The 141190-nt window shown below is 44.2% G+C and overlaps 13 protein-coding genes, 2 long non-coding RNA genes and 1 pseudogene across 17 annotated transcripts; 10 read left to right on the top strand and 6 right to left on the bottom strand.

Annotated features, from left to right (window-relative positions):
- Positions 15406 to 18210, top strand: LOC8079025 (heavy metal-associated isoprenylated plant protein 37). The gene is made up of 3 exons (XM_002457405.2): positions 15406 to 15845; positions 15960 to 16035; positions 16714 to 18210. Exons 1-3 carry the CDS (start codon positions 15807 to 15809, stop codon positions 17940 to 17942), a joined length of 1344 nt encoding a protein of 447 aa, XP_002457450.1. The 5' UTR covers positions 15406 to 15806; the 3' UTR covers positions 17943 to 18210.
- On the bottom strand, positions 18015 to 22777 carry LOC110434004. The gene is made up of 3 exons (XR_002451449.1): positions 20164 to 22777; positions 19175 to 19388; positions 18015 to 18756 (listed from the first exon to the last, which is right to left on the bottom strand). It is a non-coding gene; the product is annotated as an uncharacterized LOC110434004 (long non-coding RNA).
- On the bottom strand, positions 22887 to 25508 carry LOC8070406 (nucleolin). Its single transcript, XM_002455220.2, has 3 exons — positions 25326 to 25508; positions 25067 to 25223; positions 22887 to 23851 (listed from the first exon to the last, which is right to left on the bottom strand). Exons 2-3 carry the CDS (start codon positions 25206 to 25208, stop codon positions 23064 to 23066), a joined length of 930 nt encoding a protein of 309 aa, XP_002455265.1. The 5' UTR covers positions 25209 to 25223; positions 25326 to 25508; the 3' UTR covers positions 22887 to 23063.
- LOC8070405 (actin-interacting protein 1-2) lies at positions 31332 to 37000 on the top strand. The gene is made up of 6 exons (XM_002457404.2): positions 31332 to 31789; positions 32448 to 32609; positions 33413 to 33599; positions 34086 to 34511; positions 35271 to 35678; positions 36398 to 37000. The coding sequence occupies exons 1-6, from the start codon at positions 31398 to 31400 to the stop codon at positions 36653 to 36655; spliced, it is 1833 nt and encodes a 610-aa protein (XP_002457449.1). The 5' UTR covers positions 31332 to 31397; the 3' UTR covers positions 36656 to 37000.
- Positions 39044 to 46362, top strand: LOC8070404 (probable ubiquitin-conjugating enzyme E2 23). Its single transcript, XM_002457403.2, has 8 exons — positions 39044 to 39236; positions 40643 to 42668; positions 42889 to 43023; positions 43159 to 43581; positions 44844 to 44913; positions 45000 to 45139; positions 45277 to 45588; positions 45855 to 46362. Exons 2-8 carry the CDS (start codon positions 40698 to 40700, stop codon positions 46122 to 46124), a joined length of 3321 nt encoding a protein of 1106 aa, XP_002457448.1. The 5' UTR covers positions 39044 to 39236; positions 40643 to 40697; the 3' UTR covers positions 46125 to 46362.
- Positions 52929 to 55358, top strand: LOC8070403 (multicopper oxidase LPR1 homolog 1). Its single transcript, XM_002457402.2, has 3 exons — positions 52929 to 53405; positions 53528 to 55012; positions 55114 to 55358. Exons 1-3 carry the CDS (start codon positions 53112 to 53114, stop codon positions 55165 to 55167), a joined length of 1833 nt encoding a protein of 610 aa, XP_002457447.2. The 5' UTR covers positions 52929 to 53111; the 3' UTR covers positions 55168 to 55358.
- Positions 57305 to 63104, top strand: LOC8070402 (multicopper oxidase LPR1 homolog 2). Its single transcript, XM_002457401.2, has 3 exons — positions 57305 to 57774; positions 61224 to 62711; positions 62799 to 63104. The coding sequence occupies exons 1-3, from the start codon at positions 57541 to 57543 to the stop codon at positions 62850 to 62852; spliced, it is 1776 nt and encodes a 591-aa protein (XP_002457446.1). The 5' UTR covers positions 57305 to 57540; the 3' UTR covers positions 62853 to 63104.
- Positions 63499 to 64792, bottom strand: LOC110433950. The gene is made up of 2 exons (XM_021457164.1): positions 64007 to 64792; positions 63499 to 63897 (listed from the first exon to the last, which is right to left on the bottom strand). Exons 1-2 carry the CDS (start codon positions 64580 to 64582, stop codon positions 63880 to 63882), a joined length of 594 nt encoding a protein of 197 aa, XP_021312839.1. The 5' UTR covers positions 64583 to 64792; the 3' UTR covers positions 63499 to 63879.
- Positions 66219 to 68172, bottom strand: LOC110434178. Its single transcript, XR_002451659.1, has 2 exons — positions 67270 to 68172; positions 66219 to 66482 (listed from the first exon to the last, which is right to left on the bottom strand). It is a non-coding gene; the product is annotated as an uncharacterized LOC110434178 (long non-coding RNA).
- LOC8070401 (factor of DNA methylation 1) lies at positions 72484 to 82545 on the top strand. Of its 3 annotated transcripts, none has more exons than XM_021455802.1 (9): positions 72484 to 72626; positions 75136 to 75202; positions 75297 to 75891; positions 79785 to 79966; positions 80334 to 80423; positions 80508 to 80795; positions 80938 to 81153; positions 81290 to 81529; positions 82074 to 82545. In XM_021455802.1, the coding sequence occupies exons 1-8, from the start codon at positions 72541 to 72543 to the stop codon at positions 81515 to 81517; spliced, it is 1752 nt and encodes a 583-aa protein (XP_021311477.1). In that variant the 5' UTR covers positions 72484 to 72540; the 3' UTR covers positions 81518 to 81529; positions 82074 to 82545. The 3 variants fall into 3 exon arrangements, with proteins under 3 accessions (XP_021311477.1, XP_021311478.1, XP_002457445.2); XM_021455803.1 differs by having other exon boundaries at positions 82071 to 82545; XM_002457400.2 differs by lacking the exon at positions 82074 to 82545 and having other exon boundaries at positions 81243 to 81366.
- Positions 85359 to 88847, bottom strand: LOC8078185 (multicopper oxidase LPR1 homolog 4). Its single transcript, XM_002455219.2, has 4 exons — positions 87698 to 88847; positions 87317 to 87565; positions 85751 to 87214; positions 85359 to 85665 (listed from the first exon to the last, which is right to left on the bottom strand). The coding sequence occupies exons 2-4, from the start codon at positions 87563 to 87565 to the stop codon at positions 85612 to 85614; spliced, it is 1767 nt and encodes a 588-aa protein (XP_002455264.1). The 5' UTR covers positions 87698 to 88847; the 3' UTR covers positions 85359 to 85611.
- LOC8070400 lies at positions 90065 to 91340 on the bottom strand (annotated as a pseudogene).
- Positions 102312 to 103057, top strand: LOC8070399 (Bowman-Birk type wound-induced proteinase inhibitor WIP1). Its single transcript, XM_002457398.2, has 2 exons — positions 102312 to 102509; positions 102690 to 103057. The coding sequence occupies exons 1-2, from the start codon at positions 102434 to 102436 to the stop codon at positions 102866 to 102868; spliced, it is 255 nt and encodes an 84-aa protein (XP_002457443.1). The 5' UTR covers positions 102312 to 102433; the 3' UTR covers positions 102869 to 103057.
- On the top strand, positions 125363 to 126147 carry LOC8070398 (transcription factor MYB80). Its single transcript, XM_021456092.1, has 3 exons — positions 125363 to 125462; positions 125595 to 125679; positions 125835 to 126147. The coding sequence occupies exons 1-3, from the start codon at positions 125363 to 125365 to the stop codon at positions 126145 to 126147; spliced, it is 498 nt and encodes a 165-aa protein (XP_021311767.1).
- On the top strand, positions 127125 to 128646 carry LOC8066527 (tetraketide alpha-pyrone reductase 2). The gene is made up of 4 exons (XM_002457396.2): positions 127125 to 127276; positions 127403 to 127770; positions 127875 to 128037; positions 128162 to 128646. Exons 1-4 carry the CDS (start codon positions 127171 to 127173, stop codon positions 128500 to 128502), a joined length of 978 nt encoding a protein of 325 aa, XP_002457441.1. The 5' UTR covers positions 127125 to 127170; the 3' UTR covers positions 128503 to 128646.
- Positions 131881 to 136211, top strand: LOC8073367 (putative receptor-like protein kinase At4g00960). The gene is made up of 6 exons (XM_002457394.2): positions 131881 to 132026; positions 132157 to 132394; positions 133149 to 133359; positions 134838 to 135075; positions 135160 to 135310; positions 135408 to 136211. The coding sequence occupies exons 2-6, from the start codon at positions 132167 to 132169 to the stop codon at positions 135828 to 135830; spliced, it is 1251 nt and encodes a 416-aa protein (XP_002457439.2). The 5' UTR covers positions 131881 to 132026; positions 132157 to 132166; the 3' UTR covers positions 135831 to 136211.

Below are 141190 nucleotides of genomic sequence, written 5' to 3'. Positions count from 1 at the left end.
CAAGCAAGCAAGTCAAACAAAAATAAATGCAGCGGCATGAATGCACACGAACAAGTTTTCTACCTTATATTTAATTTTACTTAATTTTGTAAATTATTTAATAATTTCCCGGAAATTCAAATTGAGCCCAAATTAAGTCAAATTTAAACTAAATTTGAAATTCAAAAATTTGGAGTGTTATACTTAAGTTGCCGTGAAGCATAGGCAATGACTCTGCCTTCTTGCATTAGTACACACCCAATGCCTTTGCCTGAAGCATCACAATATACATCAAACGATTTTTCAATATCAGGTTGAGCTAACACTGGTGCAGTGGTCAACAACTTTTTCAAAGTCTGAAAAGCTTCTTCACATTCGGATGACCACACAAACTTAGTATCATTCTTTAGCAATGTTGTCATTGGTTTAGAGATCTTGGAGAAGTCAGGGATAAATCTGCGATAGTACCCCGCCAATCCTAAGAAACTCCGAACTTGATGTACTGAAGTTGGTGACTTCCAGTCAAGAACTTCTTGAACTTTGCCTGGATCTACTGCAACACCTTCAGCTGACAGGACATGACCCAAAAATTGAACTTCATCTATCCAAAATTCACACTTGCTAAACTTAGCATATAACTGATGTTCTCTCAGGCGAGTTAACACTATCCTGAGATGCTCCTCATGCTCTTCTTTAGTTTTGGAATAGATGAGAATATCATCAATGAATACAACCACGAACTTATCTAATTCTGGCATGAACACTGAATTCATCAAGTACATAAAATGTGCTGGGGCATTTGTCAGACCAAAAGACATGACCAGATATTCATACAGACCATATCTGGTAGTGAATGCCGTTTTCGGGACATCTTTTGGTTTAATCTTAATTTGATGATATCCAGATCTCAAGTCTATCTTCGAAAATACCTTAGCACCAGTTAGTTGATCAAAGAGAAGATCAATACGGGGCAACGGATACTTATTCTTGATTGTTACTTCATTCAAAGGACGATAATCCACACATAGCCTCAAGGTATTGTCCTTTTTCTTCACAAAGATTGCCGGACAACCCCATGGTGATGAACTAGGTCGAATGAAACCTTTATCCATCAATTCTTGCAACTGAGTTTTCAATTCTGCTAATTCTTTTGGTGGCATTCTATAAGCTCTTCTAGATATTGGTGTTGTCCCTGGCTTGAGCTCTATTTCAAACTCCACATCACGATCAGGTGGCAGACCAGGTAAATCCTCTGGAAACACATCAGGAAACTCACAGACCACTGGAATGTCCTTGATTTCCTTGACCGAGATAGCACATACTTGCTCAACTGCTCTCTTAAGGGTAGGAAGATGGATAAGAAGTTGAGACTTGCTATTAGGTAAGTTGACCTTGATGGTTCTATTTAAGGTGTCTATAACTGCACCTCTCTGGCTCATCCAGTTCATACCCAAGATTACATCTATACTTGGATCTTTTAACACTATCATGGATGTTGGAAATATATATCCACCCAAGTCTATTGGTACCTGATGTACCATTTCCTTAGTGCATAGTCGACCCCTAGGTGACTGTATAAAGAACTCATCTTTGGTTGCACCAATAGGTATATTATGCTTTTCCGCAAATGTTCTATTCATGAAAGTATGTGATGCACCAGAATCAAAAAGTGTAAGCGCTGAATGTTGGGCAACAGGGAACATACCAAGCATCACTGGTTCTCCTTCAGGTATAGCTTCAATTTGAGTGTGGAAAACCCTTCCTGTTTTCTGAGTACCCTTACCCTTCTGCTGATTCTGGGCATTACCTTTATTTTGATTTGCTTGCTGATTTCCAACTAGCCTTGGTGCATTGACATTTGGAACATTCTGCCTTGGGTATGGACATTCACGAGCAAAATGTCCACTCTTCCCACAATTGTAACAAGGGTTGTTTGCAGCTTGTGGCACTAGCGGACGAATGGCAGGAACATTTGGCTGACGTTGAACATTGAACGGCATTGTCGGCCTTGCAAAACTCCTCTGCATATTCTGCTGCTGAGGCGGCTGATAAGAAGGATGATAAGACGGGCGGAACTGCGGAGCTAGATGATATACGAGCCTCTGGCGCTTCTTGTTGCCGCCAGATGATCCAGACCCTGAGACAATCCCCTTCTTCTTCTTAGCCTCCTTATGTTTGCGGTTCTTTTCTTCACTGGAGATACCGATGTTCACTGCCTCATGATAAGATATATTGCCACATGATGCCATCATTAGTTGAAGCTTTGTATTCAAGCCTCTCATGAAACATTCCTTCTTCTTTTCATCAGTGTTGACTTGCTCAATTGCATATTGGGACAGATGATTAAACTTTCCAATATACTGCATGACTGGTTCATCCCCCTGACGGAGAGCTAAGAACTCTTCAAGCTTCATTTTCATAACTCCCTTGGGAATGTAATGAGCCCTAAAGGCTTCCTTGAATTCTCCCCAAGTGATTCGGTGGCGGGCTGGTTGAACAGCCAGTAAGTTTTCCCACCAAACCCCTGCTGCTCCTCTCAGCTGCTGAGTGGCGAAAGCTGGCTTCTGGGTTTCAGTACAGTTAATGAGACTGAACTTTTGCTCCATAGTGCGAAGCCAATCCTCAGCTTCAAGAGGTTCATCAGCCTTTGTAAATACTGGGGGACGGGTATCTGTGAAGTCAACATATGTGGTTTCTTCTCGGTTATTGCGACCACGGCCACGCTGACCAACATTCTGGTTCTATGCTAACAGAGTTGTTGCATTGACCAATGCTGCAATTGCATCAGCCAAAGAGGGTGGAACTGGTGGTGCATTAGGAAAATCATCCCCACCCTGGGAAGAACTAGCTCCATGGTTGTTAGCAGGCATCTGTTTAAAAACACATCACACTTTGATTAACATCCTTACTTAAACATCATACATCATGACTTACATAACACAAACACGTTCATCTTATTTATCATACAAGTCCGCTCCTGGGCAGGACTACTGAAACCACTATTTTACACATCTTCCCCTACTAGAGGTTTTCTGACTAACTAAGTTACAAAGTCAGAAGATCACACTAGGTCATACTTCTTGCCTTCTCATCCCCTAGTCATCATCCATGTCCGATCCACTTTCGTTGTCATCCTCATCTGGCGTGGGAGTTTCTGGTTCTTCTGCTTCATCTTCAGAAGTATCACTATCCACTTGGATGACAACTGGTCCTTCCTCTGCTGCTTTAGGAGCCTCGGGTGGGTTAAGGGCATTATGCAGCTGGTGCACCTCCTCATGGAGGATGTTGGTATAGGCCTCAAGATTGACCACATACCCCGCCATATGGTACAGTTGAACTTCCATGTTGATGTTGTCAGTGAGCATCAGGCGCAGATCATTCTTCATAAGCCTGTAGGTCCTTGGAGAAGGAGGACCTCCGCTAGTGTCACTCCCGTTTCCGTCGCTGGAGTTATCAGTGCTGCTGTCGCTGCTGTCGGAGGGTGGCGGATCCCTTGATGCCAACTGGTGCCTTGGGACACGACCTCCGGTTGACTTGCGAGCGGTTAGGCGGGTACGAGCCATTTGCCAAAATATTTTTTTATTTTGAATATTAGAACTATATATGTTCCAAGGTTAAAGGATAGAGTTTTACAATTAGGTAGACATATTATCCCTAGTTATTAACAACTTTAAGGAGGAAAGTTAATTACATGTTATCAATAATGATGCATGAAACGTACTTACGAACAAGGCATACATCAAACAAATAATTAACTTTAAATTAGTCACTTGGTATAAAAGTGCATAAACTTTCTTTTCATAAATAGGGCAATATTATAATATTATATGCATCGTTCCTTGTATATAATTATCACCATAATTATACTAAGAACATATCCATTTAGACAGAAGGATAAGTCTAAAGAATAAATTGAGACAAGTTAGAAGCATAAGACAAGCTTAGAAGCAATTTGGACCCAAACTAATTTGAAATTTAGTTTGACTCAAAAGCTTTTGAAGTTTTCAAAATTGAATACTGCTATACTTTCTAAGGGAAACCTGCTCTGATACCAGCTGTGGCAGAACATCCTGAATTAAGTGGCCCACATGCACACATCATTGTCCCAAAGACTTTTGATCGACGTGCACGAGTTCCAAATGACTCAAGAAGTCTGTCGGGTGTCCTCGGGAAACCCGAATCATCCACGTTACATTCTTTCCAGGAATTCCCTCATTAAGCATTACAGTATTACAACATTTTCATAGATAAGATAAACCAGAGTAAAAGCGGAAAGGTTACATAACATAGATTGAAACTTAAGTCCAACGGTTACAAACCATAAGTATTTAGTACATAAAAGGTTCGGAACTTTATTACATAAACCATAAGTCACACAATAATTTTTACTTGCCCAAGGTCACACATCAGATTCATCATCATCACTCTCTTCCACAAGAGTGAAGAAACAACGACCATCGAAAGGTTGATCAAAAAGTTCACCTGCAACATGGGTTAATAACCCTTGAGTACAAAAGTACTCAACAAGACTTAACCGACTATAAAAGAGGTGAAGACTCAGGTATGCAGGCTATAGGGATTCAAGGTAAAGCTTTAGCAAAATCAAAGCATTTCTTTTGCATAAAAGCTTACTAAGAATAAAACCTACTTTCAAGTTTTAACTCAAGGTTATCATTTATGACTAACCAAATTATTATCAAACTTTCATAAGCAAACCATATCTTCCTTATACCAAAGATTCACTTATTACTACGATGATGGTACGAGGATTGAGGCTCCATATCCGAGGAAACACGGCGATTCGAATCGATTAAACCCAGCTGGGGATTCAGTACCACACGACATATGTAGAACTTAATCTTGCATATATCAACCTTTTCTATAGATCCTCCCATACAAGAACGGGGCCAGCGTCACCCGAGAGTACAGTACACCACCATCCTACAGCCAATCTAGATGTTTCCCGGTCATCTCAGATCCGTAAGGTGGGTACACGCTACTCTCGCCATCTCTCCACTCCCAGTACGCGGTTAGCCGTTCTCAAGTATCGGAATAGCTATAGGTAAGGCTTACCACCGCATGTGGGCTGTACTCAAAGGTCTCAATCACAACAGGCCAACAACGGTACGGTCCTTAATCGACACAGTTGGAGACACTACTTTAAGACTCCATTCTTAAAGCAAGTCCACCGACCGATCTCAAGTTGAAACATTATTGACTATAAAAGTATTCCACAACAACCCTTCAAACTTTCTCATTTGAAAACTTATCTAATAAGCAGGGCTAAGCATACTAAGTATTTTCATAAAACAAGTATCAAGGTTAATATGGAAATCATCAAGGTGGATAATGTAGCAAATAGGATTCACTCAACTCTTATTCACCTAATGCATCATATTAACTCAAGTGATATAAATAACTTTATGAAAATACAAGGATAGGGTTTAATGTCCGGGGCTTGCCTTGACCGGAAGGGAAGTTCGGCAACTCAGCAAAGCCCGAAGGATCCACAAACTCGGAAGCAACCCACTGAGGATCAGATTCTTCCGGAGCGTATTCTATACGTAAAAGTGCATATGCATGATTATGATATACTCATGGCATGATAAAGACAGGTTACATGTTCTTGGATGATAACAACAAACATGACTACCTCGAGTACAACTTACCTTCATGGTAAAGAAACAAACTAAGCTAGCTATCAAAGCATAGATTACTAATAAACAAACTTTATCATTTTTATTAAGCAATATTGGGTATCTATCAAACAATAAAGATCATATATATAAAATAAATCATAACCAGGGAGCATATTATGCTAAGTGACCACTGGTTGTCAATCAATCCAAAATACCATTCAAATCCTAAAAGGATTAATTATTTCTATTTCTTTTATACTTATTTTAAATAGCTTTATTAAGAAACAGAGCATACTTTATCAAAAAGAGCTGAAAATATTCATGGAGATAGATAACAGTAACATAAGTTCACATGTCAAATTTCATGATTTTTGGATATACCAATAAATTATTAAAAATCATGGAAGATTTATTTATTATTAAACAGAGGCAATTTAAATATACATGCAAACTATCAGAAAATAGAACCTAATATTTTTCCTGTGTTCTACTCATTTTATGGAATCTATACAAAAATTTTCATCATTTTTGGATCACTACACAATTTATAGCATAAATTCAAACATCAATCATTTTTAAACAAAAAGAAAAAGAAAAAACAGCACTGTTGCGTAGGCGGCCCGCTTGGGCACGGCCCAAGTCGGCCCGGAAGCCTTCCCGCGTCGCGCGCGGGCGCTGCCCCTCTCCTGCAGCCACTGACGGGCGGGTCCCGCTCGTCAGAAGCTTCTCCCTCCTCCCGCCTCCACTCCGGCGAGCTCCAGCTCAACACCGGTGAGCTCCCGGCTTCCGCAGCAGGGTGCGCTAGCTTCCCCAGTTCCTCGCGCACCCGTAGACCCCCTTTACACCCGCTCTCCCCTAGCCTAGCCTCCGCGACCACGGGCACGGCGGATAGCTGCCTCGGCCGAGCAAACGCCGGCCGCCCCAGGCGAGTAGAGCGCGAGCTGAGCGACGCAAAAGCTTTAGGAGCTCACCGCGACTGCAACCGAGCAAGGAGCGGCAGCGGAGAGAGTCGGAGTGATGCTGGCCACGGTGAGGTACTCGCGGCGGCGCTTCGGCCGGAGCTGGAGAGGAAAACGGCTCGGGTTGGAGCGGTAGCAAGGTAGAGCTTGCGCTCGGGGGCGCAATCGATGGTAAGGACTTGGCGAAGCTAGTGGAGTGCTCGGGTGGATTGGGAAGGAAGCAACCGGGGTGAATTTGGAGTTGGACGAGCCGCCGTCCGTCGGTGCTCCGGTGGCGAAAAAGACGTCGGTGATCGCAAGGGAAAAGGACACGTCGCGCTCCACTTCGCCAGCAGCTGCTTCACCTTGCCACGGATGCGAGCACGCGTTTGGACGAGGTTAATCGGTGGTTCACGCGCTGTCAAACGCCGGCTCAAGCTCGGCGGTCCACCGCCATGAACAGAGACCGAGCTTATCCCCCTCTTTCCCAAAGTACCCTTTCTGTCTTTTTGCGAAAATCAACCAAAATTTGAACAGAAGTCAAATTTCTGCCAAAATAAAACTTGTTCAGAATTTTGAATACTACAAAACATCTTTAAGGGTCCAAGGCTGATTTCAAATGGAAAGGGATGAATTTGAGCCAAACAGTTTGAAATCCAAATCTCAAATTGGGAAAATTTCAATTTTCGAATTGGGGCAGATTAGAAATTCCAAAATTACTTTTGATTTTCCAAAACAACTTGAAAAACTCCCAACATGAAAGTTGTTCAACTTTTCAAGCCTTACCACTTTCATGTTGATCATTTTTCAAAATTCCAAATAGATTTTGAATTAGAGATTCAAATTGGAAAAAGGGGACACTTTCTGGAAATCTGTATTTTCAAAATTACTTTGAATTTTGCATTGAAACTTCAAAAACTCAAAACACCAAAGTTGTACATCTTGACAAGATCTACAACTTTGCTTTTGAACTCAACTTCAAATTGTGCTTGGTTTTTGAATTGCACAAAAGGGGGCAAATCCAGGGTTTTAAAATTAGGGTTTTTCCCCCTTTTAGTTCTCGGAAAACTTTCACCCAAGGATTTTAAACTAAACACACCTTATCCACTAAGCACAAGCATAAGATTTAAACTTGTTTTTATTGAATGCATATCCAGGTTATCAACTTAGATGAAATGCCGGTGCATATGATGACATGTCATGTTTTAGTTTGTTTAACACCAGAGTGTTACATATGTCATAAAAGTCGATGTGATGAGAAATTTAAAAAAAATTTACAAATTTTTTTGAAACTAAATACGGCCTAACTGCCATGACTTTTCTACTCTACTAGGCCGAGAAACTCCAAAAACTCGTTAGAACCGGGTCTAGCGTCTACTAGCAGGAGGCTGAGACGAAAACAACAAGAATTCATAGCATCGCAGACGACGCCATGCTCCTATCCTATCGACGCGTACGTGACATGCCGCCATCCGTATGAAAGTTTCTGTGGTGGCCACGATGTATAGAGCTGCACGTGTTGCGTGTTGTATCTCCCCATCTCCAATCTCCCAGCCTATTGTCACTGTGCATCTGCTGCTCTCCCTCCAGACTGCATGCATGCAGACACGCTACTGTGGGGACCGGGCGAGTCCGAGTGTGTTAGCACATCCTGTCCGATTGTGTGTGTGTACACGTAGTGTGTGGTGCATGCTATCACGAAATGTCCTTAGCTCGACACGATCAGTCAGTATACACTGCTACGTACGATCGGCACACAGTAAAACCATAATTCAGACAGTGGATCGACCGGCAAATGTCCGGCCGTCGCAAAATGGCCAGCAAACGACACAGGAGACGAACCTACCATTACATGTCAATATGTCATTATTTCGTACTCCGTACAACTACCGAGACAGATCATGATGGATGAACATGTGAAGATTTTCTCGTAGCGAAAACATAAGACCTGGGTCACATCGTCTGGGATATGCGCAACACGGACGGAATGGCATGGAAACCTCAGTACATCCCATCGACTGGAAGGAACTGCAACACGGACGTGACTGCCGAAATATGCGCGCCTGTTAGTTCCAAACTTTTTTTTAGCAATTTTATTTGTATTTTACAAATATTGTCTAATTATGAATTAATTAGGCTCAAAAGATTCGTCTCGTAAATTACAGATAAACTATGTAATTAATTATTTTTATTTATATTTAATACTTTATACATGTGCCGTAAAATTCAATTTGACGGAAAATCTGAAAAATTTGCAAAATTTTTTTGAACTAAGGCCTTGTTTAGTTTCCAAAAGTTTTTAAGATTTCCCGTCAAATCGAATCTTGCGTCACATGCATAAAAAAGATAACTAATTACACAGTTTACCTGTAATTTGCGAGACAAATCTTTTGAGCCTAGTTACTCTATAATTAAATAATATTTGTCAAATAAAGCCGAAAGTGCTTCAGTAGCGAAATTTAAAAATTTTCGCAAACTAAACAAGACCTAAGGCTTTGTTTAGATGTGAAAATCTTTTTGGATTTCGCTATTGTAGCATTTTTTTTGTTTGTGGCAAATATTATTCTATCATAGACTAACTAGGATTAAAACATTCGTCACGCGATTTATAAGAAATTAGTTTTTATTTTCGTCTATATTTAATGCTTTATACATATATCGTAAGATATGAATCTTGAAACTGTTTGGTTTTTAGGTGAAAACAAGGCCTGAGGCCATGGCTGCTTCACTGTTGCGTCTTTTCGAGTGGGTCCATACGTTGGAGTACAAGTGCCATGGCTGATGGCTGCGTGCTCGGTCTGCATCTGCTATTCTGGTGGTCGAGCAGTGCTCCTCGACACTCCGAACTCGCAACGTCAGCTTGAATTTTTTAGATGAATCTTTTAAGTCTAATTACTTTTTGTTTGGACAATGTTTGTCAAATAAAAACGAAAGTGCTACAGTAGTCAAAAATGGAAATTTTTTGAACTAAACAAGGCCTGAATTCCTCGGCAAAACAAAATGCTGGGCAATCAGACAACAAAACCAGCTACGGCAACAACATGTCAACCATTCAGCAAATAAGCTCGGCAAACAAACAGCCCAAGCGTATTCTTTTTTTTCGACCACGCGCAAAGGCGTGAGCCCAAGCGTGGTATTATTAGTGTTAATTGTTAAAACAGACATTTAGGCTTTGTTTAGATGCACCTAAAAAATCAAAATTTTACAAGATTCTCCATCAAATCGAATCTTACGGCACATGTATAAAACATTAAATATAGATAAAAAAGATAACTAATTGCATAGTTGCTCTATGATTGAACAACGTTTGTCAAATACAAACGAAAGTGCTACAGTGTCAAAATCTAAAAAGTTTTTTGATCTAAACAAGACCTTAGTCTGCTCGACTAATAAGATATGGTTAAAAATATTGTCTGCTGATTGGTTACGAGAGAAAAATAATAGACAACTTGGGTAGAAAAGTTCAAGCTGGGCTCAGGCCGATTCTCCGGGGCTCCTAGGCCTTGTTTAGTTCCAAAATTTTTTGGAAAATCGATACGGTAGCATTTTCGTTTATATTTGACAAATATTGTCTAATCAGGGACTAACTAAGCTCAAAAAATCCGTCTCGTCAATGCCGACCAAACTGTGCAATTAGTTTTACTTTTCGTCTATATTTAATACTCCATGTATGGGTCTAAAGATTTGATGTGACGGAGAATCTGAAAAATTTTGCAAAATTTTTTGGAACTAAACAAGGCCCTTTAGTTCCGAAAACTGAAAAGTTTCGTTTTCGGAACTGTAGCACTTTCGTTTGTTTGTGGTAAATATTGTCCAATTATACACTAACTAGAGTCAAAAGATCCGTCTCGTGATTTACAGTAAAACTGTGTGATTAGTTTTTGTTTTCGTCTATATTTAATGCTTCATGCATGTGCCGCAAGATTTGATGTGACAGAGAATCTTGAAAACTTTTTGGATTTCGGGGTGAACTAAACAAGGCCCTAGCTAGGCCCAAGCATGCAAAGGGACGAACGGATGATGAGCCGATGAGGAGGATGGATCATGCATGCATGGCGCTCGCACCGTACTGACGGGGACGACACGACACGACACAGTGTCCTCTGTGAGCTGCCAGGTCACCCCAAAGTGTAACGGGGTCGGGTCGTCCCGGGGGCTGCACGACGAAACCCAGGCCTTGTTTAGATGTATTTTTGTTTGATTTTGACACGGTAGTATTTTCGTTTTTATTTGAAAAATATTATCTAATTATAGATTAACTAAGTTTAAAAGATTCGTCTCGTGATTTACAGGTAAACTGTGTAATTAGTTATCTTTTTTATTTATATTTAATGTTTTCATGCATGTGCTGTAAGATTCGATGTGATGACAAATCTTGTAAAGTTTTGAGTTTTTGGAACAAGCCCCCAGTGTCGCATGCGCTGGTACGGACGCGAGTGATGGCGGGAGCACGGACGATACGAGGCGCCTAGTGCTGTGCTGCTGATTCGGGTGAGCGGCGAGCACCGGCACGGCCAACGGGGAGGGATCGGAGGTGCCAAAGACAAGCCCTTGAAATCCAGCAAATGGAGATGGAGCATTCCGCCCCGGCCGGCCGGCCCGCTCCCTTCTCTATTCGCCATTCGCCACCAGGAAAATGGGGAAGGCCAGGCACAAGGTGGCAGGAGAGCTGCTGCATCTGCATCTGCAATTCTGCATGCATCAGTGAGGACACTGTTTGTGTTGCGCATGCCCGCGAGGTCGACGAGGACACACGGGCACCACCACCACCAGGCTAGGCGCTCCTCACTGGCCGCGGTGCCGTCCGTTGAGGGGGGACGGGGAGCACACCAGCGCCGGTGCAGTGCAGGTCGAGGCACGCACGCAGACGCAGACGCAGACGCAGACGCAGACGCAGTCATGCAGACGCAGAGTAATAAAATTTTGATTGCCAGGAGCAGTAGCCTGTCTAATTGATCATAGAGTTTGGATCCGTCCGTCCGTCCCCGCTGGCCGTTGCCTGCCACTGTTGCGCCCCAGTGCTGGAGCAGCGCCCATGCTACCCTACTACTACTACTACTACCAGTAGCAGTGGTAGTCGCTCGTCACGGCATTCTCTGATCTGCGGCCGGCGCATAGCATACAACTGCCCACTGGGGCGCCAAGGGTGTGCTATGTAGGCCTTGTTTAGTAACCGAGAAATTTTGGATTTTTTTTTTAAATTTCTCGTTAATCGAATCTTACGACATATGCATTAAGTATTAAATATAAATTAGAAAATAACTAATTGCAAAGTTTGCTTATAATCTACGAGATAAATTTTTTAAGCTTACCTAATTAACAATATTTGTTAAATACAAACGAAAGTGTTATAATATCTATTTTATAATAAAAAGATAGAACTAAAAAAATGTCGTAGTATAAATTGCACTTTGTCAAACCTCAGTGGACAAAACAAAACAGAAGGGCAACGAAGGGAACGAGAGGGTTTTGGTGACCATCCCACCCAAAATCCGCGTCGATCGTCGTCTTACCTTGCCAGCTTTTTATTAGCAGCAGCTCGAGTAGCTCCAGTGCACTCCCGTTGCGTATCCACCCAGATCGTGAGTGATCTTTTGTGGTACTGTAGACCGAGGCATGCAGCACCGCTGCGTCAAATCTAGGATCAGCTCGGTACAACGACGGCAGACTTGGTCACGTTCGTTTACGAGTACAAGCATTTACCAGCGATTATACAGTGACTAGCACACTGCTCGTACGTCTAGTATTGTACTCCTATAAGCCTGACGTGAAGCAAAGATCTACGACAGCGCAGTAAGGAACCAAGCAAAGTCAGGCCCTGTTTAATTATAGAAAATTTTGCAAAATAGCTAATATAAGACTTTTATTTGTATTTGATAATTATTGTCTAATCATAAAATTATAATTAGACTTAAAAAATTTGTCTCATAAATTACAGACAAACTGTGCAATTAATTAATTTTCATTTATATTTAATATTTTATATATATACCATAAGATTTAATGTGACGAAAAATATTAAAAAAAAATTATATTTTATTGGAAACTAAACAGCCCACTGGACACTGAGAGCGGAGGTCATTGTCGCGTCGCTGTTCGACCCAGCTTTCAATTCCTTCGTCCCTTCTCCGGTTCTTCCTCGCTGGAGTACCTGCCCCCCATCACTCACCTGCTCCTCATCAGTTACAGTTCTCGGCTTCTCGCCACCGTGCATTCATGCCACCACAACAAACGCACAATGGTGCGAGCACGGCCGACATGTGGGACCTGTGTTAGTATTCCATTTGCATAGGGTACATGTAGTGTAGGGCTGGGCTGGCTGCATTGCAATTTGTTGTCGTGCACTCGTGCTGACGACCTTGCATTATTACTGGTGTGGAACACAGAATCAAACAAATCACAAAAATGGTGCTGCAAGTAGGCAAGCATGCAATTTTCTGCGGGGAAATGACAACACAGTGGTCGTTACAGCCTGTAAATACAGCCGCGTCCTGCGTGCAGCTATTTTCCCAAGGACGATGGGAGTCTCTCAAAGTTTGAGGTCCGAAGAAATGACACATCAGTACATACTACTGTACAGCTAAACAAAAAAACTGAAATGAACTAAAGTATGGTTACGCGCTACTGTAGCTAGGAAAAAATGGATGTTTTTATATTGAACAAAAGTGACAGCCTCTAATTGTAGTCCAACAGATGTCTTTGACGAGACAAAACTTAAGCTTTACAAATTATCAAAACTAACAAATGGTGTACACGTTCAATGTATAGAGAGATTGCATCAACACATATCTATATTCATAGTGGTTTTGGGACGATATTTTAAGCATTTGATAGCATATCTTAAGACAAATCAAGTACTGCTTTGAAAACCTTTTCCCCCACCGAAACATGTTTTACCTTTGGACGATGGATAGAGGCACTGAGGGAGTACCACCTTTTTATCCACAACAAACACAATGCCTGCAGCTACAGTGGACTTTCAGGCAATTAGTACGAAAGAAAGTGACATAAAATTGTATTGCTACAGGGCGCTGTTCAGCAGCAGCTAGTCAGACACTACTATACGGTTACTCCACTCCACATTCCACAGCACACACCCAAAAATCCAAAACTTTTTAAAATTTATCGTAATATCGAATCTTTAGATGCATGCTTAAAGTATTAAATATAGACGAAAATAAAAACTAATTACACAGTTTGGTCGAAATTAATGAGACAAATCTTTTAAGCCTAGTTAGTTCATGGTTAGACAATATTTACCACAAACAAATAAAAGTGTTACAGTGTCACGAAATTTTTTTCTACGGAAACTAAACACGGCCAGAGACGATATGTATAAAATCCTCAGAAAAGAAAAACGCACCATACTATTAGTAATAAAATACTACTATATATTTATATACTGTAGATGGACCCCCGTGGTGCTCCCTCTTTTCGCTTCACTTTTCCAGATACAGGTAGCAAGCGTACTTTTGGTTTCTGCGCGACGCGAGCCCAAACTCCGAAGCGCACACGGCACACTCCGCTCCCATCACGCACGCACACAGACGAGCGAAGCGAGACACAGCGGCAAAGCAAGGACACCCCTCATTTTTTTACCGGACGCAAGCCTGACGGATTGCGTCGAGCATCGCCCGGCCGGCCACCCACACCCAGCACCAGGCAGCCAGGGACTTGTTTAGTTCCAAAAAATTTTGCAAAATTTTTTAAATTTTCCGTTATATCGAATCTTTAGACGTATCTATAGAGTATTAAATATAGATAAAAAAAACTAATTGCATAGTGGTCGGAATTGACGAGACGAATCTTTTGAGCCTAGTTAGTCTATAATTGAACTATATTTGTCAAATACAAACGAAAATGCTACGCTATCGATTTCCAAAAAATTTTGGAACTCAACAAGGCCCAGAGCAGCCGTAGTACGTGGATAGCTCCAGCCCCCACGGTTCACCACGTCATCGCGTAGTATCGCAAATTTTGCTTCATTTTTCAGTGGCAGTTGGCACCATGCAAGAGTGAAAGGTGCTTATACAATTTCTTATACAATTTCCAATTTTCAGGCAATAAGTAATACTGTATTATGTGTTGCATACTACGGTACAGCAGGTCCTATAAAATCCTCAGAAAAGAAAAACCCACCATACCTGTATGATAATGTAGTATTATTAGGCCATATTCAATGGAAGTTTCATGACACAATTTCCAATATATCCATATTTTAGAAACAACATGAAACTCTCTCTACTCCCATGAAACTTTTATCATCTCTCTTTATTAGAGCAAGGTCAATAATAGAGCCAAGTGCTTGGCTATAAGACAAGTGATTAGAGCCAAGTTATACAATAAGTTGTCTCATACTTGTCTCTAAAACATCTTCTCATTCTTATTTCTTCTTACAACACTTATTATTTGGGTTCACCACTACTTATGCATCCATGTCCAGCTTAATGCTTACATGAGAGCCAAGCTATCATCTCTCTTCTCTCTTCTTTCTTTTACATTAGCATTAGCTTGACTATAAACTCATTATTATAACCTCTCTTAGACTGCAAAATGGCACGCGCACGCGCGCACAGGCCTTGGCGCTTTGCTTCTCTCATTCTCTTGACTCTTGAGACAATGTTCTGGAGAGACTACAAAAAGCGAAGTTTTACCACACTATTCTAACGCGAGAGGAGAGAGACAGACAGACATGATGGGTGTGGGTGTGGCTGTATACAGAAGGCGTCGCAATATATTTTTCCCCACAACGTTGGGGGCGTGGGCAGGCAGGAAGGAGGTAGGGAGGGCCAGGGAGACGAAGGCCCAAGCCCCAAGCCCCGCCCATGTGGGTGTGCGAGAGGGTCGGTCTCGGTCAGGTCACTGAGATTGAGATGAGATAGTATATAGCAGGAGAGGGAGTTCTGAGCCGCGCACTCCAGCAGGGCCCAGGTGAGGCGAGTGAGTAGCCGAGCAGAGCAGGTGAGGCCCGGCCGAGAGAGGAGGAGCGTTGCCAACCGAGCCATTCTTAAATGCGAGCGGGGGGAAGCGAGGAGTAGTGGCTTCACCTGCAACGGCACAACCACAACACAAGCACAACAAGAACAAGAACGGACACTCCTATCACTCCTCCACTCCCCACCATCAGCTGCCCCCATCCTCACTCTTCCTCCGCCCGCCTCTTCTCTTCTTCCCCCAGCAGCCAGCAGTCTCTCTCTCATACAAACACAAACAAGCAACGACTTGCTCACAGTAGTGCTCCCCGGACAGAATGACCAAAGACGAGGAGTTCAAGCTGGTCAAGATCCAGGTTCCCTTCTCTCTCCCTCTCTCTCTGACTCTCTACAAGTCATGTGGCTTCTTGAGTGAGTGAGAGCTGACTCAATCCTGTTCTTGGGCCTTGTTGTTCGCTTGTTCCTTGCAGAACCATGTGCTCAAGGTGAACATACACTGTGACGGGTGCAGGCACAAGGTCAAGAAGCTTCTTCAGAAGATCGAAGGTACTTCTTCTCCTTCTCCCCCCCTCCTACACAGCTTTATTGTTCTACCGCCCCCAATTCCTTGGGCCTCCTACAGAAGAGCGCTTACTCGATAACGTGGTTAGTGCTTTGTTTTCAGTTCTCCCTTTTTTTTTTCTTCACACCCACTTTACTACCAATATCTATCTTTTCTTTTTCTGCCCGGCCGTAAAAACTGAAGAGCTTTGTCGACTTGCAACCACCCCCGGTGTCTTGCTAAGTGCGTTAACACGACAAGAGATCCCGGCTTTTCATGTAACGGGCACTTGATGTTCAGACCAAATTGATTGTTAATATCATTCTTCTACCTTAAAAAAAGGAAACAAAAACTGGTAAGACTTGATTTGATTCCAGCTTAGAGTTGGTGTGCACTTCATTTTACTGAGCTGTGACTGTGAGCTATGGTAAATAGGGCGGCTCAGACTTTTCACCTCAGGTTGAGGTGAAATTTCCTGCCCGTTCATTCAAATGGATGGGGCAGGAAAGTACTGCACTCTGGATCGCAACCCCACTCACTGCACAAGCCCACATCTTGTGACATGCATGCAATCGCCAAATCGGTGGTGCCAGTCCTCCGTGGTAATTACTAGTTACCGTTGCTCACGAGCGGCCTGTGACCCCTCTCTCTCTCTCTGCTGGCTGCATCTCATCTCATGGCAGGCGTGTACTCGGTGGCCATTGATGTGGACAACCACAAGGTGTCGGTGACAGGCGATGTGGACTCGGAGACCTTGATCAGGAAGCTCACCAGGGGAGGCAAGCATGCGGAGCTGTGGTCACAGCAGAAGGGCGGTGGTGGCGGCAACCAGGGCCACAAGGGCAACAATGGCCAGCAGAAGCACCAGCAGCACCAGCAGCACCAGCAGCACAATCAGCAGCAGCAGCAACAACAACAGCAGAAGCAAGGTGCTAATCCGGGCAAGGATGCGCACAACAAGAACAACAACAATGGCGGCCAGAAAGAGCAGGGGAAGCAAGGAGGGGTTGGGAGCCTCATGCAGGGCCTCAAGGCATTCAAGAACCAGCACAGCAACAAGAACCAGCTCCCTGAGCTCAGCTCGGAGGATGATGATCTGTATGATGACGAGGATGATGAGTTCGACGACGACTATGAGGAGGAGCTCCGCTTCCTTGGGGACAAGATGAGCCAGCTCGGGTTCCACAGCAACAACCACCACCAGAACCAGAACAAGAACGGGAACAATGCTGCTGTCAACAATAACCACAACAATGGCAATGGCAAGAAAGGTAATGGCGGCGGAGCCAATCATCACCAGAACACCCACCACCAGAACCAGAAGAATGTAAATGTGATCAACATGGCAGCTGCAAATGCCAAGATGGGAGGCGGAGGAGTCCAGAACCAGAAGAATGCTAATGCGATCAACATGGCGGCCGCGGCGAACGCCAAGATGGCCGCGGCTAATGGTGCCCAGAGGAACGCTGGTGCCATGAGTGGCATGTTGGGCCTGAGCCATGGCCTGGGAGCGGGTGCTGCTGCTCCTGGCTTCCAAGGCTACACAGGCTTCAACCACCCGTCCTATGCTGCTGCCGGCTATGGAGGTCTTCAGCAACAGCATCTCCAGCAGCAGCAGAGCAACAACCTCATGGCGAGCATGCAGGGGTACCATCATCATCCTGCAACGACGGCCGCGATGATGAACAATTTGAGGGGTCTGAATAGCAACATGATGATGATGCATCAGCCCCAGCAGCAGCCGCAGATGATGTACCACTCCTCTCCCCAGATCAGCCCTTACACTGGCTACTACAACCCTTACAATTACTACTACCATCCCCATCCTGGCAGTGCTGGTTACCCAGCCAGCAATGGGGATGTGGAGACCATGTTCAGTGATGAGAACACCAAGGGCTGTGTTGTCATGTAGGGATGCAGCTACAATCCTATAATCTAGAGGTTGGTGATGGACCATGGTAATGGTGATGCAGTCCTGCTACCCTTTTTTTTGTTTCTTTTTTGTTTCCTTTAATTATTTTACTGCTCTTATGGTTTCGCCTGTATCAAGAGTGAATCATGGTGTTGACTTAGATGTGTTGTTGAAAGTAGGGGCAACTTGAGAGGGTTATCAAACAGTGTAATGTAATACCTTTTAGGCTTTTACTGCCTAGTGCTTTGCCCTGACTGGCTTGTTATAATTTGTATATTGTATATCTGGGTGTTTGTGGCTTTGGACTTGTATGCTGTGCCATGTTATTAGTGCTGCCCACGACCTAGACTAACAGTGGAGGGGGTGAACAACTGTTAGCAGTCAACATTGGGGGTGACGCATTCCTGGCAAAATTTGTCGGCATTGGACTGGACTTGGTAAAAGCGTGCCATGTGAATAGAAATTAAACATTAGTTAATTAAGCACAAAGGACTCCAGAGCTTTGAAGTCCTGGCACCACCTTAGTTTAGGCAGCACAAATTCTCAGGGTAGTGTTTAAGGTTGAAATATTACTAGGAGAATTACATATTGGAACAGTTTCAATCACCAAAGAGGAGGAAGCTTGCAAACCTGTAAACCTGGAGATAAAGAGAATTCCATGGGAGCATTTTCCTTGAAACCAAGTTATGAGCCTGCTGAAACCAAAGATTCCAGCCATGATCAAATTCCATGATGAAAGTGTATGCTGGTAAAGGTGGTTGAAAATGAATGCCCATCATAATGGTTGTGGCTCCCTTCATGAACGCATTGGTCCCTAACAAAAATAAATTCTGATTTCTCGTCAGTCTTTCTTACCACTTTTGCCAGACTATAGTACATAAGATACCATAACGCACCCCCTCATCATATAGACAATTGATAACTGTTGCAAAATAAACAAACATAAAAATACCAGTACTAAGATTTGTTATTCTGAAGGTTTTAGAAAGTTCGACTTTCCAGTGTTGTACTAAAATGGAATCTTTGTGACTGAGGCGCGATGGCACAAAAGGTCACAACAAGCTCACTTGTCATCCCTGTATATTCTTAAGAATTCCATGAACTTTTTTAGCACAGTTCATCCAGTTTTCAAGTAGTTAATTATGCCTTATCAGAAAAAAAAAAGTAGTTAGTTATCTGTACGAACTACAAAGGCAATACTTTTGTAGTACACAGCAGTTCCCCCACTTCACCTGCATAAAGAATCGTGTAGATTCTCGGGAAGGGAAATTAGCAGACAAATGGCTTGTTTATTCCTCCTTGGATGGGTGGAATGGTTGATGTGCGTATAATATTTCATACACTTGCAGGGAGCGTGCGGCACGCACGCCTGCAGCAGTGATGATGGTCAACTCAATGCAAGATCCGGATGGATAGTGCAGCAGCAGCTGTACCGTGCCGAGTAACCTGCAGGATTGGAGTTTTTTCTAAAATAAAATTGATAAAACCATGAATTGGAGTTGAAATGCAGGGATGAAACAAGAGTAGAGATGCAAGTGTGCAGCTTATTTCAGTGAAGAGTAAATATGCACGGTAACAAGCGCTTGTGCTGAACAAGTATGCATAAACTAGCAGACCAATTTTCCACCAGACTAATGGTCCTGATTCCTGAATGGCTGAAGGTAGAGGACAAAGCCGCTTTGTGGCCACCAAACAAGCCAAATCTGGATCAACACCCAGTTTTCTTTCCGTCAGGGATGTAGCTAGGATTACGAGTCCCTTGCCGTATTGATACCCAACACACAAGCTTTGTGGAAAAGAGGTTTTTCCCTAACAGAAAAGGCTGAGAGACACTAAAGCAGAGCCAGTACATGATGCTAGTGTGGTTGAAATGAGGCTTTCTCCATTTCAGTCAACATCTCGCCCCCCTAGCACACATGCATATTGTGTGTATGAGCATATGAGGGGAGTACTCCAACAGCCATGTGAGACCCACGTACAGCGGACGTCTCAGCAAAGCCAGGCAGTGAGGACTGAGGGACCAGAACACAGGGAACAGTGGGCAAAAGCTGGAACCCAGCTGAGGGCATGGAAAGACATGCACAGTAAACTATAAACACAAACGATCATCTTTAGACTTTATCAGGCAGCTTTGGCATGTCACTAGAATAAAATTGATGCTTGCTTTTAGCACAAGGGATTATAATGAGGGGGGGAAGCATATAAAAGGGCAAAAACAAACCTCTCCAACAAAGAGGAGGCTCTGTGACGGCAAGGTCTGAGCAGGGGCACCACGCTTTTTGACCTGCAGTTGTGAAGCACAGTGAAATGCTACTTGCAACTACCAAGAAAACTTGGCCCCTGGGAGATGAACAAGCGGGCAGAGAACCATTGGGGGAGGTGATGAGATTCTCTCTGGAATGCGACATTCACCTCAACAGACATGCCAGTCTTTTGATTCAGAGCTTTGGTATTTGGGTGATGCTTTGTATATTAGTGGTACTTCGAAATGTGGGGAGTTTAAGCAGTATGGGGACCTTAACTGTAAAAGTTATCACTGAAGTCCTGTCATTTCTGAAAATTTTAAAAATATAATGATCTTGATGCGGACTTAGTTCCGGTTAGTCATTATCACAACTCAAAATATTATTATATTTTGATGAAACGGAATTCTAAAGAAGCTCAATTAAAACTAAGAACGAAACATAAAAGAATGCTTAACTTGCAGTTTCAGCATACTTACCTTATTCATTTGATCAAGCATAACCCATCGTGAATCTTGTAAAAAAAAACCCATCGTGAAGAAATCACTCCTCATCCAAAGTTCCAACCTAATAAACATATATTCATGGTTCAAAGTAACCAGCCTTTTTGTCAGTTAATAAAACCATAGATGAATCCTTGTTGTACGCTATATGTTCACCGACTTTGGTTTAACTTTATGTGAGTAAAAAGTGGAGGATGAAACTTTAAGTTCCCCAATGGAAGAAGTCCAAAAGCCTACAATAGATCATTAGGTTGTGGAGACAGCCAACTACAATATTCACAAAGGAAACTTCAGCAGTGGATGCTTTTCAGACTTTGTAATAGCATTTCAACAGTAGCAACAGGTTCAAGAACTTTAATATTGATCTGCCCCTCATGCCTCCAGAGAACAAACTAAGACAACGAATCTTACAATTCTGTTTGGAAGCAATTCAATATTGCAGAGTAGCTATAATTGAGGTGAGATGCGTGAATAAAGTAAAGATGAACTAAAGCACGAGCATGCCCACCTGCATGATCCCATAAGAAGCTTCCTTGCCTTTGCTCTTCCTGAAAAGGAGAAGTGACCACAAACAAGTAAATTACTTGCATGACAGTTTTGAATCCCATAGTGCTCTAGATCAAATATACTGTGAACAATTGATTTTTCAAACCTTCACATTAATAAGGCAAGTTCTCATCATATAAGAAATCCACCATACAGTGGTAACAATGGTAACAAAAATAAAGGACACCACATCACACCAAAAGTCCGATGGCTTTATTGGCTCAGTTGCCAGTTGGCACAACAATCAGATCCAGCCAGCATGATAAGCAGGGTTGAGTAACCATGGATTGCTCAACAAATTAAACTTTTCAATATGCAGGCTGAACCTTCAATTTATCACAGCAGGTAGTGGAATGACAGCGTCAATCTTCACATGACAGATTGCATTAGCAACAATCTACTATATGAACTACAAATAAGTGACCAACCATCCAAAAAATGTTATTTAGCCATTAGGACCGACAGTTAGGGGCTGTTTAATTGTGTACCAGGAAGCTTTGCCTAGCACTGCACTAGCTCCCAGGCATCTGATTTTGGACGCCTGAGGCTGAGAAGGCTGCCTGGTGCTCATGCTGCCTGGGAGGGCGCAATCCAAACATGTCCTTACTGTATAATCTTCAAAGTGCATAAGGCGTATTACAAGGGGAAAAAAAGAAAAACCCAGTGGTATTGGTAACCAACCATTTCAAAACAAGTCCAAACTAAGTCACTGAAGTCCAGCCAGTAGCTCACACCGGCCAGGACTAGTTTATATTGTACCAGCAAGCAAGAGATGATTTCAAATGATTTTGGTGTAATCTTAGTGTTAAAGGTTATGAAAGACCAAACAAGCACAACAGTTTGCAGAAACAGATAATTGCATACTAAGTAAACAACAAGATAGTAGTGTAGATCTGTCATTTGCACATGTGCACTCAAACAATACAAAGAAACAAATTTATGTCCTATGGAACTACTATCAGGGGAAATAAACTGTTTAGTTTGTCATGACAGCTGTATAAAGCTTCTACTGATATATTAGTTATATAAATATGCAACTTAAGGCCTGACCTCCATAGTGCTTAGTCAATCAACACCAAGTCAACAAGTGTGACTACAAAGGTTAGTGGTAAATCTGGTATTGTAATTGTAATACTGTAGTTGGTCCAACTCATATAACTTGTAAGGATTACAAAGGAGTGAAAGGACGTTAGCTATTGACCTCAGATACAAGAGATACTGAGAAACTATGCAAAATCAACAGTTTGAGCATATCATTTCCTTGCAGACTTTAATTATAGAAACAGTTGAGATATCAAGACATGCATATACTGAAGAGTGAAGACAACAGAGAAACTTCAAGTCTGACTTGAGTTGTACACAAACTAATCCAGTGTGAACGGAGAAAATCATACTCCCTGCTTCTTGCTGGACTCAGATATACTAAGTTCCCAAAAAGTTTTGCAAAATTTTTCAGATTCCCCGTCACATCTAATCTTGCGGCACATGCATGGAGCATTAAATATAGATTAAAAAAATAACTATCTGCACAGTTTACCTGTAATTTGTGAGACGAATCTTTTGAGCCTAGTTAGTCCATGATTGGACAATATTTGTCAAATACAAATGAAAGTGCTACAGTGTCCATTTTGCAAATTTTTTTGGAACTAAACAAGGCCCAATTCAGAACTCTCAATTGACATCACATGTGAATGATATGAACATTTATGTTTTTCTTGAAGTGCTTGTGTCATCACACAAAGCATATCCATTGTGAAACTAGAAGCATCTGAAGAAAGCATTCTGATGTGAGGGAATAAGAGATGGATACATAACGAGGTATGATCACCTCAACGTCTGTCATTTTTCCTCTTCCTAGCTTTGGCTTTCTGCCACTTTTTCCTAGACACTAATTTACTCTTTGGCTTTAACTTCAACTCTGGAGAAAACTTGAAATTTGGGTCCCTCATGCGTGCTTGTATATCCTTAAAGAACTGTATATTGAGCTTTTTTGGTCCACCCTCCCGCAGCTCTGCATATTCTGGTCCTGAAACAATGTTCTCAAATGCACCAATCAGGATATCTATATCAGTAACAACATCAAATACATTAATGTAGCGTCCATCAGGGCCTTTCTTCAGTTTCTTAAGAGCATTTTCTACGGCAAGTTTTCTTGCTTGCTTTCCCGGAGATAGCTCAGGTGGTTCATTCTCTGCTTTCAACAGCTCTGAGATTGTGCGGTACTTTGGTGACTCATCAAATTCAAACACCTTATCAATATATGAATCACTGCGTTCACTAGGATGTGCTTCGGAGGGAATATCATCATCATCGTCATCTTCACTGCCACTCCAGAGAGTCATATCATCTTCATCACTCTCAGGGCATATACTTCTTAACTCGTCACTGTCATCAGCATCAATAAGATTTGAATTTTCCTTGGCTTGCCTCTTCACTTTCTTAATTTCCCTCTCCAGTTTTGTATCACTCTCTTCGTCGTCGTCGTCTTCACTACCTGTCCACAGACAGTCCTCTTCATCTACATCCTCCTGCCAAGCTTTTCTGAACTCTTCATCCCCAGGCCTTCTTTTACCAAACAGATCGTAGTGTGAGTGATCGTCAGCAAAGTATCGGGTTCCTGGATAAGAAATTCCATTCAGTATAAATTGTACTCCCTAAAGGTTCATTTATCCATTTTGACAAAATAACTACACCATTCTAGACTGATCAAATTATTAGTTTGCCTCCACAACCACCTTAACATCAACCAATGCACCTTGTATAATATTAAATCATCTACTATTACCTCCACTTCCAGATGTAGGTTGTTTCAGGATTCTATCCAGTCAAACATTTTAAACATGGACCGCTGATAACAAGTTACATAGATTCACAACACATGGTTGATGTTATCATATTCATCATTGAAATATTTTTATAATGTAAAATTTTCACTATTTGAAATGGTACGGTTTTATCCTTCTTAATACAAAGATACGCAGCTCTGCAGCATGTTCGATAACAGAAATGGTATATTTTAATAAATTTTACAAGTCAAAGTGTCACATTTGTATGAGACTGTGTCACTGTCCTAAACAACCTAAACCTACATTTGGAATAAGAGGGGGTGTTTGGCAAGTTACCATCCTTCAAATGAAGCAACAGAAGATTTCAAACAAAATACTGACTCTCTGGAGCATATATAATGGCCCAATCAATGGCAATAAACAAATCAGCTCCTGAATTCTATAGCACATGACGCACATACATACAGTGCCATCTATAGTTGTGATACCATCTATATGCAAGTATGCATCACCCATGACCACGAATACTTCGTAATGAATAGAACAGACGGGAGGGAAATGCCCGAGTAGGTGTAAATCCACTTTGCCAGAAAAGAAGAAAGTGCTGAGGTTTTGCCGTACTCTGCATCTGAAAATCCCGATATTCCTTTGTCTTAATCTTAAGAAATAAGTTGTCATTTTTCCCCGAGAGGAAACATACAGTGTAGAGCAATAATGTCAGAGTTCAGTTGTATCGCTTCTTTCCCCAAGTCAGGTAAACACAATCAAAGCACACAGCAAACTTCGGCGTGCACTGAGTAGACAGTAACTACATCCTATGGCTCCAATCAATAGACTCAACTAAGTAGACACTCCACGGTTATGAAGTGAACTGGGTTACACATACTGTAGCATAAGACTGCGTCACTATGCAGTTTTCAGGTGCAGGTGGTGGCAATGATGCATGCGTCCCCTCGTGCTCCATCACACTAAACTCACATCATTCATCGCCAAAGACGAGACCGAAGGGGGGGAAGAGGAAGCAATAGAATTCGAACAGACCGCACCTTGAGGCGCCTGAACCGGAGGAAACAACAGCCCGACACCTCGCGTAAGCATGCCCAGCGTCGGCGGTGGAGCAGATAGGAGACGCGGCGCGCGGAGGCGGAGGTGCGGGAGGAAGTGGCGGGCGACGAGGCAGCGAGCCATGAATAGGTGGGGAGCCTGACACCGTTATCCAGAGACCAAAGTGGAGGAAAATCGTGTCAGGGTGGACGGCAGAGTTGGCGCAAACAATGGGAATGGGATTGAAGCGTCGATCCTTACCTGGTCCCTCGGCGGTTTCAGGAGTTGGCGGGCAGGTTGCTCTGGCGGCGGTTGGCGCCGTCTTGGCTTCCTCAGTCCGCGTCGGGCTGGCCGCGGCGGCTTGCGTCCGGCGGGCGAAGAGGCGGCGGGGAACGACGCCTGCGGCCGCGGGAAGGGACAGATACGCCAGACGCGGCGCAGGCGGCAGGCGGAGGCGCACACGACAGCAGGAGCTCGGGAAGAGGCCGTGGGCTGTTGATAATGGGCCTCATTGTTGATGGTAAGGACCTGGTGTAGGTTGCATATGGGCTTCACGTCTATATCTGGCCTTGTTTAGTTTTCAAAAAAATTGAAGATCTCATCACATCGATTGTTTTGAGATATGTATGAAAACTAAATATAAACAAAAATAAAAACTTTGTAATTTTTTGTAATTTACTAGACGAATCTTCTAAGTCTAGTTAGTCCATGATTGGATGATAATTATCAAATACAAACGAAAATGCTACAGTAACCAAAGCCAAAATTTCCCGTCAATAAAACCAGGCCTCTATTCCCTTCGTTCCAGAAAAAAATATATAAATCTTTTTATAAGAAAAAGGTCATTCTCGTTTTGAGATATTTAAGGTTTGACTAAAATTATTAAAAAATGCTAATATATATAATATACAAGAAAGTAAAATTAGATGAACTACAAAATGTATTTTTACAATAAATTTATTTGAAAATATAAATATTGATTTTATTCCCTATATAACTTCGTTAAATTTGAACTTATTTAACTAACACAAATCCTATAATTATATATTTTTTAAAAAGTAGGAAGTATATAATAAGGAAAAAGGTACATCTTGCTTCGTCAAATATTGTTTGCCTCCCTTAAACATTACAGACACTCACAATCCACGTGCAGTCACCCCTATAAATACATATACGCAAATCCTACCTTATGAGCACCTCTGGAGGACTGAGCCGATAGATCATGAGATTCACGAAGTCATCATAAGTGTCTTTCTACTGATGAGAACATCGCCTACTGCTGAAAGCGTAGCGTTGTTAAATCTTTTAATCCAGTAAAACGTGAACACCTGACAAGTGGAGATCTTGGACACGAATAAGCAAGTTCCACCACAAGGAACTCAACCAACTGATTCTTCTAAATTTATAAAACGTCCATTTTAATCCTGGAGTGGTTCTAAAAAATGATTTGGTTGACGTGGCACCTAAGTTAGCATGAGGAAGATATATCAATTTTTCCCACGGTCAATTGAACTTTGACAAAAGAATATATGTAGATTCTGTTTTATAAAAAACAAAAATACCTAAAAATATATGATATAAAAATACTAAAATTTGATTTAACCTTAGAAAAATTATTTTATCTCAGATAAATATGAAACAGGTCTTATATGGAATGTGTTGCCCTTTGCTTGCGCACTCGTGTAGACATGTATAGATCAAACTGTGGTTGTTGCTGCAGTAACCGGGTTCTTGCACCATACATTGAGAGTCATCTCTTTGACATGCACATTGCACCAATCACCTCTGTACTTCTACAAAGCCACTCATTCCCTCGCATTGTGTGTTGTCGCTTGTAGTTCGTTGTCGCCAAACTTCCATTACCTATCGAGCTTCAATGTGAACTCTAGTGTGGCAAGCAAGGTAGCCCGAAAACGGTATATAGTTGGATCGACTAAGGACCTAGGACGCATCTAGCCACTCTACGGATCCTCTCCTCTCATAGAAGGCATGACCTTCTTTGCTCTTCTACTCCATGCATGCCTATTGCCTAGCAACCTCTTTTGTAAATTGTGATGCCCTTGCCAATCACCTTGTGACGTCCTTGTTGGTGATCTCTATCTACGATTCTGCCATGTCATTACACAATCAACATACCACATGTGGATTAAATCAAGTTATGTTGACAATCTAACTCTCATACATATAACATGATTAGTAAGTTTATAGGATCCTAAAACTTGTATTTTCAAAGTTTGAGGACCCGAATTACATCTTCAACTAAATTAAAGGACTAGCCGTGTATATTTTATTGAAATTGCTTTGATGTTCTAATCACCTAACAACCAATCGTAGTCGCAATTAGCTTTCTTTTTAGATTTATGCTATTTATCTGTCAACAGATTTTGTTGTCTTTTATCTGTCAGATTTTGGTCCGTTGATTTGTTTGGAGATTCGTGCAGCTGTTTGGGTCCGCAATGGATCCGAGAAATTGAGCCTAATATTTGCAAACCCGTTATCATTTCTTTTCATCTCGCACGGTTTCTCCCCGGTCCTCTCCGTTCGTCACTTGTGCTCGGCAGCGGGGCAAAGGTCCTCGGCTCCTCGCCGTGCCTCCCGCTGAATCTGTGGGTGGAGCTTGCTGCGGAACCAGGGCGGAGCTGCTGGGGTGTAGGTGTTGTCCTCACGCTGCTCTCACCGTGTGTCGCGCGTGGCTTCACCGCCGTTTCCCCTCTCCTCGTGGTGGGTGTATTGGGGCGAGGCCGTTGCGCCGCTTCCCCTGTTCCGGTCGCCGCAGAGGAGCTACTGTCGTTGCTGATTCAAGGAGGTGTCGCTGATCTGATGAGGTATTGTCGTTGTCTGTCTGTGTCTGTTGGATGTTGTGGTTCATGTAGTAGGTGTTCTCGATAATTAGGTTTTGCTTGTCCTGGATTTCATTGGTTTGGTGGATTGGAGTAGTTCATCTGTCGATGAAGCACATGAGACTGCGGCCTTGGTCTGACCAAAGTGGCATGCTGATATTGCTGTTGAAACTTACACATTGAACAGATCCAAAGAGCAGTTTCAGTGTCATGGTCCATGGCAAATTATCTATCTTACCAGGCTCGTGAAAACTTGAGGGGTTTTGTTCAGTGCGCGCTGATGGTCACGATAGTAGATCTGGCTTGAGATGTTCTAGTTTGTGGTGGTTTGGGCTATTAATTAAGCTACTGTAAATGTGAGTCCAATGCTGTTAATGATTTATAGTTCATTTCTCAGATTTCAGTTGAAGACTGTACATTTTATCATAGTAGCATGTTATTATCGAGTCTCTGTTTGATTTTGGTTGAGTGATTTTGGATGGAAACTGAAACTGGATTTTTTTTATCTCTGCACTGATTATTAAGCTGGCAGACAGGATTGAAAGAGCTCAGTTTTCATCTGATGGTCTGAATTGCCTAGTGTAGTTGAATAGCTAACTGTAGGTGGTCTAAAATCTAGGCTCCTTCGGTCCTATGAATGTGTATTTTGTGGTTTTAGTTGTTTGCTTGTTAGCCATGAGATTATTCGCATTCACTTGTTCAATTCATAAGCAGCTATTTTAGTTTTTTCGCTGCATACACTAAATAGAATCCATCTAAGTTATCCAAAGCAACTAGTAGACTCCGATTGAGCAATTGGAGTTTGGATTTTTCAAATCCACTCCTAGCGTATTTGGCCTATAATATCATGCTCTCGATATTGTTATTTTTTGTTCTCTCATCTGAATATATATGTATATGTTGTCTTTTTTCCTTCTCACTGGCATCAGTCTTGCAGTTGGATATGCTGCCGGTTAATGAAATGCTCAAACGTTTCTCTGTGTTTGTTATCTAGTGCTTCTTCATGCTATGTTTGCTTTTACCAAACATTTGTTAATTGGGATGTGTTGCTGCAACGATCAGTTACACGAGCTGCTAGAAATTATAAAAACTCCAAAGAGCAGCTAGAAAATAGTAACAAAAATGTAGATGTGCTTTTTTTTTCATTTTCATTTTCTTTTGCCATTAGCTGTAATTTTTAGAGTTTTTGATTTGTCTATTTTTTGTTGAGCTGATTGTTTATTTCTAGCTGCTCTTTGGATTTTTATATAGATTTTTTATTTATATTTTACCTGTTTGTTGAGCTGAATTTTTAGCTATTTTCAGAGTTGTTTTGCTAGCTTTGATTTATTTGCTTGCTGCACTCTTTATGTGGCGTGTGTTTCTTTTCTCTTGTGTATCTGTTTCTTTTTCTCTCTCTGTGTTTGTTGGTGTGGGGCGGTCTCTTTGACAGTTGCTGGTGCGTGTGTTTCTCTTTGTATTTGTGTGTGTTTTTGTTTGTGTATTTGTATTTGTGGGCTTTTTTCTTTTTAATTTGTTTCTGAGCCTCTCACCTGTTTGTGAGTGTGTCTCTGCTTATTGTTGTGTGTGGTATTTTTCTTGATTTTTTATTTGTAGCTGAGTGTATCTGCTTTTTTTTATCTGCTGTTGTTGTTTTTTTTTTTCTTTTTTTGGGTGTTGTTGCTTCTTTCTTTTCTGTTTTTTGGTGCTGCTTGCTGCTGTTTTTAGCTGCTACTGTGTGTGTGCACGCGCGTGTGTCTCTCTCTATCTCTGTGTCTGTGTGTCTCTCTCTGGTGTGTGTGTGTGCTTGCTGCTGATTGAGTTTTTTTTATCTTACATTTGATTTTGGTTTGTTATTATTTGGAATGTATAATGTTAGATTTGAGGATGCTTGTCCTTTCGTTATTTTTGACTCAATGTCTCTTTTTTTATTTGTATGGGATTTGTTAGAAATTTTTTGAAAATTCTGACATCTCTCTCTATCTTTTGTGTGTGTTGTTGTGTGTGTCTCTGTGTTTGTGGGGTGGGTGGGTGCTAGCTTTGGTGAGAGTGTGAGTGCATCTTCGTCTGATTGATTTATGCTTTGGTGAAATGGAGATGTATGATATCTTTCAGCTTTCCCTAGCCAAGATTCATGTTGGAGTCTTTTCTCTGCTACCATGCCTCTTGAGGCCCTTGAGATTACCCGCAAGTTCATGAATAACAATTGTGTTTTCTTCAGGCGATTGCTAAGAAGCTGGCTGAGTATATAACCACAAAGGTTGTCTCCACCATCATTGGCACTGGTGATTCTGTTGCTGCTGTTGAGAAGGCTGGGATGGCTGACAAGGTGAGCCACAAAGGTTGTCTCTTTGAGTTTGATTATGAGTGTGAGTGTATGTGTCTGTTTGTTGCTGCTACTGGAAAGAGAGTGTGAGTGTGTATCTAACCATGGTTTGCAGGTTGTCTTATTTGTCATTGTAATTTTAGTTGTTGGGTCATAGTTTTTTTATTTTTTTTATATTTTTAGTTAACGGAGCAGGATGCTCATCCTTTGTTTATTTTTGGCTCGGTGTGTCTTTTTTTTATTTTATTTTTATGAGATCTGTGTGGTTGTGCCTTTCTGGGAACAGGCTTTGGAATATTCTTCTCCTTTCTGAGAATCGTTTTCTTCTTTGACAAGGGCCTGGTTGCAATGGAAAATGTAAGTGAACTTCCGTTTTGTAATTTGCTTTTGAATCTTTTGAGGATATAAAGTTCACTCACTGTGTGTATGGTTCCCCTTTTTCTTTTGATGCCATTTCAGATTCTTTCCTGTCAGGTTTTGGTTTGATAATTTGGTCTGAAATCAACTATGTAGTTCTTCACCAAGCCAAAGAATTACAAGGTTTTGCATCCGCTGCATTTGCTACTTAGCACAGCGCACGGAGCAGCAGCAGCAGCAGCAGTGCGCACAATGCAGTGCCTAGCAGGCAGCAGCAGCAAAAGCAGCGCCGCATTTTTGTTAACGGGCTGTGGATCTTTTGTTGGATATGTCATGTGTAATAAAAATTGACAGATTTTTTGTTGTATCTATCTGTCAGTTTTTTCCTACTATGTGGCAGCTTTTCACTTGTCAAAAATTTGACGGATATTTTGTGTCAAAATCTGTCAACAGATATATAGATAGACCGTTCTTTTTATTACATGCAACTAATTTTATATAGAACAGCATAACTGGAAAATCATCCAAAAGAAATCCACATGCTAGACACCTTTTGAGGTTGGCACGAACCTCTTTTACACATCGTGTCGGGTGCGAACCGTGCGATCAATTCAAATTTGATTTTAGCCATGTAGGAACCTGATGATGACTTCAGTTTCACTGACGTGCGGGGTCCCGCCTGCCGAACGAGCAGAGAAAAATTGCTACGGAACGCATTCGTTCATACACACCGATTATTCCGGTACCTGTATAAGCACCACCACCCCTGTCCGCCACTCCCTTCCCTCTCGCGACCTCAGATCACGCGACGCAAGGAGAAAGAAAAAAAAAATGGCGCAGCTGGTGGAGACGTACGCGTGCTCGCCGGCGACGGAGCGCGGCCGTGGGATCCTCCTGGCCGGGGACCCCAAGACGGACACGATCGCCTACTGCACGGGCCGCAGCGTCATCATCCGCCGCCTCGATGCGCCCCTCGACGCTTGGGCCTACCAGGACCACGCCTACCCCACCACCGTCGCCCGCTTCTCCCCCAACGGCGAGTGGGTCGCCTCCGCCGACGCCTCCGGCTGCGTCCGCGTCTGGGGCCGCTACGGCGACCGCGCGCTCAAGGCCGAGTTCCGACCCCTCTCGGGACGCGTCGACGACCTCCGCTGGTCCCCCGACGGCCTGCGCATCGTCGTCTCCGGGGACGGCAAGGGCAAGTCCTTCGTCCGCGCATTCGTGTGAGTACGAACTTTACATGCTCTTCCCTCTCCCTTCCATCTCGATCTCATTTGAAGGATTCGGAGGTTAGGGGAAAAGCCAATGGTGCCGCCTTTTTTGTGGGATGGACATGATCGGGATTCGGCAGAGAGCACAGAAAATGCTATGATTCGATTTTTCGAACTGGTGATCTGGCCTATGTCCGTTGGAGGGATGACGGGATAGCCCTTGTCCCCACATACATGGCTTGTTCAGGCTTCTATGAATTGGATGAAGTATTTGTTGAAATCGGGATGATTTTGGTTGGTGCCCTCCAGGACAACCTTTGCTCCAGGCATGCATCTCAACCCCAGGCGTTGGATTGGCATGCATCTCAGCCACAGGCGCTGGAAATCCAACGCCTGGTCCAGGCATCTCAGCCCCGGTCCTTGAGACTTCCATATGCTCTTTATCTTATTTCAGATTAAGCATCACCGTCAATTGCATTAGGCCAGACTATACATGTACTGTTGTTTGTTTGAATGATGATTATTCGGTTGCCATTTAGTTCATATAATAATAAGTAATACATAATTGAAGAAAAATCCTCCCTCATAGGAACAGGCGTGGGCCTTAATGATTTTGTTTTTTGTGTTTTCACTTCTTTATATACTTATTTTGGTTCTTTGCATTATGTAGGTGGGACTCTGGCAGCACAGTTGGTGAGTTTGATGGGCACTCAAAGAGGGTTCTGAGCTGTGACTTCAAGCCTACACGTCCATTTCGCATTGTGACATGTGGTGAAGATTTTCTGGCTAACTTTTATGAAGGACCACCATTCAAATTCAAGCATTCCATAAGGTCAGTAGTCGTCTCTGGTTTCCAGACCTACCTAACAGTGTACTCCGTATAGCTTTAGCCCTCCTGCCATAACTGTTTTGCTACGATCTTGCTTACCTTTTGCTAATGGGCCAGATATACACATCTGATGTGGCTTACTATTATACATTTATTACAAGTGTGTGAATTAAAACCTTCATTTACCCCTGTACCAGTGATGTAATCATGCTAACAAGGGGTGTCATCTATCAGAATTCATCCTGTCCTGCATTTGCTTATGTAGTTACACTCTAACCTATTCTAATATAGTTTACCCTTCCTTTTCATTTTTCTCTAGTTTTCCATAACAATATGTGATGTTTATTGAGCTTTATTACTTATATATAGCTTAACACTTGACAGAAAAGACAATTGGAGTCTGACACAAATTTTGGTTACTGCAGGATATGTTTTCAACACCTATAGCGATGTTTTCTCATTTTTTTTCGTTTACTTCTTGACCTATGCAGAAATTGCAGTTGTTTCTTGCATACTTAAGGTTTTCCAATAGCTGTAGGCTTGTTCCTGTGTACTGATTCTATGCTCCAGTATGGCAAACTGAAGCCGACACACATTGGAGTGACTGAAGTACATAGATGCTCTGTCCTGCACCTTCTCCATGCATTCAAAATAGAATGTTCCTATTGATTTACATGCTTTGCACATTTCACAAGCACTTCTTTTAGTTATCATTCATTATGTATTTATGCATCATCCTGTAGCATTATTTACTTCTGGCACCTGGGATGCATATTTCACATTTTTCAATTCACTTTGCATTTCAGGGATCACTCAAATTTTGTTAATTGTATCCGGTATGCTCCTGATGGTAGTAAGTTTATCACTGTGAGTTCTGATAAGAAGGGTTTGATATATGATGGCAAAACTGGAGAGAAGATAGGAGAGCTTTCCACTGAAGGCGGTCATACAGGGAGCATATATGCTGTTAGCTGGAGTTCTGATAGTAAACAGGTAATTTGATATTATTTTTTCTCTGTTTTTAGTTCTCATGTCATAGTTCTAAATATCCTGTTTACACTTTATAGTGTACCTAGATTGTCTTAGATTAGATGTAGAATTATTTGTTAGGCATGATTCAGGAACAACAGTACAACACACAAATTCAGAAAATGTGCTTGATAAAATGTAACGCTGTTGAACATACAACATGATCCACCTATGGATACTGGACCATCAACAAGGTATTTTATTTCAACCCAGATACCATAATGATCTAGCCTCTATCTAGGATATTCATGATCTCATTTTATTATGAACCTCTTATCATTTTCCTTTAAATGTTCAACCTTTTTTTGTAGCATTGCACTTAAGCATTTTAGTTCCTTTCAATGGATGTTTGGTGCTCATGACCTATTTGTGCCTATCTAAGCAACATCATATGATTTCAAGTGTTTATCCACTTCTAATGGTTTTCTCTTATTTTACGGGTGCCTTTAGGTTCTAACAGTTTCTGCTGATAAATCTGCGAAAGTATGGGATATCATGGAAGATGCAAGTGGGAAGTTGAATCGAACTTTGGCTTGCCCTGGTATAGGAGGTGTGGATGATATGCTTGTTGGTTGTCTCTGGCAGAATGACCATCTCGTGACAGTCTCTCTTGGTGGGACATTTAATGTGTTCTCTGCAAGCAACCCAGACCAAGAACCAGTTACATTTGCAGGACATTTGAAGACTGTTAGTTCTTTGGTCTTCTTTACTAAAAGTAGCCCAAGAACTATACTATCTACTAGCTATGATGGTGTCATCATGAGGTGGATACTGGGTGTTGGATTTGGTGGCAGATTGACGCGCAAAAACAACACTCAAATAAAATGCTTTGCTGCAGTAGAAGAAGAGCTTGTTACCTCAGGTTATGATAATAAGGTAAGAAAAATCAATAGGTTGCCTATATGACTAGTATTCATCCATGTCTATTAAGGAAACAGAAATCATATCTAGGGATTGTTTTGATTTATGAGATTAGACTAGTTCCTTTGGGTTGGTACAAAACATGTGGTTATTTTAAATTCCCTACTAATTTGAAGGGTCAAGGGTTTAGACTATTTTAACTGCTTTCTCTTGCTGGTATTATAGATTTCCGAGGGGGCAATAATTGTGTATATTCTAGGTATTAAGATATGATGCTTTAGCATTTTGAGTTTTAACTCGTATAATATGGTCGGTTGATCTGGCACTTGATACAAGAACCTCTGTCTCGCATCTGCCTGTATAGACCAGGCCTGCTTTCTTTGTGTAATTTTGTAAGAGGATAATATATGCAAATCTCAACATTGAACACTGACTGTAAGCTTATCTATTTGTAAACTGCCAGAGGAAGTTTCTATGGCTAAACAGGATAACTTGAAAGGGCCACAGGCTCCATCATTCTTTAGGACAATATGTATAAAGTTCATTTCTTTCCAAAGACATGATTAGATGACTAACTCGATGCCTGGCAATTGATTTGTAAATCCTGACATGTCAGTAATTATGAAATGAATCGTTTCTTTTTATAATCTCATTTCATTAATACTGATGAAATCAAATACTGAATTCAAATTTTTTGATTGATGTATTTTCTCTCATGTGCTGAAGTTTTGTTAGGCTCAGTTATTATAACTTAGAGTTTCTCCTTGAAATCAGGTCTTCAGAATTCCACTTAATGGAGACCAGTGTGGAGATGCTGAGTCAGTTGATGTAGGCGGTCAGCCAAATGCTTTGAACCTTGCACTTCAAAAACCTGAATTTGCACTGATCACTACTGATTCTGGGATTGTATTACTGCACAACTCAAAAGTCATCTCTACAACCAAAGTTAACTATACCATCACTTCATCTTCGGTATCTCCTGATGGCACGGAAGCTGTTGTGGGTGCTCAAGATGGGAAACTGCGAATTTATTCCATCAGTGGCGATACACTTACAGAAGAAGCTCTGCTTGAGAAGCACCGGGGCGCTATCACTTCCATACATTATTCACCAGATGTTTCTATGTTTGCTTCTGCTGATTCCAACAGGGAAGCTGTTGTGTGGGATCGGGCAAGTAGAGAGGTACTGTCACTTTTCAACTTTCAACTACTAGTTTTTTTTTCAGTTGTAAAATGATGAATATTGGACTGTCAAGTTTTTGTTGTATGATTTTTTCCCCCTTAAACATGTCAGGTAACGCATACTTGCCACTTTTGCTGTTTTGTCTCCACCAGTTTATAGTTCTCTGGAGTTTTTATTGATATTTCTTATGGTTAATGCAGCTCATTGACTCAATACACCTTGCTTTTCCCTTCCATGTCACATCAAAAGATATTAAATTGTCTCTTGATTACTAGATATTTTTTATTCGTAATCATTTCATACCCTTGTAATCTTCATTAGTTTGATGGTAAAATAAAAACCATTTAATGCAAAGTCTATTGAAAATTACATTGCTGAAAATATATCTCCCTCCTACTTTGGAAAGGGGAGCAAAACCCAGGGATGGAAAACCCCCCACTAAGAACTAAGATGATAATTAAAATAATATCCCCATGGATTACCCACCCAGGGAAAAGTCTGGGATCCCGGAGGGATTGGAGTTTCCGAATTAGGCCTTAATGTAAGGAGAGTTCCAAGGTTAGGTGCCCCTTGTATGATTTTCTTTCTGTAAACTTCAGTCAGTCTGTTTCAGTTGAGCAATATCCTTTTCCTTTTGACATGAAATTCATGTGCTTGACTGACTTATTTTGCACTCAATATTTTGGGTTGCAGTAAGCATAATATTTTTTTTTCAACAGATCAAGCTGAAGAACATGTTGTACCACACAGCTAGGATAAACTCCCTGGCTTGGTCACCTGACAGTCGATTGGTTGCCACTGGCTCACTGGACACCTGTGCAATTGTCTACGAGATAGACAAGCCAGCAACCAGTCGCATCACTATCAAGGGAGCCCATCTTGGTGGAGTTCATGGTTTAACCTTCCTGGAGAATGATACTCTGGTGACTGCAGGCGAGGATGCTTGCATTCGTGTTTGGAAGGTGGTGCAGCAATAGGTTACTCATTATTCTGGTGTGCATTGAGAATGTCTTTGCTATTCATTGGAATAAACTTCTTTTTTCTTCTGTGCTTGTTGGTACGGTGGCACCCACAGGCCATAGCATCACCGTTGCCTTCTCTGCGATTTGTGCTCTAAATTTCCTTTACAATTCTTTTTGAGTTGTGTTATTTTCGCTTGTTTTTTTTTCAGTAAGAAAGACTCCTTTGTAAGTGTATCCCTCCATGGCTGCATCTGATTTTGTTAGGAGCTGTGAGAATATAGGGATACTGTTGCTTATCTTACCCTGGTCCCTGAAGTAGTCGTTAATAACTGGCTTCGCTGTGGTGCAAGTTTTCACGAATGCTGACTGTGCTTTCATATACTTCCTCTGCACCTTGCTAACCTACCTGGCATCATACCCATAAGTAATCCATATGCATTCTATGCCTGCTGCCTGTAATTTGCAACCATGTGTTCTTTCGAATGATACCAAGGCAAGAAGTAATACATGACGTGCAACTTGGAATTGGAATAGAATAACTTTCTTGATGTTTATATTTCTCTCTTCTGCTTAGGATTGCATTTTGACGCTGAAGCTTGTGTGAGAATATAGGAAAGCATCTGTGTTTTTTTTTTAATGTTATAAGGCCAGTCTCAATGCATGTTTCATGAGAGTGTCATGCACATTAAATAGAGTGTCACATAAGCAAAATTGCTGACTTGGCAGGGTCATTAAATGAAGGAGTTTCATCAGATGAGAGAGGAGTTTCATCCACATGAAACTCATATGGCACGGTTACCTAGTTTATAGTCTTGGTAACAGTGTCATGAAACTATGCATTGAGACTGGTCTAAGCATCGGTATTTTGGTTTCATAGGGCATAGAGTTCTCCCCCATCACAGGGCAAGAACAAGAGCTGGATTGGGACCTATGCCAATTCCATTCCATGATTTATCAGATGCCATTGATGACTGATGAAGTTACGAGTGTCCGGTATTTTCAAACGTAAACCGCGGAGTCTATTGGGCCTAGGTCATTCTTTTCTTATCTTATTATATATACTCTTCCGTTCCAAATTGGGCGTTTTTTCTTTGCAGATACATTATTTTTTTATTATATGTATCTAGACATAGTGTAGATTTAAGTGTATAGCAATAATTGTATATAAAAAAAAATCAAAACGTGTTATAATTTAAAATTTGAAATGGAGGCAGCAATGAAAATGGCCGTGAAAGATCTAAGTTGAGAAACATCATGAATAGAAATAACATCAGAGATTTGAACTACATGCGCGGGAAAAACATTTATCCTTTCTCTTCGTTTTACTGTCTTCTGCCTTTTTAACTGAAGCGAACAAAATCAGAGTTTTCCGTGCATTGTGTATAGAAAAACGTCTTCAATCTGTTGTTAAAGAAAATATATAGGCCCATTTTGATATGGCTGCATTTCATTAATAAAGCCATTTTTCCCTTTAGCTCTATGAACAACTCAATCAATGGAGTCGTTTTAGTAAATCGTTTGACAAAATAACTTTACATATAAAGTATCTTAAAATATACTCTTATATAACTTCGTATAGGGTCCATTAAAGCGAGGTGAAGCCAGACAAAACCATTCTTTTCTCTGTCCCATCTATGTGAGAGCACAATTTAAGGATTTTTCTGAGTGAAATCATTTTATTTTTGTTATTGACATAAAATGGTTTCAAATAGCTCTCGAAGCCAGTGGAGTACACGCCCTTAACAACCTGTTCTGGGAACATATACATTTCGAAAACACGAATGTTACTATTCCCACACTATAAAAAATAACATTTCAAGTTCCTGTTCTTGTTTTGGAAACGAGGACAGAAACATGGCTGCTATGCACGGGTCATACCATCAACATTGTATTTGCATCCATTCCACGAGTATACTGTATATATGCAAAGTACAAAGAAAAACAAGATTTGAGCAAAAGAATATTAAAAATAATAAAAATTATGTGCTACCTTGCAAGCCTGGCCAGCATGACCCCACTTCTCATCTAAGGCCTTGTTTACTTCCACCAAAAAATCCAAATTTTTTTCAAGATTTCTTGTTACATCAAATCTTTAGACGCATGCATAGAGTATTAAATATAGACAAAAATAAAAACTAATTGCACAGATTGGTTGAAATTGACGAGATAAATCTTTTGAGCTTAGTTAGTCCATAATTAGACAATAATTATTATAAATAAAAAAATGTTATAATATCGCAATTTTTTTTCGGATGGCCTAAACCGTCCACCCCCACGAGTCCACCACGATCCAGGATCCACGAGGGCCGAAGCGGGCCACAAACGGACCAGAACTCGACCCTTTCTCCCGTAGGACTAGGAGCAACACAAATCCCGTTCGTGTTCGTGTTTTCTGCCACTCTGCTTTTCCCCTTTTCCCCCCGTCTCTTTCTTTTTTTTTTTTCGTCTCCTTCGCTGCTCGCCTCCGCCTCCTCTTTTGTCCCCCGCCCGCGCCTCGTCTCATCTACCCTCACCTAGGGCACGCGCGCCGACCTCGCCGCCTCGTCGCCGCCGCCAACCTCGCAGCCGTCGATCCCCGGCGCTCCGATAGCCAGAGGTCAGTCCGCCAGCACCACCAGATGACTTCCGACTCATATCCCGTCGCTATCGATCGCTTTCGACTTGCGTGGTTTCTCCGGCGCTCCCACGGCCGCGCCGCCCCCTGATCTTGGCGCGATAGTCCGTGGATTGGCAATCGTAGGGTATCCGCTGGCAGATGAGGCTTTTGCCCGTGTCTCGATTCGGTTCCGGCGAGGTGCGGCCGGCGGTTGCCGCGGCTGGATGGCCCGATGCAGGGTGGGCAATGGGACTGTGGGGGCGGCTGTTGGTTTAGCTTGGTTGGATTGGTTTCGATTGGGGTTTCGTCGAGAACTAGATGGGTGGTTGCTTGCGGACTCTTTAGTCTGGCATATTCGGTTGCTTGCAAAGTCTGCTACTGATAGTACATAGAACAAGGTCACTGGCACTCTTTCGGGAATCGTTTGTTTGATTTGGATTTGGATTGGCGAGAACAATAGCCATGTTAGATTAGAAAAATAGTATGGGCACCATGCTCACTTCAGCCTGTTAGGTTGCTTGTCGCAGTTCTTGCTTTTATTGCCTATTCTTCAAATTATCAGCATCATGTGTGGTTCTCCCCCCCTCAAAACTTTATAGAAGTTTTCAACTCATATCCGTTTCTTGTAATTGTTTTCTTGTTTATTTTCCATAAGTGGTTGCTACAATGCTCACTAACATGTCACCTCTTGTTTATGATCAGACAAGTTATTTGCATGATTAATACATTGAAATTCAATTTTTGAATCAAGAGTGGCCTACCATTCTAATTCCATTCCATAACTGTTACTGCAATTTTGTCTTCATGAATTAAGTTACTCCCATGTTAACATTTTCATCATTATTTCCTGATGAAACTATCACGAGGCACACATAGACGTTCTAGGGTTCTTGAGCTCCCTGTAGTTTTTAGGCATATAAAATAAAAAGATTGTGCAAAATATGTGTTCACAAAGTAAAATGCAATATTTATATAGATAACTGCATTATAGTTTCCTGTGGCTTCTTGATGATTATGGATTTAGGATTATTTAATATTCAAGTAAAGCAACATATCGTTCTACTTTTCAGCAAGTATTTACTGCACTTGCATGAATGCATGATACTTTAATGGAAATGCATTGCTGGAGCTAGGACCCTGCATTGCATCTACATTCTACTTGTCATGCTTATTCCTTGTGTTAAGGAAAAATATATCGTTTGTTAGGAAACTACTAGGTACGAGTCATTGGCGTACTTTAAAAATTCTAGCAGTAAAACAAGTGGTGATCTGCATGCTTTGTGGAATTCAATAGCAGTAATCATGGGGAAATGTTTACATATGTTAAGATTTTTAAATTTGTTTTTCTCTCAAGTTTCATGCTTAGCCTCATGTATCTTATCTTAAACATGTCGTATGTGTTTCAGTTGAATAGAGGGCTACTTGATTGTTTGGAATCTACTTTTATAGTTGATTCCAAGCATGGAAAATCGACCAAATGGTTCAGTAAATAATGCTGAGCATAATAATCAGGAAAATGAGAAGTCCATGGATGCTAGTGAGCCTGAAGAAGCACGAGATGTTTTTGTTTACAGAGAAGATGTTGTGAGTTTGAAGTCCAAGGAGGATGTCCGTGGATTAGTTTTGGAGGTAGCTGGGGAGTATGATTCTGAAGGTAGCATCACTGATGATGATATTGATACTGATGAACATAAAGATAATAAATCTGCTCATGGAGCTGAAAATGGTGGTGCTGATGGTGATAATGCTAGTAATGGAGCTGAAGTTGAAAGCCAGAGTTCTTTGCCTGATGACAAAGTTCGAGTGTTATGGATAGATGGTAGTGAGAAGACAGAAGACATTGATGAGGTAGTTGTTGTTGATAGAAGTTTCCTTCATGGAGATTTAGTTGCCTCTGCCTCAGACCCAACTGGTCAGATGGGGCTTGTTTTGGATGTCAATCTTGTGGTTGATTTGCAAGGTGCCAATGGCGATACGATAAAGGGTGTATCTTCCAAGGATTTGAGACGAATCAGGGAATTCAATGTGGGTGATTATGTCGTCTCTGGGCTATGGCTTGGTCGAGTTGATGAAGTGCTAGATAATGTTAATGTGTTGTTTGATGATGGCTCTGTATGTAAAGTTAATAGGGCAGATCCTATGCGCTTAAAGCCAGCATTTGGCCCAATTCATCCAGATACAGCTTGTCCTTTTTATCCAGGACAGCGTGTGAAGGCAGTGTCATCATCTGTTTTCAAAACATCCAGGTGGCTTAATGGATTGTGGAGAGCATGTCGTCTTGAAGGTACTGTCACAAAAGTGGAAAGTGCTGCTGTTATAGTCTATTGGATGGCATCAGCACACTTTGCTACAGATCAGCAACCTGTTCCTCCAGAGGAGCAGAACCCAAAGGACCTTACTCTTTTGTCTTGTTTCTCATATGCAAACTGGCAATTAACTGACTGGTGTCTTCCTCACCGATACACTTCATGTACTAATGATACCATGGTTAATTCTGATAAACATACAAGGCAGATATGTACATGCTCACAAAGCTCAGCTCCACTGTCTGATATTCCAGAATCTCAAGTTGATGTTCAGGCTGAACAAGATCAAATGACTGATACAGATGCAGGTCACAAGCAGACAGATGTTGATTCTACTGCAGATGGATTGAGTATGTCGGATGGAGATAATTCATGCATAGCCAAAGAATCAGAAACAGGAACTAGTGTATCAAGCATCCCAAAGTTGGGTCCACAGGACAATGCAACATCCAGAAAAAAGTTTAGGAAAGTGTTTCTAAAAAAGGACAAAAGAACAAAAAAAAGAGACGACAGCTTTGAGCGAGCTCTACTCATCGCAAATACCTGTACCAAAGTTGATGTAGTCTGGCAGGACGGGACAAAGGAATGTGGAGTAGCTGCAACATCGTTGATCCCTATCCACAGTCCAAATGACCATGATTTCTTCCCGGAGCAGTATGTTGTGGACAAGGTCACAAATGATGATGATTCTTCTGAACCAAGGCGTGTGGGTCTTGTTAGAAGCGTTAATGCTAAGGACCGAACAGTAACTGTATCATGGTTTAAGCCTTCACTACGTCTAGAGGAGCCAATGGAGATCGGGTGTAATGAAGTTGTGAGTGCATATGAACTGGATGGCCATCCGGATTATGATTATTGCTATGGAGATATTGTCGTCCGCTTGCCGCCTGTTTCACCTGTAATTGAATCAACCAATAACAAGGACCAAATGGAACTGGATAAGACGGTAGATTCCTCGGAAGGATTTGCTACTTCGAATGATGCACCCCCTGATACTAGTGCAGACGAACAGCTTTCACAGAAGGAATACTGCTCGCAGTTTACAAGCCTCTCATGGGCTGGAAATATAGTTGGCTTTCAAGATGGTGAGATTGAAATCATTTGGGGTGATGGCTCGATTTCAAAGGTATTTTCACAGCTAATAATGTGCTAAACACTATTATTTATGTGTACTAGCATTAGGAGTTTATCCTGTAAAAATTGGTTAGTTGAATCCTTTTGCTTTGTCAAATATATTCCGGCTTGTCTAGCTTAAAGTTTCCTTTTACCACCTGACCTGACCTTCACTTGACTATTCTGCAGCTTCGTGAATAACCTATATTTGTTTTAATGATCTGCTGTTTCAGGTTGGGCCTCATGAAATATATGTTGTTGGTCGTGAAGATGATGGAGCCTCACTAGATGATGGAACAGCCTCTGATGGTGCTAGCTGGGAGACTCTTGATGACAACGAAATGGATGTACTTGATGATTCTGCAAAGGTATTCGCGACTGCTGTCTGACATTATCATTAATAATTTTAATCAGTTATATCTCAGATATATCTCCAAAACACATTTTAGTTTCCTTTTGTTCTTTATATTATTGATATATTATTGATTCCTATCCTCTTTCAGGATGATTCGCAAAATGTACCTGAGAATAGCATTGAAAGGGAAAATGGTTCATTTAGCTCCCAGGATGGAAGTTCTATTGCAACTGGTCCCCTTTCAGTTGCTTTTGGGTTTGTGACCCGACTGGCGAGTGATCTCTTTGCTCGAGGTAGAAGGCATTTAGATGGATCATCAAACTCAGATGCTATGGATGAAGTTGAGTCTCACCGGTCTAATGAGGCTTCAGAAACTGGTGATGACATTGATAAAATTAATGAGAATCATGTGGAATCGCCAGAGCATGCTGCAGTCACAGAAAACGATTCTTCTGTCGAGAAGTCTGTAGACGTGGTCTTGGCTGATAATCCTGAAGATCCAGAATGTTTCAAACACTTTGATGTTCTGCAGTGTCCTCCAGATCACCACTACCTTGAAAACACAGCCCAGGTGAATTCTCACATTACTGTGTTTTATGTTACTCTGTTCCGTATTGTAAGGCCTTATTTAGTTTTCATTTTTTTTTGGCTCGGGACACTGTAGCATTTTCGTTTGTTTGTGACAAATATTATCCAATTATAGACTAACTAGGCTCAAAAGATTCATCTCGCGATTTACAGGCAAACTGTGTAATTAGTTTTTGTTTTTGACTATATTTAATGCTTCATGCATGTGCCACAAGATTTGATGTGATGGGGAATCTTGAAAAGTTTCTGGTTTTTGGGGTGAACTAAACAAGGCCAAGTCGCTCTGGCTTTTCTTGATACATAGCTTTTACTATGTATCTGAACACAATATATATCTAGGTAGGTAGCAAAAGCTATGTATTAGAAAAGGCAGAATGTACTCTTCCTTTTTGGCTGATTATGCAAGCAATTCGTCTATAGTCTGTTTCCACTGTTAAATACTATCTCTGTCCAAAATATAGTTAGTTCTGGCCTCTGGGTTTGTCCTACTCCCTCCGTCTTGAAATACAAGGTGTAGGAGTTCTAGGACATATTACGCATGTAACCTCCCTTAATCATGGAGAGATTATGATTAGCTATTTGGGTTGGTATAAACATTAATGGTAGGTATGCATGTGAGTGCTGCCTTTTTAAACTGAGTTAGGAGGTTACTTCACCTAGAATCCCTGTAATTTGCGGCAACTTTTGAATGCTTGGGTACCTTATGATTCAGGACAAGAGGGAGTAAGTCAAATTATTTTGAATTTTGACCAACTTTATAGAAAAAACAATAAAAATCTGTGACACCAAATGCATTCCTAAAATTTATATTTCATAGCTGATCTAATGATAATACTATTTTGGTGTCCCAAATGTAATTTTCTCCTGTAAATTGGGTCAAACATAACATGGCTTCACTTAGGACAAATTTACAAGTATATATGTTATGGGATGGACGGAATACTCCCTTTGATCATGGTAGCTGACTTCTCTTGTTCCATGTAGCTGAGGTATATAAAATTCAGCAATCCATATCTATTTAGATTTGAAAATGCGAGTAAACTTGTCCTGAAACATAGTAATTTACTAATTTTGCTGTATGTTCTAACATATCAGAACAAAAGTTAGTAGGGAACCTTGCATTTTGGCAACTGTTTTGATCTCCAAATTGGCAATAATCTTTTGCTGGCATTTCACTGCTGTAGTCAAATTTGTTTCTGTATGAGGTTTCTTCCTTACATATAGGTAAACAAAATGTTCTGGCAGGGTACAGGTGGAAGAAAGTGGGTCAAAAAGGTACAGCAGGAATGGAGCATACTTGAGAAGAACCTACCAGGTCTGCTATTACTCAATACAAACACTAAAAACAACCAAGGACAACCGTATTATGATTTGCTGATGTTCCTTTCACTGCATTTGTAGACTATATTTATGTCAGGGTATTTGAGGATCGCATGGATCTCTTGAGAGCTGTGATTGTTGGAGCAAGCGGAACACCCTACCAAGATGGCCTGTTCTTCTTTGATTTCCACCTTCCACCTGAGTACCCAGAAGTCCCTCCGGTAATTGCATCTTTCATCTATGCTTTGTCTTGGTTTTCATAACTGCTGTATATGTTAACTGTAATAAATACATTTAGCGGAACTCTGCTGACATTGCTGCATTTTTCTCATCGTGGCATCCATTGTTGAATCTGCAGTCAGCATACTATCATTCTGGTGGTTTGCGTGTAAATCCAAACCTGTATGTGGACGGGAAGGTTTGTTTAAGTCTCTTAAATACTTGGACTGGCAGAGGGAATGAAGTGTGGGATAAATCATCATCAAGTATTCTCCAAGTGCTAGTTTCACTTCAGGGATTGGTTCTCAATGAAAAACCCTATTTTAATGAGGCTGGGTATGAGAAGCAAGTTGGTACTGTTGAAGGGGAGAAGAATGCAGTGCCGTATAATGAGAATACATACCTGCTGAGCGTGAAATCTATGCTGTATATATTGAGACGGCCTCCTTTGGTAATTGATCTTACCCTTGAGAATCATATTGCATTTACCCAGTTAATCCAGTTTGCCTGTGCGTTCCTAATCTGTTACCTGAACCATGTTTTACCTTTCTGTCACCGAATTGATAAGCATGCAATAAAATCTCTTGAAAATCCCATTTTTTAAGCATCTAGTGGTCATTTTCTCTTCATATGGTCCAATAAAGAATTTGATTAGTTTAAGAAGATAACTATTCAATACCTCTTTATTTTCTAATTGTTTAATGCATGACACCGCAGCATTTTGAGGATTTTGTGAAGAGCCATTTCCGCAAGCGTGGCCACTACATCCTTAAAGCTTGTGAGGCCTATTTGCAAGGAAATGTTGTGGGCACTCTCACTGACGACGCATGCCCCACCGAGAGAAGCAAGGAGCACTCGAGCTCTGTTGGCTTCAAGCTTGCACTAGCAAAGATTCTACCTCGGCTGATTACAGCCCTGAAGGACACTGGAGCCGACTGCGACCAATACGAGCACCTTGGGAAAACAGAAACAGTTAGAGAAAGCTGATCATTGAGTGATTTGTACTTGGATCTACTGTTTTTTTGGTTCAGAAAGATGGTGACTCCATCAGGCTGTTTTCCTACAAATGTACATTCAAAGTTTGTTGTTTCAGTCAAACATTTGGAAAATATGGCTCCAAATGATTTATTTGATATACATGGAACTGAGCTACCCTGTACAGTTGATGTTTTTGTTAAACTTGCAGGGTCTTTAAACTTTATAAATGCCAGGGAATCGTTGGCAATATTGGAACCAGGCCTAGAAAAACCTGGAGTAGAGGTGTGAGGTCAAATTACCTTGGCAATTCCTCTTTAGAAATTGGAATGTTGCTAGCCAGCGATGCGGAGTATCAACTTTACTTTATTTATTTAATCCTTGGGAAGGACTTTGTCAAAAATCCTAGTGAAGGACTGCTGATTCTTCTTGATATAATAATCTGTCCTGTGAAAAGGTCACAGCAGTAGCCTGTAGCCCTCTACCCTCCGACCTCCGTGCCGTGTTTTGGGTTGATTAAATTTAAAATACCCAACCAACCAGCTTGTTATCTTGGTGAACAACCAAACGTGTGTGGTAATCTGTTTGACTAGTCCTGTGATCTTGGCATGGTAGTATGGTACTTAATCCTATCTTAGTCCAAGAAGCTACACCCTGTGCTGCCTGCCTGTGTGAGGCTTATCTTTATTTTCGTACTCCCTCTGTCCCTGAAAGCTTTAATTTTTATAATCCGTGACAGTCAAACTTGTTTAACTTTGACCAACTTTATAGAAAAGAGCATCAATATCTATGACATAAAATGAGTATCTTATGAAAATATATTCAATGATAAATATAATGGTATTAATTTGGTACTATAAATTTTAACGTTTTTTTCTATAAATTTGGTCAAAGTTTTAAAAGATTGACTTAGGACAACTAAGAAATTGCAGCTTTTAGAGATAAAAGGGTAGCAATGAATCAGGCTTGCTAGCAAGACAAGATGAATCGCAGCCTCGAAAACATACGAATACTTGTAAAAAAAAAACTTGTAAAAAAATTGTAAAAAAAAATACGAGTACGGTGACGATCGGCGGCTTTGGCAGGCAAACTACCTTGGCGTCGTGCACCATGCAGCACTTGGCGCATCCTGGCTTTGGAAGGCTGACTTCGTGGAGGAGATCGGGATGCAGGAAACTGTAGCTTGACTTCGGGCATGCGTGGCTGCAACGAGTCTGAGATTTGGGTCGCGCTTGGTTTCATAAGGCTTGACAAGTTGGCGAAAAATTTTGAGTGGTAGCAATTTCGTTTATATTTAATAATAATAATCTAGCTATAGATTAATTAGGTTTAAAAAATTTGTCTCGTAAATTATAGATAAATTATGTCATTGTAAGAGCCCGCTAGACTAGTTGGTTCGGCGTTGAGCCTTGCACCCTGTTGGCCACGGTTCGAATTCCCACTGGGCGAATTTGGTGGCCGAAGGTGGCGCAGTTTATCTGCGCGTTGAAAAAAAAATCTCTTCGTCTGTCCCAGGCCAAAGCATAGGTCTAAGACCAGCCTAGTCTCACGTGAGCTGCGGTGCCGCTGTGTATGGGTGGGGCGGAGGTTCGGGGCTTTTCTCGACCTACATGAGGTCTTCTTGTTAAGCACAATGACCGAGGTTGTCTCCCCCGCGGATTGAGTTTTTTAGATAAACTATATAATTAGTTTTTTAATCTATATTTAATGTTTTATGTATATGTTCAAAGATTTGATATGACGAAAAATCTTGAAAATTTTTAGAAAGTAAACAAGGCCTAAGAACATCGATCGCTTGAGCAGAAACATGTGTCGAAGTTTGCCTTTAAATTTTACAAGCAGGGATACAAATGTATTGGCACGCAAACCCACTTGCAAGCAAAAGCACCTACCTCATTCAACGAAATACACCAAATCTGACTAACCATTTATAACATGTCTCAAAAGGTGCCTAAATTTACAGAAAATATTTCCAACATCTATGACCTAGGTATAATATAAAAATATATTTTATAATTAATCTAATGATACTAGTCAGCCATGGGTGAAATCCATGTATTAAGATCGGTCTCGATGAGAGTTTTATATCTCTGTTTTCAAGACTTCCTTTCATATGTTTGAAATAGTATAATTAAATAAGTTTTATCCCATAAAACTTATTTCATTCTATGAATTTTTTGTCGTCTATCTACTATTCATTATACTGTGCCACATGGTTTTTTTCATCTACCTACTATTCATTAAATTACGCCGCTGATGCATACTCATTCTCATCCACATGGCGCTCAATGAAGCATGGAACTGCGGCTAGCAGCTAAAATCATTATCTCATTTAAGTACTCGTAAGCAATATCTAAGGCGTTCATCTTGCTATGGCATGGGAGTCCTGATTTGCTTGAAAACTACTCCTATTTATCGGTTTCAAATTATAATTCATTCTTTTTTTATTTATCTAAAAGCTATGTATGATGCATAAAAAAATTAAAATAATTTATAATTTAAAACGAATATAGTACTTTTTTTCCCGTGTCGCAGTCTAGAGCAAGCAAACCTGGTACCTGGCGGTAGCAGATTATTGCTACTCCTAGTCTGCTACAAAGAGTCTGTCTAAAGGAAGTACTAGGCGAGCGAGGTTGCCGACGACTAGAGCTGGGTCGAATTGATTTGGCCTTTAGTTTCTATTTTTTCTAAGATTTTCTATTACATTAAATTTTTGAACGTATATATAAAACATTAAATATAGATAAAAAAGTAATTAATTATATAATTTATATGTAATTTATAAAATAAATATTTTAATCTAGTTAATCTACTATTAGATAATGGGAATTGCTCCGGTACTTCTCTTTCCAGGCCTTGTTTAGTTCCCCAAAAATTTTGCAAAATTTTTCAGATTCTCCGTCACATCGAATCTTTAGACGTATGTATGGAGTATTAAATATAGATGATAATAAAAACTAATTGCACAGTTTGGTCAGAATTGACGAGACGAATCTTTTGAGCCTAGTTAGTCCATAATTAGATAATATTTGTCAAATACAAACGAAAGTGCTACTATTCCTATTTTGTAAAAAATTTTAGAAGTAAACAAGACCTAAAATAACATGAATCTCAAAGTTGTCCATTTAATAAATTAATTATCTTTATTAGGCCTTGTTTAGTTCCCAAAAATTTTGGAAAATCGACACTGTAGCATTTTCGTTTGTATTTGACAAATATTGTCCAATCATAGACTAACTAGGCTCAAAAGATTCATCTCGTCAATTTCAACCAAACTGTGTAATTAGTTTTTATTTTCGTCTATATTTAATACTTCATGCATATGTTTACAGATTCGATGTGACGGGGAATCTGAAAAATTTTATAAAATTTTTTGGGAACTAAACAAGACCTCAGTATCCATCTAAGTCCTGCATGGGCACGACCCTTCAATGCCTAGCCCATGCCCAGTCCGAACCCAGTGCATTTGATAACCCATGTTTGGGGCTTTCTCCGCACCTCCGTCAGTCCATCTCCCTCCGTCTTTGATCTCCGACGACGCTCTTCCGTTTCCTCGTGAGGGAGTTTTAGAGTTTGGACTTGTCCTGCCTCTTCCATTTCACGTGAGGACACGTGTGCCAGGGCCGTTCAGTGCTCTCTACCTGATGCTAGTTGTTGTCCGGATGAGCAAGTGTCTGTCGCCTCTAATGGATGTTCATCGCTAGTTGTTGCCATGATGGAGGTCTGTGACTATGAGGGCGGCTATCGCGACAATCGCGTCCTGAACGCCAGGCGCTGTTGGAGAGGCATTGCATGGAGCTCCGCTACTGTGGAGAACTCAATTCTCCAAATGCTCTGCTGTGAGATGGACGCTCGGTGGCGTGGCACAATCTAGGCTAGAAAGGCCCAATCGGGAATCCAAATGAATAATAACTGATAAAATGTTTAATTATTTGTTAGATGGGTTGCTTTGAGATATGGGCAATTTTTAGAAAAGGGAAGTATCGGAACAGTATCAAATTCGAACGAAAGTACTATAGTAGCCGAAGCCCATTTTCACCAACTAAACAAGGCCTTAGACAGCCACGCGATCCATGTACTGGCCAGGCCTGGATCGATGTCTTCTCCTAATTGGGAATTTGGGGATTTGCTTCTCGGTGTGTGTGGGGGTGTGGCCTCATGGTTGCCTATTTATATGGGGCGCCCGTAGCTTAGTTTGGTTCAATTCAAGAATGCATGTCAGCCAAATTAACCAACTTAGAATTGTACGTACTCGGCAGCTGCAGACCTTCTAGCTAGGTTCTGCCGCGAGCAAGCATTATTGTCCCACCACCATCTATCTCATCGCACTGGTTTGTATCTATCTGCTCATCTGATTACCAATAACATACTGCAGTTTTAGTTTCAATTTATTTTCATTTTGACCTTTCAGCATGCATGGCCATTATTGTATATATAGTAATATCTTACCGTCTTAGTCAGCGTAATGATCCAGCTCCACGCATGAATAGGCACACGCACATGCAGTTCTTGATGATTTATGAACTAGCTAGTAGGAAGTTTGGTAGCATATGCAAATAATATAATCTGTAGTGACCAGGAAATATATATCTATATCTGCAGAAGTTTGGCACTCGCGTCAATCACTACATTTGGGTTAGAAGGAACAAATTATTTCTCAATCGCCTTCTTACTTTTGTTCTTTCAGATTGCCCACACCAAGCCTTAAAAAAGAAGAAGATACTACTCCCAGTCCATTCGTCCCCAAAATAATGTATTTTAGGAATAAGACAAGTCAAACTTTCTCAAATTTAACGTATTTTATAGGAAAATGTGTCAACAGTAACCTGGTTTCACTGCACTTTGTTTCTAGTTTGTCCTGTACACCGGCGACAATATTTTTCCTACTTATATATCCTTTTTAAGTGCAAAAATTTAAAATAGGTTCTATTTAGATTATTCTTCATCCACAAAAGGTTCGAGAGTTTTTTGGAGTGTACTTTATTTATAAAATTTTAGAATCAAAATCTAGTCTACCAGCCCAACGATTCCACAAAAGTGATTCTGTTCAACACTTGAAATGTTTCTTGAAAGAATCTAGATTTGAAACGTTTGTACAATAATCTGAATTTCTACCAAACATGCTTGAAGTTTTGAGTCAGGATGCAAGTGGGGCGGCAGCGGCTAACCCGCCCCACGTCCGCCAAGCTGCAAAGGCTTCACAAGCTGATGCGGTGAGCCCGCAACGGCCCCATGATGCATTGCTTATCGCGTCCATAGTATATATGTAATAACCAACTTACTACGGACGCGATTAAGTAAGTCTAGCTAGGCGATTGCTCATCGTGTCCGTAGTATATATGTAATAACCAACTTACTTAATTTTCTTTTGTGAATTTCTAAGATAAAGTGGGAGTGAGTCGTCTATCTGAATAGATATCATGACCTGTGTTACCATTGGCGGACGCACGAGGGGGGCTGGGGTGGCTGCAGCCCCCCTCTTGGGCTGAAATTTTTTTTGACATGTTTTCTTTTTTAGCAAAAGACTCTATATATTTGGTATTTTTCTATGCTTATTTTATAAATCTTTGTCTTTAAACATTTTGAATCAATATTAAATTATCAATCTTAGCTATAACTATTAGGCCTTGTTTAGTTCCCAAAATATTTTGTAAAGTTTCTCAGATTTCCCATCACATATAATCTTGCGGCACATACATGAATCACTAAATATAGATAAAAAAATAAATAATTACACAGTCTATCTGTAATTTGCGAGACAAATCTTTTGAGCCTAGTTAGTCTATGATCGGACAATATTTGTCAAATACAAACGAAAATGCTACTATTCCTATTTTGCAAAAAAATTTGGAACTAAACAAGGCCTTAGTGTACTGAATTGAGCGAGAAAAAAAATAGCATGTATTATTTAGCCCCCCTCTTGGTCCATTTCTGGATCCGCCACTGTGTGTTACCACCTCTTTCTGAAATATATATGGCTTTTTAATTTCTCATTCAACCACCGCTCCACTTGCATGCATATAACAATGAAAAAGGAATACATAGAATTGTAGAAATACTTTCTGACCTTCACACGGGTGTGCGTGTGCCTCTTGTACCAAACTACCATCATCCGTTCAAAAAGGTCACCAATATATGTCTGGCTGATGTGACGTGTGGATAGTGCGCTAGGCTAGGCTATTCGCCCTCATTTGCTTTGCACACTATAAAACCCCAGCACGGCGCACTACATACTCGGGGCCTTGTTTAGTTTTAAAAAAAATTGTAAAATTTTTTAGCTTCGTCGCATCGAATCTTACGACATATGCATAGAGAATTAAATATAGATAAAAAATAACTAATTGCACAGTTTACATATAATTTGCAGACAAATCTTTTAATTCTAGTGAGTCCATAATTGGACAATATTTGTTAAATACAAACAAAATGCTACAGTGTCCATTTAAAAAAAAACTTTGAAACTAAACACAACCCTAGTAACTATACAAATGCTTGCTCCGATCCATTTCCCATTATTAGACGACGACTTGATTATGTATATGCATGGTACGTTTAGCAATATATCCAGTTGCCCATAACACATTTTTTTTTCCTCGTGAACGTGACATACATATATAAGCATGCGACAGCCAAGTGCTGCCAGTCAGTCTTACCAATATTTCGACAGCGTAGTGGGAGCTCCACATCGGCAGCATGCATCCATGATCTCGTTCTGCAAATATATATTGCCGCACCGCGCATGCATGCTCGCCAATATGGATATGCCGCATCTAACAATAGACTGCAGCGGCTAGTGCTCTTCTCACAAAAGTTGCCCGCGCGCGCCACCGCCGTTCGGCGCCCGCAGATATGAGCATGCATCAGATAGCAGTATAGCACTACCTGGGCGGGATCAAATAATGATGGCCTGCACCTGCGCCTGCACGCACTACTAGTCTACTACTAGTCATCCTCCCTGCAGGCGTCTTCCATTTCGGTTCGTGACCATCCTGATGCCTGATGCTATATAGAGAGAATCAGAAGTGTCCTGTAAGCAATAGCAGAACAGCCCGGCCGGCCGAAATGGTCGCCGCCAGAGCAGAGCTCGCCGCTCTTCTCCTCGTCGCCGCCGCCGTCTGCGCTGCCACCGGGTTCAGGCCGCCGGTAACTGAGGACGCCCTTCAGAAGGTGGCCGCCTCGCTGGAAATGTACGTCGACGTGCTCCCTCAGATGCCTAAGGTCCTCGGCTACTCCATCAAGCACGGCCGCCCCACCCCGACTCACCTCACCATCGGCATGTACCAAAAGAAATGGGTATTTTATTTATTCATTCATATATATATATATATATATATATATATATAAAAGTTGTGCACGACACTGTTCAGAGTTGACATTTGTATTTCTGTGTGCCCCCGCGTATTCAATGCACGCAGAAATTCCACCGGGACCTGCCGGCGACGACCGTGTTCGTGTTCGGGACGTCGGCGGAGAGCGCCACCTTCCCGGGGCCAACCATCGAGGCGCTACAGTGGGTCCCACTGTCCGTGACGTGGGAGAACCACCTCCCGGACCACCACATCCTGCCGTGGGACCCGACGGTGCCCACCGCCATCCCCAGGAGCGGCCGCGGCGTGCCCACCGTCGTCCACCTCCACGGCGGCGTGCACCCGCCGCAGTCCGACGGGCACGCCAACGCCTGGTTCACCGCGGGGTTCCGGGAGAAGGGACCCACGTGGACGACGCCCACGTACGCGTACCCGAACGCGCAGTCCCCCGGCGGCGCGCTGTGGTACCACGACCACGCGCTGGGCCTCACCCGCGCCAACCTCCTCGCCGGCCTCCTCGGCGCCTACGTGCTCCGGAGCCCCGCGGCGGAGGCGCACCTCGGCCTCCCCCGCGGCGAGGACTTCGACCGGGTGCTCGTCCTCGCCGACCGCAGCTTCTACGCCGACGGCGAGCTCTACATGAACTGCACGGGCGATAACCCCCGCGTGCACCCGCAGTGGCAGCCCGAGTACTTCGGGGCCGCCGTCACCGTCAACGGCAAGGCATGGCCGTTCCTCCCCGTCGCGCGCCGCCGCTACCGCTTCCGCGTCATCAACGCCAGCAACGCCCGCTTCTTCAACCTCTCGCTGTCCAACGGCCTCCCGTTCCACGTCGTCGGCTCCGACGCCAGCTACCTGCCCCGCCCCGTCGTCGTCACGCACCTCCTCGTCGCCGTCGCCGAGGCGTTCGACGTCGTCGTCGATTTCTCCGAGTCCACGACGACCCACGGCCACGAGGCGGAGCTCGTCAACACGGCGCCGTACCCGTACCCCGACGGTGACGCGCCGAACCACCTCAACGGCAAGGTCATGAAGTTCGTCGTCGAGCCGGCGGCGGCGGCGGCGAAGGTCGACCACTCGTGGGTGCCGGCGCGGCTGATGGAGTACGTCGTCAAGGTCGCCGAGGAAGAGGCGGCGCGGAGGCGGTACATCGTGATGTACGAGTACGAGGACGAGGCGACGGGCGCGCCGACGCACCTGTACATCAACGGGAAGCGGATGGAGGACCCGGCGACGGAGACGCCGCGGCCGGGCACGTCGGAGATGTGGGAGGTGATCAACCTCACGCAGGACAACCACCCGCTGCACCTGCACCTGGCCGCGTTCCAGGCCGTGCGCGCGCGGGAGCTCGTCGGACTGGAGGAGTTCAAGCGCTGCATGGAGAGGCTCAACGACGCGGTCCGCTGCGACGTGGGCCGGCACGCCGTCGGGGAGGAGGTGGCCGTGCCGGAGCACGAGAGGACGTGGAAGAACGTGGTCAAGATCGCGCCGGGGTTCATGACGACGGTGGTGGTCGAGTTCCTCATGGTCGACACCGGCAGGAGCTACCCGTTCGACGCCACGGCCGAGCCAGGATACGTCTACCATTGCCACGTAAGTAGCTACTATAACAAGTTGATTATTACTACTATATTCATCGCTTATTATTACCAACTGATTGTGAATGCTTGGTTTTGTTTGATTAATACTGCCAGATTTTGGACCATGAGGACAACGCCATGATTCGGCCGTTGAAACTGATCAAATGATGATTCCTCCACTACTTGGGCTAGAATTTCACAGAAAATAGCTCATTCGTTTCAAGGAAAAAAAATGATAACAGGGCGTTAAGCAACCAAATGGCTTTAGCTGTTATCAGATTATACAAATGGCAACAATTTCCTCCAGAGATGTAATCCATATATATGTACATATAAAAGGGCAGCGTAAATTGTTGTTATATATGTATTCTTGGATTCCTAAATACCGAACAAATGAGAGGTTAAATGAACCATCTCATTTCGCTATATTTTTAATGCTCCTGCTCCACCAAGGTCACAGGAGGTTGAATTTCGGCGAACCATTCACTATAGTTAAAGCAATGCATTTATAAAATTCAAAATGTCTTATAATTTGGAACGGAGGGAGTAGCTAGCTAAAAATTTTAAAATTAGTTCTGGTGCATCCAAAAATGACAGCTAATAGGTTGGATAATCTTGTAGCCAAGTTTTCAACTATTACAAAAAGGATATCTCACATTCAGACATCTACTTGATTTTAAAGATGACATATATCTAATTGCTTATTTATGGTTTTAGTATAATAAAATCATTGTGGATGAAGGGATTTAAAATATAGCTATATAACACCATGAATAAAGACAATTACCAAAAACTAAATATTTTAGTTAATATTTCAATAATTAAATACATAAAATACAATAAAATTACAGATAATATATATTAATTGCTGAATTTAAATAAATAAAAATAAATCCTAGAAGTATATATATAAATAAAATAAAATAATAATTAATATGATTAGCCATGTTAAAATTAATTAAACTTAAGCTCTATATAACATTATTAATATTAAAATTACATTAGCCATATATAACTTTTTAAATAATGATAAAATATCATTTGCTATGTCAAATTAATTTTTATTTACATTTTTAATTAGTCATAATTATTAAAATCTAGATGTTTTAAAATAATTTGTACTTCACAGATATGGATAATATCGGATGTTTTACATTTTTGTCGAATATAGATGTTGGATAAGATAGAGAATAATTTTAAAAAACAAATTTAGATACATCCATTTAACATCGATATTTAAATCGAATACAGATACCAATATCCATATTTACACTAAAATTAATGTGGATATTGGATCTTTCGGATATGTAGACACATCCCCTAAAGAGATGCAGTAAGATCAAACAACTTTCCACTAGTGGCTAAAGAAAATATCGCTGGTTGATTTCTGTAGAAGACTGATCCGATCAACAGGGCTTTGGAGGAAGCTGCGGCGTTCTTTCTTTTGAAACTGGAAGATATCTCCACTACGAAATAACCGATGCCAAATCTTTGGCAATCAACACCTGTGTACAAACAGGGATACTCCCTGACAGACACCAAGTTTGGACTTAATGCAGTCCTAAGGGCAGCTAGGCTATGAGCTACCATATTACAATACCATGGATTATGAGTAACATTCCAAGCTAGAAACAAAATTACAGTAAATCTTTCAGCAGCTCTATCTTGCTTTAGTTCTTGCTTGCTTTGTTTGTGTTCTTATCGTTTCGGTAGCGTGTTTTGAGCTTGGTAAAGCTGGGCTCTTATCGTTTTGGCAGAGTAGTGTTTTGAGCTTGGTAAGCTGGGGTTCTTATCGTTTTGGTAGAATGATTTGAGCTTGGCAAGCTCCGTCCCTTAGCTGTAGTGGAGGGTAGCGTTGCCGTTGCTCAGCACAGCCTTTCTTTTTTTTTTTCGCTATTCTTTGTAAGCTGGCAATCCAAGCAAAATGATTGACAAATTCGATTTATAAAGTCAAACGAACAGGGTGGCATCATCCCGTCCCATCTTATCCCTAAACCAAATACATCCCAAGAGAAAAGTTGGCTTAAAAGTTGTTCCTAGTTCCTCCTACTGTTCTGATGCTTGACAATTGGAGAGGAAAAAAGCTCTAAAAAAAATCGAGGGGAGAAGAGAATGCCACATCTTTCCCAGATCAAAAAGTGGAAATTCCTCGTCCACTAGAAATCGTCGACACTCCCGAGAGCAGTCTAAAGGGAGATTCCTGCCCTGCCCGCGTCTCTTTCCCTGCCCCCCGGCCAATCGCTAGATTTTTCTCCTTGTCACCTATCGGTCAGTGCCCTCAAAACCAAGGGGACCAGCAAGCAAACACCACAGCACAGTGCTTGCGCTGTGAAAGGTCCATCGCTGCCAGTTGCCAGCAGTAGCAGCTAGCAGCGAAGCGAAGTCCGAGCTCTCCACCGAGAAAAAAACCTCCCCCTCCCTCCCTCCTCAAGGCAGCATCAGTCCCCTGCTATATATATATATATATCCTCCTCCTGTTCTTCTTCCTCGCATCGTCGATCGGTGAGGTCCGGCCGTCCTCGGGGGTTGTGGCGCGCGGCAATGGGGGAGAGGAGGAGGCTTCCTGCTGGCGCAGGCGCGTGCTTGCTCGCCGTGGCGATGGTGTTGCAGGCGGTGGTCGTTCTGGGCGACGGCGGGGGGCTTCTGGACCCGCGGGAGCTGGAGAAGTTCGTCGACGAGCTGCCGGACATGCCGAGGCTGCGCGGGTACGGCGTCACGGACGGCGGCGCGCTCGTCGCCGGCAACCTCACCATCGGCATGTACGACACCACCTGGGTAAGTGCTCTGCTCCTAACATGTACACACCTACGTTCGTGGCCTTTTTTTTTTTTTTGATATATCTAGGTGACATTTAGTTGTTTTCGCCTCTCCTGTCAACTGAATTTTTTCTATATACTTACACTGTCTTCTCGCTATATTTATAATAATTTCTTTAGTGTAATTTATCGGATAGAGTGATGTAAGTTGAGGATATGACATTTACATACCAAATTTTTTAAACAAATTTACAAATTATTTCTATGGAATACAAACATCAAAGAAATATATGTCAAATTATTCACAAATTCTTTAGAAATAAAAAAACAAAATATTCACAAATTTTCAAAATATCATGCTACTCCGCTGCCGCCGCCGACACCGGGGAAGCGTAGCGTCCGGCCTCAGCTAGTATTGCAAGACATGGTACTGCCACATCTGCTACTTTGGCATGATCTGCTGCAGCTACTTCATCATCATTGCCGACGAGGTCGCAGCAGAGAGGCCGGCGCACGGGCCATACTGTGGGCTGCACACGTAGTGTGCTACCTGCAAGTCCACCCTCTCACAAAACGCGATCGATCAGATGCAACGCTCGAAGGGCGGGGGCAGCGTGATGCTGGAGATGAGGCGGCAGCTCTTGGGCTGGAGTCAGATCCAACGCTTGAAAATTCGGTTGATCAGAAGCAAATAAATCATGCGGTTGACGTATAGCATTTTTTTGTTTACCTACGTACGTTCGTGGCTGGGTGCACAAAATTTACTTGTCTTTGTTTCCTAGCTAGGTTCACTTGTGTCGCCTTGCGTAGGAAATCAGTCTCCCCTTTATTTACTTTCGTCAGAAACTAAGATAGTTTTTCGTCGTCTCGTAGAGTTTGAATTTAGTATACGAACGTATGTAGTACTTGTAGTATTTGATATGGTCGATGTCCATTGAAGCATGCACGATCAGTCCAATTTAATTAGTACGTCATTAAATACGAGTGATACGAAAGGGAAATTCGTGGGCTAAATTAGTGATTTGGCATGGTTATTAAATGAAGGAGTTTCATCCGAGGGCACTCACAATGCAGACTCTATCATAGAGTCTAAAGTTATTTATTACCTCGAACAATGTGGACTTAGAGTCTAAATAAGACTTGGAGTCTTATTTTTTTCTACCTCTTTCTTCAATAAATATGTTGCCACATCAGCAAAATACCATAAATAATATGTAATTAATTGTCTTGGACTCTATGATAGAGTCTTGCATTGTGAGTGCCCATACTTCGTAGATGCTTAAATTAAATTAGGCGTGATAGGCCGCTGGTAAAAGGAATTTATCAAGCAATGGGCAATGTTATTTTGTTAAGCTAGCGTTCTGCACTGAATCTATCGATCGATCGTCTTCAAGCGGGCATTATTGGAGCCTGAATTAGAGAAAGATCGCACATACTGTTCAGCTGTTGACAAAGTTTTTAGGCTAAGCTCATCTGTTGTCAAGCACTGACAGACGGTTAATAGCATCTTTGACTCTCTGAATGAATGGCCTCTCTAGCTAATTTCTAAAGGTTTATTATTAGGGAAAGCCTCAACTGATCTGAGCGATATACATTCTTCTAAGAAAAACCAGTGTCGCTTATTACTTTTGTTTGATAATAATTTTCCGAACATTTTGGAGGGGAAGGACCCCCCCACCTACGTACACGTTGGGTATTCATCAAAGGGCGGTAGCACATACGTATGTACGGAATATATACCTTATATAGAAAATAAAGTAACCCTGGATGGAAAAATCAGGGGAAGGGTTGAAAAGCATGTGAAAAGGACAAGGGAAGAGACTCTAGTAGGGACAAATTCAGATCAAATATGCATGCAAGTGAATATGAAACAGATATATCAATTTCGAATTTGCATTCAGACATGTACATGATTTTGAAAATAACAAGTATCTATTTCTTATGGAGTTTCAGTAGAGCAAAATTATTATTGTACGTACTCCCTCTATCCCTGAATAAATAGATTTATAGAGTGTTTTGAGTTTTCTTTTTTAAACTTTGACTGAATTGTTAGAAAAAATTGTCAAAATTTATGACATCAAATTAATACCATTATATGTATGATAGAATATATTTTCATAATGTGTCTATTTATTTCATAGATGTTGTTACTGTTTCCTATAGAGTTAGTCAAACTTAAGATATTTTGGCTTGCACGGATTCTAAAAATGATTTATATGATGGAGAAGGAGGGAGTATCAAAATTTTAAACATGACTATATGTAGATAAAAAGACACTCATCAAAATGACATAATTATTATTAAATGTTCCAATAAGTAAATAGATAAAAAGTAAAACTATAAATAAATATTTCAATAAATAAATTAAATTGTGTAAAAATAATTGAATTGGTACATAAAAAACACAAGTATTTAAATGTAATATAATTATACATATTCAGATTAATTAAAATTAGCCTTCATATATCATTAGTTTGTATTAACATATTGTTATAATAGCCATAGAGATAACTTTTAAATAGTTTAAATGATGCATATCATTTATTATATTAAAAATAATAAGTTTACATTCTTGAAAAGTGTACTCCCTCTGTCCCAAAATAAGTGTCGTTTTCACTTTCCGAGAAATAACTTTAATTAAATATATAGTAAAAAATATTAGTATTTATAGTACATAATTAGTATCATTGGAAAGATCTTTAAGTCTAGTTTTTTAACAAATTTATTTAGAGATATAAATATTGTATATATTTTCTACAAATCGAGTCAAACTTGTGGCACAAAAACCTAAAACGACACTTTTTTTGGGACGAATGAAGTATGTTGCTAATTAGTCATAGATATAAGTTTTAGATGATTTTACGATGACCTTTGTTCTTTTTGGATATAGACAGTATTTGATGTTTCATATTTTTCTAATATACAAATCAGATAGGGCAGAGAAAAATAGTAAACAATGGATCTAGATAGACCAGTATCCATATTAGAATTAGATATTATATGAATATAGATATCTATATTGACGCTACAACAATTCAGTTGTCTAGACAACGACATTATTAAATCTCTTACTCACTGGTTTATTCATTGTTTGTGTTTTCTGTATTTTTTCTTTTTACTTTCTATTGCACAAAAAAAAATCAACAAAGAATAGTGAAGTGGAGGCACCCGTCTGCATCGTCGATCACACTCACGGGCCACTGAACAGAGTTTAGCTCATGGGCCACGGCCCCACCTTATCATCAGTGGCAGGCAATAATTCACAGAGCTTTGCATTGGAGTGCCCTTTCAGCCTCTGGCTCCCTTTTTGGAGACTTTCGTAGCAGCATCATGTGTGTTTTGCCCTCATTGTCAGCATCGCGACAGAGCAAGTTTGAAAAACCATTTCGAGTGTGAAAAATAATGTGAACAAAAATTAACGCTAACCTGACTTATTTGGCCTTTTTTTCTCTACGTAATTTATGACAGAAATTCCACCGCGACCTCCCGGCGACGCGTGTCTTCGCCTACGGCGCCAGCAAGGAGACCGCCACGGTGCCTGGCCCCACCATCGTGGCCATGCGGGGCGTCCCCACGCACGTGACGTGGGCGAACCACCTCCCGGAACGCCATTTCCTCCCGTGGGACCCCACGCTGACCACCGCCAGGGCGCCGGACGGCCGCGGCATCCCCACGGTCGTCCACCTCCACGGCGGCGTGCAGCACTCCTCCTCCGACGGCCACTCGATGGCCTGGTTCACCAGCGGGCTCGCCGCCACGGGCCCGACCTTCTCGCCGCCGCCGTACGCGTACCCGAACCAGCAGCCTCCGGGGAACCTGTGGTACCACGACCACGCCATGGGCCTGACGCGCGTCAACATCCTGGCGGGGCTCATGGGCGCGTACCGCGTGGCCAGCCCCGCCGAGGAGGCCCCGCTGAACCTGCCGTCGGGGGAGGCGTTCGACCGGAACCTGGTGCTGTTCGACCGCGACTTCCGCGCCGCCGACGGCGCGCTGTTCATGAACCGCACGGGCAACAACCCCGGCGTGCACCCGCAGTGGCAGCCGGAGTACTTCGGCGCCGTCGTCGTCGTCAACGGCAAGGCGTGGCCGTTCCTCCGCGTGCGCCGCCGCCGCTACCGCTTCCGCATCCTCAACGCCAGCAACGCGCGCTTCTTCCGCCTCTCGCTCTCCGGGGGGATCCGCTTCGTGCACGTCTCGTCCGACTCCGTGTACCTCGCCATGCCCGTGGCGACCGACAAGTTCGTCGTGGCGCCGTCCGAGATCGCCGACGTCGTCGTCGACTTCGCGGAGACGGCCGCCGACGCGGTGGTCCTCAGGGACGACGCCCCGGCGCCGTACCCGGGCGACCCCGGCGAGAAGGCGGAGACCGTCGCGGTGATGAAGTTCGTGATCGAGGGCGGCGCCACGGCGGAGCCGGAGCCGGACACCTCGACCGTGCCGGCGAAGCTGATGCCGCACTACCCGACGCCGGACGCGCGCGAGGCGGTCACGACGCGGCGCATCACCATGTACGAGTACACCAAGGCCGGCACGGACGAGCCGACGCACCTGTACCTGAACGCGCACTCGTTCATGGACCCGGTGACGGAGACGCCGAGGGAAGGCACGTCGGAGGTGTGGGAGGTGATCAACGTCACGGAGGACAACCACCCGCTGCACGTGCACCTGGCGGTGTTCGCCGTGCTGGAGCAGCGGTCGCTGCGGCGCGTGGACGAGTTCAGGGACTGCATGAAGCGCCGGAACGACACGCGCGCGTGCGGGCTCGCCCGCCACCTCGCCGGCGGGCGGAGGCACGTCGTGCCGCGGCAGGAGCGCGGGTGGAAGAACGTCTTCAAGGTGCGGCCCAGCGCGGTGACCAAGTTCCTCGTGCGGTTCAAGCCGCTCACAGACGCCGAGGAGAGCCGCTTCCCCTTCGACGTCACCACTGGGCCGGGCTACGTGTACCATTGCCATGTCAGTACTGCAGTCTCAGCGTTGTGTGATTGGTTTTCGATCTCCATTCGGTCCTGATCTTACTTTTGTGCCGTTTCAAACATGCAGATTTTGGACCACGAGGACAACGAGATGATGAGACCGATGAAGATTGTGCGTTGAACGGTTTTTATTAGGGAAAAATATATTTATATTAATGCTTCGCCTTCGTCACGAATTATTTAGCAGGAATAATTTTTACAACTAGAATTTTGCTCATACACTTACACTGTCTTATAGCTATATTTACACCGTCTTATTACCATATTTACAATAATTCATTCAGTGTAATTCATTGGGCAGAGTTATGTAATTTAGGAATAATACAAATATATGTCAAATTTTTTAAATAAAAAATTGCAAATTACTTCTATAGATTTCAGATATTAGAGAAATAAATATCAAATATGTCAAATTCTTCATAAATTACAAAAAAAAATTCCTAAGAAAATTATAACAGAGAGCGCCTTCCTTCCTTCCTTCCTTGAGGGGCTCAACATCTTGACATCGTGGGCGTGACAAATCCGGTTGCCAGCAAAAAGATAAAACATGTGGTTGCTGTGTAGCAATTCTGCTTTTGGTCTTGTTTAGTTCCGAAAAGTGAAAAGTTTTTGGTACTGTAGCACTTTTGTTTGTTTATGACAAATATTATCCAATCATAGACTAACTAGTATCAAAAGATTCGTCTCGTAATTTATAGCTAAACTGTGTAATTATTTTTGTTTTCGTCTATATTTAATGTTTCATGCATGTGCCACAAAATTCGATATGATGGAAAATCTTGAAATTTTTTTGGTTTTCAGGGTGAACTAAACAAGGCCTTTATATGATTGAACTTTTGAGTTACGAGTAAATGAGAAGATACCACGATAGGATGTGCCTTAAGCTTTGACCGAGACCGAGAGCTGATTGAGATGCTCTGTTGAGACGATATGAATCTCTACCCCTAAAAAGTCAATACAGGGACGTCAACACCACTCCAAAGTTCCTTTTCAACGTGCTCGCACTCCACTCCCGAGGCCACCTCCTGCTCTCGCAAACGGCGCCGGTAGCTAGCCCCCGCGCTCGTCTTTGACCAGCCAAACCTTCTTCCTCTCCCTCTCGAAATCCTGCTCCGCCTCCGCGCAAGCCTCCGCCATCTCATCCTTGCTCAGGAGGCTGCGTCCCCCTGCGCACCACCCACCCCAAACTCACAACACCACATCAGTGCAAAGCAAAATTGAGAGGGTGTAGGGAGGGAGAGGGGGGGTTGCGGGACTGCGCAGCTCGACGCTCACCTCTCGGGAAGTCAGCTTCATCAGAAGCTGCGGCGAGGAGCACAGTAGAGCCCGACGCTGTCGATTGCTGCCGCTCTCCATCGCCATCCCCCTGCTCAGCGGCTGCGTCGTCCTTGCCTCCTTGCGGTGCCTTTTGAACTGCTTTCGGTCGGGGCGCAGGTTGGTCTTCCCGCTGGCGCCCTTCCCATTCTTCCTGTCGCCGCACGGCGGTGCTGGGCGCGGGCGTTCGAAGTGCAGCTCCGTGCGCCTAGCACTCCAGTGGGCTCTACCGCGGGCAGTAGTAGGTGCGCGAGCGAGGACGCCCGTGCGGCACGCCCCCGCCCTCGCGGTCAGCAGCGCCGCCGCCGTCAAGCGGGCGCGGCTGCGCCGCCTGTGCTGCAGCCGTGTTGGGCGGGGAGGAGTGTGGACGAGCAGGCGCAGCCAACGAGCACGGCGAGCGAGGTGGTGAGCAGCGCGGTTCTCTGATTCATCTGCGGATGAGCAGGCGCAGCCGACGAGCTGCGACGAGCGTGTGGAGGATCTAGAGGGGGGGCGAGCGGAAGGGGCGGAGGTGAGGCGATGGCTTCTCCAATTCATTTGTTTTTTTTGGCACAACAGGCGGATCGGATGTTGTGGACGAGAATCACCGGCACATGGATAAGGTGGTGCGGCATGCAGTTTGTTTCCTATATACTTCACTAGGCGGTTATTTTTTTTATTTAGTGGGCCCACAGAAAAGCTGGCCGCCACTAAATAAAATTTTTTAAATAAAACAGGCGATTTATAGATGTTTTATGATGATATCAACCTGTACAAAATGTTTAAATAAAACTATCTTAAACAACAAAACGGAGTACACCATTACAAAAGCTTGACGAGGCGATTAAAATTGATATATTATTTGATATATTTGGCGCTACGAATAAAAATATATCAATTTCATAAATTTAAAAAAAAGTGCTGACATCATCACCATAAACGGTGCCATGCATGGCCTACCAGAGGCGGCCACGTGGCAGAACATGCCATGCAGCCGGTGTTATTCTCGTATTTGCATGTTCATGGATCAAAGTGGCACGGATCGACAAGTTCAGGGGGCACTTTTTCGCGTTTGCAAGTTCATGGACCAAATTGGCACAGGGCGACAAGTTAAAGGGCCGCCAGTGTATTTTACTCTAAAAAAAATAGCAGTGCACGCACTCCTTTAGGAGACCTGACTAACACTACTAATGCGGGTAAGTAGAGACACCTACGACAGATTCATGCATTTGAATAAGACGAATGGTCAAATAAGAAGAATGATAAGTAAAAAACGACACTTTTAATGGGACAGAGGTTGTGATGAGAGGATACGACGGGGAGAGAATGAAAAAATGGAGAGAGAAGAGAATAAATTAGAAAAGAAAAAAGAAATGAAAATAAGAAAGGTATTTTTTCTATCTCAAGCTATATTATCAGAGCAGAACGAATGGGTTGATATGATTAATATACGAAGATGATAGGTTGTTTCCATGAGATTGAGATGGTGTACCGTCATATGTGTTAAAGCTAAAGATTAGCTGTTGAGTCATATTGCTTGGGAACATTGATCTTACAGAAATTGTGTTAGAACATGCTCGAAAGAGAATTTTTTCTACCTTGTATAGCCTTATGCCCATCGAATGATGAGATATTCTCGTTCTAATTTAAAAGAAAATAGTTTCAATAAATTGATGTTAAATTTGCATGCCAAGAAAAATTCAAAAAAAAGAGAGTATATATTGATGAATACATATGAAGAATTGATGATTTTTTTTTAGAAATTGAGCTTTTTATTTGAAAGTGGATCAAAATAGTATGTTTGTCTATGTATTTTGACTCGACATTTTATATCATTGTTGCATTGAAATTTTACTTCCGTAGCAACGCACGGGCATATGCTAGTGACAAGACACTACAAGAATCCTGTGATTTTTTGACTTTCTATTTATGTCATTACATATGAAAATAATGTCACAACATAAGAGTTGTGACAATTAGTTGACAAAAAACTATATGTCAAAAAATCACTGTCATAAATGGATCATGTGACATCTATATATTCTTTGTCATAAAGTATGACATTGGTTATTTGTCATAATATCTTAGACCTTGCCATGCCAGAAATGCTAATTAGTGACGCGTCTAGAGACTCATAGTGATGCATATAGCCAAAACGCATCTCTATTAACAATTTGCAAAAACAAAAAAAAGAAATCTAGATCCACGCTGTACATTTCTGAATCCCATGTTTCACAATATGATATATTTCATAGCAGTACACACATAGTTCACACTTCACAGTATATACAGAAAGTTCTCATGATCAAAATACACAACAGTGTTGAACTGTAAGTGATTGCATAGAGTATCCTCCAGAACTACAAAGTAATGGTTGCTTTATAGAATAAATGGCTATACATATACCTCCTAGCTACTTCCTTTCCTCTCAGCTCAATGTAGGCCAACTGATCCTAGGCTACAACAAAACAACAGATAGTTAATTAAAGAGATAAATATAAGAAATGTCATTTTGCTAAATTATTTTCTATAAAATAGCAGGTCGAGGTGCATAGCATACATAGTGAATGATCTCCAATGGCAAATATACTTCCTAGTATGTAAACCTATCGTCGATGAATATGCAAATATACTATTCATGACAACCCCGACTATTTATCTATGGTTTAGTAATTGGAATTTACATGCTAAAAAATAGACCAACAGCAAAAACTAGTTAAACTAAATATCAACACACAAATAATGGATACAAAAGGTTTTAGTGCATGAAAGAAGGAACAATGAGTATGCTCACCCAATTCTGTACGATAAAAATTGTAGCTATTAGAAGAATAAAAAGGTTAGACTAGTAGTAAGGATCCATAGGATTCAGACCAGAAGAATAAAAATTATAGCTATCAGAACAAGGATTCATGAGTAATCATAGAAGGCAGTAAAATAACTTGATGGTTTGAATATTTGACACATCCATAAGAGCACTTGTAGGAAAATTGAAGAATTTCAGAAAAGTTTTTTTGTTGTACAAGTTCAAATGTTATTAAGTGTTTATAGAGACATGGAAAAAATAACAATCCTGCACACACACCTATCTAGTCTCATAAATTTATTATACAATAGGACATTGCTATGATACAATTAATTAAACCTTTAACCCAACATACTACAAAATAGGTACATAAATTAAGAGAAGACATCATACATGTATTAAAAAAAGCTACAAACTGCTAAATCAAAACAAAACATACAATGCAATGCATAACAGATCATGTGCAAAATCCATCACAATAATTACAGATTCTCATAGAAGCCGTTGCAGATCTTTCCTAAGGCATACCTGCAGAAATAAACAAGTGCTTAGAATGTTGTTGTTTCCGTGTAAGAAAGGAATAATAAGTCAGTAAAACTTTATGCAAGTTGTTTCCGTGCCCGCATCAGTAGTGCCGCCCCGGTGTCCTGCACTTCCTACACCTTCTCCGCCGCACGCGCTGCTGGCACCATGCCGCGTCGCCCCCCGGTCTCGGGCCCTCCCCCTCCTATTGTATCTCTCTCCTCCTCTGCTCGCCTTGCCCCCTCTCTAGGTGCGGCCGTCAGGCGGAGGATCTGGATGAGGGTGGCGGTGCCATCCAGATCTAGAGCAGAGAGGCAGCGGCGCAGCGCCTACCATGTCTGAGTGGAGGGAGGAGGACGATGACGGCAGTGTAGTAGGAGTGGTGGCTGTCGAGGAGGACGAGATGAGAGGGAGATGACGGCGGCACGTAGATCCATCCCTCGCTGGCCGAATCGGTGCTGCTTGGGTGCTCGACCTCAGAGTCGGCGCTGCCTGTGTTGATGACTTGTCTGAGGCCCCCATCACCGCCGCGCCTACGGATCCCACGGCCAGCATGCTTGACAACCCCCTGGCCATGGGGTTTCATTACAGCGTCGCCGTCGCCAGGCATCTTGCCGCCTCGACGCATCCGGCGGCTACGCCGACGGCTTCCGCTCGCTCTGGCCATGCACGCATATGGGAACTGCTCTGATTAGGAAGGAGAAGCGTTGAACTCGCAGCTGTATGGGGGTGTGAGGCTGTGAGCTGGGTGGGGAACGAGTCGGAGGAAGACGAGGCGTATGGGAAGGGAACGCAGGATGAAGTCACGGGCAGCTTCTGGATGGAGCTTCCGTTGATTTTTTTTATTTTTATTTTCCTTTTTCTTTTGACGATTTTTTTTTTTTTTGTCCATGCTGGCGTAAAGCTGTTAGCCTAGTATGGTCTATATGTGTCCATTAATCTCGGAAAAAATTTTAATCGCACATACTCTTTTATTCGTGGGACGGAGGGAGTATGTGAAGGCTCCAGGATGCTACATTTTTTTAGCCACGATTTTTAATGAAAATAAGGACACCAGTAGTTTATTTGTCCCACACTACACTATGCTACAAAAGCACATTAATTTTCATTTTTATTATTCTATTTTTTTCTTTTTCTATTTTTAATTTTTATATTGAATGTTTTACTTTTCTTTTTCCTTCCTTTCATTCATTTTTCCTTTTTTATTTTTTGGACTTTCATTCATTAGAATAGTTCTATGACATTTATTATGACATCCAGCTTTTTTATGTCATTAGGTCAAAATGTCTTTTACAGAATGTCATAATCTGGACGATATAATGACATCACGGTCTATTGTCATACTAAATATGTCAAAAAATCATGTATTTCTTGTAGTGAGATAAGTCCTGAATGTTTGCTAAGATACCATTTGTCCAAGCATAATTTGTTCAGGTGGTTACGGGCCCGAATGGTTGACGGCTACTTTTGACACGTCTGTACCCCGACTACCACTAATCCTACTATCTACCGCATTTGCATGACATCGGAAGGACAATGCTATATTTAAGGCATATGAATTTTGCATCTCTATAGTCAACGATTAAACGATGCTTGATTTCTCTGCACTAGATACACAGTGCATGGAGATATCTTCATCTTTCTAGTAGAGCATTAGTGGAGAACAAATTACTAGAATGGAATCACCTGTTGCTAGAGTGCGGATTGTAAATACGCAACAGATCCTGATGCGTTTGTTTGTCACCTGTAGGGATGAAAACGTTACGGATATTTTTTGACCGTATTCGAGACCGAATTTGTTTAGAGGAGTTTAGATCTGTCCGTATTCGAGTCCGAATATTCAACATCCGATACCGTATCCGTATCCAAATACTTAAATCGTATATTTGTGATGTCGACATCCAATCATATCTTATCCGACATGGTCGATATTATCCGTATTCGAATCCGAATCCAACCAAAAATATGAAAACAAATATGATATCAGTGATATCCGTCCGTATCCGATCCGTTTTCATCCCTAGTCACCTGCATAAGAATGAAAATTTTCTCAGTCAGCAAATAGTTTGACGTTTAAAGATACATTTGAGGATTAAATCTTCATTTAGTTTTTAAAAGGGTAACTTGTCAAAGGGAGATTGGAGTGCAGATACCTCTTTTTATTTTTTTAGTAAGCCAAAAACCATTTAACATCTCTTCTTTGAGTGCACTTATCCTAGGTTCCTCTAGAGGACGGTTTATAAAGTGCTTTGTCTTAATCCATCCTTAAATGTCTATAACTTAATTAATAATTCGTATTCCAAGGATAAAACTTTTAGGGGCTTTGCTGTGGTACTCCTAAATAACTGTGAGCCGTCCATTTATTTCGATCAGATGGTCACAATCACCTATTACCTTCTAGGAGGTAATAGATGAAATATACTTTTATTTATTTTCTTATTTTAGAAAATAGGATAAATAAGGAAATTTTTAGATATAAAAAATATTCCTTTATTGATTGATGCATGGGTGATCTCATTGATATAATAAATCTTTTTTTAGCGTGTGCATGCATGGTAGTTGAGGGGTCAGGGTGTGTGTTCGTATACGTGATCTCTGTGTGTTTGTGGCCAGCAGTGCCTGTTTATTCGGCATAGGTAACATAAGTGGATAACATGTTAGGCCTTGTTTAGTTCGCAAAAATTTTCAAGATTTTCCGTCACATCGAATCTTTGGTCGCATGCATGGAGCATTAAATATAGATAAAAATAAAAACTAATTGCACAGTTTACCTGTAATTTATGAGATGAATCTTTTGAGCCTAGTTACTTCATGATTGGACAATGTTTGTCAAATAAAAACGAAAGTGCTACAGTAGCCAAAAACCAAAGTTTTTGCCAACTAAACAAGGCCTTAGTATATGTAACATTTTATTATTTATAACTTTTAGATACACTAAGTCTTTTTGTCTGACAAGTCAAACTTTCTTAAGTTTAATCAAATTTATACAAAATAGTATGAATAATTATTTATTGAAATCGGTTTACTATGAAAATATATTTATTGTTATTTTGATGATACTTACTCACCATCATAAATATTAGTACTTAAATTTAATCAACTTTAAAATTATTTGACTCTCCAAGAAGTGATAATATTTTTTCTTGACCGGAGTAATCTCTTTTAATATTTCTACAGTGCTCATAGACATGGAAGAAGAATAAAAATTGCTTTGACCCGACATTGAGGTCAAAATCTTGCTTAGTATTGCACAATGCCACAAATTTTCACGGCATACAAATGGTTTGATCATATAAAAAAATAAAAACACATTAATATTGAACTATTCTCTTTTCAAACCTTACACAATGTATAATACTACATGCAATAGAAAAATATCATTTTTTATGGGGAAACAAACGTAGTAATTAGGGGACAGATGGACATTTCCATCTTGAGCAACATGCATGATTTCCCCTCCCGTGATTAGGGGCACGCAGAAAAAGTGCCTTTTGTTTTTTTATATTATTTAATTTATTAAGTAATTTATAAATCCAAAAAATCAACGGCTTAGATTTATTTGAGATATTACATTCTAGAAGGTAAAGGGTGTACCTTAGCATTGCCCAACTTTTAGATCCTTTTTATTGACATGTGGAACAAAGATCTGTTGGTGTATTTGGCTAACAAGAAACCAAAATGTTTTTAACAAATGTCGACAAAAACTTCTTTTGGTCTTGTTCAGGGGAACATATTAGCTACAGTTTTGGGCCTAGCTGGAACAGTGTAAGAAGAAAAAAAAGTTAGTGGCAGAAACATGCTACAAGTTGGAGAAATGTGGTTCTGTGCCTCTTCGTGTCCTTTGGATGGCCTTTTATTTCACGAATGAAAGGTGGGATTTCTGAGCTTGCTCCAGGAAACGCTTTTTAAAATGTGTATGTAGAACAACATTCCATACGGTGATTATCTTGAGCAAAATATCATAAATAATATGTAATTAATTGTCTTGGACTATGTGATAGAGTCTTGCATTGTGAGTGCTCTGATGGGGCAGTCGCAATGCGCCACAATGCAAATCACGACGATTGTGATTTATGGTAACTAAGACTCAGAGGCAGTTTCGAACGGATTTCTTATATAACCTGTTTGGATAGTTTGAATTGGGGGTGAATTGGAATACCTTTATAGAGGCCTACGCGTATACATATATGTGACTATTTTTCTTTGAAAATATATACATGCGCATTTCTATTTTATTTTTTTAAGAATATTAAAATGACAGTGAAGTGAAAAAACCAGCACGTGGAGAAAAAAGGCAAAACGCTTCGTGCTCTATTTGCAACTTAGAATTTTTCCTAAATCTTGTACTTTCTTGTAAATTCAAATTTAGTTGTTTCAGTAACATCCCTTCATGCATTTCAAATGTTCCAACAGGCGTGTCCAATTCTCTTTCTTTCTTTCTTTTGTTTTTTTTTTTTGAAAAAAAAGGACGCGGACCCAATTCTTGTTTCAGCGCGGGGGCCGCAGGCAGAAGTAAACCTGACAGTGGGTTGAGATCCAAACCAAACCCACACCAATCCAAAACATATATATGTGAAAGTCAAATCCAAACCAAATTAGACCATGACTTCAATCATCCACACCAAACCAAACCACTTATGCGCTAAATCCATTAAAATATATTTCCAACCCACCATTTCACCGGCACCCCATGCTATTGTTTATATTTAGCCATAAACAAGAGCAAAAAATAAATAGATAGAATAAAAAATCATTGTAAACTCTATTATTTACAGCCAAACCAGTTCAGACCACTTTAATAGGGCCCGAACCAAACTGGTCCAACAGCCTTTTCAGCCTGTTTCAATCCAAACCAATACAGCCCAAAAGTAAAACCAAACCAAAAACTCGGTTTTAACCCAAACCATTGTGCACAAGCAGAAGCACGACGGCCTCACGCCGCACGCATTGCGGGGCAGCTCAGCCTCAGCGGCAACGATCCTCTGTTTCAGCTAAACAAAAGGAACAAATAGTTTTTTTTAAAAAAAATAAATAAACAAAAGGAACAAATTAAAAGGATCGGAGTTCACGGGATTTAATTAACTCCTCGACTTCTGTCGCCATAAAACTCTCGCTTGCGGCGGCACTAGGCTCCACTCCCACTAGCGCTACTACACAAAAGCGAGGGGGCACAACAAAACCCCCTTCCATGAGCGCCCCGCCGCCACCGACCGCCGCCGCCGCCGCCGCCGCCTCTCGCCGGAGGTCACCCCGTCGGCCCGCCCCTCCCTCCACGTACGTCCTCCTCCTCCTCTTCCGTCCGCGACGTGGTCTCTTTCGTTTCACTGCGTGGTTGGGATGAAAACCCCCGTACGTGCCCAGCAAACTCCAGGTCGCCCAGGCGGGGGGCCGTGGGAGCGGATCGCGGGGGAATGCGGGTTCTCTTGTTGCTGTATGCGGCGATCGGCGGCGTGCGGAAGGGTTTTGGCTTGTGAAAATCGGTTTCGACCGATTTAATTATTCAGGCTTCGGAGATCTCGTGGGGTTTCGATTGGGGGGCGCGACGCGTGGCGTGGGGAGTGGTACCGTACGTCAGAAGCTTGATCAAGCCGAAATGGTCGTTTATTTCTGGGGATTGCTTTCTGAAGTCGTAGAATAGATCCACTTGACTGGTTACTTAAATTTTTGTAGGGTCCTGTTTACCAATGATTGATACATGTGTGTGCTTAGATGCGGTCGAACGTGGGTACTTGCATTGGTAGCCTTGCCAAGTCGGCCATGACGGTGGCTACCACCTTGCATCTGTTCACTTTGGAAAGCATGTGCTAGTTTATGGATTTTGCAGCCACACCTTTGATTTGGTTATGCTCGTGGTCTGAATTCTGATCATCTGATGTCTCTGTTGGGTCAATTGTTTATTCTTATGAGCTTGGTAGCTTCATCAAAGTACCTTTGATTTGGTTATGCTCGTGGTCTGAATTCTGATCATCTGATGTCTCTGTTGGGTCGATTGTTTATTCTTATGAGCTTGGTAGTTTCATCAAAGTACTTGTAGCTACTGGATTATCATATTTACACTTTGTAGTTGTTCACGATCTTAGCTACTTCACTTCACTTGCCTATTTCGCTAAACATTATGAAATTTCTAGAATGTGGCGCCTAGGACCTATCATGGCTGTGCTTGTATCTTTGTGAATCCAAAACCTGAATATGAATCTAACTCTACAATTCTCTTTCGTTCTCCTTTACATCCTTTTGATCCTAATCATGGCTGTGTTTACCAGCTCCAGTACTGAGCCTAACCTCTCTGCATCACAGCATCCTCTACCCTCTCTCACATGTTTTCTTGCTCAAATCATCCACTTTCAGCCATATATATATCATCTCCATAAGCTATTAAAGTTCCAAACTGAGTTGGTTAAAGTTATTACTGCTATATTTATGGAATGTTCCATTACAGTGCTCTTTTTTTTTGAATTAGTACTTCAGAATGGAGGAGTTTTCAGAATATAGCTTCGTAGTTGCCAGTAGCAAATGGTTTTCTCGTTCTATCTGGTGATCGCTTGTGAATTTTGGCGTCATCTAATCTAATCAGCTTTGGAGATTCGTGACGTTTCGATTCAGTGGCGACACTTGGGAAGTGATCCCTTACATCAGAAGTTTGTCGCCTTATAATTCCTGTGTTGTATGGGAATGTTCCATTTTTCAGTGCTCATGTAGAGGAAGCTGAAATGCCTTATAGTTCCTGTGGATTGCTTTCTGAAGTCCTAGAATAGATCCACTTGACTGGTTACATCAATTTAGGCCTGCTTACCAATGGTTGATACACGTGCGTGCTTAGATGCGGTCGAACGTGGTGGTACTGGGTAGCCATGCCAAGTTGGCCATGACGGGTGGCTAGCACCTCGCATCCGTTTACTTTGAAAGCATGCTAGTTCATGAATTTTGCAGTCACACCTTTGATTTGGTTATGAAATTTCTAGAATGTGACGCCTAGGACCTAATCATGGCTGTGCTTCAATCTTTATGAATCCAAAACCTGAATATGAATCTAACTCAACAATTCTCTTTCGTTCTCCTTTACATCCTTTTGAGCCTAATCATGGTTGTGTTTACCAGCTCCAGTACTGAGCTTAACCTCTCTGCATCACAACATCCGCTACCTTCTCTCACATGTTTTCTTGCTCATGGCAGACACTTTCAGCCATATATATCATCTCCATAAGCTATTAAAGTTGCAAACTGAATTGATTAAAGTTAATACTGCTATAGGAATGTTCCATTTTTCAGTGCTCCTTTTTTTTAATTGGTATTTTGGAATGGAGGTGTTTTCAGAATATAGCTTCGTAGTTGCCAGTAGCAAATGGTTTTCAGTGCATGTATGTTGCTCTGATATAATCCTCTTTAGACAACTCTTTCTTGCCATAATTTGTAGCTAACTGAACCTTTATTTTTCAATGGTACCTTGATTTGGTAGAGATTTCATTGCATAAGGTTATTTATTTATTGAACCATTTCAAGCGTAACTAAATGGGATTACTGCACATCCACTTTATGAAAACCTACTAGTTACATGTGGCATGTTCATGCCATGAAAGAATGAGGTGGACAGTGTATTGCCTAACTCTTAATCATTTCTGCTTCTGCCCTAAAAACATAAATACAATCTAACTTTACCATCTCATTCCTCTTTCTTACATCCTTGTCCTACTCTTGAGTGTGCATCACACCTCCAGTACAACCTTACCTCGTTGCATTACAACATCCTCTGCCCTTGCTCACATATTTTCTTTTTCCATGACAGTCACTCAGCCATAGAGATAATGCAAAGGGATTATGACAGAAGGAATCTTCAACAAGAGAAGGAAAAGGTGTGATGGTTTATTGCTAGTCTGTAGCTTCCTTGTATTAAGAATTTGGAATTTTGTAGGGAGTGCATAACAACATTCCTTTTTGTGTGCCTAGCATTTGATGCTTATGGAGCCCCAAAATCTCGGAAATACAGACGATCAATTTGTCTGGCCCTGGATGGGTGTTCTAGTTAATGTGCCTACTGAGTGGAAGAATGGACGCCAAGTTGGAGAAAGTGGAAATCGGCTTAAAGAGCAACTTGCATGCTTCTGCCCGCAGAAGGTTATCCCTTTATGGAATTACAGAGGTCATACCGGCAATGCTATTGTTGAGTTTGCAAAAGACTGGACTGGCTTCAAAAATGCTCTTGCCTTTGAAAATCATTTTGAGGCAGAGGGCTATGGCAAAAGGGATTGGAAGCTGAAGCACAGGGGGTCAGGGATGTTTGGATGGGTTGCAAAAGCTGATGATCATAGATGCCAAGGGCCTATAGGAGACTACCTGCAAAAGAATGGCGATCTGAAAACTGTCGGTGATCTTGAAAGTGAAGGGACCCGTAAAACTGATACGCTTGTGGCAACTTTAGCTAGCCAGATTGAAGTAAAGAACAGGCATGTGCAAGAACTGGAAAACAAGTGCAATGAGACGACTGCATCACTTGACAGGATGATGGAGCAAAGGGAGCTGATCCTCCAGAAGTATAATGAAGGTATCTGTTCATCTTTTATTATTCATGTGTTCTTTATGGTTTAGTACTGTACTACTGTGCATAGCTTCATTTCTGTCCTCCTAGTGTAAAGGGAGCTTCCAGTTGTTTGATGTTTTTTTTAAAAAAATTCAAGGGCGAAGCCCCTATCTTAGCATTAACCAAGACAAAATGTAGTCATTACAGCATTCAGGTGGTACACACCTTTCCCCTCATTTAGAGACCAAGAACTAAAAGGTTCAGCAAGGAAACTGAAACAGAAAAGCAAAGAGACCGTATCCGTGAAAAGCATTGCATTCAAATCCTGAGCTTCATGCTCCCAGCCCAGGTGTCACTCCATCCAACATCAGGTTTTTTTTTTGATGGTCACCGGGGGGGAAACGATCCCCACCTGAATGCTTTATTAGCCCATCTTGGCTCAAGAGTTGTAGTAGGTACAGAGAGATTACAGGAATAATTCTACAAAGTACCCTAGAATTACAAACACATGGAACCGAAGTTTCCAACTAGGTCTAGCCCTGACCTTGTCTAGCCATATCAAAGATGGAGCACCAGATATCTGCAATGGGACGCTTCCTCCTGGCTAGCCTAGAGCGCCATTTTTGGGCGTCCAGTTTGCAGGCTAGCAGGACTTGTTCTACAGACTGCACCTCCGATCTGAAGACGTAGCTGTTTCTCGCCTTCCAGATGTGCCAGCACACTAGTGCTAAGAAAGTCGGGAACTCTTGTAGCGGCATATTGGCGGCAGGCGTCACGGTATGCAAAGAGTTCAAATCCGTTGAGATCACCGATGAAAGCCCCAGTGCCCTCCACACTGTGTTGCCAAGATTGCAACCCCAGATGATATGCTCGGCCGTTTCTTCGTGTTGATGGCAGACCTCACAAGTAGTGTCACTGACCACACACTTTTTCACGAGCACTGAGCGAGATTGCACCCGCCCCTGCATCAGTAGCCACATGAATAGCTGAACTCGCGGGGGTGCGGCATTTTTCCAGATGAAAGATGCTTTAGCATCCACTGCAGTTCCCCTAGCCTTGAGCATCCTGTAGATAGCGCCGCTGTCGAGGTTTGAGTCTCCTTTACTGAAATTGGAGATACGCCTGTCCATCGCTTCAGAAAGGGTGACAGAGCTCAAAGCAGTTTGCAGAGAATTGAGTTCAGAAACTGCTTGACTTGAGAGCCTGGGCACGAGAGACTGCTCGATCCCCAACTCCATCATCTGACAGACCGAAGCAGTCTTTAAGGTGCAGTGTGAGAACAGAACTCGGTAAGCATCCTCCAGCGCGTCATCCCCCAGCCAGACATCTCCAACATCAGGTTAAACCAAAGCTTCTTGTTTGGCCTCACCTCGCCCTCTAGCTTGTCAGAGAATTTGGTTTTCAGCTCTGCTGGGATTTCTTTGGTCTTCCAGTTAATTGCTTCTTGGAATAAGAATTTGTCCCAGGCATCTTCAACTTGGTCTAGCCAATCAACCTTGTTGGTCTTGTAGATAAGCATTTGAGCTCTTCGAGTATCACAGAAAAACTGTCTTCTTCACTTGTGGACAGAGCAGAGCCCAACTCTGTACCGTGACTGCTATGTTCATAAGAACCAACCTCATGTCTTTCCAAGCTATACCCTGAAAGCAAATCTTATTCCTTAGTTTCCAGAGCCCCCACAGGGCAGCAGCACTAAACATGTTACAATCTAAGAACTTATTGTTACTAATCCAAAGTTGACCAATAGACAAAAAGTCACTACCCAGACTTCTACCAAAAATGTCAGACATGACAGACCAAAGTTGTTTTGCAACTACACAATCAAAGAATAAATGGTTCACTGATTCAAGCTCACAGCAAAAGAGACATGTTTTTTCCTCTGCTTTTCTCCTAATGCTGAGGTTATCCCTAGTCAAAAGTTTATTCTTTGATAAAAGCGACAAAAAGAACTGAACTCTTGGAGGAATTTTCAAATTCCAAACAGCTGGCACATGAACAGGTACGAGTACGACACCTCTAAAGTTAATAATCTTGTAAAGAGATTGAGAAGAATAAACCCCACTGGAATTGAATTGCCATATGAGCTCATCCTCTTCTAAACTAAAAATGCAACCTCTAACCACATATTCATTAGTCTTTCATCTACACATCTCCTAAGAGCGCATTTCAGATTCATGCCATCCCAGAGTTCATGTAAAGTTTTTGATTTCTCATTAACGAAAACATAGATTTCCCAAAATTGTATGGCTAAATTAGAGCTGCCCAACCAGTTATCCTCCCAGAACTTCACTCTTTTGCCACCTAAAGCCCATCTTAGCAGCTGAGGCAGCCCACATTACTCCTTTGAAGAGTTGGAAGGAGCCTTGAGTATTATGCTGTCCTTTCTACTATCAGGAAAAGTATTATGCTGACATTCATATCTAACATCCTTACCTCTATGAATAGACTCTTTTGAAGTGTGGGAATCTAACCTGTCATTACTACTATCTACCATTATATCTACAGAAATAACACTTGAACCTGCATCTCTACCCAAGTTCTCATTACTGACGTCAGGAATAGGAGGCAACTCTCCTTCCCTGGTATTTTTAGGACCTGTACCATGCTGACATTGTGTCCTAAAGTCTCTATCTCGGTTTCTATCAAGCTCTACAATAACATCTGTAATATGATCATCAAACTTATCATCACTATTAACATTTATACCTATCTTATCAGCAATATTCATCAAACTAGAAGAAGACATAGCGGGAATTGGTTTATACCTTTGGGTATTTCCAGGTTGCTCTTTCTCTTTAAAGCCTGTGCTTTCTCCAGCATAGAGACTTCTACCTGAGGGCATCTTATGCTCCTCCTTTTTCTTAGCTAGTCTATTCTTCTCTAGTCTAGTTTCCTGCGGCTCGGGATCTACTCTCTGATATATTTTCCTGTTGCAAAGCCTCTACAGCTTCCATTTGCTCATGGTCTGTCACCATGCTAGCTGCCTGTTTACTGTGTTCTCCAGTGGTTCAAAGGATGAACCATTGTAGACCCATTCCTCAGGTAGTGTAAAACTTTCCTCATCTAGATCAACTCCCATAGGAATAGGTTCATCAGGATCTCCAACAGAGTTCTTCAATTTCCATAGCTTTTAAAAGATTTATGCAGACAGACTCTTCCATTCCATGGTTAAAGAAACTACACTCTCCCTCTTCCAGACTCTGAAACAGGTTCCTAACAGTTCTGCTCCCTTTGGGTGTAGCACTTCCTTTCTGATTCCCTTGTTTTTGGCAAATTAGTGGAAGTGGACTGGCAGTAAGAGTTCCTATGGGTTCAGAGTTTCCATTCCACACCTTCGGTGCCATCACAGCTCCCTTGTTCATGTAAAAATATGAGACCTTGCTAATGATAAATCTCTCAACTTTCTTATCAGGAGGGAACCTTACTAAAAAGCTGAACTCATCTAGTTCCTTTAGTTGCCAGTTCCAGTCAGGGTCAAAAAGCTGCCTCAGATTCTTGATAATAGTGGCTGGTCCATCTCTCCTTCCTCTATGGTGAATATCCCGCAGTTATCAAATCCTGTCCACAATTTGAATCTATCTTCCTTCTCAGTGACATCCACATGGAAGAATCCCAGACCCTTATTGGCAGTTTGGCACTGCCCATGTACTGAACTGCTTCAAGTGGTTCCTTCCACTTTGGGCACCTGTCAGCAATGTGATCCTTCTGAAAAATCACAAAGCAGATACTAGGCTTGGTACATGCTGTGCTAAAATGTCCAGGGCCTCTGATCTGTAGGGACTTACCTTCCAAAGGATGATTACCAACACCCTGATTTTGCCCCATAGCCTGCATATCTGAGACCCTCTGATGTGCCTGCTGGTCTTGTGAATTCTCCAGCTATTTAATGTTCTTTTCACTCTTTTTTTCTTAACCAGAAATTCGCAAGATGCAGCTAATTGCTCGTAGGCACTCGCAGAAGATCATTGATGATAATAAAAAACTCCGCAAAGATTTGGAGTCCAAGATGCAAGAACTTGACTCAAGATCCAAGGAGCTTGATGACGTAGCTTTGCAAAGGGATTATGACAGAAGGAATCTTCAGCAAGAGAAGGAAAAGGTGTGATGGTCTATTGCTAGTCTGTACCTTTCCATAGTGTATCTTGTATAAAAGCTGGCTGATTTGTCATTTGCTACTTTATTAAACACATTTAGCAATGTAGTTGCTATTGTTTTGGCGATAATTCCATCTATAACTGTTCAATGACCACATGAGTCTAAATTTCTGTATGGTCTTACCATCCTTAACCTTGGGCACTGTATGACCTTGCCATCATTAATTTTGGGCAGTAGATTGATAACACCATTTTGTTTTGTTGGACTGCATTCTATGATGCTAGTGATGAGATGCTGGGTGCTATTGTAATTTCCCTGTAGTTGTGCTATTCATACAACTAATGCCAGACTATTTTTGTGGTTGAGCGCAGAACAAAATTAAAACTAAGCATCTTATGATGGCAACAATGGAGCAACAGAAGGCCGACGAGAACGTGCTTAAGCTTGTGGAAGAACACAAGGTTTGGTTCAAGGTCAAATATGTATTGTTTCATGTTATTTCTTGAGAAACTAATATGTATGAGTGTGTTACTGTGAAAATGCAGAGGGAGAAACAAGCTGCTCTAGGAAAGATTCTCAGGTTACAACAGCAGTTGGATGCCAAACAGAAGCTTGAACTGGAAATACAATCACTAGAAAGCAAAATGAAAGTTATGAAGCATATGCCAGGTGAACAGGATTCTGAATCAAAGAAGAAGATGGATGAACTCGCTGAGGAGCTGAAGGAAAAGATGGATGAAATGGAAGCAATGGAGTTTCTGAACCAAACTCTGATTATCAAGGAAAGGAAGAGCAACGATGAGTTGCAACACGCTCGGAAGGAGCTGATACATGTAAGCTACCACATTGATTGACCAGCTATCCAATGTTGTGCTCTGTTCTGCTGTCTCAAATCAATGATGCCACCTAGGTATCTTTTGCTTTGGCATCATATCTCATGCGCATTCTCTTTCTGGTTTGTTGCATGCTTTGCAGGGCTTTAATGAGCTTGCTGTTGCTGGCCGAGCAAATATAGGTATAAAGAGAATGGGTGAGCTTGATCTCAAAGTATTTGGAATTGCTTGCAGGAAAAGGTTACCAAAAGAGGATGCAGCAGTCACTTCTGCTCTCCTTTGTTCAAAGTGGGAAGAAGAAATTAGAAACCCAAACTGGTACCCTTTTAAGGTTAAAGTGGTGGATGGGAAAGAAATGGTATGACCCTTGATCACTTACAATTGCTATCTGCAGTTTATAATGTTAAGCCATCAGTTTCATAATAGTGGGCTTTGTGGTTTTGCTAGTGGATACATGATATATGGTAACATCTGGTGGGTATTCTCTGGATTAGGAAGTTCTTAAAGAGGACGATGCGATGCTCCAAGAGCTGAAACAAGAGCACGGTGAAGAAATTTATGGGTTGGTAACCAAGGCACTGCTTGAGATCAACGAGTACAATCCCAGTGGCCGCTATCCTGTACCAGAGCTGTGGAACTACAAGGAAGGCCGGAAAGCAACGCTGAAGGAAGCCGTCCAGCATGTTATGAAGCAGTGGAAGACTCACAAGAGAAAACGTTGAACCAATTAGTTGGTGAGTTCTTCTGCCTGCACTCTCCTGAGCTTGACATTTGAACTTGATACTAGTAGTATTAGATCGTCGCTTTTAATACACAGTAGGGATGTGCCTCCTGCAAATACACAGTAGGGATGTGCCTTCTGGATCATGAGAAAAACCATGTTGATGTTCTGTTGATACCATATTGTTGATCATATATGGTAATCATTAAATGCCCCTGCATCAGCAGAACTAATTTTATGTTGGGCATATTTTCAGTGCTCTATGCACATATAAATCTGTCTTCTGTCAAAATATGTGCATCTTAAATGATTGCTACATCCTTTAGAAAAGGAAAATGCTTATGGACTCAAAACCAAATTCATAAGCAGCAATGCCACTGAAACAACAGTCAAAAACAAGAGAACTAAAATGGATGTATCCTGCAAATACACAGTAGGGATGTGCCTTCTGGATCATGAGAAAAACCATGTCGATGTTCTGTTGATACCATATTGTTGGACATATAATTCTTATGTTTCTTTATCATTGTCTAACCAATTGTATTTATGGACAGCAGGAAAGGCAGTAGAGCAACTAAGCATGATGTAGAATGGGAATGGTCTCAGTGTCATTGTATCCCCAATTATCAGGAGGTGTTAACTGATGGTCTTCGCTGCATTCTTTGGCCTCCCTTTTTCTGCCATCAGGCCACAAGCAGGCGTCAGGAGTAGAATGGTAGCGGTTACTGCATTTGAATAAAAAATGCTGAAGGATGAGAAAGGTCAAACAGTAATGTGTTTCATAACCTGATCCTGAGTGTGAGCAGGCAAGAAGTAACCTTGAGAAATCCTTCTGCATCTTGCAAACTTATGAAGGAGAGGCATGAAAAACCTTCCTGTTCTTGCATGATACGCACGTGGACAAATTCTTGGTTGATGTAACTTATGCCTGATGACTCTGTGTACGAATTACTACTAAAACTTCCATGTGCCTAAAATGTGTTGCAGTTATAAATTATGATTCTGTCATGTAGAATCTATAATTTTTCAGTACTGAACATTATGATCTTGCTGTCTGATTCAAGCACTATGATTAAACAAAAAGTGAGTCTAACTCAACTAGTTGGTGAGAGGTATGATCATGCATCCATTGAGTCCTCTTAAACTCGAATTTATAGTAACTAAAAACACCTAGTTTCTCCTAGGTTAGTCTCATTTTTTTACATTGGTTAAATTGTTTTGGACATCAATATTGAACTAGTTACAAATAACTGGCTAACTCTAAGTTGACAGCAAACGAGAGTAGAAATAGAGGAACTCACATAATATTGGAGCAAAGAATGGCTGTACATATTATTTCACTTCCCACAATATTAGAGCAAAGAATGGCTGTACATATTATTTTACTTGAAAAAAAAATCCTATGGCCAATGAGTGGCTGATTTAAGGCCCATTTCATGTACATACCATACCAATTACAAGCCCTGTTACACAGCCTGTTAACATTGAGGCATAGCTACACTTACATGATCCATCAGTCGTAGTAACAAAGCACTCCATAGAAAAAAAAACTTCAGTATACAATCTGCTATCACATGACACCATTGCAGCTAACCCAGCTCGATCCGTTTCTTGTAGCTCTATCAAGTTGAACAGTAAAGGACAATATTAATATCAGCATCATAAAAACAGTATTAGTGCAAATTGACATCGTTAGATACGACACTATTCATAAAAAATTTTTAGAAACAAAAATATGAGCAGGTAAACTACTTTACCTAGCGCAATATTGTAAAACTGTACACATATACATGTCAAAGTGCTAGTAAATAAAGAACTAGGTTGCTACCGTTACACTTTTTTGGAATAAAAGTGCTTGTTAACTGTGAATAATCTTCAGTCATCTGGAAATAATACAAGAAAATTATATACACACCTCCTTGCTCTTGTTAGCACGGTTAGCACACACAACTGAAGGGGCAACAGGAGCAATTGTCTTAGTTCTACCAGCTCTTGTTAATGTTGTTGTTCTTTACACAACTCAAGAAAAGGGCCACATGCAACTCAGAATGCTTGTAAAATTCATGTGTTTCTGAATTTAAACATCTAACTATGAGTGTTATGGCGGGCATCTCCTATCAGCGCCGGCCCAGGCCCAGTGGCTAGGCCACGCTGGCAGCAAGGGGCCCAGGCGCCCGTGGATCAAGCCGATAGTTATTTTAGCTATTTCCAAAGCTGTATTTTTTTTAAAAAAAAAATTGCTTGGAGAAAAGACTAACGTTATTTAAGTTGTAGAAAAATATTTCTTGTAGCAAATATATTGCTCTAGGTAAATTCAGAAAGCAACCTGTCTTAGGTCTTAGTTATGCTTCTCCTTGAAAATACATTTCAACTTTCCACCTATGTTATATAGGCCTTTATTGGCACAACTCAGCAGTTTTTTTTTTTTTTTGGCAAAGTAGCTTTATGAGCAGCTTCCTTGGTAAAGTTGACCTGTATTTAAAATTTTGTTTAGCAAAATAGATTTGAACAGTAAATCAAAAGAACAAAATTACTATAATATCCTTACCTTTTCTTTTTCCTTCTTTTCTCTCTCGTCTTCTTCCTATGCATTTTCTTCACGACACAAGGAATAGGCAACCCCCAGCGGCATCGCTTTTCTCAGCGGCCAGCACCTCCAGATGTGACGCCCCTCCTAGTGGCTCGTGCCCCTAGCTAGCGACGATGCCCTCCTCAGCGGGCCATGCCCTCAATGACGTCACCTCTCCCGACGGCCCACTACGCCCCCAAGATGGTGCACCTCCCGCGTGGCCTGCACTCGGGGCAATGCTATGCCTGTGCCCCCACCCTCGATAGCCTCACCTCAGCGGTCACGCCAACAGCGGCCCAATGGCTAGCCACTTGCAGCACCTCCCCATGTGTCATCAAGCCTAAGTGGGGGCAAACTTGACTGCGTCATCTGGTGGGGGCCTTGTGGTGCTTGATGACACAGGGGGACTAGATGTAGCCCTATATTTCTATGTATGTTGCTGAAGCTCTCCAGAAATTGATCAGGGCCGCCGTCGTGGAGATCGTCCACCCAGTAGATGGGAATACATCATGCGCTGTGCTTCAATATGCGGATGATACCCTACTCATGCTCAGAGGTGAGCCTGGTGTCTCGCGGCTCAAGGTGTTTCTCGATCAGTTTGTCACAGCCACGAGACTATATGCATAAATAAATTATAACAAGATCACGCCATCACGGTTGTTCCTATTCATATGGAGGTGGAGGACGACGTCGTGTTGCTTTGCCAATTGCCACTCAAGGATGCAGGAGGCAGGGCTTCCCGCAGAGCGCAGACCTACCTCTGCCCCTGTCGATGACAAAGCTTCGTGCCACTGCCTTCGCTTGGTACATTGGCAAGGCAAAACTAATCGGTACGACCTCGCATCTTGGCAGGCGTCCTTGCTGAATCCTTGGGGCACGCGGTGCTGGTCAACTCTATCTTGGATAACTGCTAATCTACATCATGAGTATGCTCCCGTAAAAACCCATCGTCTTTTTTTCAACTGCTTGTGGGCCGATAGATAATATAAGATTCAGGCCTTGTTTGGATGTTGTCGTATTCACTTCAATCCATGTGTGTTGGTGTGGATTGAGTGGAATTTAGTTCAAGTTCCACTCCAATCCACCTCAACACATGTGGATTGATGTGAATACGACTACATCCAAACAAGACCTCAGGTGTTGAACGTGGTGGGAGCAAACCCCAACCCCCCCGTTGACCCTAAAAAAAAGCTATATATATGTTTAAGTGAGTAACAAAATTTATATATCTAGAAAAGCAAAAGCATCATATAATTCAAAAGCATCATATAATTCCAGTAGTGAGTAGGGATAATTTGTATATTGGCTTGACAGAAAACAACATAATATGAGATCCAATGCTTATACAAAGGGAATAGACTAAATTGGAATTTATACATATATATAAAAAACAAGTCAACACAAATCGGAGATAAAATAATGATGAATATTTGGGTTCATTTCAACTTATATATGACCCAGGAATTATCAGTTTCTCTTCGGCAACTGCTCATCATTGACTCGTTGGATCCTGCGAATCTAGCTCTTCACGGAAGCAGCTTAAGTGGCCTGATCATGGCATTGTCTTCGTGGTCCAGGATCTGAACAAAGACCACGACACCACATCAGCATCTTTGCGGATACATATGAATGAATCAAGGGAACATCCATTCATGTGAGACTTACGTGGCAGTGGTAGACGTATCCAGGCTCCGCCGTGGCGTCGAAGGGGTAGGGCTGGTTGGTGTCCACCAGCTTGAACGCCACCACCACCGTGGTCACGAACCCCGGCGGCACCTTCACCACGTTCTTCCACGTCCTCTCGTGGTCCGGCACCGGCACCACCGGCCCGACCGCGTGCTCTTCGACGCCGCACCTGACGGCGTCGTTGAGCTGCGTCATGCAGCCGGTGAACGCCTGCAGGTCGACCAGCTGCTGCATCTTGACGGCCTGGAACATGCCCAGGTGGATGTGCAGCGGGTGGTTGTCCCCGGTGAGGTTGATCACGTGCCACAGCTCCGTCGTGCCCGACCTCGGCGTCTCCGTCACCGGGTCCTCCAGACGCAGCCCGTTGATGTAGAGGTGCGTCGACTGCCCGGACGGCGTCACGTACTCGTACATCACGATGTGCCTCGTCTCCGACGCCGGCCCCGGCGACGCCACGTTTGCGTACGGCACCTCGCGGTCCGGCACCGTCGAGTTGTCCGGCGGGTCGCGCGGCCCGTTCGGGGTGACCACGAACTTCATCACCTTGCCGGTGAGCGGCCCCGGCGCCGTTCCGGTCGGGAACGGGTACGGCGCCGAGTTGAGCATCTCGACCTCGGCCGTCGGCGACGCCGAGAAGTCGACGACGACGTCGAATATCTCGGCGGGGGAGATGAGGAGGCTGCGCACGGTGACCGGCGCGGCGAGGTACGACGCGTCCGAGCCGACGACGTGGAAGGGCATGCCGTTGGAGAGCGAGACGTTGAAGTAGCGCGCGTTGCTGGCGTTGAGGATCCGGAAGCGGTAGCGCCGGCGGTGGACGGCGAGGAACGGCCACGCCTTGCCGTTGACGGTGACGGCCTCACCGAAGTACTCGGGCTGCCACTGTGGGTGCACGGACGGCGCGACGCCCGTGGAGTTCATGTACAGCGAGCCGTCGACGTTGAAGCTGCGGTCCGCGACGACGAGGTGGAGGTCGTCGTCGTCGCAGGGAAGATCCATGGGGACGTCGACCTCCGGCTTCTCGATGACGTAGGCGCCGAGGAGGCCGGCGAGGAGGTTGGCGCGGGTGAGGCCGAGCGCGTGGTCGTGGTACCACAGGTTGCCCGGCGGCTGCACGTTGGGGTACCGGTACGTGGCCTGCGTCCACGCGGCGCCGGTGTCGCGGAACCCGGCGGTGAACCAGGCGAAGGCGCTGCCGTCGGCCTGCGGTGGGTGGGCGCTGCCGTGGAGGTGCACGACGGTGGGCACGCCGCCGTTCTTGGGGATGGCGGTGGGCACGGTGGGGTCCCACGGCAGGATGTGGCGGTCGGGGAGGTGGTTCTCCCACGTCACGGATAGCGGGACGTCGTGGCGCGCGACGATCGTCGGGCCCGGGAACGTCGCGGAGTCGGCGCATTGGCCGTACACGAACACCGGCGTCTCCGGCAGGTCGCGGTGGAATTTCTGCCGGCGATGAGTGAAATTGCATTAGCAAGTCAACAACATCGTTTCTGCCGGCAGGTAGCAGTAGTTCTTTTTGTCGGCTATGTACCTGCGTTTACGTACCCATTTCTTGTGGAACATGCCGATGGTGAGGTTGACGGGCACGACGCGGCCCTGCTGGAAGCCGTAGCCACGGATCTTGGCCATCTGCGGCAGCGGGTCCACGTACATCTGCAGCGACCCGGCCACCTGCTGAAGCAGCGCGGCCGTCACCGGCGCCGGCGGCACCTGCGCCGACACCGCAACAACTCCAGCAACAGCGACGAGGAGCACCACGAGCGCAGCAGCTACGCGGTGCGGCATTTCCACCATCTGCAGCCATGACATTGACATTGCAACCAAAATGTGTGAAGAACGACATCACACGAACAAGATACCAATCTGAATTTAATCTGCCACTACTAGATAGGCGACTGGCCAATAAGCTGGAGTCGTTTACACAACCTTTGCCGAACGAGCCGAAGGAGCTGCTGAACAGGGGCGTGTGGCGGACACACGACTGATGGTGATGACAACGTAGCTAGGGAACGCATCTATTTATAGGACATATAAACAACAGTGTATGAACATGCATGCAAGAGGGATACGAGTGAGATGATGCTCAATTAGTTGAGGCCGGCCAAACCCGACTTTGATTAGGTGTGTACTGCTTCTACACACTCCATTTTTAATTCAAATAATTGACAACTAAGCTCGGGTAGTTAATGGGTACAGGAAGAGCAGAGTTTACTTGCATGCATCTGATTCATTTGGATCATTGGGTTCGTCGATCTTATGGCTTATTCAGATTTGATTTGAAGTTCCATTTGTCAGCACCCTGCTGAAAGTGAAAGGGAAACCGGGCGGTAACTGTATGTGAGGAGTTCATCTCACGAGAGAGGTGGCAGTTCAGTGTCAGTTTGCTGTAAACGTACTACTACATGGAACAAGAAGTAGTCTTTCGAGTAGGAGATCATATGCATGAGCTAGTACTCTCACCACCCAATTAGAAGATGAGCATGTGATCAGAACAACTACTCAGATTCATTGATCATCGAGTGACTAATAATCGAATAAGTTGGGCACGTTGGGTGGCCTCCTAAATCAAGTAGCACCTCCCCCTGATGACAGAGAATTACGCAATTTTAAAAGTCAAATCTCCCAACTAATCTACACTGGGTAATATAAATTTCGTACTCAGTGCTAACTAGTATATATGTATATACTTGTACTGAAACCTGATTCCAGAGTCCAGACTAGTATTTCATTGGCTACAAGTTACTGTAAAATACAAGGGGCGCGTACATGGTACTACATATGCATAAGCATAACAGATTGTGGTTGTCTTCATCCGTGACAGTGACGAAGTACCAATAATAAGGCCGCAGTTTTGGTTGACATTCTGCTGCCATTCCGATGTGGATCGAGCTCATAAATCATATTTTCTATAAATCGAGTTAAATTTATAATTAAAAAACTGAAAAAAATATTTAATTTAGGACAGAGAAGTAGATGCCTCCTCGTTGTGCACCAGCTAGTTGCTGACCCGGACGACCTTGAGATTATAGGAAGTGTTTGGTTAGGATGTTAAAATTTAATAGATATTATAGTATTTTTTATTTAATTTGATAATTAATATCTAATTATAAATTAATTATATTTAAAAGTTTTATCTCGTAAATTATTCTCTAACTATATTTTTAATTTTTTAAATATTCTATATTTAATACTCATATATTTGTCCAAGCACCGACACGAACCAACCAGGTTCCTATATACACATGTACAGTCGGAAAGAGTGGCAACACGGTTATTGCATTGGTGAAACTGTGTGCGGCGTCCCAAGTTTTGTTGCCTGTCACATCACACGGCTTGTTGTGTCACGTCTACATGAAAGCCACATGTTGTCCCTGCACAAATGCATGCACAAGAGCCCTCTTTTTTTTTTTTCTCGTATGGATAAGATCTGGGCCTACTAATACAGTACATGTCATCTACTAGAGAACTTGACCCACGCTAGGAAGAAAGTCCATGTCCGGCAAAATATATCTTTGGCTAAAGTTGGGCTTGGAATGCATCAGCCCATTTCACGCCGATCCAAGGGCTAAACCGGAGGAGGCTCAAAGTGGAAGAAAGGCGGCAGCGATGACCGACTGTGTGGGTGGAGTTCCTGTCCAAATCGTAAGCCACATAATGGAGTTATCATGGATCCAACAGAAATTGATCAATCCGACGGCCATCGCCCTCTTGCGCCGCCTTCGCGCTGGGACAGAAATCCTCTATGTCCACCTTGCCGACGTCTGCTCCGCCGCCCCTGCTGATCTCGTCGCCAACCTCATGCCAGCGCCAGGCACTGATCAGATGGAAGACAGCTACAACAGCGTGTGGTATTTCTACTGTCCCAAGAGGTACAAGAACACCAAAGAGAAGGCGAGCGGGCACCGGCAGCGCGCCATCGGCACCCGCGTCGAAGGTACGTGCCAAGGACGTCCATGAATCGGAAGGCGGCACGTTCTGCACCTTCTCCTACGGGCGCATGAAGGATGGATCGTTGGAGACGATGGGGTGGTGCATGGTTGAGTACGATGTCGTCGACAAGCAAGCCGTCGCCACTGCCGCTAGCGATTATGTACTCTGAAAGGTATACCGGTCGTCTCGTGCGAAAGGGAAGCCATCGTCTTCCAGCAAGTCTGCCGCTACCTCGTCGTGCTCTAAGAGGAAGGCCGGCAGTGGCAACCCCGAGCCATGGCCGGCCAAGTTGATCCACGTCCAGCGCGAGCAGGTGCAGATGCAGCACGACAACAGCTTCACCGACTACTATCCGATGCCCTGCTATGATCACGCCATGTTCGGACACGAGGAGGTGCACGCTCTGCAGCAGCCACACGCTGCGGCGCCGAAGCACAACGGCGAGTTCGTTGAGACAGAGTATGGCCAGATGCCGTCCTAGTTGGCCCACATCAACGTCGACGAGTGGATCGGATGCCAGGAGATGTTTGGAGGAGAAGAAGAGCATGGTCTGCAGCAGCCAAGTGCCGAGAAGGAGCAAGCCGGCGAGTTCATCCAGATACCGTGTGGTCTGGTGCTGCCCGTGGTGGCCGAAGCCACTGTCGAAGATCTGCTCGGCCTAGAGACGATGTACGGCGAGTCATGTGCTCTGCTCGTATAGTGTTCTGAGAGCCGAATGAGATGTACAGCACCGACGACGGCGGGTGCCGGTCCAGGAAGCTCACGATGGCGGCGTCCGCCTCCGTCGGCGTCGAGACTGGCAGGCCGGTGGCGCGCACGAGAGGGCCGATGGGGCAGACCGGAATCTTGAGGGTGCGCCGCAGCATGGCGAGACCGGTGGGCTCGAACTCCTCCACGGGGTTGATGAGCACCGCGTCCGTCTCATAGCCGAGAGGGACCTGCCGGCCGAAGAATCTCGCGCGGCGTTCCCTGACGGCCGGCGGGCCGGCCGAGAAGAGCTGCGAGCGGTGGATCACAACCTCGGGGTATTCGGGCAGGTGGACGCGGCCGGTGGTCGGGTCGGGCCGGACGGGCAGGTGGCTAAAGAGTGAGTGCAGGACGGCGGTACCGTACGCGCCGCAGGAGGCGAAGAAGGCGTGCGCGCACCCGCGGCGCCGGGCCACGGTCACCGTCCACGCCGTCAACGGGTCGGAGACGACGCAGACGTCGCGGGCACTGCCGCCGGCCATGGCGACGGTGGCGAGGTAGTCGTCGAACGCGGCCTCGAGAGCCTCGAACGCCTCGAGGAGGTGGAAGATGGCCATAGGCTGTATGGCGTCGGAGGATTCGCAGTCCGGAGGCAGGTCGTGGTCCGCCGGGGTGAAGGGCAGCGCGTGGAAGCCGAGGAACGACGAGTTGGCTTTGGAGCGTTCGGTAGTCCGGAGAGCGGCAACGTTGCGCGGGGTGGAGACGAGGGTGATGGCGGCGTCGGGAAGAGCGCCGTGTAGGAGGCCGGCGAGGGACATGAACGCGGAGAGGTGGGGAACGGGAACAGCAGGACATGCTTGGCGGGGGCGGCCATCATTGGGTCTTTGGGAGCAGCTAGCTAGCTCTTTGGCTTGAGCTCCCGCAATGTTGAAAGAAGCGATGATCCCTGTTACAATGTCACAGTACATATAAATAGATTTCAGACTTTATTAGGCTGGAAACAAAAAAGAAATTGTGAATTTTGCCATTCTTTGAAGCAATGGTTATTGAATATATTTTAAATTATAATTTTAGTTTTTTATAATTTATGTAGGCATAATTGTTCAAATTTTATTCTGAAAATAAAAAGCTGTTAGACAAAACCACAAAGACCATTAATAATTACAATTATTTTTGTAGTACATTGGACAAGGACAAAAAATTAATATGTCATTGTACAAAGATAATAACATATCATAAAAGTAATAATTACTTGTACTAATTAGTTGTACAAGAGTGTCGTCTGATATTTTCTGAAAATTTAAACACCTGACATAGACATTTTAGTTTGTGGCATCAGGCAAGTACTACTACTAGAAACAATTTTACTTATTCTAAGCATCGTACTAGTCCTTTCACACTTCATGGAGATAAAAATGTAATTCTCATTTTTCTACAATTGTAATATAAAATAAGTACTATTAAATTGATTACGAAACTTTTTCTTGATAAACTTAGTTGAAAACAGAAATAATAATATTAATTTACTATAAATTTAGTTAAAACTAAACTAATTTAGCGCAAACGCATCGTATAGTTATATTCTTTTATAGATTAATGTATTTTATTTGTCAAATACAATTCTCATATTTCGAGAAATAAAATGCTTTCAAACTTAATTAAATTATAAAAATACTAATATTTATGAAACAAAACAAAAATATCATGAGATTCGTTATTAAGTATACTTCCGTAGTATACCAATTTAGAGACATAAATATAGATACTATTTATTGTTAATTTAGTCAAATTTAAACTACTAACAGACACGGATATATTATAGTCGTATTCTTTAATTGACAACGTATAAAATATCTTCGGGGGACCACTAGAACCGCGTAGTACGAGGATATACCAATCACGCATTCATGATTCAGCAATAATCATGATTCGACCAAACCATTCATCACGTGCAAGATTATGGCTGCTGGTTTCTTTATGACCCTTAGGCGATGTTGTCGGTTTCGCATCAATTCATATATTATATGTTGGGTGGGTTGGAGTGGAATTTAGTTTAAATTCCACTTCAACCCACCCCAACACATATGGATTAATACAAAACCGGCAACATCCAAACAAGACCTTATACGGTTTTTAAAATGGCTGTCGGTTTCCACAATTCTCACTCGCCCACACAATGAAGTCTAGCCGATCCAACTATGCCAATGTAACGCATGACACATTTCCTCAACCGCACCTTGGTCACCATAGCTCTATCTGCGCATCTAGATTGTGTTTGGTTGTATGGCTAAATCAGTAGTAGCCCCCAAAACAAGGCCTCTATTTTTAATTTGGGTGTTTCCCTTATTTTTGGGGGCTCTATTTTTTATTTAACTCCAATAGCGGCACCCAAATTTGGGCCCCAAACCTATTCTGATAGAGAATGACAAAAGGGAACCATTCATCATTATTTTTTTCTTCTTTTCTTTTTTCTTCCTTTGGACACATACACAATTGGAGGATTGATCCGATGACCATACAGTGTCGTGTACTTGCAAATGAAGAGAGAGAGAGAGAGAGCGTGCGCTGGGGCTAGAACATGTGATGAAGGATGGGGGTTGTTCTGTTAGGCCAATCAGAATGGGATATGGGGAAGGAATATGGGTGCCCACCCAAATATGGGGGCTGGAGTAGAGGTCCTGCTGAAGTAATGTTTTTAGCTTGGGCACCCATATTTAGCTATTGGAGCTTAAGTAGGGGCCCTGCTAGAGTTGCTGTTAGGCTAGATAAGATTGGAGCTAAGTTGGCTTGGCTTAGTTGTATCTAGCCATTGTGGGCTTGCCTGGTTGGCTGACTCCAGTCGATCTGTAAACCCTAAGCAATAGAAAGAATGGCTGCGACACTTAGTGGTGCGTCTCCCAAATTCGTGACAATCATCGACCAAACTCTAAAGCTCAGCTATGTAATTGAAAAATAACCCCGCACAATGTTCGGATCAAAAAAATGAACAAACACAGATTAACTGAGACAGAAAAGGAGAGGCGCACAACATACTAAGGCCTGATTGGCTTACCAACAACGCCAACGGTGGTCACCGCCGGTGTGGGGACGAGGCAGAGGGAGATAGAGGGGGGGTGAGATAGTGAGAGAGCAAACAAGTGAGTGAGCGAGTGAGCGGCAGCCTAATTAGTTGTACAAGAGTGTCGTCTGAAATTTTCTGAAAATTTAAACACCTGACATAACTATTTATGCGATGGAGACATTTTAGTTTGTGGCATCAGGCAAGTACTACTACTAGAAACAATTTTACTTATTCTAAGCATCGTACTGGTCCTTTCACACTTCATGGAGATAAAAATGTAATTCTTATTTTTCTACAATTGTAATATAAAATAAGTACTATTAAATTGATTACGAAACTTTTTTTTGATAAACTTAGTTGAAAACATAAATAATAATATTAATTTACTATAAATTTAGTTAAAATTAAACATATTTAGCGCACACGCATCGTATAGTTATATTCTTTTATAGATTAATGTATTTTATCTGTCAAATACAATTCTCATATTTTGAAAAATAAAATGCTTTCAAACTTAACTAAATTTATAAAAATACTAATATTTATAAAACAAAACAAAAATATCATGAGATTCGTTATTAAGTATACTTCCGTAGTATACCAATTTAGAGGCATAAATATGGATACTATTTATTGTTAATTTAGTCAAATTTAAACTACTAACAGACACAGATATATTACAGCGTATAAAATATCTTCAGGGGACCACTAGAACCGCGTAGTTCCACGATATACCAATCACGCATTCATGATTCAGCAATAATCATGATTCGACCAAACCATTCATCACGTGCAAGATTATGACCGCTGGTTTCTTTATGACCCTTAGACCTTGTTTGGATGTTGTCGGTTTCGCATCAATCCATATGTGTTGGGTAGGTTGGAGTGGAATTTAGTTTAAACCTCAACACATATGGATTAATGTAAAACCGACAACATCCAAACAAGACCTTATACGGTTTTTAAAATGGCTGTCGGTTTTCACAATTCTCACTCGCCCATAGAATGAAGTCTAGCCGACCCAACTATGCCAATGTAACGCATGACACATTTCCTCAACCGCACCTTGGTCACCATAGCTCTATCTGCACATCTAGATTGTGTTTGGTTGTATGCCTAAATTAGTAGTAGCCCCAAAACAAGGCCTCTATTTTTAATTTGGGTGTTCCCCTTATTTTGGGGCTCTATTTTTTATTTAACTCCAATAGCAACACTCAAATTTGAGCCTCCAAACCTATTCCGGTAGAGAATGACAGAAGGGAACCACTCATCATTGTTTTTTTTCTTCTTCCTCTTTTTTCTTCCTTTGGACACGGACACAATTGGAGGATTGATCCGATGACCACATGGTGTCGTGTACTTGCAAAAGAAGAGAGAGAGAGAGCGTGCGCTGGGGCTAGAACATGTGATGGAGGATGGGGGCTGTTCTGTTGGGCCAACCAGAATGGGATCTGGGGGAGGAATATGGGTGCCCACCCAAATATAGGTCTGGAGTAGAGGTCCTGTTGAAGTAATGTTTTTAGCTTGGGCATCCATATTTAGCTATTGGAGCTTAAGTAGGGGCCCTGCTAGAGTTGCTGTTAGGCTAGATAAGATTGGAGCTAAGTTGGGCTTGGCTTGGTTGTATCTAGCCATTGTGGGCTTACCTGGTTGGCTGACTCCAGTCGATCTGTAAACCCTAAGCAATAGAAAGGATGGCTGCGACACCTAGTGGTGCGTCTCCCAAATTCGCGACAATCATCGACCAAATTCTAAAGCTCAGATATGTAATTGAAAAATAACCCCGCACAATGTTCGGATCGAAAAACATAAACAAACACAGATGAACCGAGACAGAAAAGAGGAGGCACACAACATACTAGGGCCTGCTTGGCTTACCAACAACGCCAACGGTGGTCACCGCTGGTGTGGGGACGAGGCAGAGGGAGACGGAGGGTGGGGGGGGGGTGAGATAGCGAGAGAGCAAACAAGTGAGTGAGTGAGTGAGTGAGTGAGCGGCAGCCAGTGAGCAATGTTAATGAACCTTAGCCAGGTATAGGATGGCCACGACAAGCCACCTAGGCCCACCACGACGCGCGAGGATGGAGCCAGCCCAAGCCTAGGGCCTTGTTTAGTTCTCAAAAATTTTCAACATTCCCCGTCACATCGAATCTTGCGGCACATGCATGGAGCATTAAATATATATAAAAACAAAAACTATTTGCATAGTTTATCTATAAACTGCGAGATGAATCTTTTGAGCCTAATTACTCTATGATTGGACAATTTTTGTCAAATAAAAACGAAAGTGCTACAGTGCCGTTTTTTACAGTTTTTTGCGAACTGAACAAGGCCTAAGGTCACGGACGAATGACCAAATCGACTGTTCAACCGTAGCCCAGCCCCGATTATACGGCTGGCCAGCTTGGGCCTGGTCCCGGGAAGGCACCCTGCCACCCTCCACCCTTCCGGACGGCCTCGGTCAAAAGGTTGTTCTCCTAGATCAGGTCTAACATGTTCGAATAGCAGCTCGATCAAAAGAAAAAGAAGTTTCAGACAGTGAACATAGAAGGACCAGAGCAGGCACGAGCTTTGAGAATACAACAAGCATGGATAGTTTGATACGTGCGTGCGGTGTTCCAATCCGGTGACCAAGAACAGTTGATGCTCCGATCCAGTCCCTGAGTGACCATGCACGACAGCGAGCTTTGCTTTGTGCCCGGCCAGCAGCCATGGCGACACACAGCAAGCTCACGCAGCTGACCGATCGATCCATCAGGTGCGCGTCAGCGATGACGGCGCGCAGCGTGCTGTGGAAGATAGCATGCACTCAAGCCACACTCTCGAGCAGCACAGAGGCCGCTTCGCATATAATGCAGTAGTACGTATTCCTTGAAAAGATGTTGACGCAACAGCTGACCTTCGATCGGGACGTTGACGCCCGTGAGCCCTCCCGTCGTTGAATGTGTCCCGTCGGCTCACAAAATGAAAAAAAGTGGGTCGCGATAATAAACCAATTCCGATCTAGCCAACAAAATTTGTTAGCAGAAATCATACGCGCTGCCCCGTGAAACGGCCCGCTTAAATTTGGGCCCAATCGGCGTGCGAATTTCTGATCGGACCTACTGATCACATTCCTATTTTTGTTCTTGTCAACAACAAAAAAACATTCCTGTTTTTTGTTTTTCTTTCGTTTTTCTTTTTTTGCAAAAAATAAATGTTAGTTGACCTAAGAGCACCTCCACATGATTCTATGATTTAGTATATTATAAAAAAGTATAAAGAAACCGACTCTACAAATCAATTTGGCCTCTTAAATAGTTCAGTTACGCTAACTGTCTACGTATTTTTTCGCGTAAAATCGTGCGCTACGCGGCCAGTGGGATTCGAACCTAAGACCTCGCCCTCGCGCATACCCTATTCTACCACTCCACCTATCACTCAACTGTGTCTATATTAGAGTTTAGTTCCCCACATACTATCATAAACCAAGCATAAATTGATTATTTGAGACCCTAAATGGATTCAAATGGAAAAGTCATCAACTACAAAGTTTTACAACTTTTTAAGATCTACAACTTTTATATTGGTAGTTCCTTCATCCGAGGTCATTTACAAAATTTAAATTTCAAATTTGAGAAATTCAAATGTAGTTTTCGATGACAAGATTATTTCAAATGAAAAAACTATCAATTACAAAGTTTCATAACTTTTCAAGATCTACAACTTTCATTTTGACGGTTTTTTCAAACGAGGTCATTTGAAAAGCTCAAAAAATTCAAATTCAAATTATTTGTACAGACGGATTTCTTAAGGAACCGGTTTCTTAGGAGAACCGCCTGTAGAAATATGATTTCTATTTCTACAGGCGGTTTCTTAGCAGAACCGCCTGTAGAAATACATGATTTCTACAGGCGGTTTTGTTAGGAAAACCGCCTGTAAAAATTAATTTTCACAGACGGTTTTTTAGTTGGGTAAGCCAATTTCTTTCCAGAGGCGTTCTTTAATTGAAACCGCCTGTAAAAAATTATGTTCCACCGCTGGCTTTGAGCACTTTTGTACTAGTGTATACCACAACATATTCTCTTTGTTATAAAACTGCCACATCATCATTCGTTAACTGAATTTGACAACACCAGCATTTGAGTTTTATTTGCAGCACTACATATGCATAATGCAGCAAGAAACAACATCAATTAAAGCCTTAATATATCTTCTTTCGTTCAGAGTTCTTTTGGTACACAACAATTTACACTCAAGTCACGCCAATTTAAAACTTCAATTTAAAATTGCTACCTATATTCTTCTCCTAATAGGCAAGAGTGATTCTAATACAATAGTTGTTGATGGTAATTTCATCACATATTTACAAAGTGAAAACCATCAAGAAAACATCATTTTTGGGAGACAACAAGAAAGGAAGTAGTAATTTTGGTATAGATGGCATGGTTCTACATGTACATGACATTATTTGCTTGTATGTATGAAAATGAAGGACTTTTGGGTGATTGTGGGCCCACTATCCCCTTTCGAAGCATGGCAATCCTCTCAAACACCTCTAAGAGCAATATCAACCATTACATCGCATGTGTGTTTCCTCTAAATGGTGATGGAGTCGCATGGATTGGATAGCCCACAAGAAAGAAAACTAACATGAGAACATGGGCCCACATATGCAAACCCACATCAAAAGTCATGAAGAATCACCCCACCAGAGGGGGTGGTCCCACATGTCATAGGAGGTCGGCCGACCTCCCCTAGTGGCCCCACCTATCATAGGTTTCTGAGTGTCCTACAAGCACAAAGGGTGGAGGTCATTTCTAGGACAGAGCTACAACACAAGGCAATGAACAATAGTGATAGCAATGGTACGTCTTTCACTGATGGCTACTTGTCCTGTACTGATGTCTATGTCCACAAAAAGAAATACAAAATACAAAAAAATAAAAAACACATAGGGACACCAGATCTGTAGCCCGCAATCAGATCCATAGCCCATCCGGCTGCTTCGGCCACCACCGTGTCCTCAGGTTGAGAAGAGATCTAGGGGGAGAGGGGCGGGGGAAGTAGAGGATAAGAGAGGAGGGACTACAGACCCCAAACAAAATCAAATCATGTTGTTGCATTAGAGTTTCAAGTTTGGGATTATAAATCAGGTCGGCCAATGATATATAACCAGTAGTGATACTTATATATCACAGATTCACAGTCAGTTGTATTACCAACCGATGTTGGTGGTTTTAAAATCTAGCAGTGATAAATTTTTATTTTGCTTATGAACCGGCAATGATGGTCCAACAGAAATTTTATAAAAATGTTTTATAATTTGGAAAGGAGGGAGTATAAAAAAGGCTTAGGGAGTAGGGTACGCAGCACCAGCAATATAGCTATAGAGCGCATCAAACAATGCTCATCGTCTAAGTATTCAGGTTGTGTGACTGCTCTTCTACATAATATATGCTAATAATTAATATATTTCAAATGTTAGTAGGATATTTTTCGATATCGGATATATCAGAATAAATTGTCAGATATTATATAGGAAACAGATAATAGTTAAATTTTAATTGTATTTGGTATATATCCGCAAGAAATATCTATATTCATATTTGATATCCAAAGAAATTTTTGAATATTCATAAAAGTATGAAATAATTATACAACCCTTCTCGGTTAGATGATTGGCTAGAAAATATCCTTAGTTCCATACCACCTACTGTATATTAAGTGAGCCGCTCTAAGTACAAGATCTGTGACTAGTATATATGGTAATCTATAACTCTTATAAAGCAAAACTCCACTAGCCTTATTCTCTAGCATCTCCTTAAGCCACATTATCATCCACTTCTCCTCTATTCCACATAGTGCCATATCATCATCTTTTATTTTTTTCAGAAAATCATTTAATAATCCCAAATGTCTTTACTATGCATGCGCCTAGCCATAGACCACGCAGATGAAACCCCTTCTCTCTCCTCGCCCCTAGCCCTTCCCCTTCCCACTACACAGATAATAATTAATATCATTTTCAGCTAAACGCTTGCTCCACTTTCCCTCATCATCAATATTATACGTCAAGAGTCTCCATGATGGCATTTGGATGGTGTATATATATGTTCTTCTCATTGCTCACTTATACATGCGAGATCCTCTAGCCTCTAGGTGGATTAAAGATTATACTACGTGCACAAGGTAGCTCCTCTTCTAAATCTACTATGCAATGCATGAAGAATTATGGTCATGTTCGTGCTTTTTCGGATTTGAGTGGAGTTTGTTGATGGCCTTTAATTTGTGTGGGTTAGCTATTGCTTCCTTACAGGTTTGTTGCTGTGTGCCATCATGCTAGTGGCTGCAGCTAGCCCGCAGCACCTTGCCCTGCACCTGCACGTGAAGATGACCAATACTGGTGCCACCAGTGAATCGCGCCCTCTCCTGCCCGACTTTGCTATGTATGGAAACCCCTTCTGCTCTTGTTGTGCGTGTTCCATCAGGTGTTTTGCATATGACAATTTTCCTTTTCTTTATATTATCTTTATCTATAATATGAAATAAAACTTTTGATATCTTATTAGTCATTTTTGTATATTTCTCTATGATGGCATAGCCCACATAAAGATCAATCATGTTAGTAAGCTGATTTCATATTTTCTACAAAGGCTATTATTATACGTTGAATTTGACAAACCCATATGTCGATGCATCTGTTGGCTTCTAACCATTCCTGATGATATAAAACAAAACATCCCAGCTTTAGGCATCTCCAAATATGGCTTAACATTCAATTAAACATTCAAAGGAATAGAGACTGATATTGTAGGCGACTATGTAGTATTCTATACTTAAATGATTTGAAGCAATATATAGCACATATGCCAGTCTTAATCTAATTAAATTTATTCCCTATGCAATCAAATAAAATTCTACTGTATACCCACGGCAACGCGCGGGGAATCCTTCTAGTCAAGATCAATGTTCATATCCAAAGCTAAGTACAAAATCTTAAATAGGGTGTTACTACTTTTTTTATTTTACTACATTTAAGGTACAATCCAACCACTCATGAGATATTAATGTTCATATGGAAAGCTATAGGTGTTGCTACACTTGATGGAGTACACAATCCAACCACTTATGAGAAATTAATGTCTATATCCAAAGCTATAGGGTGTTGCTATACTTTATGGTACAATCCAACCACGTATGAGAGATTGCGCTTAAGATGTCTTTAGTAATAAAGTGTATTGGGCTAGCTTTAGAGCTAGCTAGAGTGGACTGGACCGGGCTTTGTGCATGCCCTTGTTACCTTCATGAGCTGAAGCACTTTGGAGCCTTGGTGGCCCAACGACGACGTCCAGCCTCAGAAGTTGGTATGGAGCAAGGACGATTTGGTGTCACGCGGGATGAGGAGACGGATGTAGTCGGATTCATATCAATCCACATGTGTTGGGGTGGGTTGGAGTGGAACTTGAACTAAATTCCACCTCAATCTACTCCAACATATGTAGATTGAGGTGAATCCGACAACATCCAAACAAGATCTTATTTGGTGATGAGAACCTCCTCCATATAGTGGACGGTAAAAAGGTGATTATGACAGAGGACTGATGATGGTGGGCCTTAGTGGTTTGCCTAGCGTGAATCAAGTTGAACATACGGTGGGCCTTTGTGGTCCCTTTTGAAATATGGATTCGAGTATTCGACTCGACGATAGGTGCCAAATCTATAGTTCTATACATATCATATACGTATATGTGTATGATGATGACGAGAACAGCTGGTTTCCACAGCTCAACGCCTCAAACCACAAACTCGCCAACGTATGTCTGGTGTACCATGTTATTTATTAATTAGGTGTCTACGGAGTACTCAAAAGGCCAAAAAAAAGTATTGACCCGATGACGCGTTCGGCCGCTTTGGCGCGTAGTACGTGGCAGTGTGCATGCATGCCAGCCATATTCGATCCTGCTCTAGATCGCAAAAAATATCCGTGGTTAATTTATTGTGAGAGAAAAATATTATTGAATGGTTTGTAGATTTTGTTGATAAACTTAAACGAACAAGACGGAAAAGATCAGCGTATGTGATGAGACTCTGAAGTCATCCATAATGGTTATCAAATATCTAGATAGGAGAAATTCTATTGGCTCTAAATAATAATTTATAAATAGCTAGCGAGATGACGTATAAAAATAATAAAAAAATAGCACTCTTTTTGGTTATCGAGGAGAGAGATCAAATAGCTAGTGACTTACTAATAGCTAGCGACTCATAAAAAACTAATCTAGCATGATCTTCTAGAAATAATTTTCTCACAATACTCTCCACAATAGATATCGACTTCCTAAACTAGCTATTTGTAAATTGTCGTTGAAATTTAATAACATTCTTCCTAAAGATTAAATAGCTAGCAATTTAAACAAACCTTTGCAGCTGCTGCGTAGCCGACGCGCTAGGGCAGATCGACCTACCGACAAGAGCGAGGACCACGATGAGATGATCCTCGTGCTGCATGCATGTGCACACACCAAGCTCATGCACAGTAGGATGCATTATTGGAGCCAGTAGCAGCCACTAAAACCTATGATGATGGTGCCAGTGTTAACGTACCGCAGTCCATTTTTGACCAGCCAGAGCTAGCTAGGACGACCAAAATATAGTGCGTACTACTACAGAAAAATGATGGATATGCATTCCCTCAGTTCCACGTACGACTCCAGCAGTCAGACTCCTCGCGTAACACGTGTTTTTGCTACACGCAAACAAGAAAAGAAGGCCCCGGTCACTCATGGTGGTGCTGGCCCGCACCGCAATAATGTGCACATGCCATGTCCCGATGATCAGCGCGGATGACACACCCGCCCGGCCGCCTTTATATAGAGTACGTGTGTGTGCCTCTCAGTAGTGGCAAACTCAGAAGTTAGCTAGCTCCGCTCTTACACTCCAAGCAGCAGCGAAGTAGCTAGTGTTGTTGGCAACAAAGCGGTAGATCTCGCGAGGTCGAGAAGATGAAGAGCAGCACTCTCTTGACGATCCTAGTGCTCCAGGCCCTTCTGGTCTCTGCAGCTATGGCCAAAGGACAAGGTACGTATACTTGTTGCTTGCATGTGTCTCTTGACGCTCGAAATTTCATCTAGCTACTAGCTAGGACGCTGTTCGTGTATATATATAGTTCAATCTTCGTGTATGTATATATGCGTGGGTGTCTGACGACGAACTGACCGATTCTGAATGCAACAAAATACGCATTGCTGCCGCACGCAGGGCCGAAGAAGGCGTGCTGCAAAGAGTGCACCAGCTGGTCGGGTGTCTACACCTGCGACGACCTCCTGACCAAGTGCGCCGCCACCTGCAAGCAATGCGTCCCCGTGTCCACGGACAAGGGCACCCGCTACAGGTGCCGCGACTTCCTCCCCGAAGGCTGCCCCTGCAAGACCAACTGATCCATCCATCCATCCACACCACGCATGCATGGCCACAGCCGATGGATCTATATGCTCCGTCCGCCTTATATACTACTATATATAAGGCGCAAAGATTGTTGTTGTCTTTGCTTGTTTGGAAGATGTCCCTTCTCCATCGAGATGGAATAAAATAAAGTCAGGCGCACTGATATGGTGTGTTAGCATATTTCTCTTCTGCCCATGCTTACACTATGATACATGCACATCAAAACAACCAAAGACAATATAAAACCTCGTGTGTTACGGTTACTATTTTTAGGGGCGGCTAAAAAGTTTTTATAGCACCGCTGCACGTTTGGGTATTCGAGCCTATTGCCTCGGTTCTCGAGCTGAGCTGCCCTTTCAGGACTAAAGGCTCACTCTTGTCGAGGGTATTAGTACGGGGTACCCTCAGCGATGCGCATTACGAGATTGCCTGTACGAAGGTTGGGACTCCCAATTCGACGCCTTAACCTTACTTACGCGCCGCCAACGACGGTCGCAGCCTCGAATACGGAAATAGCGTCGAGCGAATCGGTCAGGGCTCGAGCGACGACTACCGTCGAAGACGGAAGCAGGCTCGAGCGAACCGAGATACGTCGAGCGTTAGGACACTGTCCGCCGCCTGACGCGCGCACGCGGGCTGGAGCATTAAATGCACCTGACGCCTCCCACCTAACACACAGGTCATGGGATGTGTGATAGGGAGCAAGCTTCCGTCCCATCGTTCTTTTTGCAGCTTTCCCACCGAACGACCCAGGCGTGTCAGGACGCGAGAAACAAGGATGGAACGTCTAATCGGGACCTCCTCGAGATATCCAAGGTCAGCGCTCCAAATACCAGCATACTACACGGCATCCGACCCTCGACAGAACAGGGCCCCTACCCAGGAACGAATTGGGCGTCGACTAACTTCATCACAGCTACGCTGTCGGGAACGGCACCATACCATACAAGCATGCGACCTCGGGACTGGCACAAGGCGGCTGGCAGGGCAGAACGCAGGAGCACGCGTGATCATCACCAAGCTATCAAGATGGGACGGCTCGAGGCCACGCCGTACGGAAGCCGCGAGTAGGTCAGCGTTCCATGCGGCTATCGATCCCTACCCTAACACCTATGTATGTACCCTGTGTCTCTCCTTGGAGCTATAAAAGGAGGGACTCAGGAATAGAACGAGGGAACACACACGTAGTAGAGCTACGCACTTCATACCACGCTTGTATTCGCCCCTGTACAAGCACTTAGGTGCAAGATAATACAAACTCTCTCCCCCCGCTGGACGTAGGGCCTTCTCTTGCCCGAACCAGGATAAATCTTCTTGTCTTCTTGCATCACCATCCGGAAAGGGGAAGCACGCATACAAATTTACTCGTTGGTGTGACCCCCCGGGGGAAAAACACCGACAGTTGGCGCGCCAGGTAGGGGTCCTGCGTGTTTTCCACCGATTTCCCACCACTTTCCGGATGGCTACTCCTGCCTCGCCGCTTCCGCACTCCACGGTGATTTGGTTTGGGAGTCTCGAGTTCATGTCCACGGGCTTCGGCTACGACATGATCTTGCTCTCGGTCAAAGGACCAGGAGGAGTCCGTGTTACGCCAGCACGGTTGAAGGCTCCAAGACGCCCTCACCACCACGCCTCCCCGCCTAAGAAGAGGCGCGGGCAGCACCACCGCGGCCCCCTTGTTTCGGCACGACCAACAACTCGTGCAAGGCAGGATGCGGGCCACGGGTCAGCAACACCGTCTGACCGAGCAACAAGCACGGGGGCTCAGCACCACGCGACGACGGGGGGAGACGCGTCTCGCGCACCCTCTCCCACCGCAGCTAGGCTACCCCCACGCGGGTTGTTCTCTCCAAGGATGGCACTGCCGTTCGGATTAGACAACGCCGCGGCATCGCTCGCCAGGACGATATGCCCGAACGTTCAGACATACGTGGAAAGACCAACGGTCATCCCACGTAGTTTCGAAGAGCGGCGGCCGACGTCCGAACGGCTGGACCTTTCCCAAGTACGAGGCCTCCGCCGCCTAGGCCCCGGGCGATACTCGATTGCCTCCCTCGAGCAACGATGGTCGGAGGAAGGACGCGAACGTTCCCACGCTGCCGAACCAGACTCCGACTCCGAGACAGACAGCTACGACCCTACGAGGGAATGCTATCACCTCGACGGAGTAGCAGAAACCACTGACGAGATACGGGACGTCGTTGCGGGCGGACAAGCCCCCGCGGCGCAAGAAGACCCCAGGACGCCTGGGAACGGCGGAAGGTTCGATCCTGTTCCTCAGGAAGATAGAACTGCGCAGCTCGCGCAGCTACGGGAGCTCAAGATGAAGCTCGATGAAGATCGCGAGCGCCTCGACCTGCTCGAGCAAATCCTCGAACAAGACCTGCCCTACCTGCCAGGCGGAAGTGTCCGCAGACGCGCTCGAGAGGTACATCGACAGATCGTCGGTGACGCGGAGGCGGAGCAACCTGTCGGCCGTTTCCCTCGGGCAGGCCAGAATGTGGTGGCAGCGACGATGCTGCTGCGTAACATGCCAGAACCATCGAATTCCCAGGCCCGACGAATTCGAGACGAAGTTCAGACGTTGCTCCAGGTGGCAGCGGTTCAACAAGCCGAAAGTTCAGCATCTCGACGACGAGGGGCTGCCACAGAGAAACGCAACGAACAGCCTCTAGTTGAAGAGGAGGTGTCTGTCCAGCAACAACCTCCCCCTCGAGGCAGAAAGACCGCTCTCATCCTCCCTGCCGACAATCAACGTCAATACGACGCGCGACACGACGTCAAAGAAAGTAGACGCCGACGGCACGGAGACGCAGAAGAACGAGGTTATAGCGCGCATCGCGGTGGGAGGTACGACAGCGACGAGGACAGGGTGGCCCCCGAGCCACCAGGCCCGCGGGTGTTCAGCAGAGCGATTCGCAGCACGCCCCTGCCTAGTCCGTTCCGACCCCCAACCAGCATCGCGAAGTACAATGGAGAAACCAAGCCAGAACTCTGGCTGGCTGACTTCAGGTTGGCTTGTCAGCTAGGTGGCGCTCGGGGGGATGATCGAGCCATCATCAGACAGCTACCCCTTTTCCTCTCCGACACCGCCCGTCGATGGCTCGAGGAGCTCCCAGCCAATCAGATTCACAACTGGGTCGACCTGGTCAGAGTCTTCGAGGGTAATTTCAAGGGGACCTATATACGGCCAGGGAACTCGTGGGACCTCAGCAAATGCAAGCAGAAGTCAGGAGAGACTCTTCGGGAGTACGCACGACGCTTCTCGAAGCAGCGCACTGAGTTGCCACATATTCCCGACCACGACGTCATCTTGGCGTTCGTCTCGGGTACCACCAGCCGGGACTTGGTGCGGGAATTAGGCCGCAATCGACCTCAGACCGTCGACGAGCTGATGGACGTAGTAGCAAACTACGCGGCAGGGGAGGAGGCAGTCGGCGCTTTCTTCAGCTCAGAAGGAAGAAAAGGCAAGCAGCCCGTCGATGAAGAAAGGATTTCCGGTCGAGGCCTCAAGAAAAATAAAAAGAAGCAGAAAGTACGGCAATTCCACCAGGGAGATTCGGAGGACGACCTCGTCGCCACGGTGGATCGGAAGAAGCCGCGAGGCCCTCCGGAAGGAGGCATCTTCGACAAAATGTTGGAGGAGCCGTGCCCTTACCATAAGGGGGGCGCTAACCACAAACTCAAGGATTGTCGCAAGCTGAGAAAGCATTTCGACGGTCAGGTGCTCAAAAAAGATGCGCGTGATGACTCCAAGAAGGAGAAGGCAGGCGGCAAGGAGGACAACAAAGATGACGACGGTTTCCCCGCCGTCCACGACTGCTACATGATTTATGGCGGGCCTTCGACTCAGTTGACCACGAGGCAGCGCAAGAGGGAGCGTCGCGAAGTCTTCGCGGCAAGGATGGCGGTGCCCCAGTACCTCAGCTGGTCAAGCACTCCCATCACCTTCGACCGAGAAGATCACCCTGACAAGGTGGTTGCCCCAGGCATCTACCCGCTCGTCGTCGACCCCATCATCATCAACACCCGACTCTCGAAAGTGCTGATGGATGGTGGCAGCAGCCTCAACATCATCTACCTCGAAACCCTCGACCTCCTCGGCATCGACAGAGGACGCCTCCAGCCAAGCGCCGGCGGTTTCCATGGCGTCGTACCAGGAAAAAAGGCACTGCCGGTAGGTCGAATCGACCTACCGGTCTGCTTTGGCACGGCGGCCAATTTAAGGAAAGAAACCCTCACCTTTGAGGTGGTCGGGTTCCGAGGCACGTACCACGCCATCATCGGGCGTCCGGGCTACGCCAAGTTCATGGCTATACCCAACTACACATACTTGAAGCTCAAGATGCCTGGTCCCAAAGGCGTCATCACCGTCAGCTCCTCCTTCGAGCACGCGTACGAATGCGACGTCGAGTGCGTCGAGTACGGGGAGGCGGTCGAGAGCTCCACCGAGCTTGTTGCAAAGCTCGAAGCCATGGCCGCTGAGGCTCCAGAACCTAAACGTCATGCGGGCAGCTTCGAGGCAGCGGAAGGAACCAAGAAGATCCCGCTCGACCCCAACAACTCTGACGGCAAGGTGCTGACGATCAGTACCGACCTCGACCCCAAATAGGAAGCCGTGCTCGTCGACTTTCTCCGTGCGAATGCTGATATGTTCGCATGGAGTCCCTCGGATATGCCGGGCATACCAAGGGAAGTCGCCGAGCACTCCTTGGAGATTCGAGCCGGTTCCAAGCCAGTGAAGCAGCGGTTGCGCCGATTCGACGAGGAAAAGCGCAAGATCATTGGCGAGGAAGTCCACAAGCTTTTGACGGCCGGATTCATCAAGGAGGTTCATCATCCTGACTGGTTAGCAAACCCTGTATTAGTTAAGAAAAAGAATGGAAAAATGAGGATGTGTGTTGATTATACTAGTTTGAATAAAGCATGTCCGAAAGTTCCTTTTCCATTGCCACGCATCGATCAGATTGTCGATTCTACCGCGGGATGTGAAACCCTTTCTTTCCTTGATGCTTACTCCGGTTACCATCAAATAAAAATGAAGGAGTCCGACCAGCTCGCGACCTCTTTCATCACGCCTTTTGGGATGTATTGCTACGTGACCATGCCATTCGGGCTTCGAAACGCCGGAGCCACGTATCAACGTTGCATGCTCCACGTTTTCGGCAAACACATAGGCTCAACGGTCGAGGCTTACGTCGACGACATTGTCGTCAAGTCGAAGCAGCGAGGAGACCTGATCCAGGACCTCGAGGTTGCCTTCGGCTGCTTACGCACCAGCCGGATCAAGCTTAATCCCGAAAAGTGCGTTTTCGGTGTGCCTAGAGGCATGCTCTTAGGGTACATTGTTTCACAGCGCGGCATCGAGGCCAACCCCGAGAAAGTCTCGGCTATCACGAAAATGGGGCCAATCCGAGACATCAAGGGTGTCCAGAGAGTCACGGGGTGCCTGGCGGCCTTGAGCCGTTTCATCTCGAGACTAGGAGAAAAGGCATTACCGTTGTATCGACTCCTGAAGAAGGTCGACCGCTTTTCTTGGACCCCTGAGGCCGAGGAAGCACTCGAAAAACTAAAGAAGACGTTGACCTCGGCACCAGTCTTGGTTCCACCTCAACCCGCGGAGCCTCTACTCCTCTACGTCGCGTCGACGGCCCAGGTTGTCAGCGCGGCGGTGGTGGTCGAAAGACAAGAGGAGGGTCACGCGCTGCCAGTCCAAAGGCCAGTCTATTTCGTCAGCGAAGTGCTCTCGGAGACCAAGGCGCGTTACCCCCAAATCCAGAAGCTGATCTACGCCGTAATCCTTGCCCGCCGAAAATTACAGCATTACTTCCTTGGTCACCCTATCACGGTGGTCTCTTCTTTCCCTTTGGGCGAGATAATCCAGAGCAAGGAGGCCACGGGAAGGATAGCAAAGTGGTCGGTCGAGCTCATGAGCGAGACTCTCACTTACGCGCCTCGAAAGGCCATCAAATCACAAGCCCTGGTAGACTTCGTCGCGGAATGGACAGACTCCCAGCTTCCCCCAACTCAGGTCCAGGCGGAGCTGTGGACAATGTATTTCGACGGGTCGCTCATGAAAACTGGGGCAGGGGCCGGCCTAATACTCATCTCACCCTTGGGCGTCCACATGAGATACATAATCAGGATTCACTTCGCCGCATCTAACAATGTCGCGGAGTATGAGGCCCTCGTCAACGGTCTCAGGATCGCTATCGAGTTAGGAGTCCGACGCCTCGACGTCCGAGGTGACTCCCAACTCGTCATCGACCAAGTAATGAAAGCCTCGAGCTGCCATGACCCAAAAATGGAAGCATACTGCAAGGAGGTGCGTCGGCTCGAAGACAAATTCCACGGCCTCGAGCTTGTCCATGTCGCTCGACGCTACAACGAGGCAGCCGATGAACTCGCCAAGATTGCGTCCACCAGAGGTACAGTGCCGCCTGATACGTTTTCAAAGGATCTACACGAGCCATCCGTCGACCTAGGCTCGGGGGCTGGCGTCGAAGCCACCATCGCCCAACCAACCAATGCTGTCGATACGCTCTTGATGGAGGAAGAGGTGATGGAAATAGAACGAAGACCGGGTCGACCATTCGACTGGCGCACACCGTTCCTCGACTGCCTTATCCACGGTGAGTTGCCTGAAGACAGGACGGAAGCTCGTCGTATCGCTCGACGGGCCAAATCGTACGTGATCTACGGTGAAGACAACGAGCTATATCGACGGAGCCCAACGGGAATCTTACAGCGCTGCATCACCATAGAGGAAGGCCGAAAACTCCTCGACGACCTACACTCGGGGGCTTGTGGTCACCACGCCGCCCCACGGACCCTTGTAGGAAACGCTTTTCGGCAAGGTTTTTACTGGCCAACGGCCGTGGCGGATGCCATCGAGCTAGTACGCTCGTGTCATGGGTGCCAATTCTACGCCAAACAGACGCACCAACCCGCCCACGCTCTACAGATGATCCCCATCACCTGGCCGTTTGCGGTGTGGGGGCTCGATTTAGTAGGGCCCCTACAAAAGGCGAAAGGAGGGTATACCCATTTGCTGGTGGCCATTGACAAGTTCTCCAAATGGATCGAGGCTCGACCAATCACTAACATCCGCTCCGAGCAGGCCGTCCTTTTCTTCTCCGACATCATCCACCGATTTGGGATCCCCAATGTCATCATCACCGACAACGGCACCCAGTTCACAGGCAGAAAGTTCTTGGATTTCTGCGATCAGCATCACATCCGTGTGAACTGGTCCGCAGTGGCCCACCCTCGAACTAACGGCCAGGTCGAGCGTGCCAACGGCATGATTTTGCAAGGACTCAAGCCAAGGATCTACAACCGATTGAAGAAATTCGGCAAGAGATGGGTCGAGGAGCTTTCCTCAGTCCTATGGAGCTTAAGGACAACGCCGAGCAGGGCCACCAAGTACACCCCGTTCTTCATGGTCTACGGCTCTGAGGCCATCCTCCCCACAGACCTCGAGTATGGGTCACCTCGACTCAAGGCTTACAATGAGCAATCGAACAAAGAAGCTCAAGAAAACGCAGTCGACCAACTCGAGGAGGCTCGAGACATGGCCCTCCTCAACTCTGCTAGATATCAGCAGAAACTCCGACGCTACCACGACAAGCACGTGCGCAAGAGGGACCTCAACATAGGCGACCTCGTCCTACGACGCCGGCAAAGCAACCAAGGACGCCACAAGCTAACCCCACCTTGGGAAGGCCCGTATGTGGTAGCCGAAGTCCTTAAGCCGGGAACGTACAAATTGGCGGACGAAAAGGGGGCAGTCTTCACCAACGCATGGAACATCGAACAGCTACGTCGATTCTACCCCTAGAAGTCCTAGACTTACGATCCTACTTTTTGTACGAAGACTTTGTAAATGCACGCATGAATAAATAAAGTCTTTCCCTCGAGCAGTTTCTTTCTGTACCAAAAATAGTTACGAGTTATAGTCTCGACGTAAAAGGGGGATGCCGACCATGACCCATCATAGTCCGCACCCCCTCGGGGGCTACCAGAGGGACGACCCCTCCCCAAGCGTCGAAAAAACCAAAATTTTCTCTATTTCCTACTTAGTAAACCTTGAACGATCGAGTAGTCAAGGCGCCTCGAGCCCCTCGAGGTCCGAAGGATAGCGAGCCTGAGAACACCTACGCCCCCGGGCTATGGAAACTTTACTCACTCCCTCACCTTCGAGGCGATCGAGGCTGTGTTTCACGAAAAATCGAGCAAGGAACACATTTGTAGGCAAAAGGAAATAAAAGAACCTCGAGTGGAAAGACAAACAAACATTTAACAACCACAAAAGTATTGTATTGCTCTGAAACAGGATTAACTAGGTTTCATACAAGGGGCCCGAGGCACCCCGAGCAGGCTCGCAGGCCTCAGTCCATGGTACGTTCCTCGCCACCCTCACCTCCGCCCGAGCCAGTCTCAGGAGGAAGCACCTCAGGTTCAAACAGCTTGGCCAGCCTCTCTCCAGGGGCCTCCGCGTCATCGATCAAAGTGTGAAGCCTTTCTTCGTTCTCCGCGTCGGTCTTAGAGATGTCGGTGACGAAGCCGTGGGATACTACCTCCATGTCGTAGGAGAAGCCCGAGCAGACAACCGCCATCGCCCGCTTCACCCCGATGTGGAGGGCATCCCGCACCCGATCTCGCAGCGTCGCGCCTATGTAGCACAACTGGTCGATCAGGGCGTCGCCTCGAGCGTCCTCCCTCGACTCATCCATAGGCTCGACCTCCCAAGAGGTCGAGAGATCGCTTATCGCCGTCCGCACTCGACGGTTCAAAGCGACCTCAGCCTCGAGTTGAGCCTTAGCGTTGCGAGCCTCGGCTTGGGTGGCCAGGAGTTCGTCCTTGAGCCCTATAAACGCCAATACAGAGAAGGTTTAGAAAAAACTCAAACACACCCCGAAGAGGAAATTCGACAAAGGAAACATACCTTTGATGCTCTCCTCGAGAGCCGTGTTCTCGCCAACCAATCTGGTATTGGCGCGCTCGATCTCTCTGTTGGAGCGCGCCAGCTCAGTATTGGCGACGCGGAGATCTTCAATCACCTTGCCGGCCTGGGCGACGGCTCCGCTCTTTTCCAGCAGTTCTCCTTTCAGACGCTCGACGTCGTCGGAGAGACTGCGGGATCGAGCTCGCTCTATCTCGAGGCCTTCGAGGGCTTTCTTCTTCGCGTCCTCGGCGGCACCTCTGGCGACCTCACTTTCCACGAAAGCCACCTTCATCTTCTGGAAGGTATCGCGGAGGGAGTCCAGGTCGGATTGGAGAAGGCCCTTCTCCTTGTCCAGATCCGCGATGATGTTCTTGTGGGTCAGGACCTCCTCACGGGCTCTGGACGCGGCCTCCTCGACCGTAAGAGTCCGCTCTCGTAGCCGCACCGCCTCCTCCTCCGCCTTCTTCGAGACCTCTCGGGCCTCGGCCAAAGCAGCCTCCCTCACCTTCTTCTCCTCCTCGAGTGCTATAAGATCTTTGTAGGCTTTAAGCAGCTTTTCCTGCGACTCGAGGAGTTGATCCTTGAGGAGGGGAAGCTGCTCCCATCCGCCCCTCGTGGCGTGAATGAAGCTAGATTTGATGCGAGAGGTCTCTTTCATATCCTGCGAATCAGGGGTCAGGAGGGTTAGAACATAGAAACCCAAAAGCACCACCAAGATTGGAGCTCGAGAAACGCTTACAAAATAGGCCGGGCCAAGCCCGTTGTTGATGACGTCCGATAGGAGCCCCACCACATGTTTCATCCAAAGGCGGAGCTCCTCGACGTGTTCCCACTTCTCGACCTCCTTCTTGTCGTCGAGGAAGATATTGGGCTCGGACGGGTCGCTGGAAGCTCGGATACGAATCCGATCGGGACACCAGTTCTCCATCTCCCGATCGGCCCGCACCTTGACACCGCGGAGAAAGTTCTCGACGGTCTCGAGAGAACCCCCGTGGCGCAAGAACAGGTCGGCGAGGCAAGGGAACCGCCCGTCGTCATCCACCGTCTTCCACGTGCCGTCCTTGCTCCCAGACGACCCGATCTCGTCTTCCTCAGAAGGAAAACGGTCCTCCCACGCTCGACGCTCCCGGAGGAACCCTGGGGCGATCCCGTCCATGCCATAGAGCGTCCCCTTGATCTCGGACTCGGGGTCGGTGGGGGTGCGCATCATGCAGGCAAGCGCCACCACTCCGTCCGCTCGACCCGACTCTGCCCGGATTGCGGCGGGCGCCCCCGGGAGAAGCCACGCTGGAGTGGGAGGCCCGTACACCGGCAAACCTCCCGCTTGATCGCCGGGCTCTTGCGACGCCTGCGGCACCGATCCGGCCAAAATTCGAGGCGGGGATTCGAGTGGCTTGTTCTCTTGGCCCCCCAGCTGCTGCTGCTGTTCGTCCTGCTGATGCAGCAGTTGCTCCTCCGGCTGAGGTTGCTGCTGCTGCTGCTCTAGTGACGGCTGCGCCGCCTCGCGCTCCCGCGCCTCCTCCTCCACCATCTCCCTTTGCGCCTCGAGGGCTCGAAGGCCTACGGGCCAGGGAGTCTGTCCTGCGACGTTGGGAGCCGACGCTTCTTCCTCCATGGGTCGGACGCCCCCAGACGCTTCGTTACCATCAGACGTGTCGCTGATGGTAATGGGTTCCCCCTCGAACCCCAATCGAGGGAGCTCGGGGGCTCCCTCTGACACTCGCGTCTGAGGGGTCGCATCATGAGTTGGTGGCGACGGAGTAGGCGCGGGACGAGGCGACGCCGCCTCGACGCCGGCTGAAGGTTGGGTGCTGGACGGGCCTGCGAAACAAAGTGTAAGGATCAGACGTCATGACAACCGATGTAGTAATATCGCGACACCCAGGAATTAACTACGAACCTTGCTCCGTGGGGGCGGCACCCGTTCTGAGCCTCTTGGCCATCGATGGCTGGGCCTGCTCGAGGGCCCGTTTCAGCCTGAGAAAAAGTAAGCATGTGAGGAAAGGTGAGAGAATGAGGGGGCAAAGACCGTAACAGCAAAAAGGCTTACCCCACGGGCAGAACGGCTCGCCTTCCGCTACCCCGACCAGCGGGCCTCGAGCCACCCCGCGTTGGGGCGCTAGGCCCCTCGAGGGCAGAGACTGGCCTAGGCACATCGGGTCCCGCTTGGCGGGTGCCTGGACTTGCGCTCCTACGGCCGGCGTCTCCTTTCTCAGAAGCCGCAGCGCGACCGCGGGTCAGCGGCCTCGACGCCTGGGATCTTGCCGGACCGCTCTCCTTGGGCGCCAGGGGAGGGCGCGGTGCGTCCCGGCCCGCCTTGAGCGCGGAAGGAGCGTCGGGCCGGGGACGACGAGACCCGCTCGGACCCTCTTCCGACACCTCCGTCCGGGGGGTATCGACGTCATCTCGAGGGGGGCCCTCGAGGAGCCGATCGAGACGCGACGCCATCCCCTCGGAGTCGTCACTACTCTCGTCGTCGTCGTCATCATCATTGGGGGATTCTTCCTCAGGCTCCCCCCTCTGCCTGGATTTGGCTCGACGCGCCTCCAATGCTTGGCGCTCGAGATTCTTCTTCTTCTCCCCCTTTTTCGCGGAGTCCTTGGCAGACTTCGACTTCTCGGCGGATTGGCGTCGTTTGTCGCGATCGACCTCGTCCTCCTTTACTGGAGGCCTCGAGGACCGAACGTCAATCCGGCCCTGCCAAAACTAAGGTAGACTTAAAAAAAAAAAAAAAAAAAAAAGAGAGGGGAGGGGGCAAAACCTAGAATCGAGGGTGCGCGCAAGAAGAAAGCGTACCAGATCGATCGAGCCCGCGTCGGGTCGCATGGGGAAGCCGTTGACATGTTCCGGCTTGAAATCACCGGCGATTGCGGCCCTGACTCGGGCCGCGACTTCATCATCCGTCGGAGGCTCGCTGGACATCCGACATGCCTCGAGGTCCCGAGACGAGACGCCGGGGCCCATCTCGTCCATCCTCAGCGGTCGTGACATCAGAGGAAGAACTCTCCGATGATGGACCGCCGAGAGGACGAGGGCGGCGGTCAAACCTTCCTGGCGAAGCTTCTTCAGGGCGTCGAGGAGAGGGTCGAGCCGAGCCTGATGAGCTTGGACGACGCCGTACGTCCAGTCCGCTGGGCGCTCCAAGATCAGACGGCCCGAATAGGGAGGTAGGAGGTTGTCGTCGTTGCGCAGGTAGAACCATTGAGAATCCCAACCGGCATGGTTGGTCGACAACCCTACCGGGATGTACTCCCGCGGCCGGTCCGTCTTCCCCGTCTTCTGCACCAGGTTGAGGCAACCCGCTCGCACGGGTTTCCTCACGCCCGTGGTTCCGGTGGAGGCATGGAATAGCTCGCCCCTGTAGAGGTGGAGCCACAGCTCCCAGTGCGGCATCATCCCTAGGAAGCCCTCACACACGGCGGCGAAGATCGCCGCCACGGTGATGGCATTCGGGGAGAAGTGCTGCAGCTCCACCCCGTAATGGGAGCAAAGGGCCCGCATGAAGCGGCTTGGAGGCGCGCCCAGACCATGGCGGTGGAACTTGGCGAACGACACCACGTAGCCTTCGGGTGGCTGAGGCGCCCTGTGGCTCGCTGGCGGCGCGATCCACTCTGGCGACGACGGCGAGGTGCGGCGGCGCAGCAGTCCCTCCTTCTCAAGCTCTAACAGACGGCGCTCCGTCATCGACGACGGGCGCCAGTCATCGGCGGCGACGAGTCTTACGGGCATCTTGGCTAACGGGATGGTGGGTTCGCTGCGGCTCGAGGGGGCGTGTGCGCGTGAGATGACGAGAAAGCAAAAGCAGCGAAAGAACGAGATCGAGAAGGCGGAAGGGAGAGGAACGGCGGTGACGCGACGACATATTTATAGCCAGCTGACCGCCAACGGACAGATCCGAGAAGTAAGGTAACTCCCCCATAAATGCGCCGTCTGACATCTCTCTCTCTCTCTCCTCACAGGCCGGACTCTCCGAATTCCTCGCCGATACGGTGTCGCAACGTCATCCGCCTAAAAAGACGCGCCCAACGGGCAGAAATGCGAATCGCCACGACCGTTTCCTTCCCTCGTAAGCCAGGGGACATAACCGCAAAAGTCTCGAGAGGTCGATGGCTGGCCCGCCGAAAGGGTTCGACAGCCGATCTCGAGCGCCAGAGTCAGGGATCCCCAGCGAGCGGTCGAGAATCGAGGCCCGCCTCGAGGGCTCGCTGGCGATGTTCAGGGTAGGATCGAGACAGTCGAGAGGAATCCCGCCGAAGGGAGGCATCGAGCCACTGGACTCTATCGAATGAGACCAGTATCCCCGACCACGTCGACCCCGCTTTATGAGGGCGCCTCCGGGCTACAGCTGACCCCCCTCGAAAGGGGCACAGGTTCTCACTTGGACAACCCGCTAGGAACTCAATTCGGGATGAAAGACGCTCGCTCTATCGAGAGTACGTCGAAACCCACGGGCAGAAAATGAGCCGGTCAGAATCTTCCACCACTGGTGTCGAAAGCATTTCTGCGAATTAGATAACGTAACCCTCGAAGGAGTCAAAAACTCCTCCGAGGTCTCGGGGGCTACCCCGCGGGGTCGCTCGCGCGCCCTCACGGAAATTCGACCGTAAATCAAAACCTCCATTCGAGCGCAAGCGCTCGAACGAAGGCTCGGGGGCTACTGTCGAGGGTATTAGTACGGGGTACCCTCAGCGATGCGCATTACGAGATTGCCTGTACGAAGGTTGGGACTCCCAATTCGACGCCTTAACCTTACTTACGCGCCGCCAACGACGGTCGCAGCCTCGAATACGGAAATAGCGTCGAGCGAATCGGTCAGGGCTCGAGCGACGACTACCGTCGAAGACGGAAGCAGGCTCGAGCGAACCGAGATACGTCGAGCGTTAGGACACTGTCCGCCGCCTGACGCGCGCACGCGGGCTGGAGCATTAAATGCACCTGACGCCTCCCACCTAACACACAGGTCATGGGATGTGTGATAGGGAGCAAGCTTCCGTCCCATCGTTCTTTTTGCAGCTTTCCCACCGAACGACCCAGGCGTGTCAGGACGCGAGAAACAAGGATGGAACGTCTAATCGGGACCTCCTCGAGATATCCAAGGTCAGCGCTCCAAATACCAGCATACTACACGGCATCCGACCCTCGACAGAACAGGGCCCCTACCCAGGAACGAATTGGGCGTCGACTAACTTCATCACAGCTACGCTGTCGGGAACGGCACCATACCATACAAGCATGCGACCTCGGGACTGGCACAAGGCGGCTGGCAGGGCAGAACGCAGGAGCACGCGTGATCATCACCAAGCTATCAAGATGGGACGGCTCGAGGCCACGCCGTACGGAAGCCGCGAGTAGGTCAGCGTTCCATGCGGCTATCGATCCCTACCCTAACACCTATGTATGTACCCTGTGTCTCTCCTTGGAGCTATAAAAGGAGGGACTCAGGAATAGAACGAGGGAACACACACGTAGTAGAGCTACGCACTTCATACCACGCTTGTATTCGCCCCTGTACAAGCACTTAGGTGCAAGATAATACAAACTCTCTCCCCCCGCTGGACGTAGGGCCTTCTCTTGCCCGAACCAGGATAAATCTTCTTGTCTTCTTGCATCACCATCCGGAAAGGGGAAGCACGCATACAAATTTACTCGTTGGTGTGACCCCCCGGAGGAAAAACACCGACAACTCTTTAGTCCCGGTTCAGGGTACCAGGGCTAAAGCCCCCTTTAAAACCGGTTGGTTATACCGACCAATGTTAAAGGGTCCTGCAAGGGCTGCGACGTAGCAAGACCCCTTAACACCGGTTGGTATAACTAACCGGTGTTAAAGAGGTTTTATATATAGTTTTATAAGTATAAAATTCCTAACATATATATACATAGAGTTTTCTTCTCTGAATCTCTAGAGCCGATACAAATGATCATCGTTGTTTGGAATAAAAGTTTCATTGCCGTTGAAGTGAAACTCGCCGTTTGGATTGATCACTTGATCGTGGAGGAATCCTCCTACCGCCTCTTGAATAGCTTTGCATTACCTTTTTCCTCAATCATTCCATCTTCAATTTGAAATAAAAGAAAAAAGGTATTAATTATCTAAGTTATTCAATATAATTCAGGAGATAATGAAAAGAGATGTAACGTACTCTGAGAGTCTCTGTGGGTGTTTGATTGATGTGTACCATAAAGAATTTACAGACGTAATATCCACATAGGTTATTCTCCCCTTCTTGTCTTAAACACCATTGTACGATGTATAAAAAACATTCACGACCACGACAATAAGAAAGCTAAAAGTTTGTGAAAGTTTGCTAGCTAGTACAACTTACTTATGGATGGATTATATCAAGCGGCCTTACAACCAATGAGATGTTCATGGTCAATAGATCTTTCTCAAACCCTACACACAACCATTGTGGATCGTCAATTAATAATTGCAGAGTTACATCATGATATTCTTCTAGCTAAGATCAACATTACATACCTTTGAATAATGTTTACCATTTGTTGGTAATTTTTTTGCGGTTTTCTCAGTAAGTCATAGATTATCAACTGGTTCTTAGAAATTTTAATGACCATGAGTATCCAGTGAAAGTTGTTTACACACATATATATAGTCAGGCCTATAACTATATAAAACCCAGATCGAGTAATAATAAATAAAATAAAATGTGCATGCACTTAATAACTATATAACTCACTCGAAGTTGTAGGGGAAGAGTATTTTTTGTTTTTCTTTTTGGTTCACGAAGAACCTCATAAAATTGGTGCAGACTTCAGTCTCATAAGTTGGTATCCACACTTCCTGTGGAGCCTTGAAAACAATATAGGGGTCAACGAACCCAATACTATTGTCATTTTTGCTTCTGAGCTCTCTCATTTGGTGCCTGCATGTATACATACAAATCTTAAATGAGTAAGGATTATATACATATAATTAAAGAAGGTAGAAGTTTAATAAAAAATAAAGAAATACTTACAGACAAAAGCAGCTGACGAGAGATTTGTCGAGAGCGTCGAGGTGACATAATTGGTGCAATTCTTCGAACTGGACGTATATGAGGTCATCTCCATGGAAGTAGTGATGTTGTCGAATACGAACTGAAATCCAATTATCTCCCCTATTAGATGCCTACATGCACCACTTGTTTATTGCATACATTTGTGTGCGGAGCTTGTGGCCCCCTGATTCTGAGCTTGGTTGTTTTGAACTAGCCCTAGCCCCTGTTGACCAAGCCCAAAGATGGCAAAAGGTGCCTAACCAAAGTTTTCGACATTCTATGGGATTGGATTCTAATCAGGTGATCCTCCTCCAAGCAACTCTTGCTGAAAACCTAAACTATCCATGGGTCGCTATCCATGGCCTTTGTGTCAAAAAAACTACAAAATGTGGAATAGATTCAAGGTCCACCACTCTTGCCTTCAGCAAAAGCCTACTCCTATTGTCTAGATCCTTGTCCCATGATATCATTCTCCCAAAGGGCCTAATAGTGGTATCAATGTATTATTCTTCCCAGTAGTTAAAGGGGAGTCCTAAAAGCATCAACCAAACCTCTGTATTGAACTATATCCTTCTCTAGTTGCAACCCTAATTGTGACGAACAAAAGAAATGGAAATGTCCCCCAAACTGGTGCGGACTATTCAGCACTAAGCTATCTCTGATGGGGATTCTTGCAAACTGAACTAGTGCTTGTCCAAGGTAACTAGGCTTAATGGAGCAAATTTGAACCCTAGCTACATCCGTGAAGAAGTCATCTAGTACCTCTCTAACTGCTTGAAAGGTAATAATGTTACCCAAGAGAGGCTGAATGGTGGCAATCGCCCAATCTTCATGCCTTGGACTCGGCCTTGTTCCCGCCATAGCATGAACCATGAACCCACGGTGTTCCACGTTGATCAGGTTCATCCGTTGAGGAAGAAAAGGCATGGGATCAACATGTTGGAATACCATTTGTGTGGAGTCATGAGGACTTTGGCTCAAAAGTGGCAAGGCAATGGCGGGTGATTGGGGTTAACTTGATAAGCAGAAGACCACAATGAAAAATGTTGGGTGCTGAGGGAAGAAGAAGGGCCAAGGGTTAGGTTCAGTAAACCCGTAATATTAACATCCTTCCTTGTTAGATGGGTCAAGCAGGCAGCAGGGCCACTCGTCATAGACTTGCTCGGAAGAACCCAAGGGATCGTTTTCTGCATAGGTGGAGGAGTCACAAGGTGTAAATGTGAGGCGACCCAATCCAAAAAATAGGAGAAGCGAGGCATTTTACTCGGGCCACGTCCAGTAGGGTCATTGAAGGTGATGGGCTATTTGAGAATCTCTTTTTCTTTAATTGCTCTGGTAATTGAAGCCAACTTACTCACCTGTTGTTGTTTAACTGGGCAGTTGACTTGGACATGTCCCCAACGTAGGCATGCTCAGCACTTAATGGGGGCTCGACATGCTTCCCTTGAATGTGTATTGGCTAGACATCGGGAGCAAATCAGGTTGTGTCATCGACAAAGGATACGTTGTCCTAAGGTTTGACCTCTGTCCAAAATTCAAATGGGAAGGAATAAACTTGTTGCCCCACCTATTAGTCTTCGTTCCTCCATCAACATGACCAGGAACAGAACTAGAAGGTTGAGGGACATTGAGGTGCTGTTGTGCATGAAATTGTTGAGATTGCTTGGGAAACTCTAAACGATCAAAACTTATTTCTTGTCTCTGTCGGAAACTGCAAATGATTAAATGTAGAATTTCTAGCAGGCACAACATTAGCTCCTGAAAGCGGCGGCTTGTTGAGATCAACTTTATCAGTGAGATTGCCCCTTGTTTTATGAGGGGGTTGCCTCAAGGATTCGTCTTCCAAAAGAAACTTCATTCAAGCAGCCAGTTTGGACCTCCATTGTTCCACAGATGGAAGCAGAGCTTGTATTGATGGCATTCAAAAGAATGAAGCTTGTACATGAAATGCTCAGCCAGATTTGAGGAGGCCAAAAATTGGAAAACCTGATCCGTCAAAGCAGAAACATGAAACTCAGAACCCAAGCCTCTAATGGTGGCTTGAATCAATAAGCCAACAGAGACAGGACAAATTCAAAATAGGCAACGACCGAAAGACACCACTAGAAAAAAAAACATGGAGAGACACTCGATGAAGAAACCGGGAGCCCAAATGAGCGCCAAAGCTTAAGTTCAGTAGTCCAACTAGGGCTGAAGTCGAGGCCCGGGAGCTCCATGAGAGGCAGAGCTCTAGGAAGGCACTTGATGAAGCTCTCAAGGACTTGGGTGTGAGATTCGAGGTGATCGATCTTGGTCATCGGGGCTAGGATGGCTGCCGGCGCAAGGCTCGGGAGCTTAGAGCCCATCTTTTTTTCTGTGTAGTTAGGGCACTCACAATGCAAGACTCTATCACAGAGTCCAAGATAATTAATTATATATTATTTATGGTATTTTGCTGATGTGGCAGCACATTCATTGAATAAAGAGGTAAAAAATAAGACTCTAAGTTTTATTTAGACTTTAAGTCCATATTGTTCGAGGTAATAAATAATTTTAGACTCTATGATATAGTTCGCATTGTAAATTCCCTTATCAGATAACCAAAAGAGCAAGAAAGGAGAGCACGATGCGTGACGATCGACAACAGCTGCAGCTCGAGGAGACGAGTTATTTTTGAGGTAGACAAAAATATGTTATAAATTAAATCTAACATGACATAGGGCCTTGCCCACGAGCGCCTCCTTCGACGACCATACGCATCCACGCCTCTATCACAGCCCCATGGCCATTGGCCTCTCCCACCCACGCGCAGTTGTGCCCAAGCGCCTGCACCCGCTCTTGCACCAGTGAGGACAAATTTTTTTGGATAATTAAAAGATAAGTTGAATTCAAACCCTGCTCGAACTCAAAACAAGACCATTTCACACATATTTTATATTTGATCTAAAATAAAATCTTGACTCTAGCTTCTATCATTTTTTTGCTAGAAAAAGGAAAAACGAAACGAAAAGAAAAAAAGGCCCATTGTGGGCAGCTTCAGCCCACTCGGCCCATGCCCCTGATTCAGCCCAGGATGGATTTGAGGCCCACCAGGAAGAGGCCCATGCATAAAAAAAGAAAAAAAAGGAAGTTTTCGAATTTTTATATTTGTTTCTGAATGAACTTTTACTGTCTTCAGCAGCTATGAAAACACAACAAATGTTGAAAAAAACCTTTTATATATGTGGACACTAAACGGGTACTACATACAAGGCCAGCCTTTCTGACTGAGGCCTGATTTAGTTCGAAAAATTTTTAAGATTTTTCATCATATCGAATCTTTGAACGCATGCATGAAGTTTTAAATGTAGATGAAAATAAAATCTAATTGCACAGTTTACCTATAATTTGTCGAACGAATTTTTTTAAGTCTAGTTTAGTTCATAATTGGACAATAATTATAAAATACAAACGAAAATGCTACATTAGTCAAATCCAAAAATTTAGTGAACTAAACAAGGCCCGAAAGTATGGCTACAGTACTGCTACAGTACTGCACTGTACAGCTGAATGATGTTACAGAAGAAGAAAGGGCTAGAGTATTAAATATAAATAAAAAAATAACTAGTTATATAGTTTATGTATAATTTACGAGATAAATCTTTTAAACTTAATTAGTTCATAGTTAAATAATAATTACTAAGTATAAATGAAAGTGCTAACCAAACCTAATTTTTTTTAAAAAAATAACTCAAAGAAGAACAGTACAAAAGTTAGGCCTTGTTTTGTTCCCAGCGTGAAAAAATTTTAGACATTGTAGCACTTTTGTTTGTATAATTTTTGTCCAACCATAAACTAACTAGACTCAAAAGATTTATCTTGCAAATGATAGGTAAACTATGTAATTAGTTTTTTAATCTATATTTAATGCTCAATGCATATACCGTAAGATTCGATGTGACGAAGAATCTTAAAAAAAATTAGTTTTAGGTGGAACTAAACAAGGCCTTATCATGTTTAATACTAACACGACATTACCGGCAATGCATTGTAGGCTTCTACTGCAAAATGTTATTATAAATAAGAACATGTGACATTGATCCGAAAGAGCAAATTAAAGATTAAATATACTTAATGTCTCCAGCGATTTAGAAACTCAATTCAATGATCAGTTTAGATTGTTGTGTGTTTAATATCTGCAAACAATTGATTTTATCTTCTGGAAACAATTGATTGTACAGATTGTACAAAGTGAAAAAAAAATACTACATAAATTTGTAAAGTGGAAACAATTAATTTTACCGATTGTACAAAGTGAAAATAATTGATTTTACATAATTTTATTATTGAACTAGTTGATTAAAAAACAATAGCTTGAAAAAGGTAATTAATATATTAAAAGATTCAAAGAAGAAATTCAAAATTCATGGTGAATAAGTATTTTTAGTAAAAAAAAACAAAGTGTCAGGATTATGCGGCAGTATAATCTGGTTGCAGGCAGTAAAAAAAGTGTACACATGAGAGATGAGAGAGAACAAGAGTCAAAGTAAAAAAAAGTCACGGAGAAAGAAGAAACCAAGGTAGGAGAAAGCTGGGAAGGTAGAAGGTAATGGGTGGGAATGGAACGTTTCAAACCGAGTAAAGGGAAGGACGATGGGAATGCATGATAACATTTAGGAAAGGATGGGGGAAAGGAGGCGGATTCACTGGTGCGAATCTTAAAGTAGACAAAGCGGTAGGATAGGTGATGCGGCGGCAGGCCGTTGTGGGAAAACTGGGTTGAGAAGTCTTCCATACAAAACCATTTCCTAAATAAACTAAATGTTGGTTGAATTCGCACCATGCTCAAATTTAACGTGCAATCGCCTCTTGCGTACCATTCGTATTCTCTTAGTAAAACTGAAACCTTCCCACATCCCTTTCAAAGGCATATTTCCTAATTAATTTGATGCACTTTTTTTTATTTTATATGCATGAGTGCTTGAATTTTTGGCTATTATTTGAAGCTTTGGTCGGAGTTATTAGAAGTTTTGTTTCAATCATATTTGGAGTTTAACCTCTTCTTTATACCCTTTCCTTTGTTCCTATAAAAGGGAAAAAGAAAAAAAATCATATTTCCCTTGTAACCAGCAAACAAGCCTCCGCTGCAGGCCCTTCCGCTTCACGCCTCCTTTTCACTTCTAGCACCACTATGCATATTCCTTTCCATGGGCGAACCCAGCCTCTTCTCTGCTTTTTAATAGTGATTGATTATGTTATGTCTTGTTTTTTGAACCAAATGTAGCAACCTAATTCTTTTTTTAATAATTTAATTTTTTTTAAGATTAATTAGCACTAATGAATAATTATTTGAGGTGGACAAAATTATTTTATAAATTAAATCTAACATGACATAGGGCCTTGTCCACGAGCTCAACACATTTTTTTCGAATAATTAAAAGATGAGTAAAGGAAATTTTCTTAAACAATTTTTTTTTCAAATAACTAAGAGATCAGTTGAATTCAAGCCCCGCTCGAACTCAACACAAGACCATTTCACACATAGTTTATATTTGATCTAAAATAAAATCCTGACTCTAGCTTCTTTCATGATATTTTTGTGATTTTCTATGGATTATAGAAGATCATTGTTCTGCTAGAAAAAGGAAAAACGAAAAGAAAAGAAAAGAAAGGCCCACCATGATCCGGCTTCGGCCCACTGGGGCCATGCCCCTGGATTCAACCCGGGCTGGTTTTGAGGCCCACCAGGAAGAGGCCCATGCATAAAAAAGGAAGAAGACAAGAGAAAAAAAAGGAATTTTTCGAATTTTATATTTGTTTCTGAATGAATTTTTACTGTCTTCAACATCTATGAAAACACAACAAATGTTGAAAAAATCTTTTATATATGTGGACACTAAACGGGTACTGCATAAGGCCGGCCTTTCTGACTAAGGTCTAGTTTAGTTCTCAAAAAATTTCAAAATTTCTTGTTATATCAATTCTTTGAACGCCTGCATAAAACATTAAATATAGATGAAAATAAGAACTAATTATACAGCTTACTTATAATTTACGAAATGAATTTTTTAAACCTAATTAATTCATGATTTAATAATAATTATTAAATATAAATAAAAGTGCTACGGTAGTCAAAATCAAAAAAAAATGGCGAACTAAACAAGGCCCGGAAGCTGGTAGGCGGAGCATAGCAGCATGCCAGCGTAGCAACTCTGACGGAGAGCGCTAGGTTTATACACTTATACCCACACACGCGCGCACGTGTATGGTACCCACGCGCGCATGCATGCAACTAACAAATTAGCTGAGAACGTAGCTAGCCACCGCGCGGTCGTCCTTACCTGCGCTGCGCCTGGCCGCCTACCTTGCTCATCAGTTTGCCGATCGAAGTACGACCAACCACACAAACCAGCCGGTCCCTTCCTTCCAGTCAAAAGGGAAGCCCTGCGTTTGCTTGCATTCCTATTCCTATATATAAATAACTACTACACCTCATCTCGATCGGAGGCGCACACACACATGTTAATTAATCTTGTTAGTGCTTACCGTAACAACTGGAAGAATCGCACGCTAGCTGTCAGCCCGTCATGCCGGTGAACCGGATGAAACAGCGGCGCTGGGGGCTCTCGGGGCTGCAGTTGGGTAACTCCCGTCCGTCGTCGTCACAGCGGCCGGCTAACACTGCAGGTATATACTTACATGGACTATTCATAATGTCGCGTGATGTGGTACAAACCAGACACTCAGATAGGTATATAACACATCCATGCATTTCTCATTAATTTTCTCTGTTCTCTCCGACTCCGATCCATCTAGTAGGGCCCCTTGTTCGGAGCAAGAACAACTGCTTCTGCGAGGAAGAGGAAGATCTCCTAATTAAGCTGCACACTTTGCTTGGGAACCGGTAGGTGAAGTGAATCTTACTTATTAGGTACTGTGTAGTTTGTCTCAAAGCCTGAAAAAATTAGCGGATATATATGAGTAGTAGATAGTTCTTCGTGTTCCTGACATGTTATCGACTGCACTTGCTAATTAATAGATCGGTGTATTTACATGCAGTTGGTCACTCATTGCTGGTAGGTTACCAGGAAGGACAGCCAAAGAGGTCGAAAGCTACTGGAACAGGCGGATGAGGAGCAAGCTAAAGTGCACCGGCCTAGATCCTGAAAAGCATCGTACAACTACATTTCACTTGCTACCTGATGATGATCAGCAGTGGCGTCGGCGTCGGCGTCCGCGGAACGCATGCAAAGTGGGACTCCCTGATGCCAAGGCCAAGCATCCCGACCGTCCTCCTCCCTTCAACGGCAAGGTTGAAGAAGAGGTTGTTGCCGACGACGACTGTGTCTCCGACGCAGGCAGCGCCTGCTGAGCTCGGCAGGACCAGCACCAGCTTCCTCGGTCGTTGAACCTACTACAGCTTACCCGGCCTGTTATATGACCTTCTGACATGAGCCCTGTCTTGTGTTGGGCCTGGGCTGTGTAGTAAGGCCTTGTTTAGTTTTTCTCCAAAACTCAAAATTTTTGAAGATTTTCTATCACATAAAATTTTTAGACACATGCATAGAGCATTAAATATAGATAAAAACAAAAACTAATTACACAATTTATCTGTAATTTGCGAGATGAATCTTTTAAACCTAGTTAGTCTATAATTAGACAATATTTGTCACATACAAACGAAAATATTATATTATTTATTTTTCAAAAAAATTGAAACTAAACAAGACCTAAGTGTGCGTCTGGTCAGGAAAGGCCTGCGACCGCAACGCGGTTAAAGAGGCTGTTCGTTTAAGCTTATCTGACAGTGTTTTTCTACTTTCAGTCGTAATTTTTGAGCGAACAGTCCGGGAAGCCAGAACGGAAGCACGGAACGGCATGTAACGAACCTGTAACAGACTCTGAAATCTATTGAACGCGTCCTCGTGGTCGCGGAGTTCTGCCGCCTTCTTCCGATTTCACCTAGTTCTTGCTTCTATCCCAAATTCCCGTTCTTCTGTGTGGTTGGACCATAACATACACCCTCGCTGCTACTCCGATCCCTGCTCGTGATTTGGAGAAAATGAGCAGATATTCATGAACAGGTGGCCACCCACTACAAGCAGTGTGGGTGAATCTAATTCGAACATGACTCTTCTTCCCATGACCAACCTAATTCGAACCAAACTTGCATAGTATAACATTTTTGCATCGAGCCGGCCAACGGATCATCTTTCTCCTATACGGAAGGGCAAAAAACAATAAGATCTCGTAGGTGTCGACGTATATCCTCGAATCGATTGACAGACACATGGATATATATATATACTCCTATCGTGTACGAATATATATGTTGTAGGCCCCCACCGAGGTGTGACAACAAGATCGAAGAGAACAACTAGCTTGCTAGAGAGAGATGCCAGAGTACTGCGTGACTGGTGGCACGGGTTTCATCGCGGCGCACCTCATCCGCGCGCTGCTCGCCGCCGGCCACTCAGTCCGTGCCACGGTCAGAGATCCAGGTACACCCACCTCTCCCTCCCATCGTCCCATCAAGCTCTAGATAGAGGTCGTCGTTTCGTTTCCAATCAGTTCTTGATCGAGTTCTGACGCACGCATATGCATGGACACAACGAACACGTACACAGAGGATGAAGGCAAGGTCGGGTTTCTGTGGGAGCTGGAGGGCGCCGGCGAGCGGCTGCAGCTGGTACGCGCGGACCTGATGGTGGAGGGGAGCTTCGACGACGCCGTGAGCGGCGTGGACGGCGTCTTCCACACGGCCTCCCCCGTGGTGGTCGTCGGCAAGGATAACAAAGACGTCCAGGAGACGCTGGTGGAGCCGATCGTGAAGGGCGCGGCGAACGTGCTGCGGTCGTGCGCCCGTGCGGCGGCGCCCGACGAGCGCCCGCGCCGCGTGGTGTTCACCTCCTCCTGCTCCTGCGTCCGCTACTGCCACGCCGCCACGCTCAACGAGTCGCACTGGTCCGACGCCGACTACTGCAAGTCGCACGACGTACGTACGCGTCAGTCGTCAGATATACTATTGTGGACGTCGTCAGCTAGCTAGCTCGATCGTCGGGCCTGACTGACATGCATGAATTATTGGTCATCGATCAGCTGTGGTACGCGTATGCCAAGACGGTGGCGGAGAAGGAGGCATGGCGGCTGGCCAAGGAGCACGGCATCGACCTGGTGGTGGTGAACCCGTCGTTCGTCATCGGACCGGCGCTGGGGCCCAAGCCGACCAGCACCATACTCATCGTCCTCGCCATGCTCAAAGGTCGTCGTCGTCTAATGTCTATGATCAGCAGGATAGGACAGCACAAGAAGAAGACGATGTCGTCTATGATCTGCAGGAACTGCTTACTCATGCATGGCACTCGATCTCCTGGAACACATTGCAGGGGAGCTGGGAAAGTACCCGAACACGACGATAGGGTTCGTGCACGTGGACGACGTGGTGCTGTGCCATGTGCTGGCCATGGAGGACGCCAGGGCGTCAGGGCGGCTCATCTGCTCCTGCGACGTGGCGGCGCACTGGTCGGAGATTCTGGAGTCGCTGAGGGAGCGGTACCCGCAGTACCCGATCCCCAGGGAGTGCAGCAGCAGCCAGAAAGGGGACGACAGGCCGCACAGGATGGACACCAGCAAGGTCAAGGCGCTCGGCTTCCCTCCCTTCCTCTCCGTGCACCAGATGTTCGACGACTGCATCAAGAGCTTCCAGGACAAGGGCCTGCTCCAATGAATAATTATCCATGCATCATCATCAGAATAATTCAGGCACATCAATTATTGATGAGAAGTAGTATACAGCCAAGAGATAGATGGCTAGGCACATTGAGTCATATCATATATATAGCATCTCCCAAATAATTGGAAGTGATCAAACCTCCCCTCGTTCTCTCTTTTTAATCAGAGAATTTTAATTAATCCTCTTAATTGAACTGCGAAGAAACTTGTTTTTGGGTCTGTCTACTGCGGGAAAAAAAAGATCAGGACGACGGGCGCACCGTACGGTCGTGCGCCCCTAGCCAGATGTTTGACGCGTGGAAACCCATCCCATCGGAAATTCAAGGTCAACTGCAGGCACCGGCGGAGGGTAGTGGAGGCGAAGGTGGGCACTTGTCCCTCTTCCTGCGCGCCCATCGCTGCATCAGTCTGTATTTGTGCTTGTCTGTATGCAGACTTTCTCAAAAGTAGTACGTAGTAGAGTACTAACACTCAGGTCTCAACTTTGCTAGAGTGTCAGCCACACTATGTTACTTCACTGGATATAATACTATCTTAAATGCTTAACTGCCCCCCCTCTAATTGACTCCACGCTCCGCCACTGGCTGCAGGGGCGTCCATAGGGCCGTGTGGATTGTGCGACGGAACTAGGCTCTTAAAATTCATTGATCCTAAAATTTATTAAGGCTTTATTTAGTTTTTTTTTGGGTCAAATAGCATTTTTATTTGTATTTAATAATTATTGTTTAATCATAAATTAACTAAACTTAAAAGATTGGTCTCGTAAATTACAAACAAACCGCATAATTAGTTATTATCTTATCTATATTTAATGCTCTATGCATGTGTCATAAGATTTGATGTGATGAAGAATTTTGAAAAGTTTTTGAATTTTGGGTGTAACTAAACAAGGCTTAAGTGTACTAAGTATGTATAATAATTTTAGACTTGTTTCAATTATAGTATAACAATCACACGCTCAATAAACATGGTTTGCTGCTTCCTCCCTTGTTATTGTTTGTCACTCAAGAGTTGATACCTAATCGTAATCTCAGATGGTCAGACACTCAGACCCAAACCACAATGTCAGATGAAAATCGTTGCTCGTTGCCTGGTATAGATGTGCACCGCATATTTTGAACCTTCAGAGTCAACTAGAGTGTGTTTGGTTTATTTCCTAGATAAGCTTGGCTAGCCAAATTAAGCCTAGCTAGTCCAAGCATGTCTCTAACTAGCCAATCCTTACTTGTTTGGTTGTGTGTACTATATCAGCCCGGCTAGCCTTAGAGTATGTTTGGTTATCTGATTTGTTGAGATAGAGTTACCTCTTTTCTCAATCGGTAGGATTACCCTCTTTTAGACATTTCCTCGAGCAGGGTGAGCATGGAGGTCACCGTCATTTGTTGGGTCAACAGCGAGCCTGGCGCGGTCGCCGAGCAAGGCGCGCGTGTCCATCAACCTCTAGGACAACGAGATCTCCCTGGAGCGGACCCGGCTGTGGCGCAGCGGTGGAGGCGCCAACACCAAGAGGCAGCAGTAGTCAACAGTTCCATCGTCCTCGGGTGCCGCGGCCATGGGACAGCCAGAGTCCTCGGCACTGGTGACGCTCGGAGTTCTCGACACCGGTGACGGTCGCGGCGGGCGCCATGGGATGTGGGGGAGAAGGCGAAGTTGGGGGGAGTTTGGGGGCGACAGTGCCACCTCCGGCTCGGACTCCGCCTGCGTCGTGTGTGGCGGCGGGAAAAAGGGGCGCGCGTGGAGGAGAGCGGCGGTGGCGGAGGAGGGACGGGATGGTGAGGCCGGGGGCGGAGTTGGGGCAGTGAGAAGACACAGGAAGAAGGCCGAGCTTAGCTTGGCTCCAGAACAAACACTAACCTGGTGATTCAATCTGGACCTGATTAAAAGGGGCATTTTTAGCTTTATAGAGCCTGGCTAAGTAGGCTGGTCAGCCAACCAAACAATTCAATATTGACCCAACTAAATAAAAAACCAGACCATTGCCGGCATAGATGTGCAATGGGCCGGTCAGTGCAAACTGCGAACAGGGCCGTCCTCCCGCGGCCGGTTGTTTGCACTGTACTAACAACCTGAGGCTGAGGGAGCTCGATCGCAACACGGCTAGGTCGCGTCAACTCTGAGGAAAAAAGTTGTTGTTAAAAAAAAGAAAAATTCTGAGGAGAAAAGGTGGTGGAGCCTAAAACGGACACGCACTCGGGCTTTCATTGTTAGACGTCCAAAATCGGACGCCTATACAACATACATATCGAATCAGCAGACGAGACGACGATTGGAACCGGAACCAATAGTAGGAACCGGCTGCGTTGCATTTGCAAGCGAAGCGACGACCAACTACTACTACTAGTAGTCCCCTCCGAGGCTCCGATCGAGACTGACACCGCAATCGGCTGCACCATCCACAGCTGGAAACCAACAGTGGAATGGCCGCCGCCACGGCGGAACAGTAATATACGGCAAACGCCGGTCGTGGCGTAGGAGTACGCGCTACGCGCAGGCGCACGTACGTACATGAGTACATGACGATGAGCAAAAGAGGCAAAGGTCCAGCACCGGGTCTCCACTGCCCACTGCAGCAGCTAGCTACCATGTCCAGCGGCAGGTTCCAGCTGCTATCTGCTATGACCTTGTTTAGTTCCATTTTTTTAAAATTTTAGATATTATAGCATTTTTATTTTTATTTAGTAATTATTATTTGATTATAAACTAATTAGATTTAAAAAATTATCTTATAATTTACAAATAAATTGTATAATTAGTTTTTATTTTTATTTATATTTAATACTCTACACATGTACGACAAGATTTGATGGGATGAAAAATCGGTTTTAAGGTAAAACCCCGCCACCTACCGGAAACGCGCTTGAAGAAAGTGAGACGACAGCGAACGACGGCCACGGGGGACGACCCAGACCAAAACGTACGTCCACCTATCACGATCGCTGTTCTCCTTCTGTGGTGGGACCGAAATTCCATATTTCGGCCCTATTTGCTTGTTACTTTTTCACTAAACAGAGAACAAATTAGACCCTATTTAGTTTCTACGTAAAATCTTTTCATTTTATCACACTGAATATTTAGACACATATATGAAACATTAAATATAAATTTAGAAAACTAATTGTACAGCTTATTTGTATTTTACGAGACAAAATTTTAAACTTAATTAATTTATAATTGAATATTAATTGCTATAATATACTACGGTATCTTTTTTTTTTGTTTTCACGAATTAAACAATGCCAGTCCCGCGAGGGCCACCTCTCACCAGCTGCACACGTAACGTAACGACCTGGACTCCCGGTCCCGGCCGGCCGCGACAGCCGCTACAAAACCCGCACGGGCAAAGAGAGAGAGTGTGTGTGTGTGTGTGGCGCGGACCGGAGACCAAAAAGGCCATCCGCTGGTCACCCACGCCGTCTCGCGCGTCGGCGTCGCGCCACCCAACCGTCCGGCGGGACCGCTGACTCTTCGCCCCCGCCGCGCGCGCGCGTCCTGTCGTGGCGCGGAGCAAGAGCAGTTCAGGTGTGTTTCTTGTGTTCGGCGGCCGCCTCTGCCCGTTTCCTTCTCCCCGGCTTCTCTCGCGCGCCGAGCGCGAGCAGCTGAGAGCTGAGTGCCCTGCCCTGCCTCCCTCCCGCGTGGCTCTGCTTGTTAGGTCGGTGGGGATGCCGGCCGCGGCGCGGTCGTGGACGTGGACCTGCGCGTGCTGCGCGGGGAGGAGGAGGAGCGGCGGCGGCGGCGCTGCAGGCGACACGGCGGGCGCGTCGGGTTGCCGCGCCGAGGAGGGGGACGAGTGGAGCCTCTTCATCGACCTGCCCGTGCTCGAGGCCGCCACCGGCGGATTCTCCGACGACAACCTCCTCGGCCGCGGCGGCTTCGGCCCCGTCTACAAGGCAAACCTCACACTTATTCTCTCCTCTCTCTCTCTCTTCTCTCCCTCCACACATCACTTCTGTTTTTTTTTACACGATTTATTTTCTCGCTTGATTATTGATTGCTTTAAAAATACTATACTTACTGTATGTAATTGATCAAGTAAAAGATTTCATCCGAAAATTTCATTCTCTTCACTCTCTGCTTCTGTCGGAAGTTAGGAGTACCTGCTTAGGCAGACAACTGCATTTTCAGAAACTGAGTAGCGTAATAACTCCACGAAGATGTTGATTTACTTCCGCCTCTGTTTTACTATTCTGATGAAGTGATGAACAAGATGGGCAGTTGGGCACACTTTCAACGTTCCATCTTGTTTTTGTCATACTACAAGTACAAACGGTGTAGCCAATTTTCACATGAATGCAAAGATATTTCGTTGACCCGAATGCGTCAACGCTTCTGCACTGCCACGGATCAGATTCAGTGCATGTGCTACTGCTATTGTCCTTGTGCATATCTTCTTTATTGAAATTGGTTTGTTCAACAACGCCCAACTGTAGCCTGTTAAGAAAACACTACGTTTTGACCATGAGAGTGCCATGCATTCAGCAATTCAGTTTCTTTACATACTAATACTGTATCTTTCCAGGGGAAAGAAAACATATATTGATATATAACTAATGGACTCAACTCCTTTCCAACAATGAAACTCATGGTGTAAACCTGTCGTCTACCAAAGACTGAAACTGCTTGTGCTGTACTCGATCCTTTCAGGGGGTGATGGAGAACGGGCAGCAGATCGCTGTGAAGAAGCTGTCGATGGGGTCACGGCAAGGCGAGCGCGAGTTCCTCAACGAGGTCCGGCTCCTGCTCAAGGTGCAGCACCGCAACCTGGTGTCTCTGCTTGGCTGCTGTGCTTCCTCCGGCCATTTCCTGCTCGTTTATCCCTACTTCCCCAATGGCAGCCTCGACCACATTCTCTTTGGTAAGAGCTGCTCTGCCTGTTTTCTGTCTGTTCTGAATTGGTTGCCATCATGCTATTGCTGATTATGTGTGGATAGTAAGCATTTAATTCTCAGTTTGATTGTTTTTTTACTGCATATTTGTAAAACGCATCTTAGTAACACAGTCACTGAATCAGTTCATTCAGTTTTATATCTTCGGAGTTCCGAACAACAAATATAGAATGGGGAATTGGGGATTAGTTTGTAACGCAAGGCAGGTACTTTTTCTTTTCTTTTTTTGTTTTCAAACGAAAGGCAGCTAATTTTGATAGAGGTACAGGAACCACCCCCGTTTAGTATTTTAATGCTGGTAGGTGACAGGTACTGTATGTTTTTAGACAAAATCAAGTGGAAAGAGGTAGGTACATCAAGGTCGTATTCAAAAAGTAGAAACCACAAAAGAGTCAGCTCTGAAGTTTATATAGCAGCTGTTTCGAAGTATTAATAATCTGTTGACCTTAACGTCACGAAAGCTACTTGATTGATTTCTTATCTTAATCTCAAAGGCTCAACATATCACATCACATCACATCACATCAGGTGACGTACATGATCCTTTCATTGACCATTTCTTTGATTAGGATTTTTTGTCACCAGAAGCATCCATTGTGAACAAAAGAAATAAAACTAAATTTTATGAAAAATATAGGCAGTGCGCTTTCGTCTTACTCCTCAATCCTTGAAGGACAAGAATTAGTTGCTTGGTATTACGTACTTCCTCCATTCCAAATGATAGGTACATATCAAGGTGCATAGTCAAAACTATGTATCTACAAAAATTAGAACGATTTATAATTTGGAATGAGGGGAGTCAGCATTTTGGTCGCATTTCAGATAATAACAGACACCAAGTGTCATCTACCTAGGGTGAGTCTGAGCGTCCATGTACAATTCTTCTGACCCCAAGGGCGCCGGTAAGGCGTGTTGTCTTAAACTTTTTCTCTACTTAATACAAAGACGTGCAAACCTTTTGTGTGATCCAGAAAAAAAACAGAGCTGCATACAGGTTTACCCAGCTACCTACCGGAGCTTTGTGCAAACTTCAGCTTGCACATAACTATACTACCTTCTGAAAACTGGGTGTATTAGAAACGCATGGTGCATACATTTCCTTAGATGATACTCCCTCCATCCCAAATTATAAGTCATTCCAAGAATCTTGGAGAGTCAAAGTTTTTCAAGTTTGACCAAATTTATATAGCAAAATAATAACATTTTTGGTAACAACCAAGTATTATTAGATTCTTTGTTAGTTATATTTTCATAGTGTACCTATTTTATGACATAAATCTTTATATTTCTCTTTATATTTTTGGTCAAACTTGAAAATGTTTTGACTTTCCAAGATTCTTGGAATGACTTATAATTTGGAACGGAGGGAGTAGTAGATTAGGATGACACAAAAAATCAGTTCGTTCTCTAACATGTGCATTATGTTCCGATCCTTTGACTACTTCAGACAGGAAAAAGTGTGTCCAGCTAGATTGGCCAAAACGGTACCACATAATCATCGGATTGGCAAGAGGGCTCCTGTACCTTCACGAAGAATCTCCGGTGAAGATCATCCACAGAGACATCAAGGCGAGCAACGTGCTCCTTGACGACCAGCTGAACCCAAAGATTTCAGATTTCGGCATGGCAAGGCTGTTCCTGGAGGACGCCACGCACGTGAACACATTCAGAATCTCCGGCACATAGTGAGTTCAGACGATTCTGTTTAGCGTCTCGCCTTGTATCCACAGCCTGTGCCCGTGCAAATGCCGTATGGTGATGAATTGCAGTGGTTACATGGCTCCAGAGTACGCATTGAACGGCTACTTGTCCACCAAGACTGACGTCTTTAGCTTCGGGATCCTGGTGCTGGAGATTGTGAGCGGACGGAAGAACATCGTTCGGCATTCGGATGACCAAAAGATCGACCTCTTGAATTATGTAAGTGCTCAGATCTCCTCGTCAGAAAGAGAAATTCCTCTGCGTACTATAGTAGTAGATAGTCTGATGTGCTGAATCTTCTGAAACTTTTATTCAGACATGGAAGCTGTTCGAAGAAGGACGATCCCTGGAGATCGTGGACCCGTCGCTGTCCAACCCCGACGACAGCGAGCAGGCGCTGCTGTGCATCCAGCTCGGCCTGCTGTGCTGCCAGGCCGTGGTGCCGGACCGGCCCGACATGCACAGCGTGCACCTGATGCTGTCCAGCGACTCGTTCACGCTGCCCAAGCCCGGGAAGCCGGCGATCCATGGCAGGACCGGCCGGTGGACGACGACGACGACGACGGGGACTTCAGGATCCGCGTCGGCGGCGTCGGGCGCCTCCAACACGAACACCACCAGCGGCGGCAGCACGTTCGGCACCGACACGAACACGACCAGGGCCTCTGTGCTGGCCAATATCGCCGAGGACGAGTCTCGGAACTCCATTTCCATATCCTTCACCACGGAAGGCCGGTAGACGCAATGCAGAGTACAAGAAAATGATCGATAGATACTGTTAGCGACATGTAGCTGAGTAATTTGTGAAGAGGGCCTTGTTTCGTAATCCTAGCTAGCTAGGTTGATTGTAGAGTTCCATTCATATGGCGTACAGTTGGGGCTTGAGAGAATGCTAGACTGTCGAACTTCCTTGCTAAACTGAGATTCAGTAGAATTGCTAAACTAAGATTCAGTAGATGCAGCAGAGGGTGACTACTGAAAGCCTATTGCTGAAAGTTGTTCAGGGTAGTAGCTTTGCTTTTGGTGAGGTCTAGTGATTTGTGGGCTTGTGGCGCATCTCTGAACAGCACCAAGTTTGCTATCTTTCTTGACGCAAAATAAAGAGACAGTGGATTAGCTAGTGCGTTAGGAAATGGGCCACGAGCCCTGAGTGCAGAACCTGAGACAAAAGTTTGTCTAACACATGGCCCATTGCTAATGGGATGCATCTCTGTTCCAGAAACTTTCGGGCCTACAAGTATTTCTACATAGGCCGAAAGTTTATTTGTACAGGTCTACGACAGTTTCCACGCGTTGTGCTCATTCGGCCCATTCGTAGCAAGTTCCTGAAGATATTTCAGAACCTTCTTTTTTTTAAAAAATATATTTCAGAATGTCTGCTTGGAAGTGCCTCCTTAAGAGGTTTGTTTGTATATACTTTCTTTCCTATCTAATATGAAAGGCAGAGCTCCTGCCAGTTCCTTCAAAAAAAAATTATGCGTGTTTTTTTATTGATTTTTTTTTGCGAGACTCAGTTACAGACGCAGACGACACGAGCCAACACTCACCCCTTGGAGCCATGAAATTTCTGCTTGCAGGTTCAGTTACTTCATTAATTACTTGGCGAGTAGCCAACATCACCTTTGCGTGCGATTATCTCATGCTGGAGACTTTACGCGATGATGGATTGTCTTATGATCGAAGCCCCCCCTCATCTGCATCTTGCAATTGGTTAGTAGAATCACTGTCAACATGTCAACTGGTAGTAGTAAACTACTAGTAATTGGCTCTCATAGTCTCTCCGATGAGTCATGACCTTGCACGCAGATCAATGGCATTCTGAAAGCGTTTGGTTGCGTCACTGTCCTGGGCATCTTCTATCTTCAGAGTTAAGTGTCCCTCGCTCTCTTTTTCTTGGAGCAGCATGCTCATGCAGGCAAATGCCATTGTGCAAAAGGCATATGCTCCTATTTTTGCAATTTGCGGACAGATTTGTGCGACGGATCAAGTTCTGAAAGTGAGAGGATTCTGTCGCTGGGTCTGAGCTCTGAAAGGCTACAGCAAGGGCTCTCTGCAGCCGCTCGTGGACAGGAACAGGAGCCTGCCCACGTCGGTCATACATATCAACAGGAGCATTTGCTGTGAATGGTTTTCGCTGTACACTGGAGACAGAGCGGGTGAAAACGACAGGTGGTACATGCGATAAGGTCGAATTCACTTGCCGTTTTGTGACGCGCATCCGTTGGCAAAGAAGCCAAGAATTTCCGTGGGCAGTCTTGGAAGAACAGATAAAGGTCAAGTGGTCCTGGCATGTGGGACTCTGAAAGCTGAAGCCTAAACGTGGACTTCTCTTTCCGTAGTAGAATGCGCGTAGTCCGTGTGCTAACATGACATGACCCTCTGGATGGTCAGCGTGAGCACCATATTCCTTTGCCGTTGCGTAGAGATCTTATCAGCGATGTAGAACGTCTACGGTTTGTCGGTTTCCATGGTACAGGCACGGATACGGGATATCCAGCTGTTGAAAGTCATTAATGTGGGATCACATGAGAAGTACGCAGTTGACTCTTCACTCTGTCTTAAATTATAAGTTATTTTTATAAATTTTTAGAGAGAATATTTTTTAAATTTAACTAACTTTAATAATAATAATAATAATAAAGAATCAATAATTTTTTATTAATTATATTTTTATAACTTAATGTGATAAATTTTTATAATTCTCTCAATAATTTTAGTCAAACTTATGAGTTGACTCTCCAAGAAAGCTAGAAACTGAAAGAGTATTTGAGAGTGCTTCAAATTGGGAGAGCTTCAACACCAAGCCGGCAAGCCATATGTGCGATTTTTTCCCTCTACATTATATTCTTTCTTTTCTTTTTTCCTATGATTGATTGCTGCAAAATTTGAAATTTCTGAGTTTCAGAAAAGGGTATTCAAAAACGTGTATTTCAAATCTATACGGTACTACACTGAGGGGGGGGGGGGATATGCAAAATTTACGGGATACTATATGCCTAGGACAGTTTTACCATGCTGCGTGGCGTCTCGCTGACCCGTATAAGCAGGCACTGAAAGCTCCTTTGTTTAACGATCGCATCGACAAAAGACGAGATGTATGCTGCCGATCGAAAAAGCGCGGGAGTGTCGTGTTTGCGGCCTAATGACGACGGCCCAGCTGCCTCCTGCATGCCCGCCGGGCGGTGGTTTCGGTGCGTCCGCTAGCGTCACGTCGTGATCGTGATGGTGTCGGTGTGTGCACCCGTGAGGTCTGCAGTGTGACGGATGCGTCCTAGTCGTGCCGTGCGATGGTATGGGAGGTACGCCGGTTTGCCGGTGTTGAATCTCCGGCGGCGTGGCGGCAACCGTTTTCCTGTCCTACACTGATTGACGGGCCCCACCTATGCTAAATTTCATATACCACTCCCAATCCCAAAACTATTTGGGATTTGCCGCATTTACCGTAAATATCACCTGTGCCCAGCTAGATTGGCCAAAACAGTAGAATACGGATTCAGCTACAATATGAGTGCTACTCGTGTGTGTTTGTTTCGCTAAAATTTAACTTATGCCGATTTGTTGTGAAAAGAAAATAATATCCCTCCGTTCGTAGAATAAGTGCTTACTTTCCAAACTGCATGTATAATTATTGGCTCGATGATCATGAGTCAATCTTGCACTCAGCACTCCATCCCGCCATGCAATTCTAGCACGAATCTAAGGCCTTGTTTCGTACATATCTTAGGTCTTGTTTAGTTCCAAAAAAATTTTACAAAAATTTTCATATTCCTTATCACAATATTAAATATAGACGAAAATAAAAACTAATTGCATAGTTCACCTGTAATTTGCGAGACGAATCTTTTGAGCCTAGTTGGTTCATGATTGGACAATATTTGTCAAATACAAATGAAAGTGCTACCATGCCTATTTTGTAAAAAAAAAATGGAACTAAACAAGACCTTACGTAATTTGGCTCCTCCTTAAAAAAACACTACAGCAACACTATTTGGTATGGTAGCACAGAGCCGTTTCAATTTTCGAGATGAAAAATAAGAAGAGGAGGAGCTGGTGGAGCCATGATTTCTAATTACACCGGATCTGTGCTATAATAATAAAAGAGCAGATGAGAGCTGTGACAAACTGCCCCTAAGTCAAACTATCTAGATAAATAAAATTAATATAAAGTAGCATTCAGTATTTACGACTTCAAATAAGTTACTATAAAATATAGTTCATTCTAATAATATATTTCTAGTATGTTAAATAATAATATTTTTAATATAAATTTAGTTAAATTTAACAATGTTTGACTAAACACTATTCTAAAATATTTGCATTTTTTTAGAACAAAGGTAATAAAATGTGCTACTAAGGGCACATCTATTAGTAAAAGTTAGGTATCGACTTTTACATGATATATCTTCCTTTTGCTATATGTAAGTTATTCTCTTTCATATATTCCTCCTGTTAAGAGAGAGTTTGAGGAATTATTATATATTCTCTCCTAACATGAGAGAGATAGAGGAGTTATTATTATGTCTTTCATAAATCAGGATGTCAAAAAAAATTAGATCTTCTTTTCCGTTAGCTCAAAGGTTTTGACACTCTTTCTTGCACGTGATATCTAATAGACTAATACTAGTATAGAACTGGCCGTTGATAGATGCCGTGATGAGTCAATCGATCAAATAGCAGACAGTTGTGTACAAGAAGGAAATAATGTCAAATCTACTAGAACTTTGAATTTGTTTCTCCTCCGGTGCAACCTTGCCGACCATCCTTCCTGCCATCGAATAGTGTGGGTGGAATTGAAGCATCTGGGATCGGATCACATGCCAAGACCGCATTCACCTGAATTTGAACCTCTGTGTTCCATTGTTTCCCGATCAAATAATACTTTGGTTGTCTTTGGTCTAGAAAGCAAGTCCGCGTGCTAAATAACACTCGATCTAGAATCTAGAATTCTAGATCGTTTAAGTCCAAAACAAGTAGCGTGCAGTTGAGACTCTTTGAGAGCACCTAAAGGAGCCCCTGTCGCTTTAACTAACTCTGAAGACAGGCCCGCCCATTTATATATGTTCCAAAGAAGAAAAGAGAGACAGGCAAACCCTCCGTGGTTGGCGTTGCGTAGAGATTTCTCGTCAGTAATCTACAACATCAACGGTTTCCATGCTACATGCACGGATCCCCAGCTGTTGAAAGTCTTTGATCTTTGATCTGGGATCGCAGGAGAAGTGCGCAGTTGATGTTACATTTGGGCCTTCTTTAGGCCTTGTTTAGTTTACCACAAAAACCAAAAACTTTTCAAAATTCTGTGTCACATCGAATCTTGCGGCAAATGTATGGAGCCTTAAATATAGATGAAAATAAAAACTAATTGCATAGTTTGTCTGTAAATCGCGAGACAAATCTTTTAAGCCTCCATGATTGGACAATATTTGTCAAATAAAAACGAAAATACTACAGTGTCAAAATCCAAAAACTTTTCGCATCTAAACAAGGCCCGTTCACCCCCAAAACTTTTTTTTTAAGATTTCTTGTCACATCGAATCTTGCGGCACATGCATAAAACATTAAATATAGATGAAAACAAAAACTAATTGTACAGTTTGTCTGTAAATCGTGAGATGAATATTTTAAGCCTAGTTATTTTCATGATTAGACAATATTTGTCAAATAAAAACGAAAATGCTAAAAACTTTTTAGATCTAAACAAAGCCTTGGATTCTGCAAGTGCTTCAACTCGGGAGAGCTTTAACACCAAGTCACTAAGTTTTAGATGTAGTCGGATTCATATTAATCTGTATGTATGTGTTAGGGTGAATTGAAATAGATTTTAAACTAAATTTAATCGTAGTTCAACTCAATGTTCAGGTCCTTGTTTATGGCATCGACAACGTCCTTCTTGGCTCCGGCTGAGCGAGTGTGCGACACCGTGCGATCGGGAGTCGGGAGGAGGCGAGGAAGCGGCGCGGCGGGCGGCGCCACGACGGCCCGGGGAGCGCACAACACGTGCCGGGTCCCGGCGGTGGTTTCGGTGCTGTGCTGTGCGTGTCGGCTAGCGTCACGTCGTGACGGTGGTGTGCGCCCGTGCCGTGGGGCCTCGTTCGGATCCGC

The sequence above is a fragment of the Sorghum bicolor genome, chromosome 3 (genome assembly GCF_000003195.3).
Source record: "Sorghum bicolor cultivar BTx623 chromosome 3, Sorghum_bicolor_NCBIv3, whole genome shotgun sequence".
In the NCBI taxonomy this organism is placed as follows: domain Eukaryota; kingdom Viridiplantae; phylum Streptophyta; class Magnoliopsida; order Poales; family Poaceae; genus Sorghum; species Sorghum bicolor.
This window is presented reverse-complemented; position numbering and strand designations above follow the sequence as displayed.

Bases quoted from the DNA above. Each gene is read 5' to 3' on its own strand.
- LOC8079025 (XM_002457405.2), top strand. From the start codon at position 15,807: ATGACCAAAGACGAGGAGTTCAAGCTGGTCAAGATCCAG. The intron at 15,846-15,959 runs GTTCCCTTCTCT...TGTTCCTTGCAG, and splicing joins TCAAGCTGGTCAAGATCCAG to AACCATGTGCTCAAGGTGAA. The intron at 16,036-16,713 runs GTACTTCTTCTC...ATCTCATGGCAG, and splicing joins GCTTCTTCAGAAGATCGAAG to GCGTGTACTCGGTGGCCATT.
- LOC8070406 (XM_002455220.2), bottom strand. From the start codon at position 25,208: ATGGCTCGCTGCCTCGTCGCCCGCCACTTCCTCCCGCACCTCCGCCTC. The intron at 23,852-25,066 runs GTGCGGTCTGTT...TTTCTTATCCAG, and splicing joins TCCGGTTCAGGCGCCTCAAG to GAACCCGATACTTTGCTGAC.
- LOC8070405 (XM_002457404.2), top strand. From the start codon at position 31,398: ATGGCGCAGCTGGTGGAGACGTACGCGTGCTCGCCGGCGACGGAGCGC. The intron at 31,790-32,447 runs GTGAGTACGAAC...TGCATTATGTAG, and splicing joins TCCTTCGTCCGCGCATTCGT to GTGGGACTCTGGCAGCACAG. The intron at 32,610-33,412 runs GTCAGTAGTCGT...TTTGCATTTCAG, and splicing joins AAATTCAAGCATTCCATAAG to GGATCACTCAAATTTTGTTA.
- LOC8070404 (XM_002457403.2), top strand. From the start codon at position 40,698: ATGGAAAATCGACCAAATGGTTCAGTAAATAATGCTGAGCATAATAAT. The intron at 43,024-43,158 runs GTATTCGCGACT...ATCCTCTTTCAG, and splicing joins TACTTGATGATTCTGCAAAG to GATGATTCGCAAAATGTACC. The intron at 44,914-44,999 runs GTCTGCTATTAC...CTGCATTTGTAG, and splicing joins ACTTGAGAAGAACCTACCAG to ACTATATTTATGTCAGGGTA.
- LOC8070403 (XM_002457402.2), top strand. From the start codon at position 53,112: ATGCTATATAGAGAGAATCAGAAGTGTCCTGTAAGCAATAGCAGAACA. The intron at 53,406-53,527 runs GTATTTTATTTA...CAATGCACGCAG, and splicing joins GCATGTACCAAAAGAAATGG to AAATTCCACCGGGACCTGCC. The intron at 55,013-55,113 runs GTAAGTAGCTAC...TAATACTGCCAG, and splicing joins GATACGTCTACCATTGCCAC to ATTTTGGACCATGAGGACAA.
- LOC8070402 (XM_002457401.2), top strand. From the start codon at position 57,541: ATGGGGGAGAGGAGGAGGCTTCCTGCTGGCGCAGGCGCGTGCTTGCTC. The intron at 57,775-61,223 runs GTAAGTGCTCTG...AATTTATGACAG, and splicing joins GCATGTACGACACCACCTGG to AAATTCCACCGCGACCTCCC. The intron at 62,712-62,798 runs GTCAGTACTGCA...TCAAACATGCAG, and splicing joins GCTACGTGTACCATTGCCAT to ATTTTGGACCACGAGGACAA.
- LOC110433950 (XM_021457164.1), bottom strand. From the start codon at position 64,582: ATGAATTGGAGAAGCCATCGCCTCACCTCCGCCCCTTCCGCTCGCCCC.
- LOC8070401 (XM_021455802.1), top strand. From the start codon at position 72,541: ATGAGCGCCCCGCCGCCACCGACCGCCGCCGCCGCCGCCGCCGCCTCT. The intron at 75,892-79,784 runs GTATCTGTTCAT...TTTCTTAACCAG, and splicing joins CCTCCAGAAGTATAATGAAG to AAATTCGCAAGATGCAGCTA. The intron at 81,154-81,289 runs GTATGACCCTTG...TCTCTGGATTAG, and splicing joins TGGTGGATGGGAAAGAAATG to GAAGTTCTTAAAGAGGACGA.
- LOC8078185 (XM_002455219.2), bottom strand. From the start codon at position 87,565: ATGGTGGAAATGCCGCACCGCGTAGCTGCTGCGCTCGTGGTGCTCCTC. The intron at 87,215-87,316 runs GTACGTAAACGC...CATCGCCGGCAG, and splicing joins GCATGTTCCACAAGAAATGG to AAATTCCACCGCGACCTGCC. The intron at 85,666-85,750 runs GTAAGTCTCACA...GTCTTTGTTCAG, and splicing joins GATACGTCTACCACTGCCAC to ATCCTGGACCACGAAGACAA.
- LOC8070399 (XM_002457398.2), top strand. From the start codon at position 102,434: ATGAAGAGCAGCACTCTCTTGACGATCCTAGTGCTCCAGGCCCTTCTG. The intron at 102,510-102,689 runs GTACGTATACTT...TGCCGCACGCAG, and splicing joins AGCTATGGCCAAAGGACAAG to GGCCGAAGAAGGCGTGCTGC.
- LOC8070398 (XM_021456092.1), top strand. From the start codon at position 125,363: ATGCCGGTGAACCGGATGAAACAGCGGCGCTGGGGGCTCTCGGGGCTG. The intron at 125,463-125,594 runs GTATATACTTAC...TCCATCTAGTAG, and splicing joins GCGGCCGGCTAACACTGCAG to GGCCCCTTGTTCGGAGCAAG. The intron at 125,680-125,834 runs GTAGGTGAAGTG...ATTTACATGCAG, and splicing joins CACACTTTGCTTGGGAACCG to TTGGTCACTCATTGCTGGTA.
- LOC8066527 (XM_002457396.2), top strand. From the start codon at position 127,171: ATGCCAGAGTACTGCGTGACTGGTGGCACGGGTTTCATCGCGGCGCAC. The intron at 127,277-127,402 runs GTACACCCACCT...ACACGTACACAG, and splicing joins TGCCACGGTCAGAGATCCAG to AGGATGAAGGCAAGGTCGGG. The intron at 128,038-128,161 runs GTCGTCGTCGTC...AACACATTGCAG, and splicing joins CGTCCTCGCCATGCTCAAAG to GGGAGCTGGGAAAGTACCCG.
- LOC8073367 (XM_002457394.2), top strand. From the start codon at position 132,167: ATGCCGGCCGCGGCGCGGTCGTGGACGTGGACCTGCGCGTGCTGCGCG. The intron at 132,395-133,148 runs GCAAACCTCACA...CGATCCTTTCAG, and splicing joins GCTTCGGCCCCGTCTACAAG to GGGGTGATGGAGAACGGGCA. The intron at 135,311-135,407 runs GTAAGTGCTCAG...ACTTTTATTCAG, and splicing joins AGATCGACCTCTTGAATTAT to ACATGGAAGCTGTTCGAAGA.